The sequence below is a fragment of the Giraffa tippelskirchi genome, chromosome 13, assembly GCF_054371585.1.
Source record: "Giraffa tippelskirchi isolate mGirTip1 chromosome 13, T2T-mGirTip1v1.2.pri, whole genome shotgun sequence".
Classification (NCBI taxonomy): domain Eukaryota; kingdom Metazoa; phylum Chordata; class Mammalia; order Artiodactyla; family Giraffidae; genus Giraffa; species Giraffa tippelskirchi.
Window position 1 is genome coordinate 119569521 of NC_137287.1, and position 142082 is coordinate 119711602.

Consider the following 142082-nt stretch of genomic DNA (forward strand, 5'->3'; position numbering starts at 1 on the left):
TCACCATCTCGGTGTATTAGGGCCCTTGGATAACTTAATGAGTTTATACAGGTTGTTTGAAGAACTGCTCAAACCTGACAAACATGTTCCCTCGCCGGCTGCCTAGGACTCAGGGTGGCCACCTCCCAGCCCCTTTCCCGAGTCACAGTTGACGTGGAGCTGATGGAGCTGTAACTGAATGGATTCATGTAGTGTAGTCTGAAATCAAATGGGACTCTCCCCTGAGGTGATTTTATTTCTTTAATTTCTTATTCTGGAATAATTTCAGATTTGCAAAATGTTGGGGAAATAGTACAAAGAATTCCCTTACATCCTTTAAGGTTTTATGATTGTTTCAAAGCTGGCTGCTGAGTAACCTGTGGATGCTGTGGCCTCCCAGTGCGATCCGTGGAACCCAGAAGGGAAGGCAGTCTGTGGTCACGTGGCCCCCAAGGGCCCACTGGGAACCCGGAAGGGGGTGCCACACCCACCGTCACCGACGTCTCAGATACAAAAAAAAGGGCAGCCAAGCTTTCATGAGGAGGTGGAATGCCAGTGTGAAAAAAGAAGAAATTTGTAACCTTGAGCAGAAATTAGGGCCCAGGGCCAGAGAAGGGTGGCCGCCTGGTGTCTAAGGAGAGAGGACTCGGGCTGCATCAGGGAGCCTGTGGGGAATCCGAGGGGCGCTGTGCCCCAAGACCACCCTCTGCGGCCGCTGCGTCTGTGGGAGAAGCCACCTCACGGAACGTCACGTTGGGAAGAGCCCTGGGGAGTGGGGCGGGGGTGAGGGCGGCTTCTTCCTTCAGGACATTTGAGAAAACAACCACTGCCTTCCACATGTCTCAGACAGAGTGAAACACCAATAAAAAGTTCTTTTTTATTGAAATTTCAGAAAAAAACATATCAGCAAGGCAAATAAATACTGAATTAAACCAAAAAGCACAAAATATATACATGAAATGTAAATGAGCATGTTTAAATTACAGAGCTTTCCGATTCCACTGTGGATTCCATATCCAGAACCCAGGGTGCCTCTGTATTAACCCAGAAACATCCCAGGACACCTTGGGGTTTTCTTAAGACTTAAATAGGAAACTAATTTTCTTTCTTTAAACATGATGTTCAGTGACATCTTTCTTCAGACCAGCGTATGGCCTCTGAAGCAATTTATTTAATAAGCCCTAAGTGGACTTGCTTCAAAAAGTAGATTCCATTTTGATTTATGCTTCATCGTGCTTAGTCGCTCAGTCGGACCCTTTTGCGACCCCGTGGACGGCAGCCCGCCAGGCTCCTCTGTCCATGGACTTCTCCAGGCAAGAACACTGGAGTGGGGTTGCTGTTTCCGACCCAGGGATCGAACCCAAGTCTGCAGTGCAGGCAGATTGATTACTGATGAGCCATCAGGGAAGCCCCTCTGTTCTGACTGGTGAAGGTCAAAGCAAAGGACGCTCGGACTTCCCGGCTGAGGCCCCATCCTTGTTTCCTTGTGTCGTAGAAGCACAGTGAGATCAAGGTCCGTGGTCGGCAGGCTGCTGCCCGGCTCCACGGGCATCTGGGCTGCGTCTCGGGCTGAAGTGAACAGTGGAGACCCCGGCTCGGCCCTCTTGCGTGCCCCCCGACCCCGCTCCCACGGCGACAGCCTGTGCCGTGGCCAGGCCCAACCCGCGTCACCTCCTTGGCAGCCTCAGCCTGCCCGCTCGCCGCCTCAGTCCTGGGCTTGAGGGAACCAGGTGGCGCCGAGCCAGCTGCCCTGCTGACTCCCAGCCTCGGCCTCCCCGCAGCAGGACTGGTGGGCACTGACCCGGCTCTGCAGCCTGCAGAAGGTCAGGCCGATGCTCAGAGCCAAAGGCGGGCTGAAGCGCAGCCCTCAACGTGCCGTGCTTGCTCTGCTCCGGGGCAGAAGTCCCACCTACGCCCCGGGGCTTCGTAACTGGCCTGGAGGGTCAGGCAGCAGCTCAGCCAGTTGATGCTTCTGGGGGAGCACTCAGCCTGCCCCCCACCCCGCACCTCCCCAGAATCCTCCCTGTGTTGGGGCCAGGCCGCAGCACAGAGGATGCCAGATTTGAGCCCGTCAGCTGAGGCTTTTTAAAATATTGTGATTTCAACATCTGCCTCCTGGCCGAAGGCCGCTTCTCTCTGTTCTGAGCAGAGTCTGTCCATCTTCTCAAAAGCCAAGTGGCCTTTCTCCCCTGAAATATCAAGGTCATCTGTCGGTAGCCTGTCCCCCCACCTCGCGCTTGTCTACTCGGGGGAGCCACGTGGCCTCAGTGCTTCCGGATGCCCGGGTCTCCGGGGCCGCTGGAGAGGGTGGGGGTCAGGGAGCCCTGGGGCCCGGCTCACGTGGACCCTGTGACCCACCCCTGTGTCCAGCACAGGCTGCTGAACCTGAGTCCCACCTTACATCTGGCCTTCATCCCCACGGATCGTAAACGGGACAGTTTAAGAGGTTAACAGAGCTCCTCTTGCCACCTCAACCATAAAGGAAACCTGCCCTGGCCAGGCGCAGTGAAGCGGGTCGCTGGTGGTGCCCGTCCCAGCTGCGGGTTTGCGTCTTTTGGGAGCTGACTGGGGAGCTGACCGTGGCCTCACCAGCACAACCTCTCCATGGACCCCGGCACCCCCCACCCCGCCACCCACACTGGGCAACACGGGACGCTGGACCTCACCAAATGACAGCGTGGCTTCCCGCGCGGCCGTGCGCACGGCCTCCACGTCAGACTGGCACAGGCTGGCGATCTGATCGATGCTTTCCACGCCCTGTTCGAGGTTGGGGGAAAGCGGGCCCCTCAGGGGACATTTTAAGGAACAGGTGTCCGCTTTCATAAAACCCTGCACGACCAGCCCTAGCATGGTCTCTGCGACCTCAGCCCCTTCCTTCTCCAAAGGCTTCTGTGCTTCTCATGAGGGCTGTCTCACTGAAGTGCCATTGGCAAACGTCATGTTTTCCACCCTGACACCTTCTAAAAGGCCCATGTTGGAATAAGACCTGCTTTCTTCTGGACCTTTCTACCTCCTCTGCCTCGCCCAACCCTTCCCTCCAGGTCAGACCAGGAGAGGAATCATCGGTGTCCTGGTCCAGGCACGGCTGACCACCCACCGTCCCCCAGGCCCAGGCCCAGAGTGCACGTTAGCCCCCTCTAGTGGGCACCCAGACACTCCCTGGTTATTTGATCATAACCAGATGGACCTTGTAGAATTTCCTGTCGGTTCCTTCCAGAATTTAGTCTGTATTGGACCATTTTTCATCTAGCAAAATGACAAAGATTTTTAAAATAAGAGTTACAGGCGCAAATAGCAGTAAAACAAACATCGCCTCATATCTGCATCTTTACACAAATGAGGGTAAAGGGGTGTGTTGTCTCAAGAGTCTCAAAAGCATTTAGGGGCTTCCCTGGTGGTTCACTGGATAAGAATCCGCCTGTCAGTGCAGAGGAAATGGGTTCAATTCCTGGTCCGGGAAGACCCCACATGCTGCGGAGCAACTAAGCCCAAGAGCCACAACCGCTGAGCCAGTGTGCTGTGACAGCTGAAACCCGTGCGCCTAGAGCCTTTGATCCACAAGAGAAGCCCCTACAATGAGAAGCCCATGGCCCGCAACAAAGAGGAGCCCGCGCTTGTCACAACTAGAGAAAGCCCAGGCACAGCCACCAAGACCCAGGGCAACCAAAAATACATATTTTTTAAAATTTATATTTTCTGGCCCTGGGATATCACTGAACACTAAGTCTAGCCTAAGGAAGTAATTCAGAACTCCATACAAATTTTAACAGCTTTATGCACAGAGAGGGATAACTTTGGGGCAATTCCCCGGCGGGTCAGTGGTTAGGGCTCCACACTTCCACTTCAGGGGGCACTGGTTCGAACCCGGGCTGGGGAACTAAAATCCCACATGCCTCAAGGTGTGGCAAAAAAAGGATGAGGAACTTTTGCATTTCTGCATTTTACACCTTTTTTTCGTTTATTTTTGGCTGTGTTGGGTCTTCATTGCTGCACGGGCTCTTCTCCAGTTGCAACGAGCCAGGGCTGCCCTGGCTGTGGTGCCGGGCCTCTCGCTGCAGTGACTTGTTGCAGAGTCTGGGCTCTGGAGCCTGGGGGCTTCAGTAGACGTGGCACATGGGCTCGGTGGCGGCGGCTCCCGGGCTCTAGAACACAGCCTCAGTAGTTGTCTTGCACAGAATTACTTGCTCTGAGGTATGTGGGATCTTCGTGGACCAAGGATCGAACCCCGTGTCTCCTGCATTAGCAGGTGGATTCTTTGCTCCTGAGCCAGCAGAGAAGCTCTACGCTGTTTTTCTACAGTGAGCTTATCGTGCTTTTAGAAAATCTTAAATTGAGGCTATTAAACCATATAATCCAAGAGCACAAACATGAGCCTCTGGGTTCACATAGAGCCGGAGCAAATGCACAGAAGGCCACTGTTGAGGGGCCTCTGCCCACGGAGCTTCTGCTGGCGGAGCTGACGGCCGTTTCTCTACAGCCACCTCTTTCTGGTGCTTTTTCACTGGCAATGATTTTCTTTTTCTTTTTGGTCCCAGTGGAATCATTTTGAAATGCACTAACTTCAGCGTTAAATCACAACCAGGCTTCTCTCTATCACCAGCAAGTGTAGGTTAGACTCACCCTGAGATGTCTTAGTGCCACGCACGCAGCTTGCTGGAGTTTTGCATCATTTTCCATCAGGGCATTGGTGTAGAAGAGCAAGGCCTAGGAAATACGGTGGCTGTGAACGGGGGGCTGGTGAGAGCAAAATCCATGGTACTACCCACCGCCGGTCTTCCAGTATGCTCACAGCGTGCGTACACAGCATGGAGTTGTAGGCTGTGTACTCAGTTTATCTGAAAGCACTGGTCTCAGGACTTCCCTGGTGGTCCAGTGGCTGATACTCCACTCCCAGTGCAGGGAGCCTGGGTTCCATCCCTCGTCAGGGAACTGGATGCCACATGCCACAACTAAGACCCAGTGCAGCCAAATATTTTTTTAAAAACTCATCTAATGTTTACAAAATGCATTCTGAAACTACCATCTAGGTGAAAGGCTACATCAGCGACCCCAATGTCCAGGGGGGATAGCAGAAGAACGGAACACACGGAGGGAGCTTTGGTGAGGCTGCCAGAAAGAGAAGCATCTCTTCCTTCATCACCTTTTCCAGTCACAGCTCTGACCCCGCCCCATCGGTCACATAACCATGGCCATGTCAGTCCAGCTGGAAAACAAAGCTGGTGCTTACTTTGCAATATTGCTTTAGGGGCTCATAGGAAGCAGGCGGGGGTGGGGGGTGGTGTTTTAGGGATGTGCCTGGCACTTGGGTGTGCCCGAGACTGTGGTAAGGCCCCAGTACTGCCCTTCTCCGACTTCGGGAGCTGGTCCCCTAAATCTAGAATAGTCACAGGGCCAGGAACCTAAAAGGCACAGGGATCCCGTCTCTTGGTTTTTCGAGTGAACCAAACAACGAACCAGCCAGCCATACATATTAGTCAAAAGTGAGTGAGGGTAACAGAATTCTGAAAAATGAACATTCTACATGCAGGTGACGTCTCAGAGACCAAACAGATAACGTGGCTGCAGAAACACAGCTGAGGGAGCTGACACGCATGGGGCATGCAGTTGACAGCTTGGCAACCCCAGACCTGCCCCCAGGGCTGGTGCTGCCCATGGTGAAGATGGCCACGCATGAGGCCGTGGTCATGTCGGGAGCATCTCGCGAATGCAGCCCCGTCACTCTCCTTTGTATCGTCTGCCCCTGGCTCACACTCCCACAGAGGCCGCCGCCTGCCACACGCACCTTTTCCCGAAAGCTCTTGTTTCTGGCCGCGCCGGCCAGGCGGGCGCTGGCTGCTCTGCACACCCGGGGGGGCCCGTCCAGCTGGAGCAGCGCCCAGGCCCTCAGCGTCTGTGGCAGGGGCTGGAGCTGGCCCAGCCGCTTCCCCTGCAGCTTCCTGACTGTCCTGGCCTGGGCCCCGCACTGCAGCTCCTCCGCGAGCGTTACTGGAAGAGACAGAAGAGGCGGCCCAGGTCCCCTCTGACTGCGGCCCGGCTGGGTGGCTGCAGGCTGAACATCAGCCTTGGAGGAGCAAATCCCAGGACACGTCTGTGTGTTCACCGAGGCCCCGCCCAAACCGGTCCCACAGGGGCCTCCTGGAATCTCCAGGAAGGCCTTCTAGCTAGGGATCAAATACACCCTGAAGATGAATCAACCCCAGCCCCTACTTCAGGAACTCGGGCCAGCCCAGCACACCCTCCTGTCCACTTCTGACCTCTGCTCTGTGCTTCGTACAACCTCCTGCCCTAGGACCTCATTTCTATGTGGGCTGAACACAGAATCTAATTAAATCAGGTTCTCAAAAGAACAGCTGGAGGGGAAAGGCATGCTGCAAAACCGGCTTCCCAGAGCCAAGACCGAGAGCTCCGCGATGGGCCCATGGGCCGTCCCCCATCATTACCATGTTGCTTGCAGGGCACTTGCCCACCGCCCCAGCCCCTACCTTCCTTGGTGAGCTGGGCGAAGTGCTTCTCCAGGTCAGAGACGCTCTGCCTCCGCAGGTAGCTGTGAAACTGGAACCAGGTAACGGTCTGTTCTTCGGGGAGCCCGGCTCCAGGCAGCAGCCCGCCACAGCTGACCACCTGCTCCAGGAGCCTGCGACAGGCTGGCGACACACAGAGAGGGCGAGGGGGAAGACGGGGGTCTCAACCTCTTGGCGACACCCCGGGAGCCCAGCCGGGTCAGTCTGGAGGCTCTGTGACGGCCTGTGGATGGTATCCCTGAGGCACCCCCCATTCCCACGAGGGACACACTCCAGCTGAGGCCCCCGAGCCTGAGTTGGGGGTCCCGCGGGGCATCCATGTGTCCTGGGCCCCACCAGCCCCTCAGTCTGAATCCCAGAGGCAGGGCAGGTGGTTAGAACTGCTTAAGGTCCAGAGCCACTGCCAGGAGTACGCCTGCCACCCTTCAGTGGTCAACATAGAAAGATGCTACAGCTCTGCATTCCGAGGAAGAGTCCAGCCAAGACTCACGATGCCGCTGTCAGGCAGATAGAGTCCTGCCTACCTTCCCCAGGGGCCCTTCTCTAAGGTTCTCGTATCAACCGGTCCCCAGAAGCTGCACCAGCCCACGGACGCAGGCCGCTCCCGGGGTTCACGGGCTCCTCCCCCCTCTACCCGGGAAGAGGAGATGCTCTGTGCTCAAGCTGAGCGATGCCTCCCTTCGATGCCACGCGGGCATCTGCAGCGGGGCGGGCATGGAAGGGGCTGAAGCGATGCCTGCAGTGGTGATGCTCCAGGCCCTGGGGGCTCCACACAGCATTTCCTGGGGGGCGTGGGGAGGAAGGGGGCGGGGGGGCTACCTATCTCTAGCTGTCCTGGGTATCTCCCCCTGACTCTGTGCAGGAACGTCTTCTTGAGCTGGTCCAGCAGCGCCGTCCCCAGGCAGGACAGGGTGGCGCCGGGCCCTGTGCAGCCCCTCCACAGCTTCAGGCAGCCCTTCCTCCGCGTGGCCTGCGGGAGGACTGAAAGCCCAGGCTCAGAAAGCTGACCGGGCGAGGGGGAAGAACGAGCAACCAGGAGGCCCGGGGAAGTTCCTGCCCCTGGGACCCGAGGGCTCGGGGAGGGGGCGGGGCCTGGCCTAAGGCAGGCCCCTTCCCCACGTGTGGGCGTCACCTTCAGCCCTGAGCCTCATCTGGTCACCGCCCACTGGCCCCATGACACCCCCAGGGCTCTGCTGTCCCCAATCTCCCCTGACAGACAAGGGCAGGTCCCATGGGCGTGGGGTCCCAGCCCCTGTTGTTCAACCCCTGAATGAGTCCCGGGGATTCCTTCATTGACGCCTACCCAGGGACCTCCCCGTTATACAGATGGGGAAGCTGAGGCTCAGAGCGGCGACTCATTTGTCCAGGGTCACCCGGCTGACCGAAGCTAGCTGGCCACCCTTCCCGCCCCCATGGTGTGGGTCTGGTCCCAGCCCAGCCACTCCCCGACTCGCATCCCCTGGGTGCCACTGAGTGTCGAGTGTCGGGAAGGGAGAGGAGCCCCCCACCCCCCGCCACGGGCTTTCATCCTCATTACCTCCCGCCATTCACACGGCCAGATGGCAAGTACTTACTCTCCTCAATGGACATCGCTTTGCTGACCTTCTCAAAGTCAAGCACGGACAGCGTCTCCAGAACCTGCTTCTGCTGTGCAGCTTCTTCCAGAAGGCACTCCTGGACCATCCTCGACAGATTAGGGGAGCCCAGTTTCTGGGGAGCAGCCCATGGGGCTCCAGATTAGCCCAGAACATGCCTTCTGAGGTCACCATGACTGTGACTCCCACCGGCCCCTTCCCCGTCCCTCCTATCCCCACGGTAGCGCCCTGTCATCTGGGGATTCCTCCTCGCCAGAGCAGCTGAGAGGCAGGGTGCAGGCTGGAGCTACCAGGAGCCTGCAGAGAGAGAAGCCAACCCGCACAGGCAGCAGAGCCGAGAGAGGGTGAGACCCAATCGTGATGTTGTTTGCAGCCCTGGATCCAGCTGGACCCAAAGCCCACCGCTGGGCCTTTCAAGTCTGTGAACCAAATCCTTTCCTTTTGAGCCAGTTTGGATTGGAGCTCTGGCATCTGCCACTAAGAGTTACCACCACTGCCTTCGGCTTATGGCCGGGGCTGCCTGAGGACCACAGGACTGTTTGGCCCCCTCCCCCGCTTGAACCTTCCACCCCACCCTCCCCAGGTCCTCGCCCACCTGCAGCAGTGCTTTGCAGACCTGGAGGTGAACCATCAGCAGCACGTCCAGCTCTGGGGCGCCAGCCGTGAGCTCCCTGGATGACGCTTTCAGCGATGGTGGTGGGGGTGGACTCTTGTCCTTTCTGAGTGGAAGTGAGAACTGGGTGACTGGTTCGTAAGCATTCAGCTGCCTTCAGGGACAGGGGAAACCCTCCCTCCCTGAGGAGCTCTGATCGGGGGGCCGGCTCCTGGAGACGCAACAGCTCACACAAAGCAGAGGCTGGGAAGGATGCCCCCCTCCCCACCCACTTTCCAGGGTGTGCAACTGGCAGCAGAAGCCTGAGGTTCGAACACATCCCTAGCTCTGGGACTCTGGATAAGTCTGCCTCCCCAAGCCTCAGTTTACTCATCCGGAAAGTGGAGGCAGGAGCCCCAAACTCGAGCCATGGGGGGTTGAGCAAGACACCAGCGCACCTGGCACCGTGTCTGCTCCATGGCAGGGGCTGAGCCCGAGCCCTGAAGGGGTGGATGTGACGCGGGAATGTTGGGTGGAGATGCCACCCCCTCCCCGTGGGATCCTGAGCGGTGGGGCGAAATGTAGCCCATTCGTCTATTTCTGTACTGCTGTGCTCATGGGGGTGGGGCTGCGAGATTGCTCCAAAGAGGTCTGAGGTTCTACCGCATGTGCTGGTGTTATTTTATAAGATTTTTTTAAGAAAGAAAGCCCACTGCTCAGAGCAAAAGCTCAAGGCCAGCTGAGGTATCCTTGTTTGCTCCATTGGTCATGTGCCGGGCACATGGGCCAGGACCATAATAAAGAAAACAGACGCAGAGTGGGCGCTGTGGGAGACACTGACGGGGCAGGGGGCCGGCAGGCAGCTGGGCCCGAGGCTGGTCTCCAGGTCAGTGCTGGGAGGGGCGCACTCACCGCAGGCCCTGGGAGCCCCCACACAGGGCCAGCTCGTGGGGGGCAATGTGGGCGTTGAGGAAGGAGAAGCTCTCCAGGATGCACTCCATCAGGCTCTCGGCGGACGCGTGCTCCCGGCGAGCTCTGCGGGGCTGCGGACGGACGGACGGACCGACGGCCAGGCCTCAGGGGCGCCCGGGCGGGGGGCACGTCCTCAGGGCCCTCCCCCCAGGGGGCCCCTGCCACCGGGGTGTGGGGCCTGAGGCGGACCATTCAGTTTTCCAAGAAAAACCAGAAACCTAGACTTTGTGGGGAGCTGCCCAGTTTTTAAATATCGACAACTAATTGCAAATTATTTTTTAAAGATGGCATGGGTCAGGCCAGACAACCCAGGCCAAAGGCCGCCAGGTGAGCCTCTGGATTCCAGGTATCTCCTCTCTCAGGAAGTGTGGAAGGGGAGGAGTTTGGAGGCAGCCCCTGCCTAGGGGACTGGGCGGGTCGAGTCATCAAAGCCTCCCAGGAGCCGGTCCCCTGTGGCTGAGTCCCACAGAGTCCACGGGGCTGACTCAGCCCCCACGAGTCAGAACTGGGCTCCTGAAGGTTGATCCCAAGGAGAAAATCTTGAGCAACAAGATAACAATAAGGCTACTTGCAGACGTTTCCTTGCTTGATGGGGAAAAAAATGTGTGCACATGTGTATATGCACGCCCGCACACGTGCACACACACACACACACACACACACACGGCCCCCATTATTCACAGTAATTACAGTGCATAAAGTCACCGTGATCCCTGGGACTTGAAACTGAACCAGTCATTGCTCCCAGGGGAAATGCAGAGGCCATGAGCCTCGGGTCAACATTTTTTATCCGCCCGTCAACACAGAACCTTGTTTTATGCGTCTGTTTGTGTGTGCGCATGTGCTCAGTTGTGTCTGACTCTTTGTAACCCCAAGGACTGTAGCCCGCCAGATTCCTCTGTCCATGGAATTTTCCAGGCAAGAATACTGGAGTGGGCTGCCATTTCCTTCTCCAAGGGATCTTCCTGAGCCAGGGATCGAACCTGCGTCTCTTGTGTCTCCTGTGCTGGCAGCCAGATTCTTTCCCGCTGTGCCACCTGGGTTGCCTGTGTCTGCTTAAAGGCATCTTATTTTAATATAGACATTGTATCGCTGACTCATCAACACTGAACTCAAGGCCAAGGCTGAACAAGGCTTATCCAACACACAGATTTCCTCCACAAGGTGCATCAGGAACACTGGCCAGCACCTCAGCCCAGGCCTTGAGGGCTGTTTCAAACAGCAAAGTCACCACAAATAAGTATTGGGTTGGCCAAAAGTTCATTTCAGTTTCTCTACAACATGCCAGGCTCCCTGTCCCACTGCCAGCATCAGCAAGCAGGGCAGGCCCCCCCGCAAAGAGCACACATACCTTCAGCCGGTCCCTGAAGGTGAGGACCTGGTACTCCAGCTCCCGGAGCTGCGGCGGGGCAGGGTCCACAGACCTCAGTAAGTCCAGGACCTCCTGCAGAGGCCTCTCGAGGGGCAGCCCAGGCCCATCCGCCATGTCCTCGGTGTCTCCTTCGTCGGGGCCTCCCTGGCTCCCCGAGAGTGCGTGGTTGTGGAAGGGGGAGCCCTGTGACAGGTCGGGGGCTTCCACCTCCAAGTTTCTCCAGCCCGGCTGCTCCACTAACGAGCCCTTCGCCAAGTGCAGCATGTCTGGCAGGAGGCCCAGGGGCGGGGGATCCTCTTGGGCCTCCTCTTCAATGGAGGAGTTGGGGCCAACGGCCAAGGGCAGGAAGCCCACATCCGAGGTGGACGCCGACGTGCTGGTCTCTGTGTCCCGAGGGTCCTCGGAACTGAAGGAGTCCATCTCGGGCAGCTCCTGACTGCGGCTCCGCAGGCCGGGGCCCCGAAGGTCGCCATCAGACAGGCAGCTGAGGACGGAGGGGGCCCTCGGCCCGTCCAGCAGCAAAGCCTGCTGTGCCCGTGGCTGCAGGACAGACTGGAGACCGACAGGCCGGCAGACAGACAGACAGACAGGCTGGACTCAGCAGCTGCCCTGGAGATCAGAATGAGACCCCCGAGGGCAGCCCCCAGACGTCTGCTCTGTGTACCCACAGCCGCGGGATGACGGGGGCCCACCAAGGTGCCTGGCACCTCTTGTATCCGGCTCACTCACTCCTTTCCAGCCCCAGCCCCTGAGTCAGCCCGCAGTGAACCCTCAACACGACTCCCTGAGGGTGGCGCTCTTCTGCCCTCGGAGAAGCGAAGTGCACACCAGGAAGGATGGACATGTGAGCATTTTAATCCAGGCCAGCTGACACAAACTCTGACCCCCTCTGCTGTAACCTTTCCCTCATCAACCAGACCAGTGGTTGATGTTCCTACAGCACCACCTGTTATTGCCAGGCAATCTAGGAAGCACTCCTCCTTTACAAAGTCACTTATTTAACCCTCACAAAGCCCCATGGGGGCAGTGCTGTTAGTTTCACTTCTCCAGTGCAGAAACGGAAGTCCAGAGAGGTTGAGTGACTTGCTCAAGGTCACACAGCAGATGAAAGGCACTGCTGCTGCTGCTAAGTCGCTTCAGTCGTGTCCGACTCTGTGCGACCCCATAGACGGCAGCCCACCAGGCTCTGCCGTCCCTGAGATTCTCCAGGCAAGAATACTGGAGTGGGTTGCCATTTCCTTCTCCAGTGCATGAAAGGGAAAAGTGAAAATGAAGTCACTCAGTCGTGTCCGACTCTTAGCGACCCCATGGGCTGTAGCCTACCCGGCACCTCCGTCCATGGGATTTTCCAGGCAAGAGTACTGGAGTGGGGTGCCATTGCCTTCTCCATGAAAGGCACAGATAGATAGAATTTGGAGCCCAGGCCATCTGGCTCCAGAGTCCTTGCTCTTGACCGTAGATGACTCTGTAACCAAAGTACGCTGGGACCACCCCGGCCGGACAACCAAGATTCCTCTAAATGCACAAGCTGCCTGGCTCATCTAAAGCTGCCTTCCCCACATAAGGTCCAGAGGAGGGCGGCAGGGTGGTCCCACTCCGCATCAGCCTCCCTCTGGGCTTGACAGAAAGTCCTTGTTTTTGTCCCATATGGACCCTCCCTGGGGCATCTACACATACAGGGTGATTTGTGTACCAGGTTATTTACTGCCCGGTCATTGGTAATAGCAAAAACTGAACCTCAGTATCTTGTTAAGTAAAGCGCGGGTTTTAGCCAAATATGGGATGCTGCACAGTGTCAACATGACTGAGAAGATCTCCAGGGCATCACCAGGGCAAGGGCGGCTGAGGGACACAGGCTAGAGAGGCTGCATCTGCTCCCAGATGGCCCAGAGCCTCTCTGGAGGACCATGGAGGAAGGCGACAAGAGTAGGGGTGCCAAGGAAGGGACCCAGGCCCCTGGAGGCCACAGGAAAGAGGGGTATCACTGTACATGAAGTCAAGCTATTACCTACTGGAAACACGTTCCAAAGTGCAAAACAAACTGGAGGCCAAGGCCGTGGCCAGGGTGGTAGAACTACCTGGAGAACCCCATCCCAGTCAAGCCCAGAACCAAGTCCAGAGGCCGCAGAACAGAGGGCAGGCAGTGAAAAAGAAAAGGTACCCCAAAACACCCCCCAAAAAGGGAGGCTGAACCCAAAGCTTGCTGAACCTGGAGGTGCATGTGCTGACCACGTGCTGACCCCTGGGGAGTCACCCCCTCCCCCACCACCAATCCTAGCCCACCACATCCCCGCCCAGTGAGGCTCACTCACCAGGTAGTATCTCTCCCGGAAGCTGGGGGTGTTTGGGGGTGTCCAGTTGTACAAGGAGCCCTTCCTGCTGCCTATGGAGAACTTGCCTGGGGGGCTGGGCGACACCAGGAAGCTCTCGGTATCAAATGGGCTGGAGGAGAGCAGAGGCCAGGGTGTCATCAATGGCCAGAGGCCATCGTACCACAGACAGGACCAGGGGACTTGAGACAGAGGCTCGGTGGTGGGGGGGACAGGCACAGTGGAGGGACTCCACATCCCCGCCCTGAAGCCTCCTGGAAACATCTCAGACATCCACTGCTCCGAGGGTCCTTAGCCAGATGGGGAGGGGCAGCAATCGGCCACCACCCTTTGAGAAGCTCAGCAGAGCAGTGGTGGACACTCAGAGCTTCGTCTTCTGGGTAAACCACATCATCACCCCCCGCAGGTTCCTCCTGGGTCAGGGGGCTCCCATCACAGTCCCGGGGGAGGCTGCAGACCCGCGGGGGAAGCGCGGGAAGCAACGCTCCGGCCAGACCCTTGCCTGTCCTTGGAGCCGCCACGGCTGGGTCGGCCCTCCCTGCCTCCTGGACATCTGCTCGCCTGTCTGCACGCTGGCCCAGCTCACAGCGTCTGGAGCCCAGCCCAGCCACGGGCCCGTGGCCCAGGGGCCCTGCCTGCCCAGGGCAGCTGTGGGCCAGCGAGATGCCTGGGTCCTTGTGCCTGCCCAGGGCAGCTGTGGGCCAGCGAGATGCCTGGGTCCTTGTACCTTCCCGACCTGGGGCTGCAGGGCGCTGGGCCACCCCCTGCCCTGACCGCTTGAGCAGTGTGCTCACCCCCACTAGACAAATGCAGGCACGGAAGCGGGGGCGTCACTCATCCACATCCACCCAGTTCACCCCCAGGGAGAAAGGAGAGACTGGCCCCAACTGGTCAGAACGGGCACCAGAGTAGAGGAAGCGTGGTCAGCCCCTCTGCTCCTGCAGCACCTGCCCTAGGGAATCAGGAGAAGGGAATTTCCTTGAAACACAAGGCTTCATTTGGGGATAAAAAAAAATCTCTGCTACCAAAAACCAAAACCTGTGGGAACCACCAGGATGGGATGCTCAGTGGAAAGCCCCACCCTAGGCAGGGGTGGTTCCCACGAGCGTCCCCCATCCTGGGCTGTGGCCCAGGGGGACCGCAGGGTGATTGCTCAGCCCTGTGCCTGGTGGGCGCCGGGGGGTCAGCAGGTAATGCGATGGGGGGTGTAGGAAGGCGGAGGTGGGTTTCTCCCGGGAACCCAGCCCAGGAGGCTGCCATAAAGGGTCCTGGCCGGCCCCGGTCTCTAGTAGCCACTAATTCAAAAGTAAGGAAAAAAAAGAGAGAAGAGAATTTAAACTCGTGGGGGGTGGGGGGCAGGCCCCGGCATGGACAGGGCTGCAGAAAAGGGTCTGGGCCCCTGCCTGTCTCGGGAGCTTCCTGAGGGCGGGGCCACCCGGGGCGGATGCTGGGGTGAGGTCAGGCCACGAGGGGGAGCCAGAGAGGCCTCTCCGCGGTCCTCTCCGGGGGGTGGGGTGGGGGGCTATTTGGGGCCGACCCCCCCGCCCCCACCCCACTCCCCCCACCCCAGGAGGGGCAGCGGGGAAGCGGCCGCCCCGACTCACTTCCACAGCACCTCCAGCTGCAGCTTGATGGTGCCCAGCTCTGTGATGTCCACCACGATGACCTGCGGCCGGGTGGTGAAGAAGTCGGTGACGTCGCAGGTCACTGCGCCCACCGCCAGCGAGCTCAGGCCGCGCAGCTCCGTCACCTGGGGGAGGGTGGAGTGGTGGGCGTGGGCGCCGCGCCCCCGGCCCCGGCCCGGCCCCCGCCCCCGGGCCCCACCCACCTTGATCTCGAAGTTCTCGTGCAGGGAGGGGATGAAGGCCTTCTCCTCCTCGTCCCAGGTCTGGCTGTCGTCCGACTCGATGCGGCCCCGCAGCTTCCAGCGCTGGCGGCCCAGACGCAGGAGCACCTGTGCGCCAGGCCCGAGAAAGGAGCGGTGAGCCGCGCCCCTTGCCACGGCCTGGGGCCCTCCCTGCCAGCTGGGGGGGTGGGTGGGACAGGAACCCAGCGGAGACCCTGCTTCCCAGAAATCCCCACTCCCGAAGGCCTGGCGGGGAGCCCTGAGGACCGGACCGATCCCAGAGGGTGGGCGTACCTCGTACTGGTCTCCAGGACAGAGACGTGCGTAGCCCACCAAGCCTGGAACACAGAGAGGGGCTCATCTCTCCGCTGTCCACTGTCCCTACCCCGTGGATCACAGGCCCTCAAGTGGGGAGCCCTCCCACAGTGGGGGTCATCAGCTTCAGGGGGCGGCAGTGAGCTAAGCCATCACGATGACAAAGGGCAGACCTGGGCCCTTCCTTTCAACTCAGAGAGCGGACAGGACTTGCCCGAGGTCACAAGTCACAGGAGTAGAAACCCGGGCTGGGCCTGGAACCCTGGGATTCTGACCATCACTCCCTATCCTCAGCACAAGGTCCCGGAGAAGGCCTGAGGCTCCACCCAGACTGCCCCCCACCCCACCCCAGCCCTGTCCTGTTACCTTTCATCCTGACATGGAACTCGCCCAGGTGAACCTCCAGGGCCCCCTCGATGAGCCACATGTCCTGCAAAGCCCCACAGAAGGTGGCTCACCTCCTGCCCCGGGATGGACCACGGGGCACGCACGGACCCTGCCAGACAGAGACCCCCGCCCACCCCCGAGGGCAGAGAGAGAGGCTGGCTCAGGGCCCAGGGAGCCCCCAAACCGGCCCCCCGCCGCCCACCTCGGTGCACTCCTGCAGGCTGCGGCCCAGCTCCTGCAAGCTCTCTCGGGAGGCGCGGCTGGGCGGGCACCGGGAGAAGGCCCGCTGCATGTTGGAGGCGCCGTCGCGCAGGCGGCACTGGATGCAGTAGCCCTCGTAGAGCTCGTCCACCTGTGGGCGCACTCATCCGGAACCGTATCTGGACTCCAGCCCCTCCGGAGGCCACACCCCCCAGTAGTGCTGGCCCCGCCCCCAGCGAGCGTGCCCCCTCTGGGACTGGGACCGAGTCCGTCCCATACATTCCGCATCCCCAGCACCTGGCAGCTGCTGGCGCACAGCTCGGGCTCGATAAAAACTAGTGAGCTGGCTGCGTGGATGCGCTTTTCAGCGGTCAAACAGGGAAGGTGCGTGTGTGATGTTCCGTCCACCCGCGGGGCTCCCGGGGAGCAGAGTGAGTTCATGGAGGGGTTTGCCCATATAAAGCTTGAGGGACTAGCTGTGTGACCTTGAGCCCGTCTGTGTCCCTCTCCGGGCCTCTACAGCCCCATCCATACAATCGGGTGGTTGGACTCATCACTCTCGGCCCTCTAACCCCCACCCCCACCCCATCCCCACCTTCGGGCTCAGGCCCCGCAGTCCCTGCACCCCCTTGGCTTTCTGCAGCCACCTGGCACCCAGAGAACCTTCCTCCACTGACCCCGCAGAGGTGCCCCCTCAAGCTGAGAGGCGCCCCCAAAACCAGGCTGACCTTGCTGATGTGAAACTCCATCTTCCGAATGTGCCTTTCCACTGAGCGTGTTTGCTTCTCCCAGAAGAACAGAAGATGCTTTAAAAGTAGCCTGGGCCACCCCCACCCCAAGCCCCCGCCACCCTCCTGCAGGTCCTGACACAGAGCTGGGCTCGAAGTCAGGCCAGCCCCTCACCGTCCCTGAGAAAGGCTCATCGCCAAGCCTCAGTTTCCCCATTTGTCAAGTGGGGAGGAAACCCAAGTATTCCTCCCATAGGATGGCCAGGGGGATGGAAGGCCAGCGAAGACGACATTCCCATCCAGCCGGGCCCAGCCACGGCCCGCCTTGCTTACCACACGCGGACAGAAGTTTCCCTCACCTTGTCCAGGTCGTAATAGAAAGCCTGTTTGGGGGAGGGGGAGGAGAGATGTCAGGGCTCCGGTGTTCCTCCGAGACCCGTGAGCCTACATCCCGGGGGCACCCGAGCTCAGCGGCCACTCCGTCCTCCGAGGCCTGCAGTCAGCAAGCTGAAGTCCAGGCCGGGCAGGAAGAATGAGTGAACGAATGGGCTTTGGGGGAGGGAGCTGAAGGCCTGACTCTGTGCCAGCTGTGTGTCCCAGGCAAGCTCCTCTACCTTTCTGAGTCTCCGTCTCCTTTTGAAATAGGAGACGCCATCGCACCTACCCCACAGGGTTGTTATGAAAAGGACAGTGCAAACTCGAGAAGGGAACCACTGCGATTTGATTATTTAAGGGGCGACTTCAACCACGATCAGAGACGGGAGAGGCAGCCAGCAGCAGCCAGGAGTTCAGATGGAAGGAAACTGCAAATCCAGACTGGGCCATCCCCGCCAGGGGCCGTGGTGTAGCCAGTGAAAAGAATCTATTGTCAGGGCGAGGGAGTCTTTGTGCAAAGGACCAGAGAGTAAATATTGCAGGTTGTGCAGGCCACATGGTTTCTGCCTTTGGAGCATGAAAAGCAGCCACAAACAGTGTGCCCATGATGGGTGTGCCTGTGTTCACATTAAATTTATTTCCGAAACAGGCCCTGCTTTGCCTGTGTGGGTTAGGGTCACTATTTCTGAGCCTGGACGAATTTCCACAAAGTTGCCGACCACCAACGAAAAGAAGTAAGACATGGGAGAGTATGTAAGTTGTGACTTCACTTTGTAAGATAACTATTTACCAGACCCCTCCATATATCCACAGTCTGTGTACTTAGAGTACTGTGACGAGGGAGGAAAATATGGAAAGATAAATACTAGATGATCCTCAAGGATTAAACAGGATGGGACAGAGAAGACTGAGGAGACGGGTCGGTCAAGCAAGAGGGAAAAGATGGTTAACCACCCCTCAAAGGGGCTTCTGTTTTCCTAGGTATGCAGTTATGTGACATCGTATGTGTGGGATGATGAAATGAAAACCCTATGTAAGACATTAAGAAATAGGGAAGTTCCCAAGGCTTTGGAAAGAAAAGTAGCTGTACAGCAATTTCTCAGAGACTGGGACCCGGACCCCACGTGCTTCGTCCCTTGGGGTGGCCCCTTCGTGGTCTCAGTGTACCCACCTATGAAATGGGAGCAGCTAAAACATACAGACCTCTACACAAGCCTTCCCTTCCTTAGAGTTACTTCTAGAAGGGAGAGACAGATCCGGGACGTGAGAACACCCGCAGCCATGGCAGAGGGAGGTGTGGCAAGTGCTCAGAAGGCTGGGACCTGGGGTGGGATCTTGGCACCACTTCCTTCTGCCTCTGCACTGAGCCATCCGCCCCCCCAAGACAAGGCGTGACTGAGGCCACCCGCCTTCCCTTCCCCCAAGTGGCCGGCCCCCTAGTGAGGCAGAGGGCCCTGCGTCTCCCACTCTGCTGACCCTCAAGGTCTTCTCTGCTGGGGCCAGGATATAGAAGTGGGGGACACAATTTTGATAGACTAATCCCCAACCCCGCCACCACGTTTGCAGTCCCTCTGTCAAGCTGGCGGCCTGTTCTGTGCTTTGGTGCTTTGCAGGAGTGATGCTAGAATAAGCCAGAGAAAGCCACAGGCAGCAAGGCCTCCTGGTCTCTGCTTGCAGAAGTCTACTCCTGTCGAGGACAGAGGGGTCTCCTGTCCTTAATAGCAGCCAGATAGAGACAAGGGGGCCGAGAAGGACTCCCCAAGACCGGAAAGAACCTGAGCGCCGGAGAGACGCAGGCCCCTCGCGGGGGTGTCCTGGAAATGCCAGCAGATAGATGACAAGACAGCCAAGACAGCCAGTTACATTTAAATTTCCATTGAATGATGGATAAAGTGTCTTTTTTAGTGTGACTATGTCCTGAAGGTGGCAGGGGACATACTTACACTGAAAAATGATTTGTTACTTATCTGAAAATCAAGTTTAACTGAGCATCGTATTTTTTTGTTTGTTGGGCTTTTCTGGAGTTTTTTTTTTTTTTTTTTTCTAAATCCAGCTCTGCTAAGGGCATGGTAAAAGACCAGAGCAGGTGAATCTTGGGCTCGACAAGCCCCAGGGCGGCCTCAAAACTGTCCCGATGGCGACAAGACTGCAGAGCCGCTGGACGTTGCGGGAACGCACGGGGCTGATCCAGGACGGTGTCGGGGCCACTGTGACACACCCTGGATTTGATGCCTGATCCAGTTCCCTGCCATCACATGAGCCACCCTGACTGCAGGGGGACTGCGATGGCCAAGACCTACAGAACAGGGCCAGGTAATGCATCCATCCTCCTGTACACCCATCCACCTCTGAGCTGCTTCTAGAACTAAAGGGGGGCTGGAGGTGACCCTAAGATGTGTGAACTGCTGCACTGTGCGAGGGCTGGGGGTGTGGGGGGAGCTTCCCACCAGCCTGCGAGGTTTAATTCATCAGGGTCCACTCTGAAGGCCTCTGCGCTCCCAAGACTGAGGTTCACACCCACGAGGCAGGCAACGGGGTGCAGGAGGGGCTGTCTTTGCACCCAGGCCGCTCGGCTGGAAAGGGGTGGGGAGGGGTCTCACCAGCCTGGAGTTCCTGCGGGTGTCCTTGTGGCGTCCTGTCAGGTAATCCAGCTCGGCCTGCTGGGCGCACAGATGCTCCCTGCGGGGAGAACGAGGGAGAGGAGTTGGAGGAGAAGAGGAAGGAAAGAAATGGGCGGGTGCGCGGTGTTCACGGAGGAGGCAGCCACGGCCGCCGGCCAGCGACCAGCAGAGAAGCGGGGTGCTCCGCGGGTTCAAGGGTCAGAGGGCAGAGCCGGCCCCCCGCTGAGAGCCCGGCCCCTGCCCGCCCTGCCTCTGCATCCCACACACTGCATGCCTGGCATTGTGCCGAGCGGGAAGTCCCCAAAGAGCCTTGCCAACAGGAGGGAGCTGCTGTTATTATACCCATTTTAGAGATGGACAAACTAACTTGGAAGCCACCCAGTACAGGGTCCACAAGGCACAGAAGAGTCTGAACCCAGGTCTGAAACCAGGCGATGGCTTCCAGAGGCCAATATCCCCCCAACCATGGGAGCTGTAGCGGGGTGGGGGGCACGCCTCCCTCACAGACAAAGGCGGGCCGTCCTGCTGTCTGGATGCCCAGGACCAGAAAGGGGCCTGATGAACCCCTATTCTGGAAAACACAGGAAAAACCGTGGACCCGAGGGGACTTTTCACACTGTGTTTTGCAGCCAAAGACTCTGGAGACTCCACTGGACTGCAAGGAGATCCAACCAGTCCATCCTAAAGGAAATCAACCCTGAATATTCATTAGAAGGACTGACGCTGAAGCTGAGGCTCCAATACTTTGGCCACCTGATGCAAAGAGCTGACTCATTAAAAAAGACCTTGAGGCTGGGAAAGATTGAAGGCCAGAGGAGAAGGGGACGACAGAGGATGAGATGGCTGGATGGCATCACCGACTCGATGGACATGGTTTTGGGTGGGCTCCGGGAGTTGGTGATGGACAGGGAGGCCTGGCGTGCTGCAGTCCATGGGGTCACAAAGAGTTGGACACGACTGAGCGACTGAACTGAACTGATCTCTGCGGCTGGCACTTGATAAGCCTCCAATAAAAATATGGGGAATAAGTGACTGACTCCTCCTGTCCCGGCCTCTGCTCAATCAGTCATTCTCTCCTTCAGTCAAGCCCAGCCGCCCCGGCCCTGACCTGCAGCTCCTCTGCAAGCTCCTACCGCAGGGCCTTTGCGCGTGCTCTCCCTCTGCCTGGGATGCTTGTCCCCCAGAGGCCAGCATCATGGGTCCTGCTCAGAAATGGCCAGGATGTCCTCAGGGAGGCCTCCGGACCCCCCTGTGTGACAAGCCCTCCAGATGCTGCCTCTCCATCACCTCCGCTTGCCACTGCCCTCGGGGCTTACAGAAGTTATGGTGTTGACCACATGACTCCTTTATGGCCATCGCCCCCTGCCCCTCGTGGGTGTTCTCCATGAGAACAGGGCGCCCCTGCCGTTATTCCCTCATCCCGGCACTCAAGGAAGGGACCGAGCCCGTGGCTGCACCCGGACATGCTTGTTGACTAAATGGATCACCAGGAGCCCGCTCTGTGGCCGGGTACAGACAAGAGGCTCCCACGACCCCCAGAGAGGGGCGGAGAGGAGCGAGCGGATGAGGCCGAAGGATGCGACAGGCAGCCCGCTGCCTCCTTACTTGAGCCCCCTTTTCAGCGCTTCGAAGATCTTCTTCACTTGCTGGGGCTTGGGGTCCGAGCAGACGCACCCCTTCCGCAGCGTGCTGTACGTCTTGGAGGATTTCGCAGGCATCCGAGACCTCACTGAGTTCCTGTGGACGGACTTTCTGTGAGAAGGGATGGGGGGGATCAGGGCGGGGGTCTGGGCACGGCCCATCTCGGGGACAGGCCCTTCGGGAACGGCGGCCAGAGCCCCAGGCAGTCAGGAGACCTCGCTGAGTCCTACTCCGCTGCCCCCAAGCTGCGTGGTCTCAAGAAGGTTACCACGGCTCCCTGGGCCTCAGTTTCCTCATCTGCACAATGAGCGCTTGAATTTGAAGATGAAAAGAACAGTAATACTAACCAGATATGAGAAATTAGCTTAGAGTGAGCAGTACAATCGAGCGGCCCAAACGCCAGCGCTGTCTGTCTGTCTGTCTGTCTTCAGCAAGCTCTGTGCGGGCGCAGCAACATGAAGGCCAAACCGTGGTCCAGTGGCGTTCCCAGGCTGGGCACTTGTTGGCTTTGGCGGCCCAGCATCCGTCCCCCTCCCTCTGTTAACAGCGCCTCAGTTTTCCTCTGGGGCATCTCCCCAGCCCTGCTCTTTATTCACGTAGTTTGGCAAGAGGTAGACTGACAAATCGCCGCACGCATGAACACGCTCGCACGTACATCCACAGGCATTCTGAGGCAAACCCCTGTCCCAAGCCTGGATTAGTCAACATATTCCACCCCCCGAAAGAAAACGTCTCCCCTCCTTCCTCGTCTCTCTCGGTGCACTGAGGAGCAAGCTCCAGCCACGTGCCCCGGGACCCGCTCAGGGGATGGTTGAGCAACAAGACAGCAGGAACAGGCCGCCCGTGGAGCGGACCATCCATTGACTCTACGCTATTATGAGAAAGAGGGAGGAATAACTGATCTCATCTAACACTCTGTATTTTGGGAGGTTTCTTTGTCAAAGCAACTTCACTTCTACACTAATATACTACCCGAGCCTCAGTTTTTTTCATCTGTAAAATGGGAAATACAGCAGAACCTGAATCAGAGGGTAATGCTAAGAAGTCTCCCAGTTACCAAGTCAGAGGTTTGGCACGGTGGGATCGCTTAGTAGGCGCTTAATAAATATCCATTACTGTTAAAGTAATCGTATCCTATCTGCATCCTTCCCTGTAACAGCCTGGAAGGCAGTAGTGCTCAGCAAATACTGAACTAAACTGAACAAGGGACATGCCACATGTCAAGGGCGATCCTGGGGCCCTTCGCTGGACCTTGAAGGAAGAGCAGGGACAAAGGTGCCACCCCCACCAAGAAGGGTGTTCCAGGTGAGCAAGGGTGGAGAGGAGCCGGTGGAGTTGTGTGTGATGGGGGCGGTGGACCTCCAGGGCAAGGCTTGACTGAAGCAGAGGCCGGAAGGTGCTGGAAGATGCTGGACACAGGGGCCCTGCCTACCTTTGGGACCCCGGGACGGGTGTGGGGAGGAGAGCGTCAGGTCCTAGCAAAGTTCCAGCTTCAAAGACCTTAACAGTGGCAACTGAGATTTCCACAGAGCAGAGAAACGACACCCTAGCCGCAGCTACTGGGCTTCTGGACCCAGCAACACCACCGCCCCGACGGCCCAGGGAGCCGAGTGATAAGACGCAGCAGAAGGGTACACGCTGAGGATCCGCAGTCACCAGGCACTTGCTAAAGGCTGTGTATAAATATCGACTTGCACAACCACCCTAAGAGGCAGGTATTAACCCCTGCAAGACAGGGAAACTGAGGCTCAGGTGAGTAACTTGCCCCAGACCATGTCCCCCCAGAGGTGGGACCTCAACCACGTGTATGCAGGCCCTCAGCCTGGGATCTCAACCGCCCAGCTGGGAGCAGGATGCAGGACTCGCTCAGGTCCCCAGAAGCACGTGGAGGATTTGTGAGATGCGGATTTTCGCTCTCCCCCGCCCCCCACCCCGCCCTGAAGGTTCTGGTCTGACAGGTCTGGGTGGAGCCTAGGAACCCGCATTTCTAACATGTTCCCAGGTGCTGGCCAGTGTGTTGGTCTACCGTCAGAAGACCCCTTTCTCAGGACTTCTCCCTTTCTGCTTCGCTCGGGAGCCGTCCTCCTGATAGAAACCCAGCTCCAGGTCTCCCTGGACACCCTTCCCAGGCTGCTGCCTTTTCAGGGTCTCACGTCAAGGGCACAGGCTCATTCATTCATTCCAACACTTACAGAGCGGGGCTTTCCCTGAGCCGGGCACCTCAATGGGAGCCAAGGGGCCAGAGTCCAAATCTTGGAGGCTCAAGGTCCTCAGGGGAAGGGGTGGGGGCTTGGGGTCTGGAGAGCGGGCAGGAGCCCAGCAGGACAGAGCTCCAGCTCCTTCACCAGGCCTGGGAGCAGGCCACTGGGCCACCGATGAGCCCTGGTCCCCGCGAGGCCTGGCAGGGGGCTGGGCTGCCTTTCCAACCTCATCAGGACGCTGCACACTCCATGGACAGTCACAGAGACCTGTGACTGACTCAGGAGCGCTGTCCTGCCCCCCTGCCAACGGGGACCAAGCCCCAAGCCCCGTGCTTCTCCAGCATGGATGCCACATCACAAACCAGGGTGCCAGAGATACAGATCCAAGCCTTGCCCAGGCACGCTAAGAACTCCGTCCCAAGGATGCTGTGGGAAAGAAGGATCTGGAACCCCGCCCTGGAAACCTCGGGGCCTCGCCAAGCTAGAAACTCGTATCATCTCTTGGGACACAGCTCCTGGTCAGCTGCCCATGTCCAAATCCTAACTCCAGAGATCACGGGTACTTAATCTGCTGGAGCCTCAGTTTTCTCATCTGTAAAAGAGGGATATAATAAGAGGGCACGTCCCACAGAGTTGTCATGAGATAGTCATTCACTCAGGAAATATTTACTGAGCTCCTGTTACACACCAGATGCCCTTCCAGGAGCCGGGACTAGGACAGTGACCTAAAGACTGACAAAACCTCCACCCTGTGCGCGGCCCTGCCAGCTGTGGGGAGCTCGTGGGAGGTGGTAGCAAGCACAGACTCTGGAGCCAGGGATACCATCTGGCTCCCCCAGTTTTAAGCTGTGTGGCCTTGGGTAAATTCTTGGATCTCTCTGTGAATCCATTTTCTCATCTGTAAAATGAGGACCAGAGGAAGGGCTGCTGTGAGAGTTAACAGATGTAAAGAGATTAATAAATGTAAAGAGATTCAAGCAGTTCCCAGGAAAGAGTAAGTGCTATATATGTGCTGAAGTTAACAGGGTGACTTTTTAAAGTACGTATATCATTTACGTCATACAGCAACTATTTGTTGTTGTTTAGTCACTAAGTCGTGTCTGACTCTTTTGCCTCCAGGCTCCCCTGTCCATGGGATTTCCCAGGCAAGAATACTGGAGTGGGTTGCCATTTCCTTCTCCAGGGGATCTTCCCGACCCAGGGATGGAACCTGCGTCTCCTGCACTGGCAGGGGATTCTTTATCACTGAACCACCTGGAAAGCCCACCACAACTATACTCCAATTCAAAAGTTATAATCAGATAGTGTCTAGTGCCCAGAAAAAACAAAGGCCAGATAATGAATTTCAATAGGGTGAACAGGGAAGGCTCCTCCATTCCGGCCATGCTTGACCAGGTAACGTGCGTGCAGCCCTGACATAAAGCCTGTCACGTCAGTAGCGCTCACCCCTGCAGCCTCTGTCGCTGTTATTCACATACTGTATGTCAAGTGACACTTTGCACAGCCCAGGAAGGGGCTTGTGCCTTGCTCTCCCACCCTCCTGGACGTCACGTCACCCACCTCTTAGCACACAGCCTCCACAAAGTTGCCATCTCCGGGCTGGCAGGGATGGGCCGGATTGTAGCCTCGAGAGAAGCAGGTTTCAGACAGGCTAGGGTCCCCCGCAGGTGGGCAGGCAGGCAGGTGGGGTGGGCATGCCGCCTGGAGGTGGGGCTGCAGGAGCCCCGCTCATCTGCCAGCTCCCAGGGGCCCACGGTCCCCGGCAGGTGCGCAGCCTGGGCCGGCCCCGCTTCCTTCTACCTGGAGGCTTCCTTGCCCTCTGTCTGTGACTGTGCCCCAAAGCACGGGCTCCCGAGAAAGCTCTGTGCCCGGTGTACCTGTCTGAGGTCCCACCAAGCAGATGTGGTGGCCACTCCAGGGTCTGCAACGCAGCCTCCGGATGGTGAAATCAGGTTGCACGTCTGGCCCAGTGTCACAACCGCCAGGGCAGGGAGCACCCTCCAGGGGCGGATGTTACACTAGCCCTGGGAGGACTCAGTAAATATTAAACACCCCCGGCATGCCAGACAAGCTTCCAGATGGGCACGTGCGACCCAGTGGACCCATCCCTCATGGGAGGCCGCCAGGCCGGTCCGTCTGCCCGGGTCGTTGAGAAACATTGGCGGCCCCGGTGCATGACTGCTGCAGGTGCGGGATCCGGAGGCGGGCGGGGCTGGCGACGGGGCAATAAATAATAGTATCGACCGGACACGTTTCGGGCGAAGACTCAGAGCTCGCTGCAAGCTCGCCTTTCCTCCTGCGTTGGTGGTACTCGATGCCCAGGGATGAGGAGAGACAGGCACACGACACCCGCCAAGGTCAGGTCTGCTCCGGGGGCTCCGTGGGAGCCAGCCCGTGCCTCCTGACACATGTCTGAGCTCTAGCCCCCCATCTGTCCTTTCTCTAGTCTCCTCTCCTTGGAAATCAAGGGCTGATGCTTAGTTTTCACACTGACATTTCCCAGGCATGTCAGTGGAAGAATTCCCAAGGCAGTGGGGATACCGCAGCAGATCCTGGCTCAGGGGGGTCCCTGCCCAACAGCCTGGGGGAGGGGAGGCCTGGCTGAGGAACGGCAGGAAGGGATTAAGAGCGGCCCTGGCTGTCAATCAAGGCAGAAGGAGACAGTGTCAAGACTTGGCCTTCTTCACCTCCCCACCTTGTTATATATGGCCTTATGTCATAATATATTATTATGTATCAACATTTATTACACACGGCCTGGTTATATTAATAACAGTCCTTCACACCTTAGTGCAAAATTTCCAGATTACTTCCCCAAGTGAATTCTTTGATAATGCAATTAAAAAAAAAATGTCCAGAGTCAAAGGGTGCCTGCCAGGTGCCAGGGCAGGAATGTGAGGGCAGGAATGTGGGCTGGGGACACCGAGGCGGAGCCTGGTTCTCCTCTTCCCCCGTCTAAGGTTATTTTTGCCTGACCCGCCCCCACTGCCGACTGCCTTGGCGAGCGGCCCTGTTTCAGCCTGGTTGGATTACCTGGGCAATTAAGCCAGAAGGTGAGGCCTGAAACCCAATCCAGACCCAGAGCCAAGGGTCCAGACCCCTGGGAGCGGGACAGAGACAGGAAGTTAAAGATAGACCTGCTGCTTCTACGCCGTCACAGGCAGCGTCCCCCCAACCCCTGGCGAGGGGACTGCAGAGGGCGAGGCCCGATGGTGGCCACTCAGGAACCTCAGACCCCATCCAGGCCACGTCTCCTCTAGAACTTCCTGTGGGGTTGAGGGGGGCTGGACGAGGACCCCCAGGAGGGGCCCAGGACATTTATGGCCACCAAGGCCATCTCTCTCAGGCTGGATACAGGCTCTGCAGGCATCTGGTCAAGACGGCCTTGCTCATGCCCACTGAGCCTTAGGGTCAGCAGGTGAGACCCGCTCTGTCCTCTTTCTGCCCAGAGACCCCAGGAATCCAGGGGAGGCTGGCAAGAGCCCGGGGACCTCGCTTGGTGCACTATTTGTGCAGAGCCCCCAAGTGGGGCCTGAAGGGACATTTGCCATGGATTCAGGGAGTCCAGAGGCCCCCAGAAGCCTAGCAGGGGGAGAGCTGCCGGCAGGACGGGCGACAGAACCGGTGATGAGGCCCAGAGCACAAGAAAGCGCAGGACCCTCTGGTCAAAACTTGCTGAGAATTTTGGGGTCGTGACAGCAGAGTGTGAACTCTGAGTGCAGGGCACTGGGTGGCCGTGAGCTCGGGCAGCCGGTCTTGGCTGCAGGGTCCACAGACCCCTCCCTGCTGCAGAGCCCAGGGGCAGATTCCCCAGAGTTCTGTAGAAGTCAGAGAAAGGCACCCTCCGGGAGGCCCAGCCGCACACTCGGCTCCACGCCGGCTCCACGCCGCGTTCAGCTGGGGAGGGTCCCACGGGCAGGAGGCCCCCGGGGACGTGCAGAGATGTCCTTAGCGGCCCTGACTACAGATCTGATGGGGTGGAGCCCCGGTGAAGCCCAGGAAGAGGCAGCTCAGAAATGACAGGGTGGAGAAACAACGTCGTTCCCTGGCCAGTTTGGACGTAGCCCCTCTCCACAGCATTTATGAAGTGCCCAGTGTGTGCCTTCCTCATTGTCCCTAGCCCCTCTTCACACCATTTATGGAGTGCCCACTGTGTACCTTCCTCATAGGGGCACCCACACAGTCCCTCCTCAGAGGCTTAGCATCAGGGGCACTAACTCCTTCTGAGGCTTTGGCCAAATTCCTCCCCATCTTGGGGCCTCGGTTTCTTCTGCGCCAGCCTGTCCGTGGCTCCCCCCTGCTGTGCAAGTCCCAAGAGCCCCCATAGGGTCCCCTCCCTTCCTGAGCACTGTCCCCCAGGCCAGCCGCACGCCCACTTCCTGTCCCCAAAGCTCATTCCCACCCCAGGGCCTCTGCACCACTGGCCGCCTGCAAGGCCTCCCTACCCCCATGCTCTGTCTGCAGTGATCCACCCCTCTCCCCTCCAGCCTTCACTGAACTGGGTCCCTCCTCCCTGGGGGTGTCCTCCAGCCCCCCGCTGCCCGCTTGCCTGCCCTGCTTTAACTCCTTCATGACACCTGCCCCCAGCTGCACCCACCCCGAGTGTTTTCAGCCCTGAAAGGAGGGTGCGGCCTGGGACAGAGCAGAGCCGGTGTCCAGAAATATTTATGGAATGAATTAGGGGTTCCTTAGGGTTTCACTGGTAGCTCAGCTGGTAAAGAATCTGCCTGCAATGCAGGAGACCCCAGTGTGATTCCTGGGTTGGGAAGATCCGCTAGAGAAGGGAACGGCTACCCGCTCCAGTATTCTGGCCTGGAGAATCCCGCAGACAGAGGAGTCGGCTGGGCTACAGTCCATGGGGTGGCCAAGAGTCGGACACTCACTGAGCAGCTTTCACTGGGGACTCCTAAGGGTGTGTCCAGGATTTCAAAGCTGGCACATCTCGGACCTGAGGAGCTGCGAGAGGTGAGGGAGCTGGGAGGGCCTGACTGTGGGGTCCAGCCTCATGGCGGCGGGGGCCCCTTCCCCACCCCAGGATGCTGCAGTGAAGCTCAGGCCCCTGAGATTGAGCATTGAGCAGGACTGGGCCAGGTGAAGGGGGGTGGGGGGTTCCGGGTGGAGGTGGGGTGTGGGCTGAACAAAGGCCTGGAGGGGGCAGAGACGCCAGCGCGGGCACACGCTGCAGCAGGCCGGCCAGGCCCGCGAGGACAGGACTGGACTCTCGGTGGGATGGGAGCCCCTGCAGGGTCTCGGGAGGGCAGCGCCGTGATGAGCTCGGGTCGCTGACGGGGTCACCAGCCCACCAGGCCCCGCGCCCTGCTCAGCTGTCGTCATAGCCGTTTGGACGGCTGGCTGGTGGGCCCCTCAGGATGCCAGGGCTGGCAGGGCCGTGGCCCCAGGAGCGGAAACACAGCTTGCTCCCGGGCACTCCCCGAGGTTGGAAGAGACATCCTGGAGCCATTGTGAACTCAAGTCCGGGGGGTGAGTGCCGACCAGGCCTGTCTCTGCAGAGGCCACTCCGCCTCCCTGGAAACCTCCCACAAGCCCCTACTATGTGCCAGCGTGCCCCAGCAGTCACCACGTGTCGCCTCCCTGTACCCACATGGCAAGCCCGCAAGGGAAGGACACTGGGCATCCCCACTGGGTGCACGAGGGAGCCAGGCTCAGAGAGGTGAAGTCACTTGCCCCAGGTCACAGGTGGCCCTATTTCCTGTTCCGTCAGCCAGGAAGGACATTCTATCCCAACCCCGCCTCCAGGAGACTAAGTTCCAACTCTGAATCTGTCTTGCTGTGTGACCTTGGGTGCGTGGCTCCACCTCTCTGAGCCTCAGTTTTCTGATCTGACAAGTGGGCCTGATAAACTCAGGCAGATCCACTTACAGGATCAACAGCCAGGAATACGTGAGATAACACCTGTTCGGATCTGAAGCAAATTAGAGGTTTCTCCCAGCACTGAGTCTCACACACACACACACACACACACACACACACATGCTGCCCTGGGCTGCAGGGCTGGCATGAGAGCCTCAGGGCCACCGGCAGCAGAGAAGAACGCCCTCACCACCCTCCTCCCCAGTCCTTGGCCTTCAGACCAGCCTCCCCCACGCGGTGTGGGCAGAACTTACGCGATCCTCCGGCTCTGGGCGCTGCTGAAGCCCGCGAAGGAGGCGCTCCGGCCCATGACCCCCACGGTCCCCGCGTCCCCAGAGGACAGGAACCGCACCCTCACGGACATGGTGGTCACCTGCGGGGAGAGGGCGGGACAGTCAGACCGGCCACCCTCCATCGGGGCAACCAAGGTCCCTACAACAGCCCCAGGGAGCGGGGGCGGGGGGCCATGCTGTGCCCAGCTCACAGATGAGAACACTGAGGCTCGGTGAGGTTGCGAGAGCAGGAGCAAGATGGGAACCAGGTCTCTGCACTCTGTGCTTGGGTTCTCAATGCCTGTGCAACGCTGAGTCCTCGTGCAGGGGGAGACAGCAAGTCCTGAGCCAGCTCTCCTCACCTCCCCTCTGCCATGAATCCTGACCCGCTCCACAAACTCCTACAGAGCATCTCCTGTGAGCCAGACACCAAGCAAGGCAGGCCAAGCCCTCGCCCTTCAGGGCTCCCGGTCCAGCAGGAGGCTAGTGAGCCACCAGGGACAGAGGGCATCCCTAGCAGAGTGATGGGAGTACCAGACCCACCCATGGAAGAGGCACCCAGAGCTGAGAAGGCAAGGCTGAGGAGGGAAGAAGGATTAAGGGAGGGGAGGGAAGGGCATCTGAGGCAGAGGGAACAGCATGAGCAAAGGCCTGGAGGTGCAGAAGACCAGGTGTAACCCAGAGACGGACAGTTCAGTGGGTGGGGGTGTGGCCCCAGGTGAGGCTGGAAAGGCCAGCAGAGCACAGGTCGGGGGGCTTCGGTGGCCCCAGGGAGGGCTCCAGCCTTGCAATTGGCTGAGGGTAACTGGGAGCCAGGGGAGGTTTTGAGCAGGAAGGTGACGAAGCCCAATTCACAGGATGCCAGGCTGCTGGCATCGGAGGCTCCCAGAAGCCCCCAGTCCACTGTCCCGTCTCTGACCCAGCTGCAGCAAGCCCAGCCTAGAACCCTGACTGTCCTTTCCTTTTTCCAAACCATCTTGAGACTGGAAAAAAAAAAAAAAAAATGCCACTACATCCCTTGGGAATATCGCCAACTGTCTTCCAGCACAATTGGAAAGTTCTCCTCCATATCTAACCTAAATCTCTGCTGCTACAGTTTCATACCTTGCTCCTTGGCCAGTGTGGGGTCAGTGCTAGGATTCCAGGGACCCCACTGCCCTAGGGAGGGCTGCCCCGCCCCATCAGCTCCTTCCTGCTCCCCCTTGGTGAGGCCCCTGCTTCCCACATCCCCCCGACCCAGCGGCTGAGTCCAGACTCCACACTTCTGCCCACCCTGGAGCCTGTGGCTGGAATAACATTCTCTTTGAGGCCACGTCTGTCCAGTGTCTAGTCCTGCACTTTGTTCGTAGCCCCTGACATAGGCTCCAGAACCCTCACTCTGAACCCCCTGGAAGATTGGTGTAGCCCCACAAGATTCCTCCTCCTCCAACACCCCTCACAGCCCTCACCCCATACCCGCTGTGCGTAGGTGAGCGCTGGAAACCAAATAGCCAGACCTGGGCTCAAATCCCAGCTGCAGCTGGGTCACTCCCTGGCTCTGGGCCTCAGTGATCACATCTGTAAAATGGGAATTCAGAAAAGGATCAAGGAAACAATGGACTGAATAGCACATAATGTGAAATAGACACCGGAAAGAGCTGGTTGTCTGTGCGGCGGTCGGCTGACCGAGACCCCAGCCTGCAGACCCTGATGCTGGGACAGGTGAACCAAGGAACAACCCCTGGCCCTGACAGGGGAAGCAGCGAGGGTTTGCTGAGCACCCACTGCATGGCGAGCCCCAGTGCCAGGGGCTGTCCCACCCTATAGACCCGTGAACCGCAGCCAGGGGTACGGACGGGGAGGTGGATGCAATCTGGCGGCGGAGGCAATGTTTATTGAGTGCTCATAAGTGCACTGAATGCCTTATTGAATTATCTTATTAGCACCACACAACCCCCTTGGTGTAGGAGCTACCTAGCTCAGTAGGTGAGGAAACGGAGGCTCAGAGAGACAACAAGGGAGCCCAGGGACCCAGCCAGGAAGTAGCAGAGCCGGGCTGAAGACCCACGAGTTCTCAGACACAGACGTGGACGCCAGCACCTCTCAGGTACGCGGTCAGGTATCCCCCACTCTGGGGCTCACCCCAGCCCCACGGGAGGACCCCCGTGACCCCCACAGTCCCTACCTGCTGCACTGCTGCCAGCTTGGACCAGCTCACAAGAGTCGAAGGTTAAATTGTCAGGAATGTTGGTAGCTTGAAATCAGCCACGATAGAATTAAGTGCAGCGTGGAATTGGGCAAGTGCTACAAATTAGGTTTTGAGGGTTTTTTTTTTCCCTGCTGGTTGTTAAACTTTTATCAGCACGCCGCTGCCCCCACCCCTATCAGCACAGGCACTGGAACCTTCTCAAACTGGCAAACACACCCTCCCTCCACCCCAGCCAAGCTGGGCGAGCGAACAGGAGGGAGCAGGCAGGGGGACCCCCAAGGTCATCGGCTGGGGTGTGCCTGCCCCAGAGGGTTGGGACTGGAACACCTTCCTCCGTCCCCCACCACCCTCCCTTCCAGGCCTCCTGGGGCCTTCCTCCAGCCTCTCTCTAGTCCTCCGCTTCAGGATAAAAGAGAAAGACAATTGCTAAACTGCTAAACAGTTCCTCTGCATGCAGTTCGCTAGAACAAACCCACCATCTTCCTGCCCAGTGCTAGGAAAGGCGGGCCAAGGAGGAGAAGACCTAAGGTTCGGTGCAGACCCACGCGAGGCATCAGCAGCTGGCTGTGGACTAACAGCTCATGGCAGGGCCGTGAGGGTCAGTGGCCCCACTTTTCGTATGAGGAAAGAGGCTCTGAGAGGTGAAGAGGCTGGCTCAGGTGTCTGCATTTTCCATGTGAGGACAGAGGGCAAGGTGGTTGGATGGCATCACCGATTCAGTGGACATGACTTTGAGCAAGCTCCGGAAGATTGTGATGGACAGGGGAGGCTGGCGTGCTGCAGTCCACGGGGTTGCAAAGAGTCAGACAGAACTGAGCAACTGAACAACAATGTGAGGTCTGGCTGCCACATGGGGGCTGATCCCCTGACTGATACCTCCGCCCTCTGCCTCCAGCCCAGATGTCACCTCCCCCAGGAAGCCTTCCTGGACCTCCCCCCAGTTCCCAGCTCCCTCTAATTACGGTGGACTGTGAAAGGCGAGCTTTTTTGTCTCCCCCACTAGACAGTTGCTGGCAGGCAGGGCCAGGGATGTTTTCTGGGGCCTGGAGGATTCACAGCACAGCTTTCTGGGACGGACCAGAGGCCACGTGCTTCCCCGACTTCACTGGGCTATGCAGCTCAAGGTGGAGGCCGTGGAAGAACAGGATAAATATAAGAACTTGGACTATGTGCTGGACTCCAGGGAGCGGGGGACAAACATCTGCTGTAAAGGCCAGATAGTGAAAGTTCTTGGCTCTGCAGGCAGGCCTTGCAGTCTTTGTCACAGCTATGCAGCGCTATCGTTTTAGAGAGAAAGTAGTCACTGACAATATGCAAATGAATGAGCCTGGCTAAGTTCCACCTAAACTTTATTTACAAAAGCAGCAGCTTTTAACAGATGACCCCTGGCCAGCACTGTGTCTGCTACCTGCTCCAAAAGCTTAAAATCTCATTTAATTCTTTCATCACTATAGGAGGCAAGTATCATTATTATCGTTCCCATTTTGCATATAAAGAAACCGAGGCTCAGAGACGAGGGAAAATAACTCATCCAAGGTCACACAGGTCGGAACCTTTAGAGCTGGGTTGAACTTGGACATGACAGGCTTCAAAGCCTGGCTACTTCATGCTAGGCTGCACCTGCTTCTGTGGGGGGCTGTGCTGAAGACACACAACACCCCCCACCCCCACCATGAGCCTGAAGCTGGGGAAAGGGGGCCCAGAATGGAAGCAAGTTCGTGACGGAGACCTGCCAGGCTAGGATGCGGCACTGGAGGTGGCCGAGAAACCCGGAGCGCCACCCACCTGGCTTCAGCGGGATGTGGAGCCCAGGCCCCTTCGGACCAGCGTCGGGTCTCAGCAGCGCCCCCTCCTGGCCGGCCCCTGGTAGGGCCGATCCTTGGTCGCGGACCCTTGGGATCGCACCTAGCGGACTGCAGGACCGTCCCCCCTCCAGTGGACTGGCCGTGAGCTGGCCGAGCTGAGGCCCCTGGGTTCCCAGGAGCCCCCAGTGGGCTCCCGACAGGTCCCAACTGGAGTCTGTCGCCTTTGACCAAGGGTCATCCTAGTAATGATGCTCCATTGTTGACACAACAGCAGAACTGACCACTCGGACAGAGACCGGGCACCTGGAGCTCCCTCTCTTCCCCCCAAGACCGTCCCCCTCCTCCGCCCTCTTCCCTTGCCGGCGTGATCCTTTAGCGGCTGGGCTTCAGCGGTCGTGGGGGGGGGGGCCGCCGGCACTCTGCAGGGCGTGAGAAGCCGGCCGGGGACCTCGCGGGGGACCCTGGGCAGAGGAGAGAGACACAGAAGTCATGCAGACACCAAACCTTCGGCGGCAGACAGGACGTGTCCCTCGCTGCCTCTCTCCAGCCAGTCGCCTGAGGCTTGGGGAGCGCGGGGCGGGCGGGCCGGCTGAAGGGCTCCTCACCCAGCAGCAGCTCCCGGACTCTGAAGGGACCGTCCTGGGGCTCTCTCGGCCAGGTGCAGCCGGAGGGACTGGCCCCCGCCCCCGCTAAATCTGTCCCATTCAGTGCTGCCCAAAGCTGCCCGCCGGCCGCGGGAACCTGCAATTTCACCTCATTTGGAGGTGATGCTTCTAAATTTAACCGCGTGGGCTCTCAGGGCTGGGCAGCGTTTATGCCTGAGTCCCTCACTTAGGGCTCTTTTAGATCCACTCAAATGCCAGCCAGGGATTAGTTTGCTTATAGGAGTTTCCAAAATAGCCCTTGGTTTAGCAGGAAAGGAAATGGCAAAATGGCCCAGGACGAGGGGTGTGAGTTTATACCGAAGAGGGAAGTGCTGTCCCGGGAACCAGACCGTCTGCGCCGGACGGAGTCCAGCTCCCTCGTCTTCTCGATGGCCAGACCCAGCCCAGAGGGGTCAGACTACCTGCCCAGATCACCCAGAGCAGAGTGGAAGGGCCAGAAGAGCCAAAACTCCCCCTCCCTGCCCAAACCCGGTCCCCCGGCGCCTCACCCACGTGAAGTCCCGTAGCTGACCCCCGCCCAGGATGGGAGCCGCGGAGGCCCCCAGGCCCGCCAGCTCGGGCTCCCCCAGTCTCCGCTGAGCCCCTCCACAGCCAGGTAGCCTGGGACCGCGGAGACATGCCCACGGAAACAGGAGAACATGGTTCCAGCGCTCTCAATCTTGAACAAATTCGCTCCCCTCTAAACCTCTGTCTTGCGGTCTCTGTAACTGGGGAGGACTGGGCTAGAACGCAGGCACACTCTGGGCCAATGAGGGCCGCACAGCGGGCTGCGCCTCGCTCGGCAGGAGGGCTATCTCAGTCTTTAGCCCCCCTTTCATCCCAGCTCCCTGGCTTCCTGACACTTGTCACCCTTCCTGTTCAACAGAGCACAGAGCTGGCCCCGGGGCACAGGGCCAGGGGCGGCAGAGGAGGAGCTGGAATGCAGTCCGGTTGTTTTGTTTATGCTGAATTTCATTTAAGGTAACCGTCCATTTAGAGTAGACGTCTTCTGTATGATTTAAAGTGTTTTTTTTTCAATGCTGTGTTTAAATAAAGAGAGTACGGACTTGAAGGGCACTTGGTTTAAAGAGAGCAAGTAGAAAGCCCCATGCCCAGCAGGTCCCATTCCTGGGCCCTGCCCCCAGCTCCCAGGGGCCACCGTGGAAGGGGCACCTGGAGCCAGGAGGGAACACCCCAGGTGTGTCTCTGCAGACAGACAGACAGCCTCACGGGGGCAGATCAGCTGACAGTTCTGGCTTCTGGTGTAAGACAAGAGCAAGCAGCTCTTGGGGGGCCCAGCTGGACCTCAGGGTTCACGGTCCCACAGCTGCAGGGCAAATAGAAACTTCCTGACCGCCAGGTGGTTCAAGACCAGACGCTGGGGTCAGGACCCCTGCTGCAAGAGGGTCCCTTGCCTCCGTCTATCATGCGGTCCACGGCCCCTGTGTCCTTCCTGCCCAGGGTAGGCCTGGAGGAGTTCCTGTCCTGCTTCAACTCCAGCCTGTAGCCCATCAAGGACCAGTCACAGGACAGGGCAGGGAGGCCCTCTCATTGGACTTCACAGCACACCTGTGCCCATTTCACAGATGAGAACACTGGCGTATGGCTACAAATGGCCAAGCACAAGACGCAGGTTCAATAACCCATTTGTGTGGCCGTTAGGAATACGATTTTGAGAAAGAATGACATGAGAAAATTTTGAAATAAGATGTAAGTAAATTTTCCTAAAGGAAATCAACCCTGAATATTCATTGGAAGGACTGAAGCTGAAACTCTAATACTTTGGCCACCTGAATTGAAGAGCCGACTCATTGGAAAGGACCCTGATGCTGGGAAAGATTGAAGGCAGGAGGAGAAGGGGACAACAGAGGACAAGATGGTTGAAAGCAATCATCGACTCAATGGTCATGAGTTGGAGCGAACTCTGGGAGACAGTGGAGGACAGAGGAGCCTGGCCTGCTGCAGTCCACGGGGTTGCAAAGAGTCGGACTCGACTGGAGCTTTTGAATAATGACAAAAACCAGAGCAAGATGTAAACTATATACAGCATGTTTTACTTGTGAAACAATACCTTAACGTAATTGGAAAAAAGTATTAATTTGAAGAAAACCAAGAGATTGATTAAGCTGCGCTCGGTCAGGGAGTAAATCAAGCTGCCAAGCTGACTGCATGTCCGCCAACCTAGAGAACACTGCTTTTCAGGGTGAATCTTGGGGTCAAAGGAGAGACTTCCCTCTTTAAAAAAAATTTTTTTTTTCCAAAGGTCCACAGATATTGTCTACACTCCCAGCTAACTCCACTGGGGTTTTACCAGGCAAAGATGACTCATGAATTTCTGTGAAATATTCAGAGGGTGTTTAATTTAAATAGCCCCTGATCACCACTGACACACTCCATTGGCGGGTCAGCCAGGGGTCTTCCGGAAGAACCAGCAAGTCTTAGCAGAAGCAGCCTCCTGAGGTCCATGGAGTGGGAGTGTGTGTGGTTGTGGAGGTCGGCAGGGCAGGGGGCTGGGCTGCCCAGGGAGGAAGGGTAGATGAAGCTGGGCCTCTGGGAACACCACCCCACCCTGGTCCGCTTAGGACCAGGAATAAGAACGGCACCAGGCAAAAGGAACTGGGCATCTCTCCACAGCACCCCTCTGAGGTGGGCACTGTGACCACCCCCATTTTGCAGACTGGGAAACTGAGGCTGGTAGAACTGCAATGGCCAGAACTAACAAGTGGCAGCAATAGGTCTTCAATAGCTCACCGTAAGGGACTTCCCTGGTGGTCCAGGGGTTAAGACTCCATGTTTCCAATTCCTGGAGCGAGGGTTCAATCCCTGGTCAGGGAACTAAGATCCCACATGCCCCTTGGCAAGGCCAAATTGAAAAAAAAAAAATTCACTGTAAAATTCGTGCAGGTGGGTGGGCATGGCCCAGCTGTGCGTAGACCTAACCCACATCCTGGGGGTGAATAGGTGTCACGTGAGTGTCAGGTAGAGGGTGCTAATTAGGGTCCCACTCAAGAAGCAGCTATGGGAGGGTCTCTAGCTCAGCACCACGGCCATTTGGGGCGGGGTCGTTCTTCACCGTGCGCATTGTCCTGTGTATTTACAGTACGCCCCCCACACACACACCAGGAGCTCTCCACCCTCCAGTTGCGATAATCAAGATTGTCTGCAGGCATGCACTGTTCCGTGGGGCGAGTGGGGGGCAGAACGGTGACCACGGTGACCCAGGGGAACAGCCAGGCCGAGGCCGGGATTAGCGCGCTGGGGATCAGGAATGAGTCCTCACGGGCGAGAGGAGTGGTGGTGGAGACCGGGCTGCACGTGCTCTTCAGGCTTCTTCTCCTGACCCGAGAAGGGAGGGGGGCGCTGGGGGCTGGCATCCTGACGTCTTCAGAAGGGGCCCTGGGCCTACAGCCCCCACTGGGCCTGGGCCACCTCCACCCTTCCCACTCACGTGCACACGCGCACACACACCCGGGCATGGATGAAAGCCTGGACGCCTGAGCCCGAGGACTCGAGCTTGGGGTAGAGGTTGGCCTTCTCCTTGCGGGGTGCTGGCTGTGGCATCCGAGCTCTGCATGTGGTCTGCCTTCACTGTAAACCCCCACCTGGAGGCCAGGAGAGACCCAAAGGCTATGTAGCTTTTTAACCCCAAAGAACCTGACTGCTGACCCTGGTTTGGACAGCCCAACCCAGGCTGGGTTTGGATTCAAATCCAGGTGGGCAGAACTCTGACGGCCACATGGGCCAACCACTCTGCCCTGGATGAAACCAACTGGAATTCTCGGTATCCTGGAGACACAGAGCGTCCCCTCACCAGACAGCTGGACAGCAGAGCCCAGAGTCTCTCTCCAAGCCAGCCCAAAGGTCTGGGAAAGAATTCTGTTCCTGGCTGCTATCTGTGGAAGAACAGTTAGGGCCAATTTCTCCACCAGGGATGGGGTCACAGGGCACAGGCTCCATGAAAATGTGAGGATTATTTTTAAAATCAGGAAACTGAAAAATGAACTTTCAGGTCAAAGGGAATGTTTTACTATATAGTTATAAAATTACATTACTTACATATATTAATAGGATGTATTTTATCACATAATACATTCATCTTTATACCAGTCGTAAAATACTATACTATTTAATATTTTTGCTGTGTGGGTGGGGGTGGGGGGTGGGGATGAAAGTCATCACGTGGCCCTGTCCTAGGCCCTCTCCTAGCCCCGCCTCCAATCTGTCAGCCTGCAGACTAACCCTTCCACCTCCAGCTCGGGACTCCCTCTCCACCTCCCTCCCACCAAGCCTTTATTATGCGAATCAGATTCATCCTTCCTGCCCTGTCTCCCACTCTCAGTATTATCTCCCTCCTCCCTACTCCCAGTTCCACTGGGCCTGGCCCCGCAAGATGCAAGAGCTAAGACAGCCACATCAGACCTTGCACTGGACCCAAATCAGATCATTTGAAAGCGTGTCCAACTCTTTGTGACCCCATGGACTGTAACCCACCAGGCTCCTCTGTTCATGGGATTCTCCAGGCAAGAATATTGGAATGGGTTGCCATGCCCTCCTCCAAGGGATCTTCCCGAAGCAGGGATCAAACCCGCGTTTCCTGTGTCTTCTGCATTGATGGGCGGATTCTTTACCACTGAGCCACCTGGGAATTTCAGCAAAACGTGGCGCTGTGTGTTTCATCTCATCCCATTCTGGCCTTTGAGTTTGAGGACTTAAGCACAGGCTGCCAGCCTTCCCTCAGCCAGGGTCTTAAAACAGCCAGGTCTGTAAAATGGGCTGAAGAGCGCTTGGACAGAAGTCACATATGGACCTGATTCCTGATTCCTAATGAGAGCGTGTGTATTTCCATTCGTTCCTTGTCCTTAGAGTCTTCTTCTGGGACTCACAGATTCATCCTCCCTTGTATGGTTATCTAGCTTGATCTCCTTGATTTCCAGGGGCTGTTTATAAATCCTGGATGGGGATCTTTTCTTGACTTTCTTCCAGCCCCTCACTTACTTTCTACCTTGTTCTTAACGGGGTGTGCGTGCATGTGTGTGCATGCATGTGTGTGCGTGTGTAACAGAAGCTTCAAATATTTATGTGACTGGCTCTGTGAATATTCCTTCTGTGTTTTTGAGTTAAGAACCTGCTTTTCCACCTCTAAAATTGTTTCAGATCTGTTGACCACCGAAGTCTAGTTCCCCGGAAGAGAGATTTGTCTTCCTGGCAGCCAGGCTGGAAGACCCCTGGGGCATCTCTTTCCTCCACCTTGGTCACCGTGCACCCCACTTCTCAGAAACACCCTGAGTCTGTCCCCTCTTTCCTCTCTGGACCCTGGGGACAAGCCCCCATCCCCTCTCTGGTCTCCACTGGTCTCTCCGCCTCCACTCACCCTCTGCCCCCCCCTTGAAAACCAGAGCAAGCTTTTAAAAATATCTATCAGCTTCTTATACCCCACCCCAAGTTCGGCGCTTCTGGAAACTCTTAGGATTAAAAATGTCACTCCTTACCACACCCACAAAGCCCAAAAGGAGGCGGTGCCTAAGGATGGAACTCAGACAAGGATGGCAGAGAGCTCCCTGCTGACCACCCAGGAAGTCAAGAGCCCCCTTGGTGCTCAGCAACTCAGTCATGTCTGACTCTTGCAGCCCCATGGACTGTAGCCCACCAGGCTCCTCTGTCCATGGGATTCTCCAGGCAAGAATCTGGAGTGGGTGGCCCTTTCTTCTCCAGGGGATCCTCCTGACCCAGGGATTGAACCTGGGTCTCCTGCATTGCAGGAGGATTCTTTACCTTCTGAGCCACCAGGGAAGCCCCAAGAGTCCCCTTCCTATCCCTCAAACATTAATCACAACTGGGTCTTCTTACGGTAAAGGTCGACAGGGGGTGGGGGGGTTGTGGGGGAGAGTGAAGGGGGAGGAGCTGGGACGGGGCAGGGACTGCAAAGCCTTTACATCACCCATCCTATTTCCACCCTGTGAGGCAGCCCCTCACCCCATTTAGAGCTGAAGTGCCTGGACCCTGCACCCCATGAAGCTCCTTAGCCCAGAGGTGCTGAGTCAGCCTCCTGGAATCCCAGAGGCTTCCCCAGCCCGCAGGCCTGGGCCTGGGGCTCCTGCACGTGGGCCGGTGGAGCAGGACTGTTTGCTAATAGATGCTGTTAACAGCACGAGAAATGGTCAAGGGGTCAACAAGAGAGGAGCCATCTGGTTGTCCCGAGGGAAACAATTTACAAGAGAAAAGTCAAGCCAGCCTGTTTTTCTGGTTTTTCTTTCGACTGTGTTGACATGCAGTAGACAGATTGTCCCAGGCACCCTGGCTTCAGCTCCAATGCCTCCTGGGGGTGAGGGGAGGGTAGGCAAGAAGGCAGGAAAAGTCAGATTTTGTTCACACTTTTTCTTGCCCTGTTCTCAGGACTGGGTGACTTCATGCCAGCTGGTTAACCCACATTGCAAGAATTTCCTCCCAAAGGAACAGCCTTATTTTCTAGCACCCAAAGCCTTGAACGTCAAGAATCTTCAGCCTTAAATTTATTTCCTGTTGGAGGAAGACCCCTACTGGTCTCCCCAGGGATTGCAGCCCTGCTCTACCAACCACTACAAACGCCCAAGGGAAGTGAGAGAGGGTCTCCATTCTTGCCATTCAGAGTTGGCCAGTGGATTCCCAAGCCTGAAGAATATGCATGTGGTTTAATAGACTGAAAGAAACAAATTGTGCTGAAATCAGAATCCGAAAGTGTTGCAAAACATTCCAGGCAGACACTGGAGTTGGGATATTACAAGCTGTTTACCAATTAATTCCTTCTTTGCCAAACATTCTTACTTGGGTCTATTGGGAGATGATTTTGGTGGGAATGCATCTCCCATTTTGTAATGAAAATCACCAGGGAAAGAGGGCTCAATCTGCAGAGGCTCAGATTCCAGAAAATGTGGTCAGAACAGGTAGTTCCCTTAAGGACAAAGCTAGTACTAAGTTTCGCAATAAAGAAAAAGGACATCTGGGGACTAGGACCCAGGGACTCTGCAATGACCTGTGGGAGCGACACCCACACATTCTCAGGGAGGGTGATGAGTACAAGTCTTGGGGTCAAAAAAACTCGTGTTCAAGTCCAGCCTCTGCCCCCTTCTAACTGTGTGACTTGGAGTCACACACTCTGAGCCTCAGTTTCCTCATCTGTAAAACAGAAACTGTTAAAATTAGTTCCTTTTCTGTACAGTGTCCAGGAGGTACTTTTTTTTTGAATTCTCCTCATTTAAAGGAAAAAACAAACCATCACTTATGGCTTTTCCCACTGCTTTGTGCTGCTGAGGTCAGAGACCTGAGGCAGCATCTTAGTTTTCCGTGGCTGCTATTAACAAAGCACCATTAAAACAACAGAAATGTGGGACTTGCCTGGTGGCCCAGTGGTTAGGACTCCATGCTTGCAGTGCAGAGGGCTCAGGTTTGACCCCCGTTTGGGGAACTAAGATCCCACATGCCTTGCAGTGGGGCCAAAAATAAATAAATAAAGTGGCTCTTCCTTTTATTAAACAACAGCGATAGAATGTATTGTCTCACAGTTCTGGAGGCTGTAGTCCAGTCAAGGCGTCAGCAGGGCCCTGTCCCCTCTAAAGCCTCCAGGAAAGGGTCCTTCCTTGCTGATTCCAGCGTCTCATGGTGGCCACCAATCCCCCACCTTCCTTGGTTTTCAGCCGCACCACGTCAGTCCTGCCTCGAGGGCGACACAGCCTCTTCTAGTGTGTTCTGTCTTCACAAGCATTTCCCTTTAGTTATAAGCACGCCACCACTGGATTGAGGCCCACCGCAAAAGCCTCACCTGAACTTCATTCATCCACAAAGGCCTTCTTTTTTTTTCAGTTTCTTTCTTTTCGGCCACACCGGGTCTTCGTTGCTGCATGTCTGTTTCCTCCCGTTGCGGTGAGCGGGGGCTTCTCATCGCTGCAGCTTCTCCTGCTGTGGAACGCCGGTTCTAGGGTGTGCGGGCCCAGTGGTTGCGGCTCACGGGCTCAGTTGCTCCGTGGCACGTGGGTCTTCCGGGACCAGGAATCAAACCCCTGTCCCCTGCATTGGCGGGAAGATTCCCAACCACTAGAGCTCCGGGGAAGTCTTGCAAAGACCCTATTTCTGAACAAGGTCACATTCGCAGGTCCGAGGGGGTAGGAACTCGGCATATGTTTTGCAGGGAGAACACACATTCAATCCATAACAGGTCAAAAACTCGTTGTTTAGCCGGGTTTAGGTTTAGGATATGCTAAGCTGGGCTCTGAGCCTTTTGGGGTGGAGGGTGGCGGGAGGAAAGATGCTGAACTGTTCTGGGTAAGAAAGCTCAGGCCTGTGAGGGGTGATGATTGACAGCTGGAGCTGGGGAGGCCGTGGAGAGGGGAGGGCAGAATGCAGGACGGTCTCCCGGCAGCGGGATTTTAGGTTGGGGATTCCAGACTGCCGAGTGTGCTACCCTCCGGTTCCCGTTACCCCTGATTCTGTGGACTTTCTCTCTTCCAGACGGCACCCTGGTTTCCCTTTTCCTAGCCCGCTGCCGTCGGTCTGCTTTTCCAGCCCCACCACCCCCTCACTAAGGAGAGAAGCAGAGGCTACGCAGACACGGCCTCCCCGGGGAAGGAAACGGAAGTTGAAGGACCGGAGAGAGAACACGCAGGAGTCGTTCACTCCGGCTACGCAGCGCCCCCGACGGCGAGGTCCGTCAGGAGCCCACCTCGGGTTCCCGAGCCTGTGGTTCAGGCTATTTCCAGGCTTGCTTTTCTGGATCCATTCAGGGAGCCCCCCCCCGCCCCAGATGGCCTTCCAGAAGACCCCCTCGGCTTAAATTAACCGGATTCTTTTGCACCAGCTCATAACAGATATGTCCAAAGTCTGCTCTCCCACCAGACTTGTGTCAGCAAAATTTTAGGAAAAATGAAAGAATTGGAGCAGCATCCAGCATGGGATGAAAGGGGACAAGACAGCAATTTTAGGAGAAGAAGGGAAATTTTTAAAAACTTAATCTATCAGCATAAATGTATCTAGGAGAAATGTTAAGACCCTCGAGAATTCTTGGGGATAGTGCGTGGGGGGTGGCAGGCAGGGATTTCTTGCTGAGGTCTCAGGCTCTGGTTAATATTAAGGCGGACAGCACCTGGAAGATGCGGGCACCCAGGGCATCCATGAGCCCTGGGCGTGGCGCATGGAGACGAGGGTCAGTGATGACCCATCCTTGACACACGGCCCTCTGGACAGCGCGGCCCCCTCTTTCAGCCAGAGCATAGCGGCCTGGGCCAGACGCCCTGCCCCATCGCAGGGCCCTTCATGCACACATGCTGTTTTGATTCTGTGCCCCCTTAGTCTTGACTCGCTTTCCTGCCTAATGAGGTGAGCTTCACCCGGCCCAGGGGCAGTTCCTGTAAACGCCACAGCTTCGATGACCCAACGGGGTGAGTGTGCAGGGAAGCGCTCCCCCAGGGCTGGGCTGGCTGGAAACAGATGCTTCACCCTTTCCAAGGACGGTAATGAGGTCTGAGGGTTCTGACGGCAGGCGGGGGAGCTGTGGGCGCCAAGAGCCCCCAGCTGGCTCAGGGTCAGAAGATCTGGGCTCCAGCCCCAGACACGCCAGCGAGGCGTCCATCCCTCTCCTGGGTAAAACGGGGATAATGCACGTACTTCGCAGCATCACTGTCAGGCTCCAACTGGACCACAGATGTAGAGTCAGTCTGAAACCACGATGCTCTGAGTGAGTAACAGGAAGTACCACCGTTCCTGTGGCTATAATTTCGTTATTATTAGAACTTAAGGGGACTTCCCTGGTGGTCCAGTGGTTCAGAACTTGCCTTCCATTGCAGGGGATGTGGATTCGACCCCTGGTCGAGGAGCTAGGTCCCACATACCTTGCGGCCAAAAAACCAAAACATAAAACCAAAGCAATGCTGTAACAAGTTTAGCAAAGATTTTAAAAATCGTCCACATCAAAAAATCTTTAAAAAAAAGACCAAAACCTAAGATCTGCCATGACGGACGATCCCAGGGGACTTTGAACTTGAATGAAATCCTCTGCCCTTTGAGTGTGGGTGGAACCTGGGAATACCAAGAGACACTACTCCTGTGAGTGTGTCACCTTCTGTGACAAACGGGGGGTTATCCTGGGCAGGCCTGGCCTTCTCAGAGGAGCCCTGAAGCAGGTCTGACCCTTCCAGACAGAAGGGGTTTAAAGCAAAAGAGGGATTCGGTGTGAGAGAGTCTCTACTGATGGCTTTGAAGATGCGAGGCCACGTGGCAAGGACAGCAGAGGCCTCTGGAAGCTGAAAGTGGCCCCGGCTGACAGCTAGGGAGGAAGCAGAACTTTAGTCCCACGTACGTGTGTGCATGCTCAGTCGCTTCAGTCATGTCTGACTCTTTGTGACCCCATGGACGGTAGCCCACCAGGCTCCTCTCTCCGTGGGATTCTCCAGGCAAGAATACCGGAGTGGGTGGGCATTCCCTTTTCCAGGGGAATCTTCCGAACCCAGGGATCGAATCTGGGTTTCCTGCGTTGCAGGCGGATTCTTTATCACTGATCCGCTGGGGAAGCCCATAGTCCTATGACCACATGGAATTGAATGATGTCAACAAGAACAGTCTTGGAAGCGAATTTGTCCTTAGACCCTCCAAACAAGAACTCAGTCTACCCACTATCTCCAATACCAACTTCTGTTCTCCAGAGCTGGGAGCCCTTCGTGGGGACGGCATTGTGCTGCTGGGTTCCTGGGAATTCGCTCCATAGCAACAGAAAACCCATCTGCCCTCCTGGGAAAGTGAGTGGTAGTTGCCCAGTCGTGTCCAGCTCTTTGCGGCCCCACGGACTGAGGCCCCCTTCGCCTGTGAAGGAGGCCTTAAAGCGGAAGGCTCCTACACCATCTCCCTCCTAGTGTGGCCTAGTCGGTAGAGATGAGGTTGGACTCCTGACTAGACCGCTCATTGGCTGTGTAGGTGGGCTGCAAGATGGAAATTAAATGCAAGTAAAACATCAGAGCTCCCCTGATGGCTCTGTGGGTAAAGAATCCACCTGCGATGCAGGAGACACAGGAGACGCAGGTTCGATCCTTGGGTTGGGAAGATCCCCTGGAGGCAGAAATGGCAATTCACTCCAGTGTTCTTGCCTGGGAAGATCCCATGGACAGAGGACCTAGTGGGCTACAGTCCAGGGGGTCACAGAGAGTTGGACATGACTGAGCAGGAGCATGTAGGGAATGGAAAGCATCAGAGTGGAGTATGTCACAAGGACACGTAGTAGATGCTCAAGAAACATGACCATTATACGTGTTAGCGATAGAAATAGGCTGGCAGGGACACAGTTTTGAAAGCACGGGCCCACGGAGGCCCATTTTGGCAAAGCAACAAAGCTATTATTTTCTACTCTACCCCCCCCCCAAAAGAAATCAGCCGGCTGCTGACAAAGAGCGCTGAGTCTGTGGTCATCAGAGCCCTGCCCCCACACCACGGGCACAAGAATGAGCCCCAACCAGGGTCCTGGGGGTCAGGACTGAAAGCCACGACCTTGGAGACAGTGGGTGGTACGTGCCCAGTGTTCTTCGTGGGGTGAAGGCCAGGCCTGGAGCTCTGAGCCCGCCTCAGAGTCTGGCGCACACCCCGGGGTGCTTCCCACCTCAAGACCCCCTGCGCTCCAGCTTCCCTAAGCGGGAGTCTGCGGCCTCACACAGGCCCCCTCAGTCTCAGTGAAGCCCAAGACCCGTCCTCGTGAGGACGCAGCTCACCCTGGGCTCGGGAGGAGAGGTGGGTGCCATCTCCCAGCTCTGCTCCTGGCACGAGTCCTTGCCAGCCCCATCACACCCCCCCAGTTCTCCAGCCTCCAAACCCCGAGGACCCTCTGACTGCCCTTCTAGCTCCCTCCGGTCCTCGGAGTGGCCGCAAAGCCCGGCCGCCCCCACCCCAGCCGCAATCAGCCCTCCCTCTTCTGTGCCCACTGACCCCAGTTCCAGCCACACCAGGCTGGGGCTTGGGCGGTGGAGACCGCAAGTTTCCAGTTGATCACAGCTGGGGACTACCTTGGTGGTCCAGTGGTTAAGAATTTGTCTGCCAAGGCAGGGGACAGGGGTTCGATTCCCAGTCTGGGAAGACCCCACAAGCCTCGGGGCAACAAAGCCCGAGGGCCACGATACTCCCAGAGCCTGTACTCCACAAGGAGAGAAGCTGCCGCAGCTGAGAGCAGCCCCGACTCACCACACTGGAGGAAGCCTGTGAGCCGCAACGAAGACCCAGCGCAGCCAATAAATAAATTAATAAAATTTGAAAAAAAGAAAGCAGTCAAGGAGAAGGACTGCTAACTGAGCCCCTCCCTCCCACCGCGGCTTTAGATGAAAAGCAAAAAACAATCACAATTTGCCTGCTAGGGATGCCAGTCGGTCATAGTGAAGTACCATCTGACATCCACTAGGATGGCCATAATCCAAGAGATGGACAATAGCAAGAGTGGAGACCCCGGAACACTCGGACACTGCTAGTGGGCACACAGGACGGTGCAGCCGCTTAGGAAGACCGCCCGGCAGTTCCCCCCAAATAGTTAAACACAGACTTAACATATGACCCAGCAATCCCACTCCCAGATATATCCCCAAAGGAACGAAAACATATGTCCTCACAAAGCCTGTACGCAAATGTTCGCAGAGGCGTTATTCCCAAGAGCCAAGAAGGAAAAACCATCCAAATGTTCATCAACTGATGAAAGATAAACAGTGTGGCACATTGACATGATGGGATATTTTCCAGCCATCTAAAGGAATGCAGCACAGATATATGTTACAACATAGATGAATCTAGAAAACCTCATGCTGACAAAAAGAAGCCAGACACAAAAGGCAACGTATTATACGATTCCATTTATACGAAGAGTCCAGAACAGGCAAATCCAGGGAGACAGAAACTAGACTAGTGGTTGCCGGAGTCGGGAGGACAGGAGAGTGGGCCTGACTGCTCACGCATCCAGGGTGTCTTCTGGGGACGCTGAAACTGTTCTGGGGACTTCCCTGGCAGTCCACCGGTTAAGACTTCACCTTTCCAATGCAGGGAGTGTGGGTTGGATCCCTGGTCAGGAAACTAAGGTCCCACGTGCCTCTTGGCCAAAAAACCAAAACATCATGCAGAAGTAAGTAGTAATAAATTCAATAAAGACTTTTAAAATGGTCCACACCGAAAAAAAAAAAAAAGAATCTTTGATTAAAAAAACCAAGCAACTGTTCTGGAGTTGGATGGTGGCAATGTTTGGGAAGATCCTCTAGGGGTAGGAAATGGCAACCCACACCAGTATTCTTGCCTAGGGAATCCTGTGGACAGAGGAGCCTGGCGGGTTACAGTCCAGGGGGTCACGAAGAGTCGGACAGCATTGAGCAACACATACGCACAATGGTTGGAAGACTTTGTGAAAAGGCTAAAAGCCCCTGAATTGTGCACTTTAAACAGTGCGTTTTACGGTATGTGAATTATGTCTAAATTTTTTTAACAGAGATTTTTTTAAGTCCTGAGAGCAGCCTACTATTCGTCACCTTGCTTGGGTGACCTGGCCAGGCCTGAAGCTCCCCATCTGTGAAACAGGACTAACCACAGTGCTGCCCTGTGGGTCTGCTGAGATCACAGAAGGCAGGCAAGCTGTGCTCAAGATGAATGGAATTGTGTCAGGACGAGTCCTGGGACAAGCGCAGACTTGGGGTAGTCTCCCAAGGGGCTGCCTCCCGCAGCAACGCGGCCCCCTGACACACTTGCTGCCTGGTGACTGTCCCCATTTTTCCACCTCCGCGGCCCGGCTTCCCTGTTCCTCTGCCTGGAATGTCCTGCTCGTCCACGCTCAGCAGGTCCAGACTCGCCGCTGCCATCAACGGTGCCCCCAGCAGCAGCCTCCCCTCCGACCAGATCTCCCTGACCCATCAGAGCCTCAGAAAACGCTGTCCCCTTCCAGAAGCCCTTAAAGGGGACCGATGATCGCAGGCTGAGTCACACGGTAAGCTTTCATCTCCCGAGTCAGGCTCTGGGCAACTCTAGGTGAAGGGTCACGTCAGACTTTAGTGTATCCCAAATTTCATTCATTGATCACCTTTACAATTTCCCCCATGTTTGAGGACCGCCGGTATTTCAAGTTCCTTAATACTTCTTCAAATCAACTCACTTGTCAAAAACTAGAACAAATGGGAAAGATGCTTTTCATAACTGTAAGTGAAGAGCTGGTGTTGTTTGCCATCAATAGTAATATAAACAGTAACTGCAAAAGAGTCACACTGAACACAATGGCAAGTTCAAGGGCTTGTAGGCACGCTTGCCTACCAAGCCTCTGAGCTTTCAAGGGGAAGCAGGGACAATTACAGGGTCTCAGGGAGGCATAAAAGACATATTGACGGTAAATAGAGACTTTCTGATTGGCATTATCAGAACTGAAAGATACTTGAAAAGGGACTTACGCATGATCAGTGAGTCACTGTTATTTAATTTCTGTGCCTCTTGAACCATCTCCCCTCATCTCCTGCAAGCTGTTACTTGATATCTCCTTTCCTGGCCCCTCATCTAAGTGGGACCACCCCTGCCCACCTTTTCCCAACCACCCATCCCAGTTTACTTTTCTCCTTAGCATTTAACACCATCTGATATTCCTATACGCTGCATCTTCCTTCTCTGTCCGTCACCCCAGCTAGAATCCAGGCCCCAAGAAGCAGTTTCCTGCTAACAGCCCAGCCTCCCCAGAAGGTGCCTGGCTCCTAGGAGGCTTCAGTAAGTATCTGCCAGATGGATGGATCTCCAGTGGCTTTGTACTATCTTAACACTAGCTTTGATCAAATCTTACACACAGGAGATGGCCCAATAAACAACTGTTGAATGAGCCAGTGAATGAATGAATTCATCAATTGACACATTTTTGCCTGGAGAGTGAAGCTCTCAGTTTTTGAGATAATCCAGACTTCTTCGTGTGTATATATTTTCAAAGTCCCTGATTCTAAATTCTTCCTGCAGATTGTCTCCAGGGCTCCAGGAATGGGACGGCTTCGCCAAGAACAGAGTTTGAATTCTCAGGCCTCCAGTTTAGATTAAATAGAGATGGTTTACCAGGAAAAGAAAGTTGGGGACCCCAAGAAGTTGTGGGGAGCTCTGGAGAGCCTTCCCCAGAGCCAAAGCCCTTCTTGCCCCTCTCTCCAGCGCCCCTGGCACCCTGCTGAGCTGGAGAAGCCAGCCAGACATTCAGGCACTCTGCAGTTACTAAGTGATCCTAAGTACATCAAGATGGGTGCATTGACGCGAGCCACTTGGAGAGGATCTGGAATGAATTGGGGGGTTGTTAAGATCGCCGATTTAAGCCTCTCCTCACAGGAAAAATATTTATTTCACTGAGCTCTGCTTTTTGGAAAGCTGCGCCTGTAACAGTCTGCATTGATCTAGCAGAGTTTTGGCTACCGCTGGGTTTTGTCTTTTCTTCTGGTGTGTGTGCGTGTGTGTGTGTATGTGTGTGTGTGTGTGTGCGCGCGCGCGTGTCCATGATTATTAAGCAATCAGCCAGAACACACAGCCAGGACACTCTGCTCTACTTTAACCAGAAAAAAATGGACACAAACTGAGTTCGTGGCAGGAGACACAAGACCTGGAGGTTTTATCTTCGAAGATGCCTGCTTGCAACAGGCAATTGCCTGTTTCTTTTCCTGTTTATCTGATACGCGCTCTCCCCACCCCCAGCTTTGGAGGGGAAAATACAGACAAGCATAAGGAAGAAAATAAAATTAACTCACTGCTGCTCTTCCAAGGAGCATGATTATTTCCAAGTGGACCGTGTTCTTTCCATTCCTTTTCTACTCTTTGGAGCCCAGGGGCCTGGGTTGGAATCTCAGATCTGCCACTTTCTGGCTGTGTGACACTGAGAGTCACCACTTGGATCCTCTGTCTCCTCATCTGTAAAATGGAGTAATCATGGTACCCACCTCTTTGGGTTGTTGGGAGGAGTAAGAAAGAACTTAGCAGAGTTTCTGGCACAGAGTAAACGCTCAATAAGTGTTACCTATTTTTATAGGATCAATATAGTCAATATTTATACCTTCTTTTGCATGAAAGAGTGGAGCGCATAGTTTCTCATTTCACTATTCTCATCAGCATTTTTAATGACTGCAGAATAGTCCATTACAGGACTTGTTCAGTCGTGTCTGACTCCTTTGCAACCCCTATGAAGTGTAGCCCGCCAGGCTCCTCTGTCCATGGGATTTCCTAGGCAAGAATAACTGAAGTGGGTTGCATTTCTTCCTCCAGGCCGTGACAGGACTACACTGGCCTTATTTTTTTCACTGTTCCCAATGGATAGAAATAGAGGATGCCTCCACAATACTACAAAGATAGCTGTGACAGACTTCTCCAGAGTCAAATATTGGTCTGCAATTGAAGTTCTTTAGGATGAGTTCTCAGAAGTGGAATTATTGGGTCAAATAGTACGAACATGTCCAAGAACCCCAATATATCATATTTAGCACTGCAAGTCATTTTCAGAAAGATTACCCATGGATGTCTATGACAGAATCCATCTCACCATGTCGCAACTGCATTGAAGACTTATTATTTTTTCACTGTTGCTAAGATGACAGAGGAAAATGTCATCTCATTCTTTCATTTGCATTTTTTAAAATTTTACCCACCATTTTTCTAATACTGATTTTTTAAAATCAGCTATGATATGTTGAGTGCTTACTGTACACCAAACATGGGCTAAGGGCCCTTTTTAAATTATCTCAATCACACTCTGGGTAAGAAGTGGAAACAGGGGCTTGATCAGATATTTATACACCTGTGTTCACAGCAGCATTTATTCACAATCCCCAAAAGGTAGAAGCAACTCAAGTATCTATTGACAGATGAATGGATAAACAAAATGCAGCCTATCCAAACAACAGAATATTTTTCAGCTTTAAAAAGGTAAGAAAATCTGACACACGCTACAGGATGGGTGAGCCCTGAAGACATTGTGCTGAGTGAAATAAACCAGTCAAAAAGGACAAGTCTTGTTTGATTCCACTTACACGAGGTCCCTAAAGTAATCAGATTCACAGAGACAGAAATGAGAATGGTGGTCACCATGGGCTGGGGGAGAGGGGATGGGGGGATATTGTTTAATGGGTGCAGGGTTTCAGGGGGTGAAGACGAAATGATTCTGAAGATGAACGGCTGTGATGACCGCGCACGACAGTGTGAATGGCTGTGATCCCACAGAACTGTGCACTTAAAAATGATCAAAATGGTAAATTTTGTGTGATATATATTTTAGCACACAAAAACAGCTTAATCAATTCTCATAACAACCAATGTGCTGGGCTGAGCTGCTCAGTCGTGTCCAACTCTTTATGACCCCATGGACTGTAGCCCTCCAGGCTCCTCTGTCCAGGGGATTCTCCAGGCAAGAATACTGGAGTGGGTTGCCATGCCCTCCTCCAGGGGATCTTCCTGACCCAGGGATCAAACCCGGGTCTCCTGCATTGCAGACAGATTCTTTACCATCTGAGCCACCAGGGAAGCCCAATAATACTGGAGTGGGTAGCCTATCCTTTCTCCAGGGGATCTTTCTGACCCAAGAATCGAACAGGGGTCTCTTGCATTGCAGGCAGATTCTTTACCAGCTGAGCTACCAGGGAAGCCCCACACCCTATGAGGCAGATGCTATTATTACCCTCCCCTCTTCTTTAAAAAGGATGAGGGCTTTCCCTGGTGGTCCAGTAATTAAGACTTCACCTTCCAATGCAGGGGATATGGGTTTGATCCCTGGTCGGGGAGCTGAGATCTCACATGCCTTGTGGTCCCCCCCAAAAAAGAGTAAAACAGAAGCCATAGTGTAACAAATTCAATAAAGAGTCAAAAAAATGTGTGATGAAACTAAGGCTCAGATGATGAAACACATTCCTAGAGTCATACAGCCTATGAGGTAGTAGAGACAGGCATTTTAGATGCCAGGTCATGCCCTTAAAGACCATGTTATCCTGCAAGAATAGATGCAGAGTCAGAGGTGAAAAGTCAACCAAACTCAAGGTAGCAGGTGGTGTTAGTAGGCAGCCAGGTCCAGACAGAGCTGCTGGTCCTCAGGGATCAGAGGTCAGTTCTAAATTTATTCTCTGACCTTCTTGTGGGTTCTAAATTTGACCAAACAAGTTCTTCCAGTCTAATCGATGACGTAGGTGCTTTGTTTTGAAGCTCAAACCTTTTTCCTGGTATGAAAGTAAGAAAATAAGGCAGAGTTTGTTTGATGAGGCAGTCAGCCTGCCTGCCAAAAGCCACCTGAGGATAACCCTGGGCTTGTTCACGGTGGACACACGCAGTTACTGATCAGTTTCTCAGGAACAGTGATCAACACCATCTCCTGAACTATGTCTGAATTTCTTCTCCTGAATGAACCAGAAACGGAGCCTAAAGACATAGCTATGGGGAAAAAAAATGTAACCAGAACCAATCTTAAATTTCCCTAAAATTACTAATTAGAACAAATAAGGACTCTTCAGATAGTCTTCAGGCCAGGGAGGACTGGCAGAGCCCTTGGGGACTCATGGCACTCAGCCTGCGGGTCCCCACTTCTCTGGGAAGGTATCAGGGTGACTGACTGGTCCGTGACCACTTCTCAGACATCCTGCCTCCACTGGGTGGGAGCAAGCGTGTGACCTTTGTGGTCTGGCCACTTGTGACTGAACATAGGAGAGACCATCCACTCACGGGCCAGAAACATACAACTTCTGGTGCTTGGCCTGAGAGAATGAATCCAAACATCTGATTCCCTCCCTCAGAAATACAAATGAAGAGACTTGGAAGAACACTGTAGTTGCTTTGGGTCCTTGGACTGAAGGGTCATGAATATTTGAAGCTGGAACGGCCATTCTGAGAACACAGGCAAACAGATGCATATGGAAGAGGGATAGAGGCTGTGGCAGTCTGAATGCCCATGATAGTGCTGAGCAGCTGGATCAAACTTCACCTGAAACCCACCCGACCACTGGACGTTTCCATTACCTGAATCAACAAAGCTTTCTTCAAATTGGTTTTGTTGGGTTTTCTAGGATTTTGGTGTTTATTTGTTAGTTTTGTATAATCAAAAAGAACATCTCTGTAATCTTCCAAGGCATCCTCCTTTTGCCTGGAATTGTTAGAGCAGATTTATGACCCCCTGAACGCTAACACACCACGCCAAAGTGGGGAGAAGCTCTTTGAGAGAGTCGGGATTCAAAGCCCTGTCCTTGCATCTCCCAAAGGACAAGCTCCCTTGCTCTGTGCTGAAGCACTTGGAGGGGGCGGCAGGAGGCTGGGGCTTTGCTGCAGGAACATGCTGTCCTCACCGCGACCCCTTCTCAGCCTCAGCACTGCTGTTATCAGCTTCTCTCTGGAGGTCCTGGACAAAGGGTGAAGCCAGGAACTCCTGAGGCCGAAGGGCAGGTCAGGGGCCTGGGAGAAAGGGGCAGAAATATGCCTTCTGATTCCCTAGGGCCCCCGTAGCACAGCTGCTGTCCACGGGGAGTTTAGTTGACCACGGGGACGATCGCAGGCATTCAGCAGGCCACGCCCCAGCACTCAGCCGGCGCTCCTGGGGGTGAACCCAGTCTCATCAGCGGTCCTTGTGGTTCTGGGACGTGACCCTGCATCTCGTGGGCTCCAGGTGTGGAGTTTTTTCCAAAAAAGCTGCAGCGAAGCCCTGCTGACTGCGGGCCTTTGGCTGTGGCCACATCTGCCCTCGCACTTCCCTTCCAGATGCTTCCGCCATCAGCAGCCCCTCCAGAGGCTCCGAGGAGCTGACTGCTGGTGAGCAGAGGATCAGCCGCAAACTCGACTCTACCTCCGGCCGCTGCCAGACCCACCGGAGGCGCGGGTGTATCCAGCCTACCTGGGAGCCTCTGTTTTTGTCATCAGTCAGGCTGCCTTGATTAGGGCCAGGGCCCCCTGAGGATGGGGAGAGCCAAAACGTATTAGAAGTGAATTTCCAAAGGAAATCAAGAAGCAGTAATAATTGGCCACATCTGTGAAATCGGGTGCTTGTTAAGTGCCAGGTCCCGGGCCTGGGTTTGAGCCCAGGCAGTGGACGCCGCAGGCGCTGCCGTCATCACGGCTGTCCCACGCCCGTGCACAGCACCTTTGGGTGTTTCTCCGTCCGGGGCACCCCCAGCATCCTCCTCTTGGATGCTCCAGCACTGCCCTGCCACGGTTTGGTCCCTATCATTTCTCATGGGTCTCCAAGGGAGTCAGCTGAACTGGGACCCCGATACGGATTCGAGTCCTGGCCCCACGGCTCACTGCTGTGCAACTTGGGGGAAGGCAGTTCTCCTTCTTGAACCTCAGTTTTCTCACTTGTACAATGGGCGGGGAGGGAGACTTGTTCTCAACCAGAAGCTTTCAAACTGATGGTGTCTTTCTGTGGGCCACGAGCTTACTTACATAAGCTCTTATTTACAGGCACTCATTTACATTATTAGCATCCCCAGAGATGTTCATCCCAAAGGCACACCCTGTGCTTTCTGGGAAAGATCATGGATTTCTCTGAGCCCAGCAGCACCTTGCACCCAGATGCTGGGGGTGACGGACTGAATCGCTCTCCAGGGGCTCACATGTTCCCTTCTGCCCCACTTCACCATGCCTGCCAGCCCATGGCATGGGGCTCGGTCAGGACCAGGGTCAGGCAGGCCCGACTGGGAGCCCGGCTTTGCCCTCTCTCACAGGTGGCCGTGGGCAGTGTGGCTCCCTCTGTCTAAGCCTCCAGTTCAGCCTCTGTTCATAGGGGCAAACTCCACCTCCTCTCTGGGGTTGTGTGAATTTGATTTAAGATAATGCAGGGCTTCCCTGGTGGCTCAGATGGGAAGGAATCTGCCTGCAATGTGGGAGCCCCAGATTTGATCCCTGAATCAGGAAGATCCCCTGGAGAAGAAACTGGCAACCCATTCTAGTTTTCTTGCCTGGAGAATCCCAGGGATTCACAATGCAGGCAAAGGGCTTCTCGGGCAGCACTAGTGGTAAAGAACACACCTGCCTGCCAATGCAGGAGATGTAAGAGACGCAGGTTCCATCCCTGGGTCGGGAGGATCCCCTGGAGGAGGGCATGGCAACCCACTCCAGTATCCTTGCCTGGAGAATCCCATGGACAGAGGAGCCTGGTGGGCTACAGTCCGCAGGGTTGCAAAGAGTCGGATGCGATTTGGCACGCAATGCCAGCAAAGCCCCCATGCTTCCTTTTTCTTCTTTTTTTTTTTAAGATTTTCTTTTTGTTCACGTGGACCATTTTTAAAGTCTTTAGTGAATTTGTTACAATATTGCTTCTGTTCTATATTTTTTGGGTTTTCGGCCACATGGCATGTGGGATCTCAGCCCCCTAACCAGGATTTAAACCCACACCCTGGATATTGGAAGGCATGCTCTTAAACACTGAGCCACCAGGGAAGTCCCCTAAGATGATACTGGCAAATCTCTTGCCTTTGTGAGAGGCACATGGTAAGCCCAATGTCAGTCCACGAAAATTATTAGTAAATTCATACTCCTTGAGGTCAGGATGCCCTTCGGTACCCTCCTACGGCCAGATAAACAGCTGGTCGTTTGGCACATACTTGCTTCCTCTGGTTGGGTGAGGCTGAGCTGGGAGAATAAAGGCGATGTTAGGACGCAGTCTCTGCTTTCTGGCTTCCCAGCCCTTTCTCCTTCCCTCTAAGACAACTCTGACCCCGGTTCCCAGGAGGAAGTAAATTCAGCATCATCTCCCGTGAAGAGAGTGTGTCTAGTAGAGCACGTTCTATTATATTTAAGGTAGAGCACCCAGGTTTTATTCTATTTAAAGTAGGGCACGCAAATGCCCATTGAGAGCTCTGTGGGTGCACAGAAGGTTTGACTGGTGGTTTCCGCATGACTTGCCCTGCCCGCCGAATCGCACTCAGCCCCAGGGAACGTTCTCAGCCTGAGCTGGGTCAGTGGCCGAGCTTTCTGGCTTTCCTCTGACCTCAAGTCTATTTCTTTACCACGTGCAGCAGTTGTCTGGAATGGAAATCTCCACTGAGGGACAGACCTCCTCTCAAAGCTCAAATCAGGCAGAATCCCACAGGAAAGGCAGCCGGCCAGAGTCAGGAGGGTTTGGTCCGAGTTCCTGCGTGACCCTGGGCAAATCACATAACCCTCAGAGCTCCAGTTTCCTTTACTCCATCGGCTTAGAACAGAAATTGCACATCGTTTCGGCCCCTGTTCTAACACCAACTGATGAACACGGGGCGCTTCCAAATCAGTATTGAGTTGGAGTCTGCAGTTCACTATGAAAGGGAGCTGAGATCCTTTAGCAATGCCTGCCATGAATTGAAGGAGGGGGAAGAAGGGTATTTATGTGGCACATGCTTGCCACGCCAATCCAGCTGCTCTATAAGGTCCTCAGAGCTTGGAATGGCTCAGAGACTTAAGATCTCATTTGAACACACAGAACTTAAGAAGATCTCTCTGTTGACATGACTTTTCTTCCAACAGCATCAAAGGTTTCTCCCAACCAGTGACCTCTTTACCACTTTTCAGTGCATACCATTGACACCCATTCAGACCACCACGTTCTCACAGCTGCCATGGTTGGTTCAGCCAAAGAAATCACTTCTAGTCTAGGCCACTGAAAATCAACCTTAAGATCCTCCACCCCTAGCCACTCCACTGGATCCAGCCACACACGAAGCTGTACCAAATCCTAGACTTAAATGCGAGCCAATACATTCTCTTTTTATTTTTTTTTAAACGTTCGTCAACAGATTTACTTATTTTAAAATTTTTATTTATTTATTTATTCAAACTCTTAGTTTCGGCATGTGGGATCTAGTTTCCTGACCAGGGATTGAACCCAGGCCCCCTGCTTTGGGAGGTTGGAATCTTAGCCACTGGACCAGCAGAGAAGTCCCCGTTCTCTTTTCAGCTTGAGCCAGGGTGACTTGGGGATTCACCACGTGTAACTCAGAATCCTAACGCAGAGGTGACTTTTCCTAGGAAGGCCCCAGAATGGGGACCAAAGCAGATTTAGCTAATATGTCTAGGGGTTTGTTTTTTTTTCCTCTCTCTTTAATCCAGCCAAGACAAGAGGCATGCTGATACAGGACAGCACTTTCTTCAGCTGTTGGTGCATGGAAGACCCCTCTTCCAAGGGGTCTCAGTGATAAGGGGGGACCTCTGCTTTAGATGTGTAGAGTCAGAAAGGAGGCAAATTGTCTGGCATATCCTTTTATTCCCTCACCCTAAACAGTTTCCAGGACGGCTATCTTCTTAGCTTCCTGGGGCACTGAGTCTAGCTTGATTGAATTTTGTTTCAAAACACTGGCATAAACTACACATACCCTTGGGAGGGAACATTAACCATCAACCAGCAAAATCAGCATCTCCCCACCCCACCCCCACTCCGTCTCCTCCAGTAAAATGGACTGGACCCTCCACCTCTTCCCCAGAGGACCCTTCCCGGCCTTGTCCTAGAACATTTCAGAACTGGGTTTCTGCTCGAAGTTCCCGACATCTGCTCCCCGCAGCTGGGCTCACCAGGCTGGCTCCTTCACGGTGAGGAGAAGGCATGGACCACAAAGCTCATAGCTCTGGGCGTTTCTGGAGTCTGGCATTTGACTTTTTTTTTTTTTTCCCCTGGGGCAAATTCTTCTCTCCTCCACTCTATTCCCCATCCAGCCACCTGAATGGCCCAGCAGGCCTGGGAGGATAGTGAAGGGTGTGGAGTCAGACGGCCCTGGGGACAAATCCCAGCCTGCCACGTTCTCGCAGCGTCATCAAGGCAAGTTGCTCAAGCTGGCTGAGTCTCAGTTTTCCTTCAGGTAAAATGGGGATGATAACACGACTCGCTGCGCAGGGCTGTCTCAGAGAATTCGCAGTTATAATGTTTGCCCAGTGGTTGACCCAGGGGCCTCCTCCTTTAGATCGGCCTAGGTGGGGACAGGGAGGACAGAGGGTGGAGGCACCTGAGAGACGAGAGGGTTTGGGATGCCCACGGGGCTCCGCCATCCTTCTGCCCTGGGCATTCCCGACCTGCTCTCCCCGGCCACCCTGGTTTCAGCATCCCAGGTCACTCCCAGGAGAGCTGCTCCACCTTTTCGAGGTGACAGGCTGACCTCCTTGTTCCCAGGTGGGGAGACTGAAGCTGGGCCTCTGCTGGGTCCCAGAACTGAAGCTGAGACGGTGGCTCTGAACGCCGGGCCTCTGGTGCTTTGCCACCGCAGCCTAAAATGGGCTCAGACAATTGTTGCACAACCGCGTTGCTCGGCGTGTTTCTCCTTCACCATGTCTGTCAAGACTGTGACTGACTCAGTGCGTGACCATTTCTGCAACAGGGTGGAAAAAGCATCGCGCACTTTCCTCTCTGCTTTGTGGGGAACGGCCCTCCCCTCCTAGAACTCAATCCTTGACCTGCCCGGGTAGAGGGAGATGCGTACAGAGGCAGAAAGAGCAGGACCACGGCCAGGCTCAGTTCCCGATGATCAAAATAGATTCTGCCTTGAGACAGTAGACTTAAAAGCCTCCAGTGTGAGAAAACATTCTTTGAAAGGCCCTTAGCTCTCAATGAACATAGCAATTTCCCAAATCACCAAGAAAGTAAGAAGGCCTCCCTTCAGCTGTGACCCTGGGCTGACCAACTACCCCCAAAGGAGCATATGCAGAGGAAGTGAGGACCCCTCTACCCCTCTCTGCTTCAGCCCAGAGAGGACAGGAAATGGAGAATGCCAGTGGTGAAGAGCGTGGACTCGGGGGCACCTGGGTCCACATCCCAGCTCCACCGCTTACTGGCTCTGTGACCACAAGCAAGCCATTTCCCTCCTCTGTGCCTCAGTCTCCCCATCTGTAAAATGGGACTAGCAGTACTTCTTCACAGAATTGCTGTATTAAGTGAGCTCATGCGTGAAGTGCTTAGAAGAGACCCCAGCGTATAACAGGCACCCTTTGTGTCAGCTACTTCTATGTATTGGTGTTTTCATACATGCAGGATCAGCTCCAAAGGCAGCTTCATCTTCTGGAGGCTCAAGGAATTAGCTGCCTTGAAACCGCTGCCCACCATTTAAGGCTGGGGAACCTGGAGATGCAGCAGGTTGAAGAGAAAGAAGCCCCATGGTCCACTCTCATCAGCTACATGGGGACCCCTGGGACCAAGATGGGGCTCAACACATCCCTTCTGGGGTGGGGGGGGAACACGTTGTTGGGGGAGGGGCCGAGTGACTGCAGCAGACGCTGGCAGGGACAGCTGAGGCGGGGGGCCAAATGCAGGGGTGATGGAGGGGGGTGTGAGCCAAGGTGAGGACAAGCCAGCCAGGCAGGGCTCCGGGCCCAGAGTGTGAGTTCTTCCAGCCGCCAGCTGCAGCCGCAAATGCCAGAGAGGCAAGCGGTGATCCAGGCATGGACGTGGCTGCAGACCCGCCTCCTCCCCTTGGCGGGGAGCCTGGCCTGCAGCACCCCTCCGGGACACGCAGACTCAGACGCGCTTAGAGAGAGGCTGAGGGGGAGCGGGAGCCTTACCTCAGGGCCTCCACCAGATTACATTTACCAGCTTAGACTAAATCGAGCGCTTTCCCATGTTGCCCTACGACCGAGGCTTCTGAGAAATCTCAGATCAGTTACAGGACATTTTTCTCAGCACACACCCGTGACAGTGTCAGGGGATGTGCAGCTACCCAAGGTCAGTCTCTGGGACGGACATTCTCGTGGGCGTGAACCACAGCTGTCCTGTGCAGGGCCTGGAGCATAGTAGGTGCTCAGTAAATGCTCCCTGAGTACGCGAATGGGCGGCCCAACTCTGACCTGGCGGGTAGCAGACAGGTGGCCGTCTCTCGGACTGGGGAGGAAAGAACTCTTTGCTCACCTTTCTTTGGTGGGGTAGGGTGGTGGGGGGAGCAGGCTTTGGAGTCAGACCCAAGTGGGTTAATATTCTGAGGCTGGGCAGCTTCCAAAGTGGCCCGCAACGACCCACCCCTGCTGGCGCCCACCCTCTCCTCTTAAATATGAGTTGGCCCAGTGACTTGCTTCTAATGAATGGAATATGGCAAAAGTGATGTCATCTCCAAGATTGGGTTATAAAAGACAGTGACCCAACTACACACACACATGCACGCGTGCGCGCGCACCCCTTCCTGGCTCACCCACTTTGACAGAGCAAGCTGCTGTGCTGGAGAGGGCCACGGGGCCAGGAATCCGAGGGCTTCCCACCAGCAGCTGGGGAGGAAGAGCACCCTGCCCGCACTGCTGTGAGCATACGGGAGAGGATCCGGCCCCAGTCGGACCTTGAGGTGAGGGAGCCTCTGACCCCTCGACTGTCGCCTGTGAGAGACCCTGAAGCAGAGGACCTCGCTAAGCCAGGTGTGGACCTCCAATCCACAGAAGCGATGAGATTATAAACATGCGTTACTTTAAGCCACTAAATTTTGAAGTCACGTGTCACGGAGCCACACGTAACTAATACTCTTCAACTCTGTGCCCAGGAACCAGTTACTTAAGCTCTACGTGTGTTTTCTCATCTAAAACTGTGTGTAACAATAACAGCACTTCCCTCCCTTGTGGGTTCGTTGTGAAGACTAAGAAAATGAATGAATGGGACCTCTGGCTGGAGCAGTGAAATGAAGGATCAGGAATTAGAATCAGGAAATAAAGCTCAGCAGAGTGGAGCCACGGGACTTCCCTGGTGGTACAGTGGACAAGAACCTACAGGGAACACGGGTCGGACCCCTGGTCCGGGAGGATTCCTCACGGCACAGAGCAGCTAAGCCCATGAGCCACAGCTACTGAGCCACGTGCACTCGGGCCCGCGTGAGGCACGTCTAGAGCCCGTGTGCCTAAAGCCTGTGCCCTGTGACGGGAGGAACCAGCGCAGCAGGAAGCCCGAGCCTGGAAATGGGGAGCGTCTCCCAATGATGACCAGAGAAAGCCTGTGCACTGCAGTCAAGACCCAGGGCAACCCCAAAATAAAGTTAAATACATAAGTCAATAAGAATGAAGCCAGGAAGGGCCCTCCCTAAGCAGCCCTCCAGGGAAGGGCCCTGGAGAAGCCTCACCTCCATCCTCACTTTGCTGGCCTCCTGGGCTCCAAAGGACCATGCTCAGAGCTGCCTGCAGCCAGGGTGCCCAGCGTCCTGTGCCCCAACCCAGCCGCCCCCATGCTGGGTTCTACGGTCCCTTCTTCACAGACTTTGGGGCTCCTGTTGCCCAAAAGCTGGCCGGGCTTGGTGCCGTGGAGATAAACAAGCCAAGAGCCACAGCATCTGAGAGCTTCGGAAACTGGCCTCCGTGGGAAAGTTGCAGCCGGCTGGCACGGCCTGGCCATGACCCCAGGGCAGTCAGACCTGGAGGTGACGGGGACGTTGGGGAAGGCTCAGGCCTCAGCCTTCACATGCTGACAGATACCTGATTCCAGGTCTGGAGAACAGACTTTCAGCCCAGATGCAGCTCACAGGACCTGGGAGCCTCGATGACTCTGCTGTCCAGGGCTCCCCACCCCAGGCCTGTGTGACCCCCACCCCAGCTGACTGCCCGTTAGGACGTGTCCCTCCCCGCCTCTCATCCGGGGTTGGAGCCACCTGAGAAGGGCCGCAGGGACCACGTGGTCATCATCTGTCCTTCCATCAGCCCTAAGTTGCGAATGTGAATCAGACCCTTGACGTCCGCAGGCCTGGCTTCTTGGATCCTTAGCACACGGACCACCCAGACCGGGTGAGACCACCTCGACACTTGTCTCCCAGTTGCCCTGAGGGAGGAAGGCTCCTGCCCGGCATGCAGCAGGCGGGTTAGGAGTCTGGCCCTGGAGCCACTGCGAGAGGGCTGCTCGCCTCGGCTCCTCTCTGTCTGCAGGCAGCTCCGCGCTGGATCAGGTTCCTGAGGACACTGGCTGGGGTTAATGAGAACTCATCTATGCTGTTAGCTCAGGGCTTCCCGCAAGCCCCCCGGGCAGGCTCTGAGATAATCCCTGTCCAACAGCAGGGCTGACCAGGGTGGTCGTAAGGAGACAGGACCTGGACCCAGACAGCCTGCTTCGGAGCAGGGCTCTCGGCCCTGTGTCCGGCCCCATCAACAGCCTCCAGCAAGTTCTGTAGGCTGGCTGGGTCCTTTGGGGACCCCGATCTCCCCGGGAAATATCCAACCAGTTCACTCTCTCTGGGATGACAGAGCCAATATTTCCTGGCCCCAAAGCCCCAGTTGTTGGAAAGACAGTTTTTCTTTCCCGACTCCTAATTGCCCACACCTCCCACCGGCAAGCGTGATGAAAGGTGACCTGTGAAGCACCATCTGGCTGGCGCTCATTTGTCTCTGTCGGGCCCATCCTGCCCCCCCACCCAGGCCCCACTCTCCCCTCTCTGCTGATGTCAAAAAACCAGCCCCACTGTTGCTGCGAGGCCATGGCCAGGCCCGGCCTGAGAAGTCAGGGCCATGGACCCGACAGAGTGAATCGACTCTGCGCGAGCATTTAACAGCACGGTCTCGATGATGAATAAATAACACCTTAAAGGACCCCTTTGCAATTTGTAGCCCCCAGTCAAGACTCTGAAAACGTTCCCAGATGTGAGGCATGACGTGTGTGCCTCTGGCACGCTCTCACACGCACGGGGCACGCCAGCTTCCTGCCCACAGGAGACCTGGGCACAGCGACCCGCGGCAGAGCACAATCTCATGTTTCCCGAATAAAGAATCCTGCCCACCACCCTTTTACAGCCTCTCTGGGGAAGATGTTTCTGGAGAGACGTGTGGGCAGGAGCGAGCCTGTCTCAGACAGCTGGGATCCTGGGAGGAAAAGTACAGCGGCCCCAAGCTCTCGGGGTGCAACTGGGGGGTCTCGAAACCTTGTCAGCTTTGCAGTCAGAGAAAAAAGGGTCCGAAAGCCAGGTTTGCTGTCTACCAGCTGTGCAACCTGGGGCAAGTCAGTCCATCCCTCTGAGCCTCAGAGATAACCATGAAATCACTTTGCACAGCGTCAGAGGGGGCCAGAGGAATAAAGAGAGAAGGAATACAAGAAGCTCAGGGGGAAGGGATAGTTAGGGAGTTTGGGATGGGCATGTACACTCTGCTGTATTTAAAATGGAGAACCAACAAGGACCTGCTGTAGAGCACAGGGGACTCTGCTCAGTGTTACGTGGCCGCCTGGATGGGAGGGGGGTTCGGGGGAGAATGGACACATGTACATGTATGACTGAGGCCCTTGCTGTCCACCTGAAACTATCACAACATCGTTAATCTTCACGCGTGCTAAGTCGCTTTGGTCACGTCCTGCTCTTTGTGACCCCGTGGACTGCAGCCCGCCAGGCTCCTCTGTCCATGGGATTCTCCAGGCAAGAATACTGGAATGGGTTGCCATTCCCTTCTCCAGAGGATCTTCCTGACCCAGGGATCAAACCTGTGTTTCTTATGTCTTCTGCATTGGCAGGCGGGTTCTTTACCACTGGCACCGCCTGGGAAGCCCTGTTAATTGGCTATACTCCATTACAAAATAAAAAGGTTTTTTAAAAATGAAAAAAAAAAAAAAAGATGTTCATAGAAGAGCCGATATCTGTGCATACTGCTTCAACAGGCGGTGGAGGGAGTGATAACAATGGTGACTATTAGCTGCTGTCGTGAGTTGTACGGTGTCCTCCCAAAATTCGTGTCTATACAGAGACATAGGACATAACCTTATTTAGAAATGGTCTATCACAGATGTGATTAGTTCCACTGAGGTCACACTGGATGAGGGGGCCCTGAATCCAGTGGCTGGTGTCCTTACGAGACGAGAGGACATACAGAGGGAGCCAGGGGCGGGGGCAGCAACTGCCTGCTCCTTCCTGTGCTCTCGTTTGAGGCAGGTCCTACGGCATACCGGCTGGGACCGGGGCCTCCAGCATCCACAGTTCAGGGGCCTCCCGCCTTTCAGATACCCTGGAACAGTTCCTGAGGTCTTCAGCACATTTGCCGCCCTCTCTGGATCTTCTGCAGTCGGGTGCAGGGAAGAAGGGAAAAATCCAGACAAAACCACGCTTCTGACCAACCCAGTCCAGCAGCAAACATCCCTCACCCCGGGTCAGGAGTGTTTGTCCACCAGGAAACAAGAACGGTTCATCTGAGTTTCTTCACCCCGTGTCCCCAGATGCAAAAATGTCAGAAATGTGCAAGGGCCCTGCTCAATGAGGGACTCTGTATCTCGCCCCCGCGGTCCATTTCCTGTGCGAGGCGGGGTGAGGACCACTGCTCTGAGGGTCAGGAGAAGTGGGTCGGCCCCTGCTGCGCTGTGAGCTGGCTGTGGAACACGGCGAGAGGCTCTCCCATCTCTGAGCCCCGTTTCCTTATCTGTAAAATGGGAGTGGTGACGCCTGCTCCAGCATCCCACAGAGTTAGGTGCCGGCAGATGGCATGAACCACAGGTCAGGTCATCTTGGGTGGTTTTATTCTATTTACTCCATTCTCTCTAAGGGAGTCAACCACAGGAGAAATGGGGTCTTCCATCAATGCCTCCCTCAGACCCTACCTTATAACCAGTGGACTTGGCCCTGTCAGTCAGTGCATTTGACTCTCAAAGTACCCAGGGCATGCACAGCGCCTTGCCAGTTTCTGGGAGGATGTTTTACAACTAGTTGCTTGCTTGCTAAGTTGCTTCAGTCGTGTCCGACTCTGTGCGACCCCATAGACGGCAGCCCACCAGGCTCCCCCGTCCCTGGGTAATGCAACATTAATGATATCAGCAATAGCTAGCGTTTATTGAGCATTTGCCAGATCCAAAGCATTATTTGCTCTGGCCTCACTGAATTCCCCAAACAAACCTGCTAGATAGGTATCATCGGGACCCCCATTTTCGAGAGAAAACTCAGTCCAGAAAGAGGACGATTCACCCAAGGCCACATCATTAGGTTGGACTCCCTTTATATTCGGTTCCAGACCGGACACCACTGCCTGCGAGTGCCCACAGCCCAGTGGGCAGGCACTCGGACCCTCCCACAGGCGACATTCCTAGTCCAAGCTTGTGTTTCTCGGGACCAACGCAGGGTCAAACATTCCACCAATGGTATGTTGTTGAGCCCTCCCAAGACCTTTCTTAGTCTTGGGAGGAGACTGGTGAGTTGCTATCATTATTGTTATTATCCAGTTCACACAGATGAGGACACGGAGGCCCCAGGGGTTACGTGGGTGGAGGGATAAGAAGTCAGGACCAAACACCAGCCTTCCTGACTCCTCATCTTAAGGTCTAGCCCTCCTCAAAAAGAAGCAGGACACCATGGTACTAAATCCATGTCAGAACAGAGATCCCAGGGGCTTCCTGGAGGAAGAGGATCACAAAAGATGGGCAGAACCTGCATGGCACAGATTTCTTCTCTCCAGGCCACCTTGGGCATTGGCCAGGAACCTGGGGGCTGGATGGCTCGAGAGAGCCTGACCCTGCCTGTCCCACAGGCCTGTCTGCATGCCAGGCTGGGGCTGGCCCTTTGTCCACACACCTCTCCTCATCCTACAGGCCCTGGGAAGGAAAGTCCAGAGCCAAGGTTATCGTGGGGTTCACATACCTTAGGGGAGAGGTAAAGACACAAAGCTACAGGTGATTCAATGCTGCATGCTTAGAAATCACAAAAGACTAGAAGCGATCACAGGTCTATCAACAGGCGGCTGGGTTAAGATACTCTGGCACAACCACAGGTGCCTCGAGTATCAGCGGAGTAAGAATGGGAGGGTCCTGAGTCAGTAATAAACACTGACGTTTAGGGACCTCCCTGGTGGTCCAGTGGTCAAGCATCCACCTGCCAATACAGAGGCCGCTGGATTGATCCCCGGTCCAGAAACTAAGATCCCATGTGCCTCGGGGCAGCTGAACCCATGCACGGCACCCACAGAGCCCTCACTCCCTAGAGCTCAAGTTCCACAAATAGAGAAGCCATCACAACAAGAAGTCCACACACCGCAACTAGGGAGGAGCCCCGCTCGCCGCAACTCGAGAAAGCCCGTGTACAGCAACAGAGAGCCCCGTGCGCCACAGCAAAGGCCCAGTACTGCCACAGACAAATAAATTTTAAACTTTCAAACTGACGTTTAGGAAGGACTTTATGTGCAGTCAGGGGCTCCTCCAAGCAGACCCACTCGTGTGGTCCTTACAGCAATCTCAAGAGGAAGGACCACGACCATCACTTTAAAAATGAGGAAACTGAGTCAACAAGACCTCGAGTCCATGGCTCGTGGCTACAGCAGAGCTGGGCTCTGGTGTGGGCAGTGGGTGTCAGAGGCCCTCGGGGGACCAGCTTGCCACATGGCCTCCCAGCTGCTGCATCTTGCCAAGAGCCCCTGCAGCTCCTGGGAGCCAGGAAGGAAGAGAGACATACAAAGCCCCTTCAGCGGCCTCCGCCCTGCGCCGGCCTGGGGGGCAGGTGCAAGGAGAAGAGGCTTCATGAAGCATCCCAGTCTCAGCTGGCTTCTGATAACTCGGCCACTGGGGTAGCTAACTTCCCCTCCAGCCAGTTACAGCCAGTGGGGCCCGCGGATGGTTTTTATAGCCTTTCCTGGAGTCAGCATGACAAGGAAAACTAAATGAGCTACAGGACCCCTTTTAACACTAGCAGCCGGGTATCATGGTTGAGGGGTGGAAGAAGGAAAGAAAAGTCACGTTTTCCCCCCACTTTAAGCTCATCCACAAAACGCGAGCCTAGGCAGCCAACAAGCTGGTATTGAGAAAAGCTGCTCTCAAGCAGAACTAATTGGCAACAGAAATGGAATTTTCCCCCCCAAAATGTATAAACACACTTTCTCCCTGGGAATTACCCTTCGGAATAGGTATTCCAGACGTGTGTGTGCAATGGCCCAAGTATGGCCGTCAGCCTCACACGAATGAGGCCAGAGACGGCCTGTGTTGGTCACCACTCATCCCGGACAATCTTTCTGGCCGTAAGATGGTCACCAAGGTCAACGGCCAAGCCAGCCCAGCCAGAGTGGACGTCTGCCCTCCTGTGGCGCAGCCCCTGCTCGCTCCCCTCAAGAATTGCCGCTGACTTTGGGGGCACCTCAGGGCGTCCCTGGTGGCTCAGCTGGTAAAGAATCCACCTGCAATGTGGGAGACCTGGGTTCGATTCCTGGGTGGGGAAGATCCCCTGGAGAAAGGAAAGGCTACCCACTCCAGTATTCTGGCCTGGAGAATTCCACGGACCGTATAGTCCATGGGGTCGCAAAGAGTCGAACACGACTGAGCGACTTTCATTTTGGGGGCCACCTCATGTCCAGATTCGCTGACACTGGTTTGGGTGGAATTGATTCCCACGCAGCTCCGAGGACGAGCCTTGTCGGTTCCTTACTCCAGTGAGAGTATTCCAGGGATGCTTCAGGAATGAGCATGCAACCTAACAAGGAACAATATGGCAAGAGGAGAACCGTGGGACACTTCATGCGGCTTCTGGAAAAGAGAGCTCTTGCATTCTAGAGGTGCAGAGAGGTGAAGTAATTTGCCCAGAGTCACACAGCACATTGACAAGGGATCCAGGATTTGAACACACGTCTGGAGGACTGAGGCCTTCCCTGGAGGCTCAGTGGTAAAGAACCTGCCTGTCAGTGCAGAAGACACGGGCTTGACCCCTGGGTCGGGAAGATCCCCTGGAGGAGGGCATGGCAACCCACTCCATATTCTTGTCTGGGAAGTCCCATGGACAGAGGAGCCTGGCGGGCTACAGTCCATGGGGTCACAAAGAGCCAGACAGGATTTAGCGACTAAATAACAACAACCTAGGACTGAAGACTTTGTGACACTTAACAAACTAGGCTCGACCAAGAGGTGGTGTAAACTCCAGAGGAAGCCAGACAAGCTGGATCCAAACCCAGCTCTGCTGTTTACTGTGTGATTTCAGGCAAGTTCCTTAACCTCTCTGTTCACCGGTTTCCAGATCTGTGAAGCAGGGCAGGATCTGAGGGCTGAATGGATTCACAGAGACACATGTAGAGTGTGTGAAATGGTGCCTGTCTCACGGTGAGGAGGGTAGATGGGGCCATCAGGGGCCTCTTCACCTGACTGTGATGAATTCAAGTCGCCCAAGGTCTAGCTCTTAAAGACTCGAGGACAGCTCTCTGGACCTGGATTTGGGAGCCAGGGACACAGTGGGGGCCTCTGGGTAAGTGAGAAGAGGCTCTGGGCTGTTTCAGCTGCTGTCAACCAGACACCAGCCCATTTGGCATCTGGTGGGTGGAGGCGTCCCCTGGTCTGGAGGGACCACCAAGCCCACCCCCTCGGGCCTCCACCTGCAGGGCCTTCCCCTCCCCTCAGTCCCTCTCGCCCGTGGAGTGAGTCTGGAGGGCGAGACTGGGCACGCTGGTCTGTGCAGAGCCGCCAGCAGCACTGGGTGGTGAGAGAGGGGATTCAACTCGAGGGCCATCACGGTAATAGCCACACCCCTCAAGCAGAAGATATTTTGAAAAAGAAAAATAACGTATAGTGTGTTAGATGATGGTAAAGGGTACGCAGGGAGCCATGTGGAGATCTGGAGAATGAGTGTCACAGGCAGCGGGGAAGGCAAGTGCAAAGGTCCTGAGGCTGCACTGTGCTCAGCAGAGTACTCAGTGGGCAGGGGAGATGAGGCCCAGGTTCCGTGGGGCCTGGCGGCTGTGGTTAGGACTTAGCCTTCTACGCCAGCTGAGGGGGAGCCAGGCCTGCAGAGAGGAGGTGCCCTGAGCAGAGGAGGGGTGGGATCTGATCTCCTTTGAACAAGACCCCGCTGGCTGCACGTGCAGAACAGACCATCAGAGAGGCAAGCGGAGAGGCAGAGACATCAGGGAGGAGGCGACCACAACAGTCCAGAGAGAGACAGTGGCCACATGGACCAGGGTGCGGGCGGCAGAGGTGATGGGGAGCTGTCAGCTTCCAGAGGGAGAAGGCAATGGCACCCCACTCCAGTACTCTCACCTGGAAAATCCCATGACAGAGGAGCCTAGTAGGCTGCAGTCCATGGGGTCACGAAGAGTCGGACACGACTGAGCGACTTCACTTTCACTTTTCCTTTCATGCATTGGAGAAGGAAATGGCAACCCACTCCAGTGTTCTTGCCTGGAGAATCCCAGGGACGGGGGAGCCTGGTGGGCTGCCATCTATGGGGTTGCACAGAGTCGGACACGACTGAAGCGGCTTAGCAGCAGCAGCAGCAGCTTCCAGAGGCAGGCGGAGGGTAGAGCCAACAGAATGTCCTTTTACTGACAAATGGAAGCAGCTGGGCTCTATCTGTGTGTTCAGTGGTCAAGAAAGTTCGAGACTCGGGACTTCCCTGGTGGTCCAGTTAAGAATCCACCTTACAGGGCAGAGGATACAGGTTCGATCCCTGGCTGGGGAACTCAGATCCCACATGCAGTGCCCACGAGCCACAATGAAAGCAACTAAGACCCAACGCAGCCAAATTAATTAATTTAAAAAGGAGTTCTACATGCCCCAACTGAGACTGAAGATTCTGCAAGCTGTAGGCTGCAGCTAAGACCCAGCGCAACCAGATAAATAATAAAAATAAATAAAATTTTTTTCAAAAAAAGAAAGTTTGAGGCCTGATTTGAAAACAGAGATATGGTTGTCAGCATAGCTCCCCTCTCACAGTCCTCCTGGGGGCTGTTATGCAGGCATCGAAAGGTTTAGGTCTTCCTGTGTTAACAGGGAAAGACACCCAAGGTGTATTGTCAAGTGAAAAAAGAAACATGCAAAATAAAATGTAAGAATGATCTCCTTTCTAAAAATTAAAATTACATATGTGAGTGAATATAAGCTTCCCACGTGGCGCAGTGGTAAAGAATCTGCCTGCAATGCATCAGACCCAGGTTCAATCCCTGGATCGGGAAGATCCCCGGAAGGAGGGCATGGCAACCCACTTCAGTCTTCTTGCCTGGAGAATTCCATGGGCAGAGGAGTCTGGGGGCTACAGTCCATGGGGTCACGGAGAGTCGGACATGACTGAGTGGCTAACACACACACTCACACGCATGTGAGTGAATGAATGGTCTGGAAAAGGTTGCCTGGAGTGGGACCCACTGAGATTTAAACTCAGGATTGCTGTTCCTACATGCAAAATTAAAAAATTTTTTAAAAACCGGTTTTAGCTCTTTTTAAAATTGCTGCGGGCAGGGATCGCTTCCTGCCATCCCAGCCTCTCTTCTCTGAGGCGGCCAATGTCCCCACCTGGGCCTCCTCCTTGGCCGGGACCCTAAGAAGGCAGGACAGGGGAATGAGAAATATTTTCCTCTCGTGCTTGCCGGCCTGGGAGACTGGAAAGAGCCCACCTGGCTCTGAGGCTTTCTAAAAATAGAAGGTTGTCTGAACTTTCCTATAGGTTTGGCTTAGCTGTTCCTCCTCCGCGATCCAAGACGCCGTTTTGATTAGAGAATCGTGTGTTGTGCATTAAAATCAAGGATGGCAGGAGTGAGACCTGAAACGGGATTGGATTTACAGGGAGCTGCCCCTGAGGAGACCCGGAAACACCCCGCAGATGTGGGGGGCGTGAACGAGGGAACCGAGAACTTGGGGGCCGGGGCCTTCCTGCTGCCTGAGCTGGGACCCCAGAGGCAGCTGGTGCGAGGGACACCCTCTGCCCCTCCCAGTCTCTGCATCTATTCCAGTGCTTAGGGCAGGAGAGAGGCGTCTGGCTGTTGGTTTGCTTGAGGCCAGAGGAAGAAGATGAGGGATTGTATCCAAGCCCGCTGCCTGGAGTTTGAATTCCTCCGGGTGAGGGCTGAGCACCGTCTCTCAGGATGGTCCATAAGATTTCTAAGACCCTGGGCACAAGCAGAGATGCGGCGGGGCCAGCGGTCTGTGGGTAAAGGTTTAACAACCAGTTTTCCGGGGGAAAGTGTTTGTGTGTGTAAGCACATGCACACGGGTGTACCAATCAATGCATTTAGACACACTCTCGCACACATATATACTCAGGTTTACTATAGATTGTATTGACATAAAGCCTGTGTAACACACAACTTACAGATAAACATAAAATGTACAATGACCCCCCCTTTTTGTAAATTTCAGATACTCAAATGATTCACACAGGACATTCTTATTGATTTTTGCCCCCAACTCTCATATCTATTGTCAACCCGTGGTTATAATTGATGAGCGGCTATGGTTCCTTCCGGAACGTTGGCTGATATCTGCTTTTACGCTAAGGAGTGAGAAAAAAGGGTACAACAGGGAGCAGGTCGGAGCTTTCCTGGTTTGTCGACAATGAGCAACTTCCTCGATTTTTGGTGCTATTCCCACTGTACCAAGTAGAGAGATAACACACTTCTGTGTTCAATCTGCATCAACCTTTTCTCTCTCTTTTCTCGTCTAGGTCATTTTGTCTATTGATCTAGATAATCAACAAAACAATAAAGCAAGCCCTGAGTTGTACTGTTTGCCATTTCCCTTAGTGTCATTACTCCCACCCATGGCCAGCTTCAGGCTGCCAACCTGAAGTCACAAAAAAGTGGACTTGGGAAGAGATTTGCAATAGTGCACTGGAGTATTTCCACGAGACAGACACACCAGATGTAAATATCCCCGGGAACACCAGTATCAGTAACCAGGTAGCTTTTTTAAAAATGGAAAGTGATGAGTTTTGAATACCTACAACCTTTGTTTTTAATATCATTTATTTAATTATAAATTTGCGTAGCTTAATTTTTAATAATGGCTCTGTTTACCAATGAGTTCACCAAGTTCCTGAAAATCTGACAACTGGTTTTCACGAGTCGGTCCAAGCTGGCTCCAGCACACCAAGCGCCTGAGAGGGCCACAGAGCTGAGAGTGTCCCGGGCGGGGGGGGGACCCACAGCTCAGGCACTAAGCAGGTGAGTGTGGCCCCACCAGATGGGTGTTGGCAAGTTGCCCAGGTGGTGTTACTGGTAAAGACTCTGCCTCCAGGACATGCGAGAGTTGCAGGTTTGATCTCTGGGTCTGAAAGATTCCCAGGCTCCTGGGAATGGCAGGAAATAGCAACCCACTCCAGTATTCTTGCCTCAAGAGTCCCATGGACAAAGGAGCCTGGCGGGCTACACTCCATGGGGTCGCAAAAGAGTAAGACACGACTGAGTGACTGAACACACATCTTTCTGAAGCTTGTGGGTACTCAGGACTGTTCTCACTGACAGCAATCACTGGGCACTGCAGGCCAGCAGTCACTTCTTCAAGCTCATCTGAATTCCAGCCTCCCCTAGCACATTCCCTGATGCACTGGGGGATTCACGGGGAGGTTTTCCTCCTCTTTAAGCTTGTGTCTCACCCACATTTAGTACTTGAGTGCTCGGACTCTCTCCATCCAGAGTCACAGCATTTTAGAGTTGCAAAGAGATTGTAAAGATTTCCTAAAATAATCCTTTTGTTTTACAGATGGGAGAAAGAAAGTCACTAGCTCAAAGTTGCAAAGGGAAAAAAAAGAAAGAAAAAATCAAGGGCAGAACTGCGAAGGGTGACCAACCATCCAGGTTTGCCCGGACTGAGGGGAATCTCCTGGGACAAGCTGGTCACTCTTGAGCTAGGACCGCCAGTCGGGTCTCAAGTCAAGCCCAGGGCAGAGGGCTTGGGCCAGACCCAGAAAGAAAAGGAGTAAGTTCAGAGCTGCTGCGGGGTGGAATTTTCCAAGAGAAGAAGAAAGAGGAGGCCACATCTGGGTGCTGGGACTTTCAGCTCTGCCCAGATGCCAGGCACCCAAGGGACTTCCCAGCTGCCACGGCCTGGCCCTCGATTTCCCAGCGCTCCTCGATGTGATGTGCATCCTCCTTGTCAGTGCCAGAGAGACACTCGCTGGCTCTATCTGCATCTTATCTCTTGGCTGCTGCCATCACAGCTGCAGGGATGCATATGCAAATAGTCTCTGATGATGTGAATACGTGATTCCCCCAAGGGAGGCATGTGGAAAGCACTGTATGTGTTTCACAATTCTGTTTGGTCCAGAGGAGCAGTGGGAGCCCAGAATGATTCGAAACAGATTTTTGAAAAGGCAAAATAAAATTGGAACACAACCTCATACAGACATGTGCCACTCTCCCCAGCCCCAGCTCTCTCCACCCCTGCCTGACATTAACCCTCTTCTCTCACGGCCCCGGGAGCCTCCTGTAACAGGGCAGCAAATACCACAAGGGGCATCAGGCCCTCTGCATCCAAGCCAGGAGCCCCTGCTCATCCCTGGGCTGACAGACCCTCCAAAGAGTCAAAGGCTGGCCGGCCTATTGCTTCGCCTGTCCAGTCCCTCTGCCAGCCTGCTACACACAACACTCCCTCTCCTCCTTCACTTCTGCTTTCTGGGATCATCGCAGGCTCAGAGAACACAGCAGACACAAGTCTCAACTGCTCCTGGAGGTGGAGAGCTTAGCACGAGGCAAGTTAGAAAGATCGAGATCTGATTCCCATCTCTGCTGCCAACCAGCTGTGTGACCTCGGGAAAGTCACTTCATTTCTCTGAGCCCCCCTTTGACAGTGTACGGTGAGGATAATAGTGATAAGAATCTCTATCCTGCCCGGGGCTGGAGGGGATTGTCCAAGCTGAAGCTTTATCAATGCCTGGCACAACGCCTGGCGCAGCAGACCCATGAAACATAGTAGTCATAGGGAATTCCCTGGCATCCGGTGGTTAGGACTCTGTACTTCCACTGCAAGGGCCCAGGGTTCAATCTCTGGTTGGGGAACTAAGATCCTGCAAGCCTGCCACACAGTCAAAAACAAGAAGAAAAAAAAAATAGTCGTAGTAAGAACCCCTTAAAGACGACCTCGTTCAACCACCCATTTTAGGGATGGACAAAGGGAGGCCCAGAGTGGGGAAAGAACTTTCCCAAGGCCACACAGCAAGGTCCTCCTGCGATCCCATCTCAGCCTCAGGGCTCACGGAGCTCCAGGCGGGATGTGCTGGACATGCCGCCCTCCCACCGCGGAGTCTGGTCCACACTCACCACCCGGCAGGTCCGAACATTCTGTGTCGTACCGTCCCCCTGGAGGCAGCTCGACTTTCTTTATCGCTGAGAAGAGCGAGCGGCGGCTCCCACCGGCGCGGGTCTCAGGAGACGAGGCTGTGCGGGCTGGCCGCTCGGAACATGGCCTCGGAGGACCCCCCGCCCCGGCCTCCCTCGCGGGGCCGGCGCTCCCCGGGCTCCGATAGAGCGGCAGGGCTCTTATCGGGCCGGGTCAGGGTGCAGGCGGCCGCGGAGCGGGGTTCCAGGAAGCCTGCCTGGGGCCCCCCGGCCGGCCCCGTCCCCCCCGGATGCCGCCTGCGGCTCTGGCGGCGGCCGATCGCCCGTCAGTGTCACTCTGAGCTCCGCCGGGGAGAGTTCCATGCTGGCCCCCAGCAGGCGGGGCCCCCACCCCTTCACGGCCCGGCCCCCACTCCCATCTTGGCAAGGGGGCCGGGGGAAGGCTGCTAATTTTAAGTCTGCACGGCGTTTGTGGTCGTGTCCTGAACTCTCCAGGATTAATCACCGGAGCATCTGATTTCTGCTTTGCCTCGGAGTGGGGTGTGGGGACGACTGGAAGTTTCTGTTCACTCATTGGGCACCGGCTTCGGTGCTAATCGCAAACAGACCAGACACAGGCTCCCCCTCCCGCTCTCTCCTCGCGCCCCCCTTACCTTGCCAGTTTCGGTGCACCCCTCTCAATCTCTCTCCTTTCTCCCCTCTTTCCCGTCTGTCCCCCTCCCCCGCCTCTGTCTTGGATCCGACCCTGCACACACCCCATCCCCTGGTCCAGCTTCCCCCCTCAAGCCCCATCTCCCTTCACACCTCCCACTTCGTCAGGGGTGTGAATTAGCTTGGCCTTTTCCCTTTATGTCTTTGCACTTAGTGGTCAGCCTCTTTTACTGCCTCTTTTCCTTATTTACAACCTAATTATTTCAGGGTTTGCCCCAGCCCATCTGAGCCACCCCCATTACATGTATGTGGAATTCCTATGAACTTGACAGTCTCTGCCAGTCAAGAGTGGGGTCCAGACACAGTCCGGCTCCTTTGGTCACCTTGGCGTGTCTCGGTTTGGGATCCTGCTCAGGGATGGACCCGGGAACAAAGCCCCCATTGACCATCACCAGGGAGACCGCCCCCTCACCCCTCTCCCTCCACCCCAGCCCCTGTGGTGCCTCCCAGCCTGTAACACGTAGAGATGAATTTCTCTCTGCACCCCTTGGCTCCCTGCCACCCTGCCACCACTGCAGACTAGACACCAGGAATAAACAGCTTTGAAGAAGAGAAACTGACCCCCTCCCCACAGCAATACACACAGATAGTCTGATGGGTAATTTGGCTAAAACTTTGAAAACCAGAAATGAGCATAGACTGCCAGCCAGAACATCACTTAATGCACATCCTTAAGGAGGCGTGCACACTGACGTTTGCTTAAAAAAGAAAAAAAAAGTTTATCATAAGAAACATCAGAAATATCCACCCAAAAAAATGACTGATTAAATGGAATATGCAAGAATCCAAGACAGGGATTTAAAGGGTGAGCTGCATCTGCACGTAACAATGGAGTTGGGTCTTCAAGATGAATTACTGAGTGAAAGGGGGATCAGAATGATACAGTCAATATAACCTTGGTTGTGCAACCCTCCGCCCTTCAGTTCAGTTCAGTCGCTCAGTCGTGTTCGACTCTTTGCGACCCCATGAACCGCAGCACGCCAGGCCTCCCTGTCCACCTTGTCCTCCCTGAGTCCACCCAAACCCATGTCCATCGAGTCGGTGATGCCATCCAGCCATCTCATCCTCTGTCATCCCTTTCTCTTCCTGCCCTCAATCTTTCCCAGCATCAGGGTCTTTTCCAATGAGTCAGCTCTTTGCATCAGGTGGCCAAAGAATTAGAGTTTCAGCTTCAACATCAGTCCTTCCAATGAACACCCAGGACTGATCTCCTTTAGGATGGACTGGTTGGATCTCCTTGCAGTTCAAGGGACTCTCAAGAGTCTTCTCCAACACCACAGTTCAAAAGCATCAATTCTGTGGCGCTCAGCTTTCTTCACCGTCCAACTCTCACATCCATACATGACCACTGGAAAATCCATAGCCTTGACTAGACGGACCTTTGTTGGCAAAGTCATGTCTCTGCTTTTTAAATGCTGTCTAGGTTGGTCATAACTTTCCTTTCAAGGAGTAAGTGTCTTTTAATTTCATGGCTGCCGTCATGATCTGCAGTGATTTTGGAGCTCAGAAAAATAAAGTCAGCCACTGCTTCCACTGTTTCCCCATCTATCTGCCATGAAGTGATGGGACCAGATGCCATGATCTTAGTTTTCTGAATGTTGAGCTTGAAGCCAACTTTTTCACTCTCCACTTTCACCTTCATCAAGAGGCTCTTTAGTTCTTCTTCACTTTCTGCCATAAGGGTGGTGTCATCTGCATATCTGAGGTTATTGATATTTCTCCCGGCAGTCTTGATTCCAGCTTGTGCTTCTTCTAGCCCAGTGTTTCTCATGATGTACTCTGCATATAAGTTAAATAAGCAGGGTGACAATATACAGCCTTGACGTACTCCTTTTCCTATTTGGAACCAGTCTTTTGTTCCATGTCCAGTTCTAACTGTTGCTTCCTGACCTACATACACATAAAATGAAATGCTATGGAAACACATATAAAGCTAGGAAAACAGTCTGGAAGAATATAAACTTCACTGAGTCATTACCTCTGGGAAAGGGGGGAGGAAAATTTTAAGGGTGGTGCTCATACCTGTAGTAGCTTCATTTCAAAAAGTAAAATGGATTTATCTATTATCTCTGTCCCAACCAGCTTCCTCCACCAGAAACACGGCACCCCATACTCAGAGAAAATTTCATCTATCCGTTGGCCTCCTTGGACTAACTCAAAGAATCCTGCAATCTGTCAGCCAAGAACTGAACGTCAGTCCTAAGAAGCGAACCCAGAAATTCTGCAAACGCTCTACTTTGATCACCTCTCCCAGGTGGCACCAGTGCTAAAAAACCCGCCTCCCAATGCAGGAAACGTAAGAGATGTGGGTTCAATCCCTGCGTCAGGTAGATCCCCTGGAGGTGGGCATGGCAACCCACTCCAGTAACCTTGCCTGGAGAATCCCACGGAGAGGAGCCCGGCGGGCCGCAGTCCATACCGTCACAGAGTCAGACATGACTGAAGCGACTTAGCATACACTCATGCAGTCAGGTGTTGGGACCCAGAGCTGAAAGTGACTTTCCACTGAGTAAAATTCCTTAAGAGCCAGGGAGCTGTCCACGTTACTCCAGAGCGGGCTTTGGTCTCCCGGAAAGGAGGCCAGCAGATATCTACCTGAAAGCAAAGTGCTGGATTGGAAAGTGATGACTTGGTTTCTGGAAACAATGTCACCTACCCTAACTCATGAATCACGGAAACCAGTGTGAAGCCTTCTAAAGGAATGAACGTGAACGAGCTCAGACGTTTCACTGAGACAAGGGCTGTCGAGAAGCCCGGTTTCAGTTCAGCCCTCCTGCTCCCCGACCACTCACACAACCTGTCTCACACATGACAGGCAAGCAGGCCTGATGCCACGCAAAGTGTTTCCTTCCCACGTGCTGTGATGTGATGGAATTCTCCAGAAAGCTCTCTATGCCTCACTTGTCCAATGCCTGCAGGCTCTGGGAATTCAGCTGGGGCATCACTATAAAGAAGACAGATGATGTCCCCACAGCCCTGGGCCAGTGGAGGCACCAGCCCCCCCACCTTGTCCTCCAGGGCAGAAAGGAGCCCCCTGGGTTTGGAAGCCAGCAGTCTCAGACTTGGGGTTTCCAGCCATGTGAGGGTTGGCAGTTCCCAAAGGGAGGCTCACGTGGGGCAGTGACCAAGATGACTCCGGGCGGCATGCAGAGTGGGCACAGGCAGTCCCACCGACTCTACCGTGCCAATGTCATCTTACTTCCATGGCAATTCTCTTCCCATCCCATTTGGCCTGGGAGAGCCTCAGCTCCGTGCTAACCCATCTTTAACACCTCTACCCTCTACTAACATCCCTTTTGGACAAAGAGAAAGCGGGCCTCAAGCTTAGGTCAGTCGTGAGCCAACAGCATCCAGCTAGAATCCTGTTTGCCAAGTGATCATGGTTTTCCACTGTCTTTCATTTTCCTATTTTTGACTTTCTTAAGTTTAAAAGGGAGTCCATCAGATAAGGGAAAAACTAACAAAACCTTAATAAGACACAGATGTCAGTTAATAATGTTGCATCAACATTGGGTCATTAGTTATGACAAATGAACCATAGCAATCTAAGATGACAACAAGGGGGACAGTTAGAAATTGGGTGCAAAACATGTAAGAGTTCTCTGTACCATCTTCTCAGCATTTCTGAAAATTTCAAACTAGTCTAAGATTGAAAGTTTAGTGGTGATCATATTGTAATGTGTACAATAACAAATCATTATGTCGTATAACAGGAACTAACATAATGTTGTAGGTCAATTACACTTCAAAAAAACAAACAAATTCATAGAAAAAAGGTCTGGTTTGTGGATACCAGAGGTGGGGCTTTGGGGGAGGAAGGAACTGGATGAAGGTGGTCAAGAAGTACAAGTTTCCAGTTGTAAGATAAATAAGGGGGCTCCCCTGGTGGCTCAGTGGTAAAGAATCCATCTGTCAAGGCAGAAGACACAAGTTTGATCTCTGATCCCGGAAGATCCCACATGCTGTGCAGCAACTAAGCTCACAAGCCACAAGGATGGAGCCTGTGCTCTGGAGCCCAGGAGATGTGACTGCAGATGCCCACGAGCCCTAGAACTGGTGCCCCTCAAGTACAGGGTAGCCCCCACTCGCCACCCACACAGCAATGGAGACCAAGCACAGCCAAATAAATAAATAAATAGAATTCAGTTCAGTTCAGTTGCTCAGTCGTGTCCGACTCTTTGCGACCCCATGAATTGCAGCACACCAGGCCTCCCTGTCCATCACCAACTCCCAGAGTTTACCCAAACCCATGTCCATCGTGTTGGTGATGCCATCCAGCCATCTCATCCTCTGTCTTCCCCTTCTCCTCCTGCCCCCAATCCCACCCAGCATTAGGGTCTTTTCCAATGAGTCAGCTCTTCGCATCAGGTGGCCAAAGTACTGGAGTTTCAGCTTCAACATCAGTCCTTCCAATGAACACCCAGGACTGATCTCCTTTAGGATGGACTGGTTGGATCTCCTTGCAGTCCAAGGGACTCTCAAGAGTCTTCTCCAACACCACAGTTCAAAAGCATCAATTCTGTGGCGCTCAGTTTTCCTTATAGTCCAGCTGTCACATCCATACATGACCACTGGAAAAACCATAGCCTTGACTAGATGGACTTTTGTTGGCAAAGTAATGTCTCTGCTTTTAAATATGCTATCTAGGTTGGCCATAACCTTCCTTCCAAGGAGTAAGCGTCTTTTAATTTCATGGCTGCAATCACCATCAGCAGTGATTTTGGAGCCCAAAAGAATAAAGTCTGACACTGTTCCCACTGTTTCCCCATCTATTTCCCATGAAGTGATGGGACCAGATGCCATGATCTTAGTTTTCTGAATGTTGAGCTTGAAGCAAACTTTTTCACTCTCCTCTATCACTTTCAAGAGGCTTTTTAGATGCTCTTCACTTTCTGCCATAAGGGTGGTGTCATCTTCATATCTGAGGTTATTGATATTTCTCCCAGCAATCTTGATTCCAGCTTGTGGTTCTTCCAGTCCAGTGTTTCTCATGATGTACTCTGCATATAAGTTAAATAACCAGGGTGACAATATACAGCCTTGACGTACTCCTTTTTCTATTTGGAACCAGTCTGTTGTTCCATGTCCAGTTCTAACTGTTGCTTCCTGACCTGCATACAGGTTTCTCAAGAGACAGATCAGATGGTCTGGTATTCCCATCTCTTTCAGAATTTTCCACAGTTTATTGTGATCCACACAGTCAAAGGCTTTGGCATAGTCAATAAAGCAGAAATAGATGTTTTTCTGGAACTCTCTTGCTTTTTTGATGATCCAGCGGATATTGGCAATTTGATCTCTGGTTCCTCTGCCTTTTCTAAAACCAGCTTGAACATCTGGAAGTTCACAGTTCACGTATTGCTGAAGCCTGGCTTGGAGAATTTTGAGCATTACTTTACTAGCATATTTTTAAAACTACAAGGGTCAATCCAGACCCTTAAAAAAAAAACAAGATAAATAAGTCCTAAGGATGTAATGTCCAATACAATTAATATAATCAACACTGCTGTATGTTCCTGAGAAGGTTGTTAGGAGAGTGAATCCTTGGAGTTCTCATCACAGGGAAAAAAGTATTTTTTTTCTTTTTATTTATTTTGTATTGATATGAGATGATGAATGCTCACTGGAGTTATTGCAGTAATTATTTAATGATGTATGTAAGTCAAATCTTATGCTGTATACCTTAAACTTATATGATGCTATGTGTAAATTATATCTCAATAAAACTGAAAGAAAAACAAGTAAATAAAATTGAAAGTTTATTTAAATATATTTTATGAACCCAAGGGCTTCCCTGGTGGCTTAGCTGGTAAAGAATCTGCCTGCAAGGCAGGAGACCTGGGTTCCATCCCTGGGTCAGGAAGATCCCCTGGAGAAGGAAATGGTTACCCACTCCAGGGTCCTTGCCTGGAGCATTCTATGGACAGAGGAGCCTGGTGGGCTACAGTCCATGGGGTTGCAAAGAATCAGACTTGACTGAGCAACTAACACTATGAACCCAGAATAAAAATGTTAGGTGATAAGGTAAATCGATGTAAAGAAAAATATTTAGTACACGAGGGCCCAGGTGGCAAATGGATATGACCAGGTTGCCAAGGTGGCGCTGAGTTGCCGGCATTTAGGAGACACTGGACTCAGAGGTAGTCTTGCAGGGAGACCTATGATGACTCCTTAAGACCCTCTCCAGGCGCTGAGTGACCACACTCCTCCCCGCTGCCCCAGAATCCCCTCTGCAGCCCCCACAGGCACCCACCTCCCAGAGCGCCGCGTTCCTCAGGCTGTCAAACCATTTCCCGTCCCAACCCCTCTGAGTCAGCAGGGCATGGGCTCTCAGCCCACGTGCCAGGCTGAGGCTTTCGGGGACAGAGATGAAGGGGAAGGAAACGTTCCAGTGGGAGACAGACATGCAAACAGAAACCTGCAACACCAAGTGCTAATTTTAGCCCCGGTGGTAAGTACCAGGTGGGCGGGGCATCGAGGTAGGGCCCTTCCTTGCTCGCCCGCCTGCCTTCCAGAATGAAGGGGACGCCCAGGAAGTGTCACCAGGGCAGGATGAGTCAACAGAAAGGTTACCGATCCTTCTAGAGAACCTCTGTTTTCCGGCCCTGGGGGAACGTCAGAGCTGTGCCCTGGGGGCCCTGCGGCGCCTGGGACTCTACCCCTCTCCTACTCGGCCCCTCTAACGGGGGCTCTCCTGTGGTCTCCCCAGCAGAACTCTGGGGCCATTTCCCCCTGTCCTCCTGGATTTTACCTGGTTGATACCTTAACCCTTAACCTGCTGGAACCCCCTAAGGAGCCACATTCTCCAAAATGTTCTCTGAACCCCCAGTCTGTTGGGGAGCCTCTCTGCCCAGCAGCCTGGCTGCCTCATCACGGCAGAGCTGTGTAAGCACACGGCCCGGCATCCAGTCCTGGCTGAATGACCTCGGGCAAGTCACCTGACGTCTCCATTTCCTCATCCGTACAATAGGAATAACCCTACAGAGCCTCACTGGGTTGTTGTGAGGATTAGATGAAACAAAACCTTGTTGCTCAGTCTTATGGACGGGAGGATGGGGCATCACCTGGGAGCCTGTTAGTACAGAGTCCCAGGCCTCACCCCCAACCTTCTGAACCAGATTCACAGGATCCCAGAGTGATTCATACACTTTAACACTGAGACGCCCTGAGCCGTTCTCTGTAAGCGCGCAGACCCTGCCTGGCGTGCAGCCGGCTCCTGTTGTGTAGGTGTGGTTGTCATCGTGAGCAGCACCCCATTCTTCCCCATCTGAGAGGAAGGATGACTGCTGCGCACACCATTGCACACTCAGAGGCCGGAGCAGAGAAGGAACTTTATGAATGTGGCTGGATCAAGTCCTTCTGTCTAATTTTCATGGAAAAGCACTACTGGAACCCAGGAGCCTCACTCCTGGCTGAGCTTTTTTGAACTCACCCCTTCCCCAAACCCCAGCCTCCTGCAGACACAAGGAACAGAGTCTGGGATGGTGAAAGGGTCTCCCATTCGGGAAGGCGTGGAGGTGAGCTGGACGGGAGGAAATTCATCCCGCTTGGTAAAACCCGTCATTTTCCTGCAGGTAGTAGGATCACAGCTCTCCTCCTTTATCAACCCTTTGGCACCAAAGAGAACATCCAATTGCTGATTCTTCCTGGAGGTAAATATTCCAATCTATCATTGCCAGGCGTCTCCTCCTCTCCCATCTTGACTCAGAGTCCAGTTCCTGGCACCTCTGGTCCACGGTGACAAGCTCGACGGGTTTGTCAGCTAGAGGCTGGCTCTCTAGAGCTGGGCAAGGCTCTGAAATGACAGGTCCCCGCTCTGGCCTCAGCCAGGGCCTTAAAGCTTGCTTCAGCGGAGGAATGAATCCACCCTAAAAATCAAGGCGCCTTATCAGTTGGGGGGATTAGCAAAGGCCTTGTCCTGACCTGAAGGAAAATCCCGGACACCCTCCACACTCCCTGAGGGACCCTCCAGAGTCAAATATTTTCCGAACCAACTCCAGTTAAGTAAATATTTCTCCGCACGTGAGTGCCCACAGGGCTTCTCAGAGGACCTGACATTCTCCACTTGGTGACTGTCATTTCCTTACAAACATAACATTGGAAGCAATCTTTGCATTCCCAGAATGACTTCCCCAGCTGAGGAATTCTGCGTTTCTCCTGGAGTTCAGGGTTGTGGCTTTATTTTGTGCTTTTATGACAACATCCTGTAAATGCATTTTGTATAATTTGATAAGAAAACCTTCCCCACCGCACCCCCCACCCCAATGTGTGTCTTTCTTTGCCACAGATTTCTAGTAAACTCTTCAAAAGAAATGTGCAGCCTAAATTGAACCCTGATGCTTGGAGCACTAATGGGGTGCCTTCTTCAAAGCAATTCTTTACAACCCAACAGTTTACATGTTGCTGGAAACAATGGGCTTAAGCGCACAATTTATTTGGATTGGCTGGTTTCACGCTGGTTGGAATCTGCTTTGGGGGGAAAACAAACTCTGCATGTGTTTAGATTTATAATTTATACTGAAAGCACAAATACCTCGTAATAGGGCTGCAATGAGAGGCGGTTATGAGCAAAAGTAGCCACACATGGAGTCTTCGCTGTCTCGCAGATATGTTAAGAGAGACTGCATGCTGCTTTTTAGTGAAGCCACCTCTCCTTTCCCATCCCCATCCCTACCCCTACCCTCCGCCACCCTCTCCCACCCCGAGGCACATCTATAGTTGAAGCCGTAGACCATCTGCCTGACCTGGCTCCTCCCCAGCTGTCTGGGGTGGTGACTGTCCTGTGCCCACTCTGAGTGCTTCGCAATGCTTTCCTCACTCCATCCTCACCACACTGTTCCAGGCTTCACGATCCCCTTGTTAAGAGGAGGAAATTGAGGCAAAGGAAGGTGACGTTGCTTCCCCAAGGTCACATAGCAGACAAGCGACAAAGCCAGGATTCTAACTCAAGGAGTCTTGGTCTAGAATTAGTGCTCTCCACCCTGAGGTCCTTTTGCAGTACAATCTGCAGAACTAGCCAGAATGCTCCATTAACTTAACTTTTTATTGCAGTTGAGTTGGAAGAGAAACAAGGAAAATGGCAGGAAAATAAAATGAGATCATGACTTCACCAAAGCAAAATTGAGATCCTGCTCCCCAAATGAAACCAAACAAAATCTGGGGAAAGAACATATTCAACATAATCTCCTCCATCTTTTCCAACTCTGTCTCCAGGACCAGACAGGGAGATGCCACATTTGGAGGGGAGACTCAGGGTCCCTGGGGACCCTCCATCCACAAGAAAGACCCAGAGCTGCCCTTTAGATTACAGAACGAGGAACTGCAAGAGTGTCCTCCAAAGAGATTGTGGTGGTGGATTGCTATGTTATGTGTCCCAGTGAATGTGTCCCCTGGATCCAGTGGCCCCTGTGATGAACTGCTGTAGCCACGTGAATCTGTGACCTGCTTTGACCAACAGATCAAGGCGGAAGTGATGGTTGTCCAGCTTGGGAAGCAGTCTTCACCTTGCACCTTCTGTCTTTGCTTTCACCTTCTTGGACCCTCAAGACCACAAATGGTCAAGAGGCCCAGGTTAGCCTCCTAGAAGATGGATGTCCATGTGGAAGAGAACCGTGGCACCTGAGCTGGCAGCCAGATCACTACCCGTGAGTGACTGTGGCCACCTGGACCCTCCAGTCCTCGCCACACTGTCAGGTGGCTGTGGTCACAAGAGAGGCCAGTAAACCCACCAGACTGCCAACCCACAGAATCGTAAGACACAACCAGCTCTCTGTTACACGCAGCCACTAAGGTTTGGGGTGGTTTGTTAAACAACCAGTAGGGCACAAATAATTATTAACACAGTTAAAACGAAGGTTCCCTATTGAAACCACAGTTATAAAGAAGAGTTCAGCATGACCCAGGATGACAGCACTTTCTGGAGGATTTACCGAAACACCTCGTACCATTTCCTCAGCTCATTCATTAGGACATTGGAGGCCCAATTGTGCTTTTGCTTTTATTTGCTCATTAAATATTTGACCACTGTTTTCCACATAAAAGGAAGAACTATCTTTAGCGCTGAGGACACAGATAAATTTGGCACAATAATGTCTTCTAAGAAGTCCCAGGACAACAAAGGAGGTAGACAAGAGAACTATTGTATTCATGCAGCAAATATTTGCATACCAGGCAGGAGTTAAGGGCTGGGGATACAATGATAGGAAAGTCTCAAGTCCAGACCTAGTGCTGTCAGAGTCCAGCTGGGAGGTGGAGGTTAATAGAAAGAAAACGGATAAATGTATACTTGCAAATGGTCTTAAATATATTAAATGCTATGAAGAAGTAGCCCGCAATGCTCTGGAAGAAAACTAATCTGGTGAGAAGAGGCTAGAAAGGTTCACTTGAGGAAGCACCTTCCAATTTGGACTTGAGGGACTTCCCTGGTGGTCCAGTGGTTAAAAATTCACCTTGCAATGCAGGGGACTCAGGTTCAGTCCCTGGTTAGGGAACTAAGATCCCACATGCCACGGAGCAGCTAAGCCCGCATGCCACAACTAGAGAGTCCGTGCACCGCAAGAAAAGATCCAGCAAGTTGCAAAGAAGATCTTGTGTGCCTCAACTAAGACCTGACACAGCCAAATAAATACATAAATATTTTTTAAAAAAAGAATAGGTGAAGCACCTGGCCAAAGGGTGGAGGAAGAATGTTTCAGCCCGAGGCAAGAGTATATCTTGGTGGTTCTTACCAGGAGCAGTTCGGTTAACCCAGAAAACAACTCTATTTTACATTTAAACACAGACTGTTTTTTGCACGTTTTAAACATACACTGGATTTTCCTGGACTGCAGTGACTGTGTAAATTGAGAGAAGACTGAACTGGACTCCAGTGGGGGTTCCCACTGGTCATTCTTGTGGAGTATCAGCACTGGCAGCCTCTCCACTCACCGCGCTGGTGGTACACAAGTGGTCAACACCCCACACCCAGGTCTACCTGTGTGTGCAGCTGTCACCTTCACAGAGCTTCTGCCTGCTCAGTTCAAGCCCCTGGCTACTTCGCTGGGACTTCCAGCAGTATAATACACATAATTTTCTTATAAATTACTTTTCACTGATTCTGTTTTAGAGTTTGAGAATTACATGTATGTGTTTTCACTCTCTGAGCAGGTTATATTATTTGTGAATTTCATTTCAGGATGGACAATGAGGCCCTGGGTCTGATAAGGTTAGAATCACAGGCACCTTTAAGACCTTCCATTTGGTGGTCTTGGTAGCTTGGTGGTAAGGAATCCACCTGCCCGTGCAGGGGACATGGGTTCAATCCCTGGTCCGGGAAAATCCCACAGGCATCAGAGGTTAGAGCCTAGAGACCCAGGAGCAGCGTAGTACCAGATGAGACTAGGGGAGGATGTGGGGAGATAAGAATCCTCAGACACTGCTGGAGGGGTGGGAGATAGCAGAGTCCAGCAGTCCCTCAAAGGTGAAACATGGACTGTCATCCGAACGAGCGTTCTACTCCCAGGCATATTCTCCACGAAATACAAGGTCAGCTAAACACCTGAACACAGATGTTCACAGCAGCATTATTCATGTTAGCCAAAAAGGAGGAACAGCCAAAATGTCCATCAGCTGGAGAATGCATAAACAAAAATGTGGTGTATTCACGCGGTGGAATATTATTCAGCCACAGAAAGGAATGAAATACTGACCCATGTTATGACGTCAATGAACCCTGAAAATCGCATGCTAAGTGAAAGAAGCCAGACATAAGAAGCCACATATTGTACAATTTATATGAAATATCAGAATAAATGAATCAATAGAGACAGAAAGAAGATTCAAGGTTGCCAGAGGCTGGGGCTAAGGAGGTAATGGAAAGTAACTGCCAGTAAGTCTGGGGTTTCTTTGGAGGGCGAGGCAAATATTCTGGAATTAAATAGTGTTGACAATTGTACGACTCTGTTAATATAATAAAAACAAAAAAATACTGAAATGTATACTTTAAAGGGGTGAATTTTTATGGCATTTGAATTACATCTCAAATAATAAAAAAAGGACAAGCTTCAGAGATAGACAGGGTCGCCCCATTCAAGGCATCATAGTCCCATCACTGAAGGGTTTAGGCAGCACAAACTACTTCATGGATCACAGCCTTGTTGTGGCGAAGTGGCTTGTGTAACTCATTGAAGCTATGAGCCATGCTGTGCGGGGCTACCCAAGACAGATGGGTCATCATGAAGAGTTCTGACAAAACATGGTCCGCTGGAGAAGGAAATAACAACCCACTCCTGTATTCTTCGCTTCCTGGGAGGTGCAGTGGTAAAGAACCTGCCTGCCAATGCAGGATCTCCTGCAGGAGACGCGGGTTCAATCCCTGGGTCAGGAAGATCCCTTGGAGAAGGAAATAACAACCCACTCCTGTATTCTTGGCTTCCTGGGAGGTGCAGTGGTAAAGAACCTGCCTGCCAATGCAGGATCTCCTGCAGGAGACACGGGTTCAATCCCTGGGTCAGGAAGATCTCTTGGAGAAGGAAATGGCAACCCACTCCAGTATTCCTGCCTGAGAAATCCCATGGACAGAGAAGCCTGGTAAGGCTACATTTCATGGGGTCGCAAAAGATTTGGGCACGACGGAGTGACTAACACTTTACTGTATTCTTGCCTGGAGAACCCCGTGGACAGTGTGAAAAAAGCAAAAAGATAAGATGCCCAAAGATGAGCACCCCTCGCCAGGTCATAAGATATCCAATATGCTACTGGGGAAGAGAGAAGGGCAATTACTAGGAGCTCCAGAAAGAATGAGGGGCCGGGCCAAAGTGGAAACAACGTTCGGCTCAGTAGATGTGTCTGATGGTGAAAGTGAAGTCCGATAAGATGGTTAGACAGCATCACCAACTCAATGGACAGGAATCTGAGCAAACTCCGGGAGACAGTAGAGGACAGAGGAGCCTGGCAAGCCACAGTCCGTGGGGTCACAAAGAGTTGGACACGACTTAGCAAACGAGCAACAAAAAATGACAACATAGGTGTGCACTAGAGAACGACATCTGGTGAAGAGTGGGCGGGAGATGGGCAAAGATGGATGGCCTTGGTTTTTTTTAAGATTTATTTGTTTGATTTATTTTTGGCCATGTGGGGCCTCTGTTGCTGTGTGCGGGCTTTCTCTAGTTGCGGGGAACGGGGGGTCCTCTCTAGTTGCGCTGCGTGAGCGTCTCATCGAGGTGGGAAGCATGGGTTCTCTCTCTGGGAAGCATGGGTTCCAGGAGCGTGGGCTCAGTGGTTGCAGTGCAGGGGCACATGGGATCCTCCCGGACCAGGGATCAAAGCTGGGTTCCCTGCATTGGCAGGCAGATTCTTCACCACTAAACTACCAGGGACGTTCAAAGATGGATGGTTCTGGAGCCGAGGAGGAGTTGGGTATCTGGAGTCACACCTGGCTTGGGACCTGAGCAAACTGAGGAGTCAGAACCCCACTTGGGGGTGCTGGAAGCCGGCATGTTGACAGCCGTTTTCTACAACAAGAGCTGGGAGAAATTGCAAATGACTGCTGGCATCTGGGAAGACATTTTGGAAGAGGTGGTCTTTGAGCAGGACGTTGCAGTTGGTTTAGGGCAGGCTAAGGTTCTAAGAGCCTGCTAGGAGAAAGGGGTCATATAAGCAAAGGTATGGATCCCAGCAGTGTCCAGGTTTGACAGAGTTCTGTTTAGCTCAATCAGAAGGGGAACAAAAATTATGGTAATACATTAGTCAGGGCTCTCCAGAGAGAGAGAACCAGTAGGAGAGAGAGAGAGAGACAAGAGGAGATTTATGGTAGAAATTAGTTTATGTGACTATGGAGACCAGGGAATCCCTTGATCTGTCCTCGGTAAGCTGGAGAACCAGGAAAGTTGGTGATGTAATTCTGCCTGAGTCCAAAGACCGGGGGCTTCCCAGGTGGTTCAGTGGTAAAGAATCTGCCTGCAGTGCAGGAGACCCCGGTTCGATACCTGGGTTGGGAAGATCCCCTGGACAAGGAAATGGCAACCCAGTTCAGTATTCTTGTCTGGAGAGTTCCATGGACAGAGGAGCCTGGCGGGCTACAGTACATGGAGTCACAGACACAACTGAGCGACTAACATGTACGCTTACATACCGAAGGCCTGAGGACGGGGAGCTGGTGGGTTCATCTCAATCTGAGCCTGCAGGCCAGAGGACCAGGAGCACCCACGACCGAGGACAAGCGAAGACGGGTGTTCCAGCTCAAACCAGGAGGACAAATTCGCCCTTCCTTTGCCATATTGTTCCATTCAGGCCTCAAAAGATTGGATGATGCCCATTAGCACTGGTGAGGGTGATCTTCTTTATCTTTACTCATAGGATTGATTCAGATGGTAATCTCTTCCAGAAATATCCCCCAGAGTCACACCCAGAAAGAATGTTTAACCAGTTATCTGGGAATCCATTAGTCAATCACACTGATTCACCGGGAGTCCACCCCTTGTCAACCTGACGCCCACGTGCATCTCCCCAGAACCATTCTTCATGTCCTCATGGAGACGACAACTAGGCTTGTGACTCTGTCTAACACGATACAACTCTCCTGCCTCTAACCCAGAACACGCTGACAGAGGCCAGCAGAGTGCGTCCTCCTGCTTCTCACAACCTCCCTGGGAGGCATTAACCCCTCTTCATAGGAGGCTGAGCTCTAAGGGGCTTATCCCTAAAGTCCTCCAGCCAAGAAAGGGCTGGCTGGTTTTTAACCTCAGGTCGATTTGGAGGAAAAAAATAAAAATGATGCACAAGGTGGGTTCAGGCCAACTTGTAGCATGTGGACTTTACTTTACAGGCAATAAAGTCAGTCCTTCTCTTCCTGCGCCATAAAACTCATTCTTCTCTGCGTGTCTGTTTTGTATTACACATTCCAATCCCTCGCATCTTTCGATAACAAGTTTCCTTAAGGGAGAGATTGTGCTCATTGTTTGCAAAATGTAATCCACCGTAGCATAGGAGACGACTGAGGACTCCTGTCACCTCTGTACTGGGAGGTAGGGTGTGTATATTTCAGTGCTAGACGAACCATAACCTGTGAACGCTATATTGAGAGTGATGACAGCTGTCTAATATCAAATAGCAGACGTGTGTTCTTTCTGCCACTTAAACTCCCTGGCTTTGCTCTGAGCAATAAGTAACAAAAATAAACGCATATTTGCTGAATTTTTGTTTCATTCTATTTGGATTCCAATTGTTGAGATATAATCAGTTCTTTTATGTAACGGATTTTTAAAATATATACTTGAATCTTTACCTTATGGTTTTTAGCAGCCATGGAAAAAGTCTTAAAATATTTTTAAAGAGAAAGAGGTGGGGCAGGAGGGAGGGATGTAAGATACAATTGTCAGAATTTAAGACCCAGTGCAAACAAACCTAGCTGGCAACAGATAGGAATTCTGAAAAGGAAGAAAATAAAATGGGGATGGTGCAGCCACCAGCTTGCTTTCCACCTGAGTGTTGATGCAACCTGCAATAAGCAGAGGAAGCTTGTCTGAAGGGCAAAGGTGTACCTAGGACTTTTGAGATCCTTCTGACGTGGTATAGGAAATAGACTGTATAGGTACAAGGGCAGAAGCAGAGAAATCAGACTGGAGGCTACTGCAATAGTCCAAGCGAGAGATGATGGTGACGTGGTCCAGGGTAGGAGGTATGCAGGTGATGAGAAGCGGTTGGTAACTGGATATACTTTGGAGATCAATCCAGTAGAACTGGATATGGGGTGTGAGGGAAGCAGAGCAGTCAAGGATAATACTGATGGTCGTTTGGAAAACACAAGATCAAGGATGGGGCTGCCATCTGCTGAGATGGAAGAAACTGTTTGATGAGAAGGGGATGAAGAGATCACGAGTTCAGTTTGGACCATGTCGATCTGAGATGCCTGCCTGCGTGTGTATTCAGTCGCTCAGTCATGTCTGGCTCTTTGAGACCTCATAGACTGTAACCCGCCAGGCTTCACTGTCCATGGAATTTTCCAGGCAAGAATACTGGAGCAGGTTGCCATTTCCTCCTCCAGAGGGTCTAACCCAACCAGGGGTCCAATCCGAGTCTCTTGCATCTCTTGCATCGGCAGGTGGACTCCTTACTACTGAGTCCCTTGGGATGCCTTGTGCTTAGTCGCCGAGTCGTGTCCGACTCTTCGCAACCCCATGGGCTGTAGCCCACCAGGCTCCTCTGTCCATGGGATTCTCCAGGCAAGAATCCTGGAGTGGGTTGCCATTCCCTCTTCCACAGGATCTTCTCAACCCAGGGATTGAACCTGCATTTCTTATGTCTCCTACATTAGCTCTTGGGCTTTCCAGGTGGTGATAGTGGTAAAGAACCTACTTGTCAGTGCAGGAGATGTAAGCGATCACCTGGGGAAGAAGTCGTAGAAAAGAGAGGCCCAAGAACAGAGTAGACATGAATGACAATCAAAACTTCCTTTCTGGGACTTCCTTCGTGGTCTAGTGGTTAAGAATCCACCTTCCAATGCAGGGGACTGGATTCAATCCCTGGTCAGAGAGCTAAAATCCCACATGCCATAGGGCAACCAAGCCTGCAAGCCACAACTAAGCCTGCAACTAAGGCCTGATGCAGCCAAAAATAAACAAATATTAAAAAGAAGATGATCAAGGATTAATGGGAATATAGGCTGCAGATTACATTTAAAAAAGAACTTCCACCCTACAAATGAGAAATATAAGCCTTGATTGATTGAGTCGCCCATCTCTGACCTCCTTCAGCCTACTTAGGGTGGGAGGACAGTGGAAAGAGAACTGAGTTTAGGTTCAAAAGACCTGGCCCCTCTTCCTTACTGTAGACCTTGAACTCAGCATGTCACTTCTCGCAACCACTTCTGAAAACTGGGGGCAACACGGCTGCACAGGTGACTGTAGGATCCAATGAGATGATGGTGAGGGCACCACAAACCATAAAGTGCAGAAAACCTTGGTCACTGTTCAGTTCTTCCTAAAGGGACCAAGTTCGGAAATTCTCACTTCGTCCTGGGCTTGCGCAAGCACATCCTGGCTGTTCATTCATTCAACAAACAGTCCCTGACAGTCTCCTATGTGCCAGGAATTGGTCGCCCAGCAACAAAAGACACAGTCCCTGACTTCACAAAGCTTCTTTTCTGGTAAAAGGGCATGGTCATGACAGCCACCTGCTGTTGAACCTTACTTCTCTTGGAATCCTTGCATTTTGTGTTCTGAAAAGTTTATTATTGTTTTTTAAGTTTTGTGTTTGTTTCGAAGAGGTGAGGAGAGATTGTTTTGGGTTTTAATTAGTAAGCACTGTCTCCCCTAAGAAAGTACAGATGTGTATAGAATCATTGCTACGTAATTTTTCTTTTTTTCCCCTTAATCATATAACTTTATTTATAAATACACACAATGCACACACAATATACTTATACATATACCCCAATAGCTATTTTGTATGTATTTTTCTTTTTAACGTTGATTTTTCAGTAATATGGGCTTTTCGTTAATTTATCAGATGAAAACAGCAGTGAGCATTCCACTAGGGTATAAATGATCAAATATAGTCTAAGAATTAAAGCAATTTACTACTGTGTGACTGCACAGTTGTCAAGAAGGGTCACTGAAACCAGGCAAGTGACTGAGCCTTAGGCTTATTCCTTTTTTTTTTGCAGGGGGGTGTGGTAGGGACAAAGTCTTGTATTGCGTGGTGTTTTAAGAGAAATTTAAAAATAATGACTCCACTCATCTGTTAGACGTTAGCCAGGCACCACTGCCACTTTTGACATTTCAAGGGACCCTCTTAACACACCCCTGGGGTAGGAGGACCACTGTTGGGAAACACAGTTAAGACACATAGGGCTTGAAAGACTGGCATCACCACTTCCTGGCTATGTGACCTTAAGGAAGTCTCCATACTCTGCCGACTCCAACTTCCCCTGTCCCAAACGGGATGATATGGGACTTCTCTGGCAGCCCAGCAGCTAAGACTCTGCTCTTCCAGTGTAGAGGACGTGGGTTCGATCCCTGGTCGAGGAACTAAGATCCCACATGCGGCACAGCCAAAAAAAAAACAGGGGACAATAATATTTCCTATCTCCTGAGGGTAAATGAGACCAGGCCTGTGAAGGCCTTAGCTTTACACAGTCAGCTCTCCGTATATGGCAGCCCAAGGGGAGGGCGGGAGCCACCAGGCTCTGCCGAGCCCTGAGTGTTTTGCTAACGGGGGTGGGGGGGTGGGGTGTCACCCAGCCCACTGGGCTCCAGAGATGCAGGTCAGATGGCCCTGGATACAGGTCAGATGGCTCTGGCTGAGGCGCTCTGATTGGGGCTTCCCAGACCTGTCTGGATGTGGAGACTGGTCCTGGGAGGAGGTCGTGAGGGTCTGCCCCTGGGTGCTGCTGTGTGGCAGCAGGGAAGGACCAATGTGTTAGATATTCTGAATCAGGCAACTACCTGGATACAGGGAGTGAGAGAGACAGAAGGTCCAAAATAAAGTCATAGTCCTAGATGGCCCGAGAGCCAGCGATGCCGTTAACAGAGACGGATTACACGGAAGATGGAGAAGCAAAGACAGACGATGATACTCAGGAGGCCAAAGGTTCAGAGAGGGATTAGATGGAAGGGAGTGTCCATGGAATTTGGGGATGTGGCCGCTTCTCATCCTTAAATAACCTCTTCAGAGCAGCTCTGCAGTGGTAAGTGAAAATGACTCTGACCTTAATGAAATCTAGACTCCAGGAATAAATTAGCACCACGGGAGCATCTTACTAAAGCTCCTCTCTGCGCTGAGAAGACTCCCACTCCAGCTCAGACAGTGCCCTCTGTTGGACGCAAATCCTGATCTTTTTATTAAATTCCTCAAGAGAAGGATAAGAGGAGGAAACCAACATTCCCGGGGAGCGTCCCAAGCGTTTTCCATACATTATTCTGACTTTGTCATCATGATTACTCTGCAAGAGGGTTACCTCTTCCAAGGTGGGGAAACAGATACAGAAAGTCTGGGAGAGGCTGGTACCATGCCCCAAATCACAAAGTCAGAGCACAGCTGAGTTTGGAGGCCAGGTTCAGTCCCTCGCCCACTCTACTCAGCTGTCCCTGTACACAACAAGGGTGGTTTGGTGCAACGGAAATCAGATATTCCTCCGAGAGGGGCTGCAAAGGTACCTCAAGTCACAATCCCTTTCTTAAGGGTCTTAAGACACTGTCTTAAGGACCGAGGTTCAAATTTGACATGAACATAAGTATTCAAAGCTTTCATTCCTGGTTCTGTGCAGGACACACCTCTGGTCAAGGTAAATGGCCATCGGGCGGTCAAAGGTTGATAAAAACTCTGCAACCTCACTGGAAAGAGAAGCAAGAGGCTGTGTCCTTGGCTCTGCCTTCAGTCACATGTGACCTCGACCAGGCTCTGCCCATCATTTCAGCCCCTTGATCCGCATAAGGAGGGATGAGTTCAACAGCACATCTTTCAACTCTAAAATCTGTCGATGACGCATACTATCTTTCAGGAGGATGAACTTGGCAGTACCTACAACATTTCAAATGTGCACACCCACAGATAGATCTGCTGGAATCTGTCCTAGAGAAACACACGCCTCGGTGCACAGGACATAAACACAGGACGTTCACTGCAACTGAGTAATCATGACCTAAGGGTCAACCATCACAAGACTCCCTGAGTAAGGCATGACGTACCTACATGGAGCTAAAATACAGTCAGGGAAGAATGGGGAAGGTACGAAAGTAGTAAGTGAAAGCATCAGCAACGTGATAAGTTGTTGAGTGAAACAAGCAAGATTTGTAAAAATATGTATAATGTGTGTGTGTGTGTGTGTGTGTATATATATGAATCCCTGATGGCTCAGCAGTAAAGAATCAGCCTGCCAATGCAGGAGACCTGGGTTTGATACTTGGGTTAGGAGATCCTCTGGAGAAGGAAATGGCAACCCACTCCAGCATTCTTGCCTGGGAAATCCCATGGACACAGGAGCCTGGCGGGCTACAGCCCATGGGGTCGCCAAGAATCACATACGACTTAGTGACTAAACAGCAGCACCTGAGCCCCTTCTTATATTTATGTGTGTATCAGGAAAGATCTAAATGGCAAGGTAAGAGGGAGACATTTTCCCCCTCCAAAAGGCTTGACTATAAAAAAAATTATTTTTATACAATTTTTAAAGGTTACTTTCCATTTACAGTGATTACAAAATACTGGCTCCATTCTGCGTGTTGCACACACATGCGTGAGCCTACCTGACACCCAATAGTTTACACCTCCCACTCTCCCCCCACGTGGCCCCTCTCCACTGGTAACCACTGGTTTGTTTTGTACACCTGTGAGTTGGCTTGTTATGCTATAGTCACTAGTTTGCTGCACTTTTTAGATTCCACATATGAGCAGTATCACAAAATGCTGGACTTATATAATAAAAATTATTTTAAAATACTTTAATTTGTAGAGTAAGTCTATGTGGACCTCGTCTAAGCAGTTTGAGTTAGTGAACCAAAAGAACTGGACGATGAGAGATTTGTACACCATTCCTAAGACGTGGCTGCATCTAGCGCTTTGAGCTTCAGCTCCACCCAACAACCTGAAGGCACGGACAACTGGACGCGTGGGGACAGTCAAGCTGGAGATCCCGATTCTCAAGACTGCTTCTGTTAGTCATATGATTGAACCCTCTGGGTTCCTGCAAAATGATTTATGTTCCTCTCTTCGAGGAATCTCAGACCCGTGAAGACATTTGTCACCCTTGATTGTGATTCTGCCCTCAAGCACAAGTCTACTGAAATGTGGTCTATTGAATCTTACCCTAAAAAACTGGGGCATAGGGACTTCCCTGGTGGTTCAGTGGCTAAGACTCTGCCCTCGTCATGCCGGGGGCCTGGGTTCAATCCCTGGTGGGGGAACTAGATCCCACATGCTACAAAGAAGCATGAAGCCTCATACTAAGACCTGGCACAGCCAAATAAATAAATATAAGAATAAATTAATTAAATTTAAAAACTGGGGCTTAAAAAATTGGGGCATGTTTTTTACATGTCACTGGTATTTTTAAAGTTCATTTTTTTCAAGTAGATCATTTTTATCCTATTTTTACAAAAGGGCCCACCTGTGACAATGGGGAAATTTTTGAAAAACAGGTCCTTCGGCACTCCTGTTTGAAAAGCACTGGGTCCCTGGAGAGCAGACAGTTGTCTAAAGGACGGCAGGCTCTCCCAGTTTGCCGTATGAATGAGTGCATCATCGAGTGATGGACGGTAGGCGTGACAAAGAGGAAGCCACAGGAAGTGCCCAGGATGCAGGTTCCTCATTCAGGGTGGGTCCTCAGGACTCCCAAGTTCCTGGCCACGCTTGAGATGAGCATCAGTAATCATTCATCCTCTTGACTTAAAGATGGAGCTGGGAGATCTTTCCTCCCAGGTTACGGGACTGACTCACCAATGAGGCTCACATACAAATAAGAAGTAACATTTACTGTTCACGACTACAAAAGTCAGAGGTTGGTAAACCCAGATAACCACCTCCTCACCATCCTGAACCCAGTAATAGGAAACACAGGCCGGGCACAGAGGATTCTATTTTAGGGATCTGAGTAGACGCTTTAGGGCACATTTACCTCCGGGGTGATGAACTGGACAGTAGGCAGGGATCTGCCCTGGGGCACGGGGTCAAGTCTGCCTTGAGCTCTTCAACTGTGCGGGAAACACCTAGAGCCTGAAAATTTCACATAATTTCATATAAAATTTCATATGCTTATGTTCATATGTCTGAACATAAGCAAACCGCACCCCCCCAATCTGGAAGGCTGCCGGGTATTCCTCACTCCACTTAAAAATTCCCTACTGGCACTTTCCTGAAATACTTAGATCTTCTTTATACTTAAGGAGACCTGGAACTGGAAAAATGGTATCTACTTTTTTTGGTAAGTCTGCCTGTAGAGTTACAGCGGACAGCAGGGTCAGAAGAGACCTGGGTCCTCATCCCCGCCTCTCTGTGTGAAGCTTACAGGCAAACTATTTCTCCTCCCCGCCTCTCCCTGTCCCCTCATCTGCAAACAGAACAGTAACAACAGTCCCTAAGTCAGGGGATGGTGGTCTCGTTGCTCAGTTGTAACTCTTGTGACCCCAGCCAGGCTCCTCGGTCCATGGGATTTTCCAGGTAAGGATGCTGGAATGGGTTGCCATTTCCTCCTCCAGGGGATCTTCCCGACCCAGGGATCGAACCCCTCCTGTCTTAGATCTTCTGCAGTGGCAGGCGGATTCGTTAACATTACTGCCACCTGAGAAGCCCCGTACCTGAGTTAATGTGAGGATTAAATATCACAGGATGGAGACTTCCTAGAGGTCCACGTTTAGATCCCTGGTTGGGGAACTAAGATCCCACATGCTGCAACTAAGAGATGGCACAGCCAAACTAATAAATAAAATAAAAAGAAATATTTAAATAAATAAATACCACCACGTGCGCAGCGCACTCAGCTCAGGCTTGACATGCCCTGAGCCTTCAAACACCAGCTTGGGGGTTCTTGCTCACAAACCAAACTGAGAACCCAAAAGGCTCTTGGAACAGTGACGGGTACTATTGATTCAATACTTGACACATGCCGGAAAGAGTGTTAAGTGACATATTTGTCATCTGGTGGAATTCTTAACCCTCTGAGGCAGCTACTCTGGATCCCCCGTGAAAAGACGAGGCTCGGGGGGTGAGGTACCAGCTCGGGGACAGCGGCTGCCCATAGCACCGGGCTCCCCAGCTGTCCCCCGGATCACTCTGCTCTCACGATCCTAGCTTCCTTATTCTTGTTTGCCTCTGTGTTTCCTAAGAGCCTAAGATTGTGGGCATCAACTCTGGCTGGCCTTGTTGTTGTTCTCCAGCCTCTTTCATCATTGGTATAATTTTACATAAACTTGGCATGCCTTTAAATTTTTTTAAAAAAATACATTCAGTTCTTAAATATCTCCTGAGGGAGAAAAGGTTTCTATAAACAATTTCGTTCTCTTCTCCTTAATGCTGAACTTAATAAGGCTAAGTCACTGGATCTCCAGTAACAAGGTGGGTTGTTTGCTGGTTTATTTTCATTTTGGAAACTCCTCTCCATAGTGAACCACACTCTCCTTCCCCCTGAAAAAAAATCTCATGGGGAATTCTGATCAGATGCTGGGGCTGTGGGGCCAATCCCCTGGAGGCTATTGGGTTTCTAGAAGGCTCCTAGAAGGCAACAAGTCTTGCAACCTGACTCTTAGCTGACTTTTCACCCGTAGGATTGTCTCGGGGAAGGGGTAGAGGACGCAGGCAGGCCTTTCTGTTTCCAGACAAAATGATGTATTTCATCACGGAAGAAAGATGTTTAAACCCATCACTGAAATTCACTTGACCCTATGAGAGGTAACCTAGAAGACTCTGGAATCCAACAGTTTGGATTTGAGCACCAGCTCTGATACTTACCTGTGTGACCCTGCGTGAGTGACTTAACTTCTCTGTTCCTCAGTTTCCTCACCTACAAAATAAAAGTGATAACAGTACCTAAATCCATATATGTTTGTGAAGATGAAAGAGGGCTTGCCAGGACTGAGGCGTTTTCTGGAATTCTCAAGGTTCACAGACGTCTTTTCAATGAACCTGGAAAAGGAGCCTGACAGGCTTCGGTTCGCAGAGTTGCAAAGAGTCGGACACGACTGAAGTGACTTAGCGCACACACACACACACAGCAGAAACCCAGAGTCAGCACAAGACCTGCACGACCTGCCCTGCCCTCTCTTCCCCTCTGGTCTCGTTTAAGGCCGTTCTCCTCCTTTGCTCCTCAAGCTCCAGGCACGGCTTCCTCTGAGCTCCTCAAACACATCAAGCTTTTGCCTGACTGCATCCCCGGCACAGGCTCTCCCCCTCACCCCAGCCAGCAGTGTTACCTCCTCAGAGCTCTTCTCACAACCCATCCTAAGCAGAACTCATGCGCGTCTCTCTCTCTCTCACACACACACACACACACACACACACTCCTCTTAGCCTCAGTCACTCCATTCTTTCTGATCAGCTGCCAACAGTTACTGGAATCAGGAATTTCACATGAAAACGTCCAGCCTCTCTTAAACTGAGCCATTTGCAGATGTGCATGAACCTAGAGATTGTCCTATAGAGTGAAGTAAGTCAGAAAGACAAAAACAGTTGTATACTACTATTAACTCATATATGGCATCTGGAAAAATGGAATAGATGAACTTACTTGCAAAGTAGAAACAGAGACACAGATGTAGAGAACAAATATATGGACATCAAGCGGGGAGGGGAGGGTGGGATGGATTGGGAGACTGGGATTGCGATATATACACTACTATGTATAAAATACATGACTGATGAGAACCTACTGTTCAGCACAGGGAAACCCACTCAGTGCTCAGTGGTGACCTAAATGGGAAGGAAATTCAAGGACCAGGGGACATATGTATACACGTGGCTGATTTACTTTGCTATACAGCAGAAAATAACACAACACTGTAAAGCAACTATTGTTGTTGTTGTTTTAGTCGCTAAGTCCTATCCAACTCTTTTTGACTCCGTGGACTGAAGCCCACTAGGCTCCTCTGTCCACCTGATTTCCCAGGCAAGAATACTGGAGGGGGTTGCCACTCCCTTCTCCAGGGGATCTTCCCCACTCAGGGACTGAACCCGCATCTCCTGCATTGGCAGGTGGGTTCTTTACCACTGAACCACCAGGGAAGTCCAAAGCAACTATATTCCAATTAAAACAACAACAACAAAAATGTTCAGCCTCTCTTTAAGAACCAGAAGACCTGCTTGTATGCAGCCCACCTTCATACAGACCCACGGGCTGGCTGGGCCCTTGATTTGGGGGCAGCTCCTCTTCTGTAAGCCCTGCCCTCCCCGCCTCCTGCCTGGGCCATAAAGCAATCCTGTTTGTGCCCCCAGCCCCAAACTGCGTTCATTTGCTCATCATCTGTGTCTCTCGTGGGAAGAGATGGTCTTATTCAACCCCCTCCGCCGCAGCCCCAGCTTCCAGGCGGTGCCTGGCACGTAGCGGGGCCTCAATAAAAATGTGCTGAATGAATGAGTAACTGACGCCTGGACGACCTGCCTCCTCCCGAAGTCCCACAGGCCAGGCCGCGCCACTCGCTTCGTCATTTAATTACACTGGTCCCTGAAAGACTCATTAACTCGCTGCCCCAGTGCCTGCCTCCTCCGGAGAGCTTATTAAAACACAAATCTGTTCCTTCCAGTGCCCAGTTTTAAAGATGTTAGGAGTCGCCCGGCAGCAACTGGAGAAAGCAGACACTCCCCACCGTGGCCTTTAAGACCCATCGCATCTGCTCGCCACCTACTCTGCCGGCCCCCCATCGCTGCAGGGGACCCCTGCCCGGCACCCCCACACCCCACGCAGGGGCTCGGGGAGCACCCCGCGTTCCTTGCCCGCCCCCACACCCCCCGCTGCCAAGCTCCCTCGGGCTGGAATGCCTCCTCCCCCGCCGGCCCCCCTCCACCCACCCCCCCACCCCACCACGTCCCTAGCAAACTCCTCCTCATTCCTCTGCCCGGGCTGCAACCGAAGCCGCTTCATCCGTGAAATACTCCAGACCCCCCACCCCCACCCCCCAGCCCCAAGGCTGACTTAGTCATTCTCACTTCTCTGCTCCCACCCCCTCTCTCCTACCCTGGCCTTCATTCGCACTGAGTAATGGCTCAGAATAGCAGCTGAGGTCTTCTGAGCCAGGCACCGAGAGAGCTTTATCTCCTCGGGTCATCAGGCCCACGCTGAGCCCCCGCCTGGAAGGCTTCCCCATCCTCAACCCGCACCCCCCCCCCGCCCCCAACAGCCGGAGAGGCTCCCAGGATGGCTTTCTCCTCTGCAGTGTCCCAGACGGGCCCCCCTTGCCACCCTATTTGGAATTTTCTTTTCCCTTCTAGCCCTCACCCCACCCTCAAGCTCCCTAGGCCTCCCCATCCTCCTTCCCTGCTTTCTTTCTCTCCATAGCTCTCATGACTTAACACACTATCTTGTAAGTATTTAATTTGCCTATCTATCTGTGTCTTGGAATGTCAGCCCCAGGAGGGCAGGGATTGCGTCCTGTCTTCCCTACTCCTGTATCCTTAACCATCTAGAAAAGTGCCTGCCACGTCATAGACGCTCAATAAATATTTACTAGTTCAAAGAAGGTAGATATTATCACTCTCCATTTCACTCCAGAGAGAGGTGGTCTTCAGGGAGATGGAGGTGTGTTGCACAGCTGGTGAGTGATGGAGCCAGATGTGAGCTCCAGGATGTCAACTCCAACAAACCTCCCTGCCTTAACTACTCCACACATCACTTCCAGAAGATAGCTCTCTAAGGGTCTGACATCTCAGCTAGACACATGTTCCTTGGAGACAAGAATTCGATCGTATTCATACTATTGTCTCCTTGCCTGATCCTCAGTTGGCATCCAAGGATACTTGCTGAGCCAGTGTATATGTGAACTGTGAAGTTCTAGATAGTAGAAATCATGTGTTTAGTTGTTCAGTCATGTCTGACTCTTTGCGACCCTATGGACTGTAGCCCACCAGGCTCCTCTCTGTCCATGGGGATTCTCCAGGCAAGAATACTGGAGTGGGTTGCCACGCCCTCCTTCAGGGGATCTTCTCGACCCAGGTCCCCTGAATTGCAGGCAGATTCTTTACTGTCTGAGCCACCAAGGAAGCCCCTGGTAGAAATCATATTTTCATTCTTTTCATTATTCTTCTTCTTTATCTCATGTCAAGGACAGTATTGTATATACAGTTGAGACTTAATACTTAATTACATCAATGAATTCTATTATGACAGTAGGTAATAAAAATAATTAGACAGCAATAAGGACAATAATCTATAACACTTGAGGAGTCCTTACTCTGTGCTGGGTCCTAGCCTAAATGCTCTGTATATGAGTGAAGGCAAATAACACTCCTATTTCCTCATTTTACAGGTGAGGAAACCAAGGCTCAGAGAGCTTAAGAACTCGACCCGGGTCACACAGCTAGGAAATGGCAGAGACAGCACAGAATGTAGGCATCTGGGAGTCACATCCTTAATGACTCCTACAGGCTGCCTCTCGGCATCTCTAAGAAATGGCCACTAAAACATCTTGTTTCTTTCTTCTTGTGTGAAAACAAGAAGAATGGTTTATTATATGTTTATATTTTATTTCTAAGAATTTCTTGAAATTCTACCAAAGGCTTTGGTAGGCAATATTATGTGTTAAATAATAACCACTAGAGTTCTCACCAAATCTGAGGTTCGCAGAGCAGTTTCACATTTAGTTTCTCATCTGAGGAGAGACTCTGAGGCTCTGAGTAAGTTGGATGAACAGGATCAAGGTCACCCAGCCAGCAAGAGGCAGAGCAAGGGCTCAAATTAACAGCTACCACTTAAGAAAAGTTAAGATCTCAGTGCCTCCAAGTATAAAGCTCTTCCTGCACCTTGAAAGTAAATGAGACAGGGACTTGCCTGGTGGCTCAGCGCCTAAGACTCCACCCTCCCAACGCAGGGGGCCCAGGCTCTAACCCTGGTCAGGGAACGGGATCCCACAGTCACAACTACCACTCTGCATGCCACCGTGAAGCCTGAAGATCTCACGTGTCACAGCTAAGACCAAGCACAGTCAAATACATGAATACATGCATATTTTTTTAAAAAGTAATATAATTCATAGGGGAGGCACTTAGCACAGTTCCTGGCACCAGAGTGAAAGTGTTAGTCACTCAGTCATGTCCAGCTCTTTGGGATCCCATGGACTGTAGCCCGCCAGGCTTCTCCGGCTGTGGAATTCTCCAGGCAAGAATACTGGAGCGGGTAGCCAGTCCCTTCTCCAGGGATCTTCCTGACCCAGGCATCAAGCCCAGGTTTCCTGCATTGCAGGTGGATTCTTTACCATCGGAGCCATGAGGGAAGCCCCTAGAGTGGACCCTCATAAATGTTAGTTATCATCATCTGCATCTACACCTCCCAGGAAGTGGAATATTTTAGCTAATGACTGCTGCCTGCCTGTTGACCCTGATGGAAAGGTTGCCCTCTTCATTTCTAGTTCATCCCTGGTGATGTTGAAATAATGATGAGTCTCTATTATCCCCTGGGTACCACAGAATGTTGAGAGCTGGAAGGGACCGTGAAGATGATCTCATCTGATGCCTGTATTTACAGATAAAGAAACTGAGTCCCACAGAGGGAAAGGGTCAGAAAGTAAGCTCCTCGAGGGCAGGGATCATGCACTGTGCCTGGAACAGGCTGCCTCCCACGAGGACGGGTTTTTACCCAAAACAGTAGTTCATTTCTTACGGGCTACAGGAAAATAATTCATTCGTTTCTGAGAGTTATAAGCTATTAACCAGAAAACAGATCACGTGACTTAATTCCACCTCTGCTAAAGGGCTTAAAATGCTTTGGTGAGTCGTCTGAGATTCATAAGTGTACACTTCACCTCTCTCTCAAAGAATTATTAACCAGCTCCATCAAAACTGGCACTTGAGCAATCAAGGAGAAAAAGAACTGGCAAGAGAAACTCCTTGAAAAAAAATCTCACCACCATTATATGTGACTTCTTGCCACCTCTTTTTTAAATTTTTTTTCCCTAAGAGGGGGAAGGAAACAAAAAAGCACCGTTATGCAAGATGCAAATCAATGAAATGAACTGCGGAAAATTACAAACTCCTTCCACCTCACAAGGTGCATTGAAACAGACATAGCAGTCGTGTGAGGTTGTAGAACTAGACAGACAGTGTTGGAAAGAGGGCTGAAGCAGAAATGAAACCCTTACTAGCTTCTTTCAGATGGCGGAGGTGGGCTGGGCAGATGACAGTGCACGGGTGTGATCATCATTCCTGAATAATGCTCTTGTGAACCTGTAATTTAAAGAGTCCATGTCATCCACTCACCTTGCTTATCTCCCCAACTCACTGAGGAGTCATTCTCCCAGGTCTGGGACTAGCTTTTCATACCCCACTAGGTCTTGATCAGCTTTAGCTTGAGGATTTGGGGGTGGGGAGGGAGGGGTGGCGAGCAGTGAGATTAGGGTCAGTTCTTCAAACCAAAGAAACAGGAATACAAACCCTTCTCCATTTCTGCTGTTTCTCTGGGCTTCATGCTTCTGGAGATAAGCTGAATTTCAGGCCCTGCCAACAAACTTGTGCCCGGAACAGCCCTCTCGGAATGAAAGGGCTCCCCTCCTCCAGGACACCTTTATCAAAATCAAACTCTTTTCCATATTCCTTCCTTACACAGCCCGGGAGCGTGTGTGACGCAGGCCTCAGAGCAAATTCCGCTTAGGAGATCCAGAAATCTCGGGCCTGACGCTTCCTTCTAGAAAGGAAAGTCCAACAGGGGTGCCACACCCGGGAGAGGGCAGAGAGGACATGACGACACCTCCAGGAATGCAGGGCCCACGCAGGTGTGTTGGCACCCACGAACTTCCTTTTTAAAAGGGCTTGATAAATCACTACTGATAACAGTAATAAAGCTCAACCACTCAACACTCACTCCCACAGAACCGGGGCCCAGCACCTGGCCCTGGCAGCTGGGGAGAGGGGGTAACAGCGGACTACAGACATCCCAGTGGCCCCTGGGAGTCCCTGAGACCTTGTCATGGGATTCTCAAAGCCAAAACTATTTTCATGACACTAAGATGTCACTTGCTGTTCTCACTCTCGTCACACAGGTATATGATGGAATTTTCCCGAAGGGACAGGATCTGTGATGACGTCATCTCCCTGATGACTACTGGAATGTGTGCTTGTGTATTTTCCTCAGTATTTCTTTTTATTTACTTATTTGGCCGCACCAGGGTCTTAACTGCAGCATGTAGAATCTAGTTCCCTGACCAGAGATTGAACCCAGACCCCCTGCACTGGGAACCTGGAGTCTTAGCCACTGGACCACCAGGGAAGTCCCTGTGCTGGTGTACCCTTGCGTTTTAAACATTTCTCAGTTTTAACTTAACTTTGTTTTTTAAATTTAATTTTATTTTTTGGATGCTTGTGCAGCATACGGGATCTTATTAAATAGTTGCCCACCCAAGGATTGAACCCGTGTTCCCTGTGTTGGAAGCCAGGTGTCTTAACCACTGAACTGCCAGAGAAGTCCCAACAGTTTTCATTTTAATATAATGACTGTTGAAAGACATATTCACACAGAAGCACAATACCTGGAGGCCCTTCATAATTTTTAAGAGTATTAAGAATTCTTGAGACCAAACTGTCATGCCGCCCCATCACAGCACCACACTTCATTTACAGTTTGGCCTGAGTCACATAGCAGGTGCTTTTGAACAGAAGGTAGAGAAGGCAGATTTTACAATGATTCAGCTTGGGATGGTGCCCCTTCCCTCTGGACTTCAACTCAAAATGGCCAGAACAACTTTAAATTCCCCCACGAATACTTGGTGAAATGAACCCTTCAGAGGGGGAAGATGAGATGCCCACCTCTGAACCCAGGTGGGGCTAAATATGTAAATATGGAGAAACCACCTCCCCAGCTCCAGCACCCAGCAGAGACAGATCTGAGTACCTGCTAGCACTCAGGCAGATGCTACTACTCGGAGTCACAGTGAGCAAAGCAGAGGGGTCGCTGCGTTTCAGAGCCATCCTTCTCCAAAATACACGGGGAAACTGGAACTTGACAAGTGCTGGGAAGGAGAGGTGCCCGTGTGAGGACAGATAAGGCAGAGACAAGGAGAGGAAGGTCCAGGGGACTCCGGAGGAATGCAGCACCCTAGCCAGCTATTCTTGACCATTTCAGCTTAGAACTGCCACCCGCAGGCCCAGGTCCAGCTCACAGGCGAGTTCCACAGCTCTGTGATGAGCCTCTCTGCAAGTGGGGGGGGGGGGGGCTGGGGGTCTCCTCCTCACCACCCCAACACTGCCAGTGCTGGAAAGGATCCCTGAGAGGAGAAAGCCGGCTCTGGGCATTTAAAGAGAAGGATTCAGTCTTCTGTTATCAGGAACATAGCTTGGTCATTCCACTGGAGGGACAGAGACAAACACAATTTGGCGGCTGTCACCGGTGGACACAGCGAATAGCCCAGAAACGGCTGGAGGGAGAGGAAGACCTCAAAGGTTAAAAATAAATTTAAAAGACAAGGGAGGCAGGGTATCCCTGGAGGGCAGATCTATAAGTACAGACCTTCGAGGAGCCATCCCCGGTCTGCCCACTTCCCTTTCCTCCCAGCGCCCACTCCACCCTCCGGGACCTGCCAGACTGCAGAAAGCCTCTACCAACGACATTAAGCCACTAGAGCCCTGAGATTTTTCTCCAGTAACTGTTGCAGAGGAGGGAAAACTGGAATTCTGCAATCCGAGTTGCAGCCACACGACTAAAGGACGCAAATGGGTGATGGAGGGGCGATGCTGCAGGCTGCAGCATCCCAAAGTGGAAGGGAGGGAAGGGGTGGCAGAAACCGGGCAGCCCCACGGCGCCCGGCAACCAGCCGGGAAGCGCGCCCCACACCCCGCCGGAGCGCGAGCTCGGGCCAGGTCCCGACCAACCAGGCGCGCGCCCGCGCGTGCGCAAACGGCCCACCCATCTCAGCGCGTCTCCAGGTGCGCTCGCGCTTCCGGCCGGCCTTCGCTGGGCGGAAACTCCAGGGCCCGCGCATGCGCTTTGGAGCTCGCCTGCGGGGTCCGGAGGGCCCCGCCCGGCTTCAGGTGATCCCACGCCTCCCTCGCCGCGCGGGACCAATCGGACTGCGGCAGGCGGACTTTTCGAGCAGGAGGCCCCGCCCACGCGCGGCGCAAGGCTCGTACCGATTGGTTGGCGCCGCGGGCGCAGGTGCGCGCTTCCCATTGGGTGGGGGCGGAGCGCGGGCCGCCGAGGCTTCGGCGGAGGCTGCAGGTGAGCGCGCGCACGCGCCGCGGCGGCGGCCCGGCCCGGGGTGAGGGAGCGCGCGCGCGCGGGGCCGGCGGCCGAGAGCGAGGCTGCGGCGCGTGTCCCCGCCGCTCCGCCCCCTCCGCCGCCTCCGCTGTCGCGGCCGCCGCCGAGGCCGGGAGGGCGGGCTCCGCGTCTCCGCCCGCCGCGCCGCCAGTCCGACCCTCGGTCCCGCCGCGTGAGGAGCCAGCCGAGCGGGGCCCGGCGCGGAGACGCGAGCCGCAGCCGCCCCTCTGCAGGTGCCTGTGAGGAGGAGCCCGCGCCGCCGCCGCCGCGTCCCGAGCCCGCCGGCCGCGCACTCGCCCCGCGCGCCCCCGAGGGGCGGCCCGGCTGGAGGAGGCCGCCGCGGGCCCGGCCTCAGGATGAACCGCGGCCAGCGGCACGGGGTGGGCAGCGGCTGCCTGGGCACCATGGAGGTGAAGAGCAAGGTGCGCGGGGCCGGGCCGGCTGGGGGGCCCCGGGGCGGGGGCCGCAGTGACCGGGCCGGGTGTCTGGGGCCGTGCGGGGCGCGGTGGGGGGACTTGGGGGCCGGAGACGTTGGGGAATGAACTTGCCGAGGGTGGGGGCGCCTTGTGCCCGCCCCCGCCCCCAGGTAAGGCAGGAGCCCCGCCGAGCGCTTCATCCCCTCCTTAAGAAACCTTTCCCCTTCGAGGGTGGGAGTCCGGCCCAAGGCATACCTGAGGGTGGGGGGCATTTGAGCGAGCGCGGCGTGGTACGGAACGTTTGGAGGAATTCTGCCTTCTGGCCTGTGAGTAAGGAGTGTTTGAAACACCCGTAAGTCACCCAAATGTAAAAGTTAGCTTTTGCTTCCTGCTGGGGATTTTTCTAGCACGAACTTCGGTATGCATTGAATCTTGTAAGATGAACGGTCACCTTCCGTGCGAGTGGCACTTCACAGCTTTGAGTTTGGATGCCCTTCTCATTCCATCCTGCTACTCTTTCCGTTCAAGTGTTTTCCCTCTTGACCAACCCTATGCCCGTTTGCTGATGACTACGTGTGGGTATCCTCTGAATTCCTAAATTGCAAGGCTCCCTGAGCTGGACAGTGTATCAGGATTAGTGAGGGAATGCTTCCTAAAGGAGGTTTTGAGCTGGAATTTGAAGATGATCGGCAGCCCCAAGAACATTCTCACGCAAGCATTTCATGAATTGAAGAGCCAGAAGGGACTTAGATAATCTAGTCTGATTCTCGGAGAAGACAGGGGCTCAGAAAGGTTTTGACTTCAACAAGCTCTGCTTTTTATGACAAAACCTTAAAGCCTTTTTACAAGATAAGTTTTCGGCCTTCTGAAATACTAAAGAGAGCGCACCAAAGCTGAGCCCCATGAACATTTATAATACGAGTTGGGAACATCAAAACACGAGGAAGAATAGGAGAAAAGGAAAAGCGTATCAACTTCAAAAATAATGAAGCCTTACTGAGTATAAGATTACGGGGATGGGGTAGAGGGAGAATGCAAAATCAAGGAGTGATTTTCAGTGGAGTAGAGTAAGGAAGGCTCTCTGGGGTAGAAGGGTTTTTATTATCTGGAGTTGATAAGCAAAGTCTTGTAAGTAGCTATAACTGAGATCTGCATTCATTTTTAACACTTAAAAACATGATTTTCAACTTAACTCGTATCAGAACAGGTACTAATTTCAAAAACCCTTCTGCTTAATAAGAACAGAAATATAGCAGTTTCAGGAATACACTCTCTCCTGTGTCCTCCATGGAATTGCCATACCGAATTGAAGTGACATGCTTGAACTAAGGGTTAAGATAACAAAATATAGAGAGTTTTTCCTCTAGCATATAGTGGTAGTAGTGGTTCCATGCCCAATGGTTGAACCTTCTCATGGCATTTCTGTTATAAATCTAGTTTGGGTTTGTGGGAGTTGAGGTTAAGAAAAGAGAAACACGGTATTGCGTAATCTTAAAATTCAGTTCGTGGTCCTAATCTTGGTGGCAAGTCTTTAACTTTTTATCATAGGAAAAAAATGAGTAGGGATTCAAGGTGCTCTGATAAATACAGTCAAATAGTAATTTATCTTTCAGATTAGGAAACCTCGAGCATGTAGGGACTAGAATTTCAGGCTTTCCATGTGCCTCTTCTGTCAGCTGGGTTGTGAGTCTCTCCCACTCTGCCTGCCCATTGTACATTTGGCCTGCTCTGCTGCACTTCCGGTGAACCGTATCTCTTAAACAGAATCAAGGCGTTCTGAGAACCTGCATCTCATAAAGTGGGTCCCACTCATGTTCTAGCCACTGATCAATAGGCACGGGGAGGTACCATTTCTAGTGCGTCTCTGACACCTTGTGTTTTAACTATACATTTATTTTTAAGGGGTTAAATAAAAGCACATGACATCTTCACCATTTAAACAGTATTTGGACAGATGGGTGAAACAATACGTCCATTTTCATTGCTTTGGTGGTAATATCACAGCTTTTTACAAAGTTGATAACGAAGAGGTTGTGACCCCAACTCTGTGGTACGCAGCTCCACATTTCAGGATTTCTTTTTCTTCTGCATAAATAGCAAGTGTCAAAGTCATAGCTTTGCTCATGGAAGGGGAAAATAGTACAAATAAAGTAATGGATCATGCAAATATAAGTATAGTTAAGTTGTGATACCAGTTACCCTGTGACTTTTCTTGACAGAAACTTTTTGGTAACATTTATCTTCCTGTTTCTCTAGAGTTGAGAGAGCTCTTAATAATCAAGGTGATGTCCTTCAACAATGTTAGATATCAAAGACCTGGAATTGTCATTGAGCTGTACATTTCCTGGTTATTATTCATGGGGAACCAATACTAAAATCAAGTTTACATTTCTAGTGTTGTACCCAAAGATGCTGGGTGACGGGTGTCCATCCCCATGACCAGGCTAAAAAAAAGTTTTAATAGTTGTTGATTGGGTCTTAATTTTACCTCTATTTTTGTATTTTTCTTCATGTAGTAAAAAGTTCTCTTAATCCTGTTGTTCTGCTGCAAGAAGCATAACAATTTCTCTCTTTTTTTCTGCTAACTTTGCAAAAGGGCACATCTACTGTGAAGCCTTACAATTTCCCATTGTTTTTATCATAACATTTAAGCAAGAGAAAAAAAAATGTCGAGCAAAGACTTTTTATCCACAAGCTTTAGCAAAAACATTGCAGCCCGAAAATATTCAATTATTAGCTGTTACTCCCATTCACCAGGGGAAGTAATAAAACCACAGGATGAATCAGAATGCACTGGGATGTTGCGATACCAGAATAAAGAAAATGGAGAAGAAACTATGACTTTTGATAACATCATAAGACTGACTCTGATACGAAGGGTGTTCCCCAGTTTTTATTTACTTTGAAACGTGAAGGTGTGACTAAACTTTTTGAGCGCTTTAGGTGTGAGTCACCTTATTTTCTGGACAAATGTTAGTGTTTACGTTTGAGGAATGTGTTTTGGAAACTTTTAATTTATGGGAGGTAAGAGGTGGTTTTAGTGAGTTTTCATTTTAATTGAAAACTAGCAAATAGTGTGGGTATAAGCAAGGCAGATGAACTTCTTTGTGACAACAAAAGCAGTGAATCCAGGGAGCTCATGGGATCCTTGGGGAAGTGAATGGACACATTTGTAAACAAATGATTCCAGGAGGGACTTTCTCTGCATGATGTTTAAGGTCCTGTTGGTAGTACAACTAGTGTTACTATCCAAAAATAGAAGAAATTCACTGGTCAAACACATTTGGCAAACAGTTTGTGTTAAAATTTTTTCTGTTTCAATCAACCCTGGGGCTTCACCTCTCTTTTAATAACTGGTCTCCCCAGTGATTCCCAAGAGCGTGATTATGGTTATATAGCATTTCCCAAGCTTGTGTGACTGGGGCACTTTTTGAGGAAGGCTGATGAACCTTTCTCAGGTTTCCACATTTGAGGAAATGCCATGCTAGTTCCATAGTAAGTTACAGATCCTGTTTATTACGGACTGAATGAAGCCAGTCCTTTGTGTCGGATAGGAACCACTGAAATCATGTGGCATTTCAGTTCTAGAGTAGGGAAGCAGACGTGAGTATTGGAATTGGAAGATAGATACTGGGTGTGATGGAAGTGCCCTCCTCCCTGTTTGTGTGCTTCCTTAACACCTCTCATATAATTATTCTCTTTACCCACTAATTGCTGAGCTCTGGTGCAGGCCTGAGCCTTTCATTCTCTAGGGCCTAGCACTGTGCCAAGCACATAAACACTTTTGCATTAATTGGATAGTTGTACGACATATCTTTAATGTATTAATAAAACTGCCCCCTTTTCTTTTTTTAAGATTAACATAGGGAAGACACTTCTTATCTTTAGACTTATTTCTTCTATGATATGCCTCCATTCATATGGTACCTTAATGCCAAGAAGTTCAAAGTCCTACTTGCATATGCTGCAGTTAATTCCTGCCACTTCCTATGAAGTTGTTTTTCCTTTTATGGGGGGAGGAAACCTAGATGCTTTTTGCTGACAGTCAAAATAAAGACTCAGGCACATCTTTGTTACCCCGTGGCCTGAGTGAGGAGGGAAGACTGTTGTCAGGATCTGGACTCCAGACAGGGTTTGTTTGAGCTGAGTCACTCTGCAGGACAGTCCCCAGTGAGGCCTGGGTACCCCGGGGATTAAGTTGAGCCTGCATCTCTTGAAGGGAATGCCCTTCAAGAGATGCTGCAGTGAGCAGGCACATTCCTGTGCCTTCCCTAGGCTGTTTCATCTCCAGATAATGAGGTTTCTGGGGGTGGCTCAGCTGGTAACAAATCCGCCTGCAATGCTGGAGACCTGGGTTTGATCCCTGGGTTGGGAAGGTCCCCTGGAAAAGGGAAAGGCTACCCACTCCAGTATTCTGGCCTGGAGAATTCCATGGACTCTGTAGTCCATAGGGTCACAAAGAGTCAGACAGGACTGAGCGAATTTCACTTTCAGTCAGGTTTCTGACTATAAACTGTGTGGTTGAAACTGTCTTCTTTATTAAAGGAAACTCTGAATTTTTCTATGTCATGCATTGTAAGATTGGATCCTGTTACCTTTTTTAAAATTAATATGTTTGTTTGTAGTTTGGAGCTGAATTTCGTCGGTTTTCACTGGAAAGATCAAAACCTGGAAAGTTTGAGGAGTTTTATGGATTACTGCAACATGTTCATAAAATACCCAATGTTGACGTTTTAGTAGGCTATGCAGACATCCATGGTGATTTACTACCTATAAATAATGACGACAATTATCACAAAGCTGTTTCAACGGCCAACCCACTGCTTAGGATCTTTATACAGAAAAAGGGTAAGTACCAACAACCAGAGAAATTGTTTGAGAATTAGAAGTTGTTAATTTTCCTCATTGATAGGATATACAGAGTTTGCCACCAGTTTAAGGAATTAGACATTTTGTGTGAATCTTATTACCAAGTTAACTAATAAGTGAGTTAAGACATCTGTGATATTATTATTGGTTTAATTAACATCTTTACACTTAATTAAGTGTACTTTAGAAAGTTTTGATTACTTTGTAAACCCTTAGATTCTTTTTCTTAATGGAAATTAGGAATATATTGAATCTTCACGTTGAATGTGATTTTGTCCGTTCAGAAAGACGTGGTAGGAGGAGTGTGGCTTTGGAGTCATAGAAACATTCTCCTTTTTTGGTGGCAACTAAGGTGACTCTGGTGGTAAAGAACCCACCTGCTGATGCAACAGATATGAATTGGATCCCTGGGTTGGGGAGATCCCTTGGAGAAGGAAATGGCAACCCACTCCAGTATTCTTGCCTGGAAAATCCCATGGACAGAGGAGCCTCGAGGGCTACAGTTCATGGGGCCGCAAAAAGTCCGTCACAACTTTGAAATACCGTGTTTACTACTTAATAGGTACTTGAAGGAAAGTTGTTTACTCTTCTGGCTTGCAATGTCTTTATCTATAGACTGAACATACCATCTCTTAGCATTGCTAGGGAGTTTAACTGAGCTCAGTGCAGTGCCTTGGCATGAACTAGGCCTCCGCTAAATGTTAGCTTTCCTCTAAGGTGTTTCTCACAGAAAATACAACTAGTTAATTATCTGGAAAATTAGTAAGTCATTATTTTGAAGGAATGTAAACATTGATAATTGGTCTTGCAAGAGAACGTTTTAAATAACCACTGTATATGGCAAGCATTGAAATGTATTTCGACTTAAAAAAGTCCTAAAAAAAATTTTTTTTTAACTTTGCGGCCTCTTCCGTGTGTGTGTGTGTGTCTGTGTGTCTGTGTGTCTGTGTGTGTGTCTGTGTGTGTGTGTCTGTTTCTGCCTGTAGATGGGCGCCATGCGTGCTGTTTCTTCCTTTGTCTTTGGAAAATGAGGAGGTTTGGAAAGGCAACATGACAGCCACCAGCCCAGTACTGGGGGGATAATTAAAGCCTTACTGTGTTTGTAAACCAACCCAGGAAGCAGCCTGAGAGAATGGGCCGAGGTTACCCTTGAAGGCGAAACTTTATTTCAAATCAGTTGATAAGCGTTGGACCACTCCCAGGGCTCTGAAATTCTACTGATTGTGTATCTTTCCTTCTGGGTTTGGAGGAACTGAAGTCCACCAACAAAATAAACCTCCAAGGGTAGGTAGGGTAACTTATGTCTGTACCACTTGACTATTTACAAAATAGTTAGAATCACACAAATTTGTTTTCCCTGAAACGGGTTTCCTTGAGAAGTGACAGGAGTCTGGTACAGCTAGGATGTTCCTTCGGAAAGACTCCTGGGCTGTTGAGGATGAATCCGAGTGAGGGGCAGGCAGCTGAGACGCTGCCCGTTTCCACCCCAGCGGGAGACGAGGTGAGGTAGGTAAAGGGGAGCACTCAGAGGCACCACGCTCCTCACCAGATGTCAGAGAGTTGAAGAGGAGCCCAGCAGAAGATAGCTTCCTGGACTCGAGCCTGATAGCTGGGGCAGGGCCATAAAACAGGCACAGTTTGGAAGAGAGATTGACTTGGAAAGAAAACTGGTTTCCTCTTAGGCCAGAAAAGAAGCTTATCTGGCTGGCGAGTTTCAGCCTTGTCACATACAAAATCAGAAATGGTGGGCAAAGAGTTGAAAGTCTGCAGAAAGTGATAGTTGAAATTTTGGGGCGTAGACAGAAAAGCTAACAGAGATGAAGACCAGGGCGTGTTATTAGAAAGCTGTGCACAGAATGTTGGAGAAGGAAGAACAGCAGTGGAGAAGACAAAATGTGTGAGTGGACCTCATCATTTTAAACAGAATAATTTAAATCATTATTGTTGAATAAAAGGCCTTCCTTGTTAGCAGTTGTAATTTTCATTACAAATTTAGTTGCTATTTGGAAGTGTATTTGAACGTAGAATGACTATTTTTAAACTACTGCCATCTGACAAACTTGCTGGATTATCCCCTTTGTTAGAAAGATTATAGGCTGTGGATTATACGATCACATGTTTATGTTACTGGCGTTGTAACACTCATAGGATTAACCCTAACCTCTTTGAAGGGTGGTTATCTTCTGCTGGTCCCTTCTTCAGAAAGGGACTTTTGAAGTAAGCACAGTAAACAAACAGTTTTCTGTGCAGTGGAGGTGAATGTCCAGTAGGATTCACAGCCCTTAGAATTTGATTTAGAAAAAGGTGGTGTGTTCAGCAGAAGATTTTTGTTTTTAAAAGTGTTACGTTTAATACAAAAATGACTTAAGCAAAAAATGCAAAGTCAGTCAGTCGATTCATTCATACTTAAAATCCTCCAGTGGCTCCCGTTGCATCCAGAGCAAGAACCTTCCTGATCTGGGCCCCACAGCCTCCCCTTCCCCTGGCCTCCTCTCCTGCACCACGACAGCCACGCTGGCTTGATTTCTGCCCCCTGGACTGGGTGGGCTTGCCGCCGCCTCCGTGCTTCTGCGCGTGCTGTCCTTCTGTAAGGAACGCTTTTCCTGCAGCTCAGCCCGTAGCTGCCTCCTTGCCCTCAGGTCTCAGTGCGGGTGACTTTCTCAGAGGGGCCTCTTCGGACCCCCCCACGTTTACCAGATTGCCCTCTGGAGACCTGGAATTACCTTACTTAGTAGCGTTAACGCGCTGGTGGTCTTACAGAGTTAGGCAGTGCCCTGTAGTTCATGACGACACTTTTTTTCTTTTAAAGCTGGACAGATGCTTAAGTAGAATGCTGATTCTGTGTAATCTTTAATGAACATTAAATTCAGGAAACTTATATAACATGATATTAAGTATAGTTACATTTTATTGCTTAGTGGTAACACGTTTTCTGTTTTCTGGTCTACGGCTTCCAGTTTATGAATCAGCAGGGCAGTGGATTGCACTTGCTATGGCACCAAGTGATGTTTTTAAAAGACAAACAGAAAAGCAATTTTAAAATTTGAAACCATGTGACCTGTTAAAATCTGGTACACTATCAAATAAGGTTTCTTTGAAGTGAAAGCTCACGATTGAAGGCATAAACCACTTCATAGCCTGATTTTGGAGGTCACATTGTTGCATATCTTGAAAAGTTTTATGTTTTACAGTAATTTATTGTTAGAGGGGAAACACCCTAGACACTGTTTCCAGGGCTGTTACCGTGGAAGCAAGAATCAGAACAGGAAAACCTGATATCTTAAAAGTTATTTTCAGAGAGGATGCCTAGGTCTTTTGCCAGCCCTCTTTGCCCTGTTGGAGTTTAGAATTTCCTCATTTGAGGGAAAAAGAGTTTTCCTTTTCTTGTTGTACAGGTGGTTGTTGTATGGAAAACAATCTTAGACAATATTTAAAGTTTGCACCTTTAAAAGAAAAACAACTGTATTCCAATAAAAAATTAAAAAAAAAATACAGTAAAAGTACTCAGGTCATCCCTGTAGGTTTGGAGGATGGCCAGGGAAATGTGTATTTTTTCAGGAGCCTCCCAGTCCGTCCTGGTGATGCTCAGCCAGGTCTGAGCCCCATTGACAGGCGTGGGCCCCTCGCCGGATCCGATCAGGGCACCGGCATCACAGCCTCTCGCCGTATCGCCGCCGTCTGTTTTCGTGTGCCATTAGGCGAACACATGTGTATCGCAGGTTTCTTCAAAGGAGCATGTTGGTGACACCAGAAGGGCCTTGCGTTAAGGCTCATCCGCCTTAGGACATGGCCTTATGGCCCAGATACCTGGAACCAGGTGGCCCTTAAACCATCTCTTAGAACTCTGCTGTGCAGTAGATGTGACTTGGGAGATGTGTTTTAAGGTTACCTTTTAATGAGTCGGGTTTAATTTAGAAACGGTCTAAGGAAAATACATTTTAATAGTAAGTTGTATGGGGAGGGAGGTGGGTGGGGGGTCCAGGAAGGGGAACACATGTAAACCCATGGCTGATTCATGTCAATGTATGGCAAAAACTATCACAATATTGTAAAGTAAAAAAAAAAAAAAAAAATAGTAAGTTGTAAAAAAATAGTTTAACAAAAGAAATAAAATTAAGTAAAATAAAAAGAAACTGAAGAGAAACGTCTCAGGATACGACACCAGTTGCTTATGTCAGAAACCTGGGTGTCACCTCTGACACATACTTTTGTTTTTTTCAATCAGTCCATCGCCAAGCCTATTAAAACTGTGTTCTAATTGTTTTTCAGACTTAACTCCCCATCTCCATTGCCTCTGCTCCAGGCCAGGTACCATCCTAAATTACCTGCAATAGCCTCCTACCTTGCCCCGCAGGTCCCTTCTCCAGCTTGCAGCCAGAAAATCCTTGGGTTTTCTTCCCTTTGGCCTTAGGCTGAAGTCCGGAATTCTCCCCACTTCCCCGGAGGGGCTGGTGTCTGTCTGCAGGGCCCTGTCTGCTGACTTGGCTCTAGCTCCTCCTCCTCATTCCCCTCCCAGCCTGCCTTCTCCAGAGGTCTCTTCCTGCCTGTCTGCGCCTGAGGGTTCTTCCTCCCTCCTACCTGATGAGCTGCTGGTTTCTTTTCCAGTCTCAGCATAAGCTTCACTTCCCTGAGCAAGGCTGGCGTTGCCCTTGTATGCCCACTGACAGGATTCCTCAACCCAGGGTACTTCACAGCTCTTGGCACCTCTGTAATCATAATGGTTTCGGGTTCTTGGTTAATTGCCGTCTCTGTTATTCTGGAAACACCTTGAAAGCAAAGTACCTCTGCGCGGTTTGCGTTGGCTGTGCAGCACAGAGCACAAGGCTTGGCCACGCAGCATAGGTGCTTCTTAAGTAGCTGGTGGTTGATTTTTCTTATATAGAAAGTGAAGGGATCTGCAGAACTTGAATCTGCTTTAAGTGACGTTTAATCCTTCTAAAAAGCTGCCACATCTATTCATTTAACCATTTTGGATGAGAACAAATGTTGGCAAACTCGGGCTTGCTGGCTGTTTTGTAACAGTTTTCATGGAAACAGTCATGCTCACTCCCTTCTGTATGGCCTGCAGCTGCTTTTATAACAGAGACTGTGTGACTTACTGGACCCTGAAATATTTATGGTACAACTCGTTACAGAAAAAGGTTGTCCACCCCTTGGCTAGAACAGTTCCCCAAACTGTTTCATTCTTCCCTGTCTTCCAGCAGAACTTGAAACGGATCACAGTCTTAAACTTTCTTGATGACTCCCAGGAATGGTCACTGTTTTGTTACTGTGCAGGAATGTTTCTGGGATTTATAGAAACACTTTGTTCGTTTTCAGGTTTGCTTTATATTCACTGTAGGCTTCTATTTGTTGTATCTGTGCCTGCCACTCACTGGTGGACCCTCAGTCCTGGCTCATGACTCTGAGCTGAGGAATGAGATAACCAGGGGTTTTGGAATTAATGTTTAAATAGTAGGCTCAGAGGGAGGGCCTACAGGGCTCCCTCTGGGTGACTAAAGCACAGGAGCTTTCTGTGTGTAAGGAAGTGAGACATCCAGCCTGGCTGTTCAGCGGCATTCCAGGTGAAGATCCTCATCCGTTTCGGCGAGCTGAGCTTGTCGGGCTCAGGATAGGTGAGGCGTTGCTGCACAAGCCTGTGTCACGTGCTGTTGCCTCAGCCTGGGTTTATGCAAGTGAAAGGTTGCCACGAGCCAGGTTTCCAACCCTCCGTCCTGTTCAGAGTTTTGTACTTTGACAGACATGCTCAGGTGGAGCGTCAGCCCTGGTCCCTGCACATGTTCACCTTTACACTTTAAACCGACACCCTGCACCCTGGCTTTGCGCCAAAATATTTCTTTTCCCAGTGGCTGGAAACTGATTAGCTAGATGGGGGAACAAAGGTGCCTTTGTACTGGGGCATATTGCTTTGGAGAATTTAGCAAAGAGCATTCAAACAGAGTCTGGAGGCAATGCCAAATTATGCAGATTGGGGGGTCTGTTGGTCAGGTTCCCCATGAATAGGTATGTAGGCAGCTTGGTTTTGTTCTCTGTTTGTATCGTCTGAAATTTCCCACATAAAAATTGTGTGAGCTCTCTTAATTGATTATAGAATGACACATACAGTTCTGAATGAACACATTCAGTAGAAGATTGTTGATAGATTTTTGGCCACATTTTGCCCAAAAGATTGTTTTGTCAGTGGATTTATTTCCCAAGCCAAATTATAAATAAATTTCTGTCTTTGTAAGAACGCAGTGTAATTACTTTCTCCATAAATGAAGCAAAATTATCCCCGGGTGGTAAAAATGCCCAAAAATTAGGTACCCCTGGTCTTGTACATTTCTCTGAAACTAGCTTTTGAGGAGTGTTCAGGCACCCTGAGGAAACATCGCTGAAGTTCTCCAGGCTCTGACACACAGTGTACGCTTAACATTCACGGTGGGAAGTGAATGTGCACACTGCTGCTCTAGTAAGAAAACTGGGCCAGTCTTCTGTCTGTAACGTATTTTGTACCCTTCAGTTCAGTTCAGTTCAGTTCACTCAGTTGTGTCCGGCTCTTTGCGACCCCGTGGACCGCAGCACACCAGGCTTCCCTGTCCATCACCAGTTCCCAGAGCTTACTCAAACTCATGTCCATCGAGTCGGTGATGCCATCCAACCATCTCATCCTCTGTCGTCCCCTTCTCCTGCCTTCAACCTTTCCCAGCATCAGGGTCTTTTCAAATGAGTCAGCTCTTCGCATCAGGTGGCCAAAGTATTGGAGTTTCAGCTTGAGCATCAGTCCTTCCAATGAACACCCAGGACTGATCTCCTTTAGGATGGACTGGTTGGATCTCCTTGCAGTCCAAGGGACTCTCAAGAGTCTTCTCCAACTTGTACTCCTATTTGTACCCTTAATTTCCTGTGAAGTAAAGGTAATAGTAGTCATGAATAAGGAGGCTGAGAGAAGACAAGAGACTGGAGATGGAAGCCATGTTGCAGACACAGGCTGGTGATGTTACTGTCGTCTGTGGCGTTGGTTGAGCTAGGACTTTAGTTCTTGGGGTGGTGGGGGTATTTTTGTCTTTTTTAATTCTTACTAATTTTTTTAATCCTTGGAGATTCTTTTTAGTTTATCCTCACTCTAGTTATTTTTGAAACGTGGTTTCACCTTTCGTGCCTGCTGTTAATTTTATTTCCTCATCCTCGGGTGAGGTGTGTTTGTAGGCTGTCTGCCCCCAGCTGCGCGGTTTGAGAAGATCGAGTTTTAGTGCCCTGTTCTGCCTAGTTTACATCAGAAATGATCAATGGCTGACTTGAAGACTAAGTCTCTCCCCAGTCCCAGGTGTTACTTTGCTTAAACAGGTTATTGTTGTTATTTAATTGGGTGCAGCATTTTAAAGTGGGAATATTTTTTTAAACCTAAAAATACAAGACTCTGACAAGCTGGACTGGCCACACAGATTCCTACAGTCCTTGAAGAGACGCTGCCTGGAGGGAGAGAGGCCATGCCGTTAAACAGGGCAGGAGCACTCAGCTTTGCCAGAACCCTCCCCTACCTGTTGAGTCTGTCTCAGCTCAGCCTCTTTGAAAAGTGGGAAAATGAAAGATTAAAAACTTCCCCAGAAAACTGAGGGAGAGTGTACTTGCAGAAGACCAGAATTCTGTGTTGATACACGTTCATTTAATTTCATTATGATTTTATGTGTATTATCCATTGCACTTAGTTACAGGCAGACCTTGGATATATTGTGGGTTCCATAAAGCGATTATCTCAATAGAGCGAGTCACATGAATGTTGGCACAAATAAGTGCATTATGTCTAAAAAAAGCCTTCATTTTAAAATACCCTTTTTGCTTAAAAAAAAAAAACAAACCTGAGCCTTCAGTGAGTCATCATCTTTTTGTGATAGTGACATCAAAGATCACAAGTTTGAAATACCGCAAGAGTTAATAAAATGTGACCCAGAGACACGAAATGAACAGATGCTGTTGAAAAAATGGCATTGGTAGACTTGCTCGATGCAGGGCTGCCACAGACCTTCAGGTTGTTTAAAAAAAAAATTATCTGTGAGGCACAATAAAAAGAGATCTGCCTGTACACTATCTGCCCAACCTCTAAAACAGGTATTTGCGCTTCAAAAGTGTCCAATTTCATGTCATTAAGTCAAATATAAACATGCAAATTGGAGGCTTTTGAACAAATATAGGGAAAATACAGTGTAAATAACTTGATGTAAATGGTGTCAAGAATGTGTGTGTGAGGCCTATCAGAATTTCATTTGCCGTATTTAATGTTTAAGTCCTTGAGCTTTGTCAAATCTAACGTCACCTTTTGGTAATTTTACGGTGACTACTTGAGAAGGCCACCTAGTGGTTTTTCCTGGCACAGCATGTCTTCCTGTCTTCCTTCCGTTTTTTATCTGATAGAAACGGGCTAATATTTAACGAGTTTTGTTTCTGTACCAAATATGTTTTGAGTTGCCCTTTCTGTACAGATTCCACCATAGATAAATGTGTGTTTTCATAGCATTCCTATAATCATTTTATCTTATTTGTTTAAACAGAAGAAGCAGACTACAGTGCCTTTGGTACAGACACACTAATCAAGAAGAAGAATGTTCTAACCAACGTGTTGCGGCCCGACAACCACAGAAAGAAGCCGCACATAGTCATTAGCCTGCCCCAGGACTTCCGGCCTGTGTCTTCCATCATCGACGTGGACATTCTCCCGGAAACGCACCGCCGGGTGCGTCTCTACAAGTATGGCACAGAGAAGCCGCTGGGCTTCTACATCCGGGACGGGGCCAGCGTCAGGGTGACCCCGCACGGCCTGGAGAAGGTCCCGGGCATCTTCATCTCCAGACTCGTGCCGGGGGGCCTGGCTCAGAGCACGGGGCTGCTGGCCGTCAATGACGAAGTCCTGGAGGTGAACGGCATCGAAGTCTCCGGGAAGAGCCTCGACCAGGTCACCGACATGATGATCGCCAACAGCCGCAACCTCATCGTCACGGTGCGGCCGGCCAACCAGAGGAACAACGTCGTGCGGAACAGTCGGACTTCGGGCAGCTCCGGCCAGTCGACCGACAACAGCCTCCCGAGCTGCGCGCCGCCGCCGGAGCCCAGCCTGGAGCCGGGGGAGGAGGACAGCGACGACGACGACATCGTCATCGAGGACAGCGGGGAGCCGCGGCAGATCCCCCGGGCGGCGCCCAGCGCCGAGAGCCTGGAGTCGCTCACGCAGGTGGAACTCAGTTTCGAGTCTGGGCAGAACGGTTTCATCCCTGCTAACGAGGTGAGCGTACCCCCGGTGGCAAGTGGCACACCCCCCGAGTTCGAAACGCAGGCTCCAGATCAGAAGCTTTTAGAAGAAGATGGAACAGTCATCACACTATGAGACCATCACGTCCTGAATGTTTTCTGAATGAGGATGCTGCGGAGACTGTAAATTTGGCTAGTTGCAAGCATATACCTCTGAACAAGTGATCTGGGATAGGCATGAAAAAAATATATATATATCGCAAGCTTAAAATGTTATTGAAATAGTAGTTTGATAATTCATATAAACTTCGGTGGGTTAGAGGTAAATTCAAGTCTAAAACAAAGGGGCCTTTGCTACTGAAATGATGTGCTTTTGCTATTTTGTCTATAGAGAACTGGATGTTAGAGCACATTTCCCAGAACTAAACACCCTAAGGACTAGATCATTTCCGTTTGAAGTGGTTGCATATTTAACCTGCTGTGCAGAGCCTGGTTAATTTTTCCCTTAACTATATTTTTTAATTTCTAATGTGAAGAAGTCTATCTTTCGGTACTTTGGGGACCTCGGCTCCTATATGCCCCGTATTTTATTTTGACTTTTTAAATGTTGTTCCTCTGTTGCTAATTTTAACAGTTTTTCCAAATGCTTCCCCCCGCCCCCCAATTTCTAAGAAATCAAACCAACTTGACTGTTTTTTAGGGGCTGCTTCAAGTTATAAATCGTTGAAGCAGTGTTCCTGAATTAAGAGACTCTTAACAGTTCAGATCCGCGTTTGTCCCTCTTGTAACTTCCACATTTACAAACTCATTCCATTCAGGCTTCCCTTAAATGTTGTAAAAGGCAGTTCCATCGACCCTGCTGATGTGGGAGACTCTCTCCCATAATGTCTCGTCCTCATTCCGAATCTCACTGGAAATCATTCCTTTGTTTGTGTATTTTGTTGGTCTGCCTTTATACCCTTCTAATGTGTTTGAGTAGTGCGAATTATTTTCATTAAAAAAAAAAAATACACCCAAACTAAGAGATTTTTATACACAGGACAGCCTTGTGCACTTTTTATGTGAAAGTTTTGGGTTTTCCTTAGTGGGGTTTGTAGGAACACTGCCTACACTTTATGGAAAGTATGTGGTATTCACCTTTGACAGGTAGAGTGTATCTTGATTAATGTTAAGAGGCTATTTATTACTTTCTGATGCATCCACTTAGAACAAGGTAAGAGTAAGGCTGCTAACTTTTCGTTCCTTGCCTGTTTGGTCGTATGAGGTGCACAGGCGCTACAGTAGCTTGTATATACAGACTAAGACTAGTGTGGACCACATGAGTCCCCTGTGCTCATGGACGTTTCTCTCAGAGTTATTTATTGATTAATTTTATGGTAGGGCTAGAATGGATACCTTTTAACAGTTGTGTGCTATTAAAACAATGAAGAATCAAATGACTCCGTTTTGAAGGATATTTTCTCTCTATGATAAAAATATATGAAGTAAAGTTGATTAAATGAAGATCACTTGACTCAGAATACTTCAACGTATTTTGTTCACATTGTACCACTAAACATATTATCACTAAACTATTAACTGCACAACATTATGTAACACAGTATACTTTTTGTTGAATTCATAGAAATTCTTCCACTTATTTAACCACTATTTTTTAATGGCATTCCAGGTTTAACATTCTGTTGAGTTTTACAAATTTAACTCTTGAATGGCAAATGTTAGTAAGTAGAAGGTTACATTTCATTTATATTACAAGCGGTGCAGGGGTTCAGCATTTTAAGTAAAAATACTTTCACATACTACCTCTCTTTTTCTCTCTCTTTTTTTTTTTAAGCAAAGTTTTAACATCAGAACTGTTCTCTTAGGGGAAGAAATACTTCAGGGCTTGACTTTTTGAACAACTTTTAACTAAAAATATAGATCTGTCTTGTATGTATTCATGGAAATGGAAATCAAAGCTGCTAGTGCTTTTTTTTTTAATTGTCCCGCTAAAGGTATATGTCAGTGGTCTTCTCAACTGGATATCTCATTTAAATTATTGGTGAAATAATTGATTACTAGACATATTGTAAAACCAATAGAACTTGGTTATACAATAAAATGTCAATTCATTGGTAGTCTGAATTGTTTCAAGTGTACCTTATTAACAAAAATATCAGTGGATTCACCTTAAAATTTTATAGTACTAAATGTCAAGCTAACTGTGAATTTTGTTCTGTATCTTAAATAAGTTTATGATAATGTCCTCATGAGCTATCAACAAAATATATGTACTTTTGTGAACTATGAATTTTCTAATTAAATTTTACATGCAACATGATTTTTACATGAATGATACTTTGGTTAAACTATCAAATGTCAGTATTTTACTACAATTTTATTATAAAATGTACATTATCACTAAATGAACTTTGATTTTAAAAATCAATTTAGCTTTAGTTGTATATTATTTTTTACAAATAAAGATAGACTTGTATAAAGGCTGCTTTCTTGTTTGCAAAAATACCTGAAAAGTCACCCAACAAGTATTTAGCAAGCACCCAAAATAGAAAATGAAAAGGGAGAAAATTGCTACATTATAACAAGATCCTAGCTTTGTTAACTTTTAAAAGCTCAGCAACTAGAACTTCAGTGGTTAGGACTCCTCACTTTAACTGCTGAGGGCCCGGCATAGGGTTGGGGCATTTAAAATGTATTTGAATTCAGAGAATGTGAGGGGTTATACGTGATATCATCCAGAATTATCACTAAGATGTTTGATGATTTGAAATTAGACAAAAGTTGTTTCTAAAGTGAGTTTCTCTTCCGAATTCAAATTCGCTTAGTTACACTTTTTATCACTACCCTAGGTATAGGTATTGCCTATATGGATTGGATTCAGCTTATACTGAACATCGTAAAAGGCCCAAAATAAAACACACTCTCCTCCTGAGGCATTTCTAATCCCAAATTAGTCACCCTGTAATTAGCTAACTTGATCTCTGCACTAACTTCTCTGCCAGCCAGCATGCACAATGACAACCAATTCCTTCCTCCAGTTTAGAAACAGCAGATCCTCTAAGTGAAAATTCAACATCATGTACATAGAACCCTACACATCATCCATTGGTATAGACCAGGAAAAAAAAATGTACAAGGAAAAGCCAACCCATTTCTGGTTGTTTGCCTTAAGGTGCTTGAATTAATGGTTAGCAGTAACTAGTGATAGCATTTGCTCTGATTATCCCATCCTTTAGACTGATGAAAGGTCTAATTATGGGTGACCAAACTTGAAGAGTTACATGTGTGTGTGTCAGTGACTCTGGTAGCTGAGCTCTCAACAGATTGGGGAGCACCTTAGAAGGCGTGGAAAGTCTTGACATTTAAAAGCTGATGTATTCATCTAGTTACTTCACAACACTTGGTGTGTATTTTATAAATTAATGTTAAGAGTTCATATTTTATTTACAAGCTGTATTTAGGTACCTTCCCATTTTAAAAAGCTCTCAGTTCTCTATGTAATAGAAAATCTTGTTTTCTAGTTCATTATGATTATCTAGTTTGCTGTAATCCCGAGGGATGGATAGCAAAGTTATTTAAGATATTATTAGTATGGAGAATGAAATGGCAACCCACTCCAGTATTCTTGCCTGGAGAAGTCCATGGACAGAGGAGCCTGGTGGGCTGCAGTCCATGGGGTCACATGACTGAGCATGAGGGTGGAGGGAGATGGGTTGGTAGCAATAAACTGGTAGAACTTAAAAAAAAAAAAAGATTATTAGTAAAGATAACATTTTTTTCCATTATACAAATAATATGTAAATTCATTCATTTTTTAAAAAATGCTAAAGTTCTTTTTTTCCACGAAGCATACTTATTCATATGACCCTTTGTCACAAAAAGAAAGTGGCTGAAAATAAGAGTGACTGTAATTGACACTGGGACATTTTTGAGAGGGACCAGATTTGCTGTTAATTATGCCGGGACAGCAGACACAAACTAGGTGTGTTAGGTGAAGTGTCATGTGAGTCTTTGTATTAAAGATACGATACAACCAGATATATGATGGCTTTGAAAAACACTTGTGAAGCACTTTGTTTTCCAGTTGAGAAATTTACCATGGAAAATACTAGTCTATTTTTCCCAGGTGGGGAAAACAGCACTGCATTGCTTGCTTGCTTTCCTATTTTGAAATAATTTCAAACGTAGAGCAGAGCGGTGTGTAAGTACAGCCTAACCCTCCACCCAGATCTCTCTGTTCTTCCTGAAGCATCTGAGAACTGGCTGCAGAAACCAGAGCCCCTGAGCCCCTGAAGACAAGCACGGGAGAACAAGCACGTTCTCTCACGCGTTCCTTTATACAATCACAGTTCGCTTATCAAATTCAAAAGGTCTAACTGAGACGGTCACGTGGATTACACAAAAGTCGTACTAGAATCCCCCATGACATCCTCTACAGAAAACCCCTCCCTCCATCCAGCATCTAACTGGAAACCAGGCATTGCATTCACACATCACATCTCTGGTCTCCTTTAGCCTGAAACAGTTGCTCAGCTTTCTGAGGTTTTTTAAAAAGTAGAGACAAATTGTTTTGTAGACTGTCCTCAAGTCGAGTTTGTCTGTTTCCTCATAATTAGATTCAAGTGTTTGGCAAAAATACTACGGATGCGATGTTGTATCTTCATATTACCATGTCAGGAGGCACATCACGTCATTTTATTTCAATATTGTTGATGTTAAAACACTTTCAAAACTTCTATTCTTGTGCATTTCCATTATTCTAATTACTCTTACGCTGATAAACACCAACCAGGGACTTAGGAAAGGCATGTTTTCAGATCCATTCAATCTATGTTCTTGATTGTTTTCTAATTGGGGAAACAATAGAAATGGCCTGGATGTTCTTGACTGTCATTTGTTTAAGTACATTTGTGGACCCAGTGATTATTTTTTCTGGCACTGACCTGAGTGGAAAGAAACCGCCCCAGTGAAACAAATCCTGCGGTCATGTTCTCCAGAGAGCTAACTGGAGACTCCCGTCTTCGGAGTCTTCGGATTATGAATACCGTAAACCCAGCTCCAATTGCTTCACTAACAAATGATTTATTGGTTCACATAGCTGAATAATCAGGGCTAGAACTTCAGCACAGATATTATATTAACAGTGAGGCTGCGGCTGCTGCTATGTCGCATCAGTCGTGTCCAGCTCTGTGCGACCCCATAGATGACAGCCCACCAGGCTCCGCCGCCCCTGGGATTCTCCAGGCAAGAACACTGGAGTGAGTTGCCATTTCCTTCTCCAATGCGTGAAAGTGAAGTGAATGTGAAGTCGCTCAGTCGTGTCCGACTTTTCGTGACCCCACGGACCGCAGCCTACCTGGCTCCCCCGTCCATGGGACTGTCCAGGCAAGAGTACTGGAGTGGGTTGCTATGCCGTCCCCCAGGGGATCTTCCTGGCCCAGGGATCAAACCCATGTCTCAAAGTCTCCTGCACTGGCAGCCTGGTTCTTCATCACTAGTGCCACCTCGGAAGACCTTAACTCTGTGTAGTTTTAAGTAATTTATTTAAAGTAGCCACATGGAGCCAGTGGCTGCTGAATTTTACCACACAGGCTAGAATCTCCATTTTTTTTTTCTTTTTAAATTAATTTTTATTGGCGTATAGATGCCTTATTAGAATCTCTGTTTCTGGCTTTGCTTTCCTGTTTGCTATTTTTCTCAGGCAAACAACCCCCTGTGGTAACAGAAATGCTCTGCAGCAACTCTAGCGTACCTTCTGCCCTTAACTACCACCCGGAAGGGGGCCTCCCTTCCCCACCGATGGCGCCGAGGCCTCAAAGCCCACCCTCCGTGGCCCCGTCCAGTTCCAGACCCACGTGTGGGCTGGGTCGGTGAGCGGTGGTACCTCAAATAATCAGAGAATCAGGGTTCTGTCACCTCATGAAAGAAGAGTGTTAGTCACTCAGTCGTGTCCGACTCTTTGCAACACCATGGACTATAGCCCGCCAGGATGCTCTGTGCATGGGCTGCTCCAGGCAAGAACACTGAAGTGGGTTGCCATGCCCTCCTCCAGGGGATCTTCCGACCCAGGGATCGAACTTGGCTCTCCTGCATTGCAGGCAGATTCTTTCCTGTCTGAGCCACCAGAGAAGTCATGAAAGAAGGACTCTGTGAGAGGACAGTAAACACGGTGTGTCATTTGCAGCTTTGTGTATGAGTGTTCGGGTGCGCATTTCTCATAAAGGAGAGAGTTAAAAGCATAAGGTGCTGTGCAACAGGTACATGGGGACAGATAGCAGGCCTCTCCAAGGAAAATGGTAAAAGTAGAAACGAAATTTGGGGGTCTCATGGTGTGTTCTGAATTTGAAAGAAAAGTTTACATCTCAATATTGACAACATTTGTTTTTTTTGTTTTCAGGTATTATTGTTTATTTGGACTGTATTTACCATAACTAAATCGGATGCAAATCTAATGTATAAAGAGTACATGAACCCAGTAGAAGCTTCAGTCTGACATGGCAGAGGGACTTCAGGGCCCCTGAAGTCCAGGGGTCAGGACTCAGTGCTCTCACTGTTGGGACCCTGGGTTCCATCCTTGGTCAGAGAACTAAGATCCTGCAAGGCACCCGGCCAGCAGGAGAAAAGAAAGAAATGGCAGAAAGTTCAAATTTTACTGCTTTTGAAATATAATAAGACCACAAGAGAATCGTGGTCTTAGAGCGATGGGTAAATGGAATACCCAAGGGGCCGGAGTGGAGTAGGGTGGGTGGGGCTGGTAAACCAGAGTCTCCCTTTACACACACACACACACACACACACACACACACACACACACACACACACACACACACACACACACACACACACACACACACACACACACACACACACACACACACACACACACACACACACACACACACACACACACACACACACACAGACACACCACTGCGTTACCACCTCGTTACCACTTGGGCACCTATGCGCCCACTGTTGCCTGCTCTTCAAACTTTTAAGGAGATATCAGATGGACTTCCCCGGTGGTCCAGTGGCAAAGACTGCACGCTCCCGATGCAGGGGACCCAGGTTTGATCCCTGGTCAGGGAACTAGATCCCACATGCAGCAACTGAAGATCCTGCGGCAACTAAGACCCAGCACAGCCGAATAAATAAAAATAGATATTTTAAAAAAGAAGATATCAGAAGCCCAGAATTTCCCATGAGACATCCTGATTTTTAAAACAATTTGTGAGACAGACCACACAGACCAGCCGGCCCCAGATGGCCTGCAGGCTGCCCATTTGCCAGCGCCGTCTCAGAAGCTCGGAACCGTAGACCATCGACGGTCTTCACCGTGAAACCGTCTCATAAGGACAGAATGAGGCAGTGTGTACAGAGGGTTGAGGACAGTGCCCAAGGATTATTAAGCCGTCAGTGAATGTCAGCTGTTCCGTCCATTCTCAGGGAGATGGCTGAGGCCCAGAGGGATTCGGTGACCGGCCCAAAGCGGTCCTCCAACTGTGTGACTCCACAGCGTGGTCCCCAGACAGCAGCTCCAGCATCACTTGGATGCATCTCTAGCACACGCTCAGGCCCCACCTCTGTTCTGCAGAACAGACTCTCTGCTGGTGGGGGCCGGAGTCTACATTTTAACAAGCTCTCCCCAGGTGCTTCCTGTGTACATGACAGTCTGAAAAGTTCTGAAATCCATCTGTATCACTTGTAGCAGAACTACTTTAAGGAATACGGCTTATAAACGCTTCTAAAATTTATAAAGATGTACAGAAACCTTCATTTTCTCGTCTGGCGTATACTGTACTGTTAACTTGGCAAAAGCAAGCTTCGGTCTCCAGGCCCCTGTGCAAGGGATCCCAGTTCCTTAAATGAGTATAATCTGACTTTCCAGAATTGCAGTGTTGATCAAGTATAGTAACTCCTCACAGAAATCATTAGAGGCGTGCAGAAACAAGCCTCTGAAAACTCCGGGCGGGATTTTTGTGTCAGGCTATCCAGCAAAAGGGAAGACAAAAAAGTCTAGAATCTGATAAAGAGTCCCACCCACAGATGGTATCAGTACAGCATTCCTTTCCTTCCCATCCCCAGCAACAAGGCCTGAAACGACAAGCAAATAGCATTCACGGCAAGCAAATAGCATTCACGGCATTGTTCACCAACGACCCGGAGCAGGTTCCACTCAGATGAAAGAACAGGGTGCTGTTCTTACGGAACATAAGGGTTCTGTTCCCAGGCTCTCTGTCCTGTGCTAGCTTTAAATCTCTGGTGGGTAGTCAGTTGCAAATCAGGTTTTCCCCAACATTCCCAGAAGCCTGCAGCTGCTGTCTCAGGTATGTGCCCGGAGTGACTCAGGTAAAACTCTGGATGCTCAGTGACTCAGAAACTAAACATTAACTTGGTGAGATGTCACCTGCCAAGCCGGGTAAAGGGGCCTTGAAGCAGAGGCTTTAGGATGTGGGCCTCCCAGTTAACGCCATGGCGAAGACAGCATGGGGACAGCAGGCCCGCTCAGCGACTCACCCACAGTCATCTGGAGTCAGAAAGGAGCTCCAATCAGTCCCTCTCAGGAGGAGCAATCCACACCGCGTATCTTACCGAGAATGTCGATGTCCTCTGTGTGAATCTCCATCCGGTAAAGCAGGAAAACGTGGGAAAGGATTCTTGGTTTAAAAACACACACACATATAACTTTTGGGGGGTGGAGGGTAAGTATACGGTTTCATTAGCATTTAAATCTCACCAGGAATTCAAGTAGACGCTAGTCTTAGGTTCAGATATTTGAAATGAAGATAAAATGGACTAACAGCTTTAACGGTGCGATATACTGAACGCTGCACAACATATTAACCAACTGGACAATCGTGGGGTGACAAAACCATACACTTAGGAGCACAGGTACAGGGAAAAGCCCTGGAATTAAAGGGAAACCCCACCATTCAGGGCTGAACAGAAGTCCTTGGTTGCTGACAGAATCTCCCTTGACTTTAGACTTGAGACAAACCGAGCGACTCTGTCAGACACACACAGACAGCTTTTAACTAGTTGGGTTTTAAACTGAGTACATGCATTTACACACACACACACCAATCTAGTCTGCTGGAACGTGGAATTAATATTCAGTTCAGTTCAGTCGCTCAGTCGTGTCCAACTCTTTGTGACCCCATGAATTGCAGCACGCCAGGCCTCTCTGTCCATCACCAACTCCCGGAGTCTACCCAAACCCATGTCCATCGAGTCGGTTATGCCATCCAACCATCTCATCCTCTGTCGTCCCCTTCTCCTCCTGCCCCCAATCCTACCCAGCATTAGGGTCTTTTCCAATGAGTCAACCCTTCGCATGAGGTGGCCAAAGTATTGGAGTTTCAGCTTCAACATCAGACCTTCCAATGAACACCCAGGACTGATCTCTTTTAGGATGGATTGATTGGATCTCCTTGCAGTCCAAGGGACTCTCAAGAGTCTTCTCCAACACCACAGTTCAAAAGCATTAATTCTGCGGCGCTCAGCTTTCTTCACCGTCCAGCTCTCACATCCATACATGACCACTGGAAAAACCATAGCCTTGACTAGACGGACTTTTGTTGGCAAAGTAATGTCTCTACTTTTAAATATGCTATCTAGGTTGGCCATAACCTTCCTTCCAAGGAGTAAGCGTCTTTTAATTTCATGGCTGCAGTCACCATCAGCAGTGATTTTGGAGCCCAGAAAAATAAAGTCTGACACTGTTTCCACTGTTTCCCCATCTATTTCCCATGAAGTGATGGGACCAGATGCCATGATCTTAGTTTTCTGAACATTGAGCTTTAAGCCAACTTTTTCACTCTCCTCTTTCACCTTCATCAAGAGGCTCTTTAGTTCTTCTTCACTTTCTGCCATAAGGGTGGTGTCATCTGCATATCTGAGGTTATTGATATTTCTCCCGGCAATCTTGATTCCAGCTTGTGTTTCTTCCAGCCCAGTGTTTCTCATGATGTACTCTGCATATAAGTTAAATAAGCAGGGTGACAATATACAGCCTTGACGTACTCCTTTTCCTATTTGGAACCAGTCTGTTGTTCCATGTCCAGTTCTAACTGTTGCTTCCTGACCTGCATACAGGTTTCTCAAGAGACAGGTCAGATGGTCTGGTATTCCCATCTCTTTCAGAATTTTCCACAGTTTATTGTGATCCACACAGTCAAAGGCTTTGGCATAATCAATAAAGCAGAAATAGATGTTTTTCTGGAACTCTCTTGCTTTTTTGATGATCCAGCGGATATTGGCAATTTGATCTCTGGTTCCTCTGCCTTTTCTAAAACCAGCTTGAACATCTGGAAGTTCACAGTTCACGTATTGCTGAAGCCTGGCTTGGAGAATTTTGAGCATTACTTTACTAGCATGTGAGATGAGTGCAATTGTGCGGTAGTTTGAGCATTCTTTGGCATTGCCTTTCTTTGGGATTGGAACGAAAACTGACCTCTTCCAGTCCTGTGGCCACTGCTGAGTTTTCCAAATTTGCTGGCATATCGAGTGCAGCACTTTCACAGCATCACCTTTGAGGATTTGAAATAGCTCAACTGGAATTCCATCACCTCCACTAGCTTTGTTCGTAGTGATGTTTTCTAAGGCCCACTTGACTTCACATTCCAGGATGTCTGGCTCTAGGTGAGTGATTACACCATCATGATTATCTGGGTCGTGAAGATCTTTTTTGTACAGTTCTTCTGTGTATTCCTGCCACCTCTTCTTAATATCTTCTGCTTCTGTTAGGTAATGTACTGCAAAAAAAACAAAATAAAGATAAAAAGGGACTTCCCTGGGAGTCCAGGAGATAAGACTTTGCATTTCCACTGCAAGGGGCACAGGTTCGATCCCTGGTTGAATTGGGGAACTAAGATCTTGCATGCCACCTGGCGTGGCCCTAAAGAAATGAAATTGAAAAATTGGTAACATTTATGTAATGTGCACTTCTGGCACAAAATGCCATACAAAATGCCGACGTGGAAATGTTAGTTGCTCAGTCATGTCCGACTCTTTGCCACCCCATGGACTGTAGCTCCCCAGTCTCCTCTGTCCACCGAATTCTCCAGGCAAGAATACTGGGAGTGGATTGCCATTCTCTTCTCTGGGGGATCTTCCCAAGCCAGGGATCAAACCTGGGTCTCCTGCATTGGCAGGGTGATTCTTTACCATCTGAGCCACCAGGGAAGCCCACAAAATGCTAGGCAATACTTGAAAAATAATTTCAAACAAATCTCACCCCGAAATGGCCATCGTCACAATTTTTCAGTCCCCTGTGGAAAACAAGAGTAAAACCTTTGCAGTAAAGTTCCCTTGCTGCCCATGAGGGTTCTTCTAGGGAGCTGGCCTCCACGGCCTCCCTCTGCCCCCGCGGGGCCTTGGCTGGTGCTCACAGGGCCTGTGCCCAGTGGGGCTGGCGTGTGCCTCCATCAGCCAAGCTGACAGGGGAGGGAGAGGAAATAAACAGGGAAGGGACAGAGCCAGGAGAGGAGGCAGAGTGGCCAGGAAGCTGGCCAAATGGCAAAGGGCTGAATGGGCTACATCAGCTTCTGACGGCTGCTCAGATATCCCTGATGTCCTGTCCTGGTGCTGCGTGAATGCCAGGGGGACACAAAACACCTCTGCCTGGACGTCGCCAAGAATTCATAAATGTTGCTTTTTAAAACAGCATGTTTAGCAGAGCAAAATGTTCATGATTTTGAAGGATGAAAAACGAGACAGAAGGTGAAGTCACCTTGACGTCTCTTAATCAAGTTGTGAAGTTCAAGTTCCGCCCGCCAACTGCTTGTTTTAAGCATGGTTAGAGTTTTTCCTCTTTTGCAGGGTTTATGGTTGAATGTCGAAGACTTCTAGGAGGGAGGAAAGATGACAAAACTGATGATGCTTACGATCGGTTTTTTTCCCTCTTCTCTTTTAGCCTTGCAAAGACAAATAATGGCTAAGGACGGATAAAATATTTAACAGTGGCCATGCATAATTTATTCCTGAGTTGTTGCTTATTTCCAGCCCAATAGTTTGATCTCAATTAGGACTTCTCAGAACCGCCATGTCTCCTTGGCAAACTGACATTAGGCTTATTTTTACTCTTTTCTTCCTAAGGCTAATTGTTTTTCTTCTTTGTTGTTGTTGTACTCATTCCTAGATGTTCTTTTTATCAATAACAAAAATAAAAATTGGAGGCAAAGTTGTTTTTTTTTTTAATATTTATTCCTGGGTCTTACTCAGTTTGCTCAGAGCTTCAGAGACAATCTGGGAAAAACAAAAATATATTTGCATATGTAACTGTCTCTTATGCGTGCTTAGTAGCTCAGTTGTGTCTGACTGTGCGACTGGATGGACTGTAGCCCTCCAGGCTCCCCTGACCCTGGGATTCTCTAGGCAAGAATACAGGAGTGGGTAGCCATTCCGTGCTCCAGGGGATCTTCCCAACCCAGGGATCCAACCCAGGTCTCCTGCATTGCATATGGATTCTTTACTGTCTGAGCCACCAGGGAATGAAATTATATACGCAAGACAGGCTAAGGAAGCTGTGTGTCCAGTGAAGTAATATATGACTTCAGAAGAAATTTTAGGGAAAAAAGCATATACATAAAAAAAAAAAAAATCCGCACCCCCCTCCCTAAAAAAAGCACTGTTCAGAAATAACCACTCAAGTTTTTCGGTACATATGCACATCAATATATACTTATTACCTAATGTTTATTTCGATAGAAATAGGATGTTACATACATATAAATTATTCTGTAGTTTGCTTTCTTCAGAGGACAATGTATTGTGAATGTCTTTGTTCTGTCAATACAGCTCTGCATCATTTATAATGGCTTCCTCGTTCTTTGTTATATAGATGAACTCTCATTTTATAAAACCAATTCCCTATCGTTTGCTGCTTCTATTTTTTTCACAATTATAAACGGCGCTGTGGTAAACAGCTTTGTAAATACATCTTTTTATTCTTCGTTCAGTTAGTTCCTTAGGATAGATTTCTAGAAGAGGAATCATTAGATCAACACACACGCCTTTCTTTTTGGAGGCGGGGGGCATTGGTTCCTGAATATATCCAGTTTCCTTCTGGAAAGGTTGTTCTAATTTACATCCTCACCAGGGATGTGCGTGAGTGGTTTCCCACTCCAAAACACCCGATTTATTACTTTTATGCTCTTCCTAATTTAGTAGGGGGGAAAAGCATGTCTTTATTTTACTTTGAATATCTTTGGCTATTAACCTGAAGGACTTTTAAAAAATTGTTTATTGGTATTTCTTCTTTTATTAGCTTCTCTATTTGGGTAATTTACAAAACATTTTAAAAACTGAGGTATCAGGGAGTCTTTCGGTAGTCTAGGTAAGGTAGGATGAGACTCCATGCTCCCGATGCCGGGGACCTAGGTTTGATCCCTGGCTGGGGAAATAAGAGCCCACATGCCTCAAATAACAGCCGCAACTAAAGGTCTGGCATGCCACGACTAAGACCCAGTACGACCAAATAAGTAAATAAAAATATTTGTTAAAAAAGGGAGCTGTTGGTCTTTTCTTCACATGTTTTATACATTAAGGAAGGCAACCTTTCGGTCATCAATTTTTCCTAACTAGTCATTGGCACCTTACTATGTTTATCACAGTAAGAATTGCCTGCCAAGCCGGAGACACAGGTTCGATCCCTGGGTCAGGAAGAATCCCTGGAGGAGGGCGTGACAACCCCCTGCAGTGTTCTTGCCTGGAGGATTCCATGGACAGAGGAGCCTGGCAGGCTGCGGTCCACGGGGTCACAAAGAGTCGGACACCACTTAGGACTAAACAGCAGCAGCATGTTTATCACTGGCTTTGGTATTTGTTCTGTAGGAATTATTTTCCATGGTAAACTCCTTTATTCGTTTCTCTAGTAGTTTCCCTCACAAATTATATAAATGTTTACCCAACTTTTATCCTAAGTTCTATTCTTCTATGACTGTTCTTACCTTTAAATATTTAATCCACCTGATAATTATCTGGGCATCAGGCAAAAGTAAGGATCTGAGTTGTTTTTTTCAATGATCCATTGATTATTCTCACACAATGTATTGAATAAGACACTGCTTTTCATTGAACTGTAATTCCACTTATATCATGTGCTGATTTCTTAGATGTCCTTGGGTTTGTTTTGGCCAAATCACTGACTTGTTCCTGTTTGTCTTCTTTGGGGCCGTTTCATGCTGTTTTGATTATTGAAGCTTCAAAATACATGTTAGTGTCTACAGAGCAAATCCTCTTCTTCCTCCTCAAGTATTTACTTTTTACAAAATCAGTTATTCGGATGGAAAATAAATTCACATGACTCAAACAACCAAAAAAGTTTTTAAAAGTACATGGTCCAGAGAAAACGGCGGCTCCAAAGGGCTCCCACCAGTGAGAACAGCCCAGAGCTGCCGCTGACTGCGTCTGTCCGCACAGTGAGGCCCCCTGTGACCCAGCCTCTGCAGGAGACCCCCGGGATGAGGGGGTAATACAACCGTGATTCCACTGAACTGGGAGTTAGAGCTGCCACTCGAGAACTTCAGACTAGGGGCTTCCCTGGTGGCTCGTGAGTAAGAATCCACCTGCCAATGCAGGGGGCACACGTTCCAGCCCTGATCCGAGAAGATCCCACACGCCACGCAGCAACTACATCCCTGCACCACAGCCCCTGAGCCTGCAGTCTAGGCCCCAGGAGCTGAAACCATGGAGCCCACCTGCGCTAGAGCCTGTGCTGTGCTACAGGAGATGCCGCCGCAGTAAGGGGCCCGTGTACCCCAGCTAGAGAGTAGCCCTGCTCGCCCAGCTAGAGAAAGCCCGCTCGCAGCTGTGAGGACCTAGGGCAGCCAAAAATAAATAAATAAATATTAAATGATTTAAAAAATCAGATTCCTCATGCCTCTGGAACAACAGGCAAAGGACGGAATTGCGGTGTTAGCTGGCGTAGGTGATCCTCATTACCAAGTGGAAACTGGTCTACTATTCCAAAATGGAAGCGGATAACCTGGCACAGGAACACTTCTACTTGAAATGAGTCACCCATGAAGTGAAAGGAAGGGCACTCAGTTCAGTTCAGTTGCTCAGTCGTGTCCGACTCTTTGTGACCCCATGGACTGCAGCACGCCAGGCCTCCCTGTCCATCACCAACTCCCAGAGTTTACTCAAACTCATGTCCATTAAGTCGGTGATGCCATCCAACCATCTCATCTTCCGTCATCCCCTTCTCCTCCCGCCTTTAATCTGTCCCAGATTTAGGGTCTTTTCACCTGAGTCAGTTCTTTGCATCAGGCAGTCAAAGTATTGGAGTTTCAGCTTTAGCATCAGTCCTTCCAATGAACACCCAGGACTGATCTCCTTTAGGATGGACTGGCTGGATCTCCTTGCAGTCCAAGGGACTCTCAAGAGTCTTCTCCAACACTGCAGTTCAAAAGCATCAATTCTTCGGTGCTCAGCTTTCTTTACAGTCCAACTGTCACATCCATACATGACCACTGGAAAAACCATAGCTTTGACTAAACAGACCTTTGTCTCAAAGTAATGTATCTGCTTTTTAATATGCTGTCTAGGTTTGTCATAGCTTTTCTTCAAGCGTCTTTTAATTTCATGGCTGTGGTCACCATCTGCAATGATTTTGGAGCCCCCCAAAATAAAGTCTGCCATTGTTTCCATTGTTTCCACATCTATTTGCCATGAAGTGATGACCCAATGGATAGTAGACCACCAGGCTCCTCTGTCTATGGAATTCTCCAGGCAAGAATACTGGAGTAGGTTGCCATTTCCTCCTCCAGGGCATCTTCCCAATCCAGGGATCAAACCCACGTCTCTTACATCTCCTGCACTGGCAGGTGGGTTCTTTACTATTAGTGCCACCTGGGAAGTCCCATGAACATCAAATCAGTCATAAACCGACTTTATGTTCAGTTTGTCTCAAAAGTTGTTGTTTAGTCGCTAAGTCGAGTCTGACTCTTTTGCAACGCCATGGACCACAGCCCACCAGGCTCCTCTGTCCATGGAGTTTTCCAAGCAAGAATACTGGAGTGGATTGCCATTTCCTTCTACAGGATCTTCCTGACCAGGGATCGAACCTGGGTTTCCTGCACTGCAGGTACATTCTTTACCACTGAGCCACCAGGAAGCCTTTGCCTGGACAGACATTTATTAAATGTGCTCCTGGTGACCAAAGCCTCGCCACCATCAGCTGTTTTACCTATCTGGCCATCTTCTCTGTCCTCCCTGGAAAACACTCTAGTTTATCAATATTCCACTCATAATGTAGGATTTATTGAGCACTTACTCTATGCCAGTCAGTGCTTAGAGCAGTTTATGTAGATCGTCGCATTGAATCATGTCAGCAACACCATGAAGTTGTATCATGCTACTTTATTGATGCGGAAATTCAGGCACAGAGAAGTTACATAACTCCACCAAGATGGTACAGCTTCTCGGTGGCTGGCACGCAGACCACCTGAATCTAGAGGCTGTGCATGCTCCCTCCAGAGGTGCACTCTGAACCTGGCGGGGGCCCTCCAGGAGCCAGAAGACTGTCCGCTTCTCACTCTTTGTACTGTATTCTGTATGTTTTAATTAAAGCATCCTGATTCTCATTTACTTTATAGCAACTGTGTTATTTCACTGTTTTAAGTTAAATTTAAAATCAATTTAAAAATTCTCTCTCTCAGCTTCCCTGGTGGCTCAGTGGTAAAGAATCTACCTGCCAATGCAGGAGACAAGGGTTTGATCCCTGATCAAGATAAAAACCTATCTTTGGGGCTTCCCTGGTGGTCCAGCGGTTAAGAATCCACCTTGCAATGCAAGGGACACTGGCTCAATCCCTGGTCTGGGAAGATCCCACATGTGGCGGATCAACTAAGCCCATGTGCCATAACTGCTAAGCTTGTGCTCTAGAGCCCAGAAACCACAACCCCCGAGGCCCACACACGTAGAGCCGCGGCTCCGGGACAAGAGAAGCCGCCAAAATGAGAACACGTTGCACCACAATGAGAGAGTGGCGCCTACTCACTGCAACTAGAGAAAAGCCCCGCAGCAATGAAGACCCAGCAGAGCCAAAAGTAAATAAACAAAATTATTATTTTTTAAGAAGTCTAAAAAAATTCTCTCTGTCACGCTATATACAAGGTTTCTCATATCCTTGATAATCTTCAAAAAAGTAAATGCTTCTTCTTTATTCTTTGCTAAACTTCATTGTTACAGCCAGAGGCCCCTCTTGGCTTATTGTCCACTGCTGATATGCCTGCAGGCTTCATATAGAGCAGAATCTCATTTACCGAGAGCCTACTGTGTAGACAATGCTGTACCATGTAACGCCAAGGACAGCAAAGGGTCTTTGAACCCTAGTGAAAAGAGACACAGGTTCCTAAAGCAGGAAAACAAATATACTCCCACGTCCCAGATAGTCTGACAAATATTGTTTTACCAGGACACTTCATTTTCTAACTTCAGATCCATCTTAATGTGATACAAGAGAAAGAGCCAATGTGCATGGGCCTGGGTCACAGTTTCCTGAGCCTCAGTTTTCCCAGCTGCAAACAGAAAATCAAGTCCACATTTCCTTTTTTTGGTACTTTTAAAATCCAGGAAACAAAACCATTTGCTTTTTTCTCCATCGGGCCAGCTGAAATGCGATGACCAGCAAAACCCGAGCTGAACTGGCATGAGATTTATTTGAGTCCTCCAGTTAGCTCTTGGCAGGTGAATGTTGACACATTCTGCTGAGAAATACAAAGCTTGATAACAGGGCGCTGCCCCACTCCCCCTGGAGTTGTCACCCCAGATGTCCTCCATGCTCTGTATCAGCATTCCAAAACCCAGGAGCTCTGATTCTGAAACATGCTGGCCCCAAGGGTTTTGCATTAGGAATGGTGGGCCTGTAACACCCAGTTCAGCCACTGGCCAGCAGGAGAACTTGGAGAAGGCCCTAAGCTCATACCTGGGTCACCCCTTCACACTTTCCTGGGCAGCATCTTCCCTCCAGCGCCTGTTTAGATGGAGGCAGAACAAACAGCCTGGGACCCACATTTCAGTAACTTGTTCAGTTGTTAAATTGTGTCTGACTCTTTGTGACTCCATCAACTGTAACGACCAGGCTCTTCTGTCCATGGGATTTCCCAGGCAAGAATACTGGAGTGGGCTGCCATTTCCTTCTCCAGGGGATCTTCCCAGCCCAAGGATAGAACCCTGGTCTCCTGCATTGGCAGGCAGATTTTTTTTTGTTTTTAACCACTGAGCCACGAGGGAAGCCTCATATTTCAGTAGCTGGAGGAGGAAAAAGCTCCTCTTTTCTCTAAGCCCGTGATTCTCCTCTCACTTCCCAGGAAACATGCAGCTCTAGCCAGAAAGCCAAACGACAATTAGGGAGCACTTTGAACCTTGACCCTTGGCCTCTTGCCTCCAAAGCTACAAGACCCTTTGTGTAGCTCTGTTGCGGAAAGAAAAGCCACAGTGAAAAACGGATCAAATTCCTGGGGAGAATTAGAAGCTTTCTTTTACAGAGAAAGAATGGGATGTGCTGTCTCCTATTGCTACGGAGAGATCATTTCAAAACTGTGTTCAAAAAAATGCTTTTAAAGCCCGGCTTTTCACTGTGATTCTCTCAAGAGGGGCTGTATTCTAAATCATTTTGCTGGTGGGGAAGCAGAGACACTAAGCAGGAGAGCGACTTCAAATTTTAGAGAAACATGTTTATGGAGGACTGACTTGTATGTGCCAAGGCAGCCCTAGACTCCTACAGTAATCCCCCAAACGGCCGCCGCGGGCTCTGCTTTGGGAACTTCCTGTCTGACGGTGGCCTTACAACTTAGCAAAACAAGGTAGCAGAAGGGAAGCTTAAAGGGTCCGTCTGTTTGGGGGTCAGAAAATGGGTCTGGAAGACTGGGAGGAAGGAGGGTGGGTGGTGAGCCCCGGAGCAGCTGGGGCCTCCAACACAGACACACAGGACTTTGATGTGGAGCCCGGCAGACGTGGGGCATGTTCAGGGGGCCCCGGGGGCAGAACCCAGACACCTTCATGGACCGAGCGGTCAGAGAGAGACTGAGGCCAAGTGAGGAAGAGTGTGCAAACTAGGGCATCTCGTTAACTGCCATGTCACAGTGCAGGCCCATGGTTTTCTAATCTTTCCTTTCTTATCGAGAGAAGCCACAGTTGAATGTCTGTGTGGACAGTCAAAGGGCACCATATTGAAAGATACAGACATTTAAGCATACCTCTGTTCAGTGGCTCAGTTGTGTCCAACTCTCTGCGACCCCATGGACTGCAGCACGCCAGGCCTCCCTGTCCATCACCAACTCCCGGAGTTTGCTCAAACTCATGTCCATCGAGTCGGTGATGCCATCCAACCATCTCATCCTCTGTTGTCCCCTTCTCCTCCTGCCTTCAATCTTTCCCAGCATCAGGGTCTTTCCTAATGAGTCATTTCTTCACATCAGGTGGCCAAAGTATTGGAGCTTCAGCATCAGTCCTTCCAATGAATATTCGGGACTGATTTCCTTTAGGATGGACTGGTTTGATCTCCTTGCAGTCCATTCAAGGGACTCTAAAGAGTCTTCTCCAGCACCACAGTTCAAAACCATCAGTTCTTCAGTGCTCAACTTTCTTTATAGTCCAGCTCACACATCCATACATGATTACTGGAAAAACCATAGCTTTGACTAGATGGATCTTTATCAACAAAGTAACGTCTCTGCTTTTTAGTATGCTGTCTAGGTTGGTCATAGCTTTTCTTCCAAGGAGCAAGCGTCTTTTAATTTCATGGCTGCAGTCACCATCTGCAGTGATTTTGGAGCCGAAAAAATAAAGTCTGTCACTGTTTCCATTGTTTCCCCATCTATTTGCCATGAAGCGATGGGACCGGATGCCATGATCTTAGTTTTCTGAATGTTGAGCTTTAAGCCAACTTTTTCACTCTCCTCTTTCACTTTCATCAAGAGGCTCTTTAGTTCTTCTTCACTTTCTGCCATAAGGGTGGTGTCATCGGCATATCTGAGGTTATTGATATTTCTCCCGGCAATCTTCATTCCAGTTTGTGCTTCATCTAGCCCAGCATTTCTCATTATGTACTCTGCATAGAAGCTAAATGAGCAGGGTGACAATATACAGCCTTGACGTACTGCTTTCCCAATTTTGAATCAGTCCATTGTTCCATGTTCAGTTCTAACTGTTTCTTCTTGACCTGCATACAGATTTCTCAGGAGGCAGGTCAGGTGCTCTGGTATTCCCTTCTCTTTAAGAATTTTCCACAGTTTGTTGAGCATTTAAGCATGGTGATGTGCAAATCTAACACACCTGTGAATGTCTTCCTTTGGGCCACACTATAACAAAACAGCTTAGCCTGCATGGCTGATAAACAGCAGACATTTATTTCTCACAGCTCAGGAGGCTGTAAGCTCAAGATCAGGGTGCCAGCAGGGTCAGGCTCTAGTGAAGGCCTGCTTCCAGGTTGCAGGCTGCTGACTTCTCTACGTGTCTTCACACGGCAGAAAGGGCAGGGGAGCGCTCATGGGGTCTCTTTAATTTTCTTTCTTTTCTTATTGTGTGTGTGTACACACATATGTGTATATAGGTATACACACACACACACATGCTTATGTGAGGCTTCCCTGGTGGCTCAGAGGGTGAAGAATCTACCTGCAATGTGGGAGTTGCAGGTTCAATCCCTGGTTTGATCCCCAGGAAGATGCCTTGGAGAAGGAATGGCTACGCATTCCAGTATTCTTGCCTGGAGAATTCCATGGACAAA

The 142082-nt window shown here is 51.0% G+C and overlaps 2 protein-coding genes across 17 annotated transcripts; one reads left to right on the forward strand and one right to left on the reverse strand.

The window, feature by feature from the left end:
- Nucleotides 1-823: 823 nt before the first annotated feature.
- On the reverse strand, nucleotides 824-74802 carry RIPOR3 (RIPOR family member 3). Of its 15 annotated transcripts, XM_081560293.1 has the most exons (23): nucleotides 33793-34021; nucleotides 31275-31376; nucleotides 29802-29920; nucleotides 21440-21571; nucleotides 19814-19892; nucleotides 17198-17221; nucleotides 16839-16892; nucleotides 16112-16261; nucleotides 15889-15952; nucleotides 15502-15545; nucleotides 15190-15315; nucleotides 14966-15111; nucleotides 13344-13473; nucleotides 11011-11583; nucleotides 9600-9730; nucleotides 8691-8814; nucleotides 8075-8210; nucleotides 7320-7481; nucleotides 6462-6623; nucleotides 5762-5964; nucleotides 4600-4683; nucleotides 2646-2736; nucleotides 824-2168 (listed from the first exon to the last, which is right to left on the reverse strand). In XM_081560293.1, the coding sequence occupies exons 3-23, from the start codon at nucleotides 29909-29911 to the stop codon at nucleotides 2065-2067; spliced, it is 2829 nt and encodes a 942-aa protein (XP_081416419.1). In that variant the 5' UTR covers nucleotides 29912-29920; nucleotides 31275-31376; nucleotides 33793-34021; the 3' UTR covers nucleotides 824-2064. The 15 variants fall into 15 exon arrangements, with proteins under 15 accessions (XP_081416419.1, XP_081416416.1, XP_081416410.1 ...); XM_081560290.1 differs by lacking the exons at nucleotides 31275-31376; nucleotides 33793-34021 and adding an exon at nucleotides 74258-74802; XM_081560284.1 differs by lacking the exons at nucleotides 31275-31376; nucleotides 33793-34021 and adding an exon at nucleotides 74258-74786 and having other exon boundaries at nucleotides 21440-21586.
- Nucleotides 74803-106772: 31970 nt separating this feature from the next.
- PARD6B (par-6 family cell polarity regulator beta) lies at nucleotides 106773-123828 on the forward strand. Of its 2 annotated transcripts, none has more exons than XM_081560306.1 (3): nucleotides 106773-107263; nucleotides 111883-112105; nucleotides 120655-123828. In XM_081560306.1, the coding sequence occupies exons 1-3, from the start codon at nucleotides 107198-107200 to the stop codon at nucleotides 121482-121484; spliced, it is 1119 nt and encodes a 372-aa protein (XP_081416432.1). In that variant the 5' UTR covers nucleotides 106773-107197; the 3' UTR covers nucleotides 121485-123828. The 2 variants fall into 2 exon arrangements, with proteins under 2 accessions (XP_081416432.1, XP_081416433.1); XM_081560307.1 differs by having other exon boundaries at nucleotides 120658-123828.
- The last annotated feature ends 18254 nt before the right edge of the window (nucleotides 123829-142082 follow it).

Coding starts and splice junctions, on each gene's coding strand:
- RIPOR3 (XM_081560285.1), bottom strand. CDS start 29,911: ATGTCCGTGAGGGTGCGGTTCCTGTCCTCTGGGGACGCGGGGACCGTG. Junction 15,953..16,111: donor GCCTGCAGGAGTGCACCGAG/GTGGGCGGCGGG, acceptor GGGGCTTTGCAG/GACATGTGGCTCATCGAGGG. Junction 15,112..15,189: donor ACGAGAACTTCGAGATCAAG/GTGGGTGGGGCC, acceptor ACCCTCCCCCAG/GTGACGGAGCTGCGCGGCCT.
- PARD6B (XM_081560306.1), top strand. CDS start 107,198: ATGAACCGCGGCCAGCGGCACGGGGTGGGCAGCGGCTGCCTGGGCACC. Junction 107,264..111,882: donor CCATGGAGGTGAAGAGCAAG/GTGCGCGGGGCC, acceptor GTTTGTTTGTAG/TTTGGAGCTGAATTTCGTCG. Junction 112,106..120,654: donor GATCTTTATACAGAAAAAGG/GTAAGTACCAAC, acceptor TTGTTTAAACAG/AAGAAGCAGACTACAGTGCC.